Raw genomic sequence first — 144,179 nt, 5'->3', positions numbered from 1 at the left:
AAATTTTGGGCTCAGTTGTACTTGTTAGTAAAGGATTATCTGTATAAGTTTAACAAGCTGGGAGTCCACCAAATACATCTGCCATCCTGCCCAAACTTAAGTACTTTGCCAAACAAAAAGTCTAAGAATACTTTGTCAAATTGCTGAAATAAAACATATTATGCTTACTTAATTTCCATATTTTTCTAAGGAAATTACCAGACTTGTTCTCAGCCAGTCTATGCTGAGTTCATCACAAATTAATAATCACTACATGTTATTGTTAAAGTCTATCTTACTCTGAGTGTTTTTCTCATATATACTATAATTCATAAGCAATCTTGGCAGGACCCAATTTGATAAAGCTGGTCTAGATAATGTTTCCTTAAAGTGATAGTGAAGGAGTAACAAAAAGGATTTCTTAAAAACTTGAGTTTCATTAAGAAATCAAAATAAGAGATAACTGTGAAGCATATGAAATAAGATTGTCATTAGTAGAAGAGGAGAAAAGAGGAGAAAAAGAAAAAATGGAGTCACAGCTTATCAAAAGAAGAGTGTAACAAACACATACTATCCAGAACATCAGTCTTTACTAACTAGCCATTAAAACTAATATGGAGTCAGCAGAAAATGGAAACAAGAGCAATATGAATCTTGTTTCTGGTTCACAGAATTAACTTTTGATGTAAGACAAAACAAGTTCACCTTGTGATTATGATTAGGAATGAATAATACATAAATTTCAATAAACATAAAGATATGAAATGAATGTTTTTCAGGGCAGAAAGATGACAGCATGCTGTAAATAAAACAAAGTCCACTTGTATGATAGCCAATGAAGTGTTTACAAACTGGCAGAAAAACTTAAGAGCTTTCAAAGCTTATGAAGGAATTTATGTTTTCTCACTGAACATCATGGAAATTATGGTACGAAATCCTTCTAACTTTCCATAGTTACTTAAGGGGGTGCCATTGAAGATTAACATCAAAACTCCCACCTACATTCAGGCTGTAATTTCATAGGGGAAGGGAAGTGAAACAATGAGGCCTGATAATCAAAACCATCACTTTCAACCCCAGAGGCACACATCACTGAGCATTTTATTTTCTCCAAAAGCTAGGTTATTCTAAGAGTATTTACACACATATATGGGACTGGGCTTTTCTTTAACATTCTTGGAAGACTTATTAATTCCACATCAACCAAAAGCAGAGCAAGGGAGTTTAAAGAAATCTAAATAGAGGGTGTATTTTAGTGGTCCGAGTGCTTTCCTTTGCTGTCTGCATACCCATTAGGAGATCATCATCAGCTTTTTTTAGAAATTTCAGAATGGTTCCTTTGGGAAATTTGCTGCTGTTCCAACTGCACCCTCAATTAAATTCTTTTCCCATGAGTCAGATTTCATAAAAATAGATGTCTGCTGATAGGTGAATGTTAGGAGATATTAACTGACTGGAACTAAACTGAGTTTTCATTTTAAGGAACTACTTGAATATGTCAAACTACTTTTTAGTCCCTTATTATCTATAAAGAGGAATTGTTTTTAAAAAACTGTTTAGTTTTATTGAATAATTTGTCTAATGTCTAGAAGGCTGCTTGGTCATTATCCAAACCACCTATGTGTTTATCTCAGTTCTTTAGATAATAATATATTCTGAAAATATTAATAAAGTATCTTCTAGGACAGGAGTGTCAAACTGCTGGCCTGCAGGCCAATTGCATCATACAGAGGCCGCACCCACCCCACATCCGGCAATGTGAAAAAAGTCACAATACGTCATGACACGTCATGACGTGGTGAGTGTTCTAGGAGAATTGAAGTAGAAACTATATTTGCCTATACCCAGTGTTAGGGCATTTCCACAGGGATCTAGGATGGTAAAGTTCGCTTGGAGGTGGGAGATACTTCCAATGTAATCTACTGGATCCCCAGCATGGATTGCTCCTATGACTATGTAGGATGGATGGGGAGGAAGGTAACCACCAGATTGCAAGAACACAAGCAAGTGGCCAGACAAAGAGACATGAACTCATTGGTTGTCTCTCATTGCAATGAACATGGACATGCATTCAATTTTGTAGCCACTAAGATTGTTGGATGAGCAGGCACAAAAACAGCCAGGAAAGTGATTGAAGCCTGGGAAATGGGCCCCTCATCAGTCAACAAGAGTGCTGATTTACCACCAGCTTATCAAGTACTTAAAAGGTGAGGGCCTGGCAGCATAAGGAAAGAACAGCCAATGTTTTAATAGCATCAACACCTCAATCAACAACTAAAAAGCTACACACAACCAGGCACCATATAAATACCACACACAGAATAGCCCAAAGCATATACTCTGCCAGAGAGAAGTTCCCTGAGGATGGGTTCCAGCATAGGTCTGAAAACTCAGAAGACTAAATCTCAGGTCACAGTGATTGACCCAGATTGGATCCTGCAACATTATCCTGGGAGACGAAAATATTCACCTTCATTAATTAAGAAGTATTCCTCTTAAAGCAGTAGAGCCTATGAGGATGTAGGCTAAGCCATTGGCAACAGTATGTATAATAACTAACTATTATGTTGTCTACATCATCTTCCATTATAATGATATTAAGAATTATTGCAGTACAATTTGTTAACCTAGATGAATCTAATAGTTTTTTTATTCAAGGTCAATAGACTTCTGGAGTATCACATTTCTGTAATGAGAAAAAGATGAAAATACACTGTATATTTCCCACCTGTACATTCACTTGGGTATCATTAATCACAATAACTACCTGGTAGGCTTGGAGTTTGGAAATGCTGATTGGTCACTTCTATCACAGGCTCCATTTATGAGGTACAAGTAGTCTTATAACCTTTCATTTAGGGACAATTCAAAGCTACAAAGGCACTGAAAAAAGTGGCTTATGATGGTTTTCACACTTACAACTGTTGTAGCATTGCCAGAGTAACATGATCAAAATTCAGACACTTGGCAACTGGCTCATATTTATGACAGTTGCAGTGTCCCAGGGTCATGTAAACACTTTTTGCAGTCTTCTGACAAGCAAAGTCAATAGGGAAGCTGGATTCAATTAACAACCATATTACTAACTTAATTGCAGTGACTCACTTAACAACTTTGTAAAAAAAAGTCATAAAATGGGCCAAAACTCACTTAACAACTGTCTTGCTTGGCAACAGAAAAGTTGGGTTCAATTGTGGTCATAAGTCAAGGACTACCTGTAGTACAGGGAAAATACTGCTTGAAACCTGGTCTATTGACCAGTGGTATCCCACCAAGTTCCAGCTGATCACTGATGCTCTTCTACATAATCATGAAACCATTGAAGATCATTTGGAACCTTTGAGTGAGATGCTATCAACCTGCTAATGATTCCCAGATGTAACAATCCTTGCCATCCAATTCCAAATCAGTCAACATTTTCTAAGTTTGATAAACCATACAGGATGAAGATGGTCTTGGCAAATAAGAAGCTAAACATAAAGCCTGAAGTTAAGATTAGTTTGGATGAGGTTACATTCCTTCTAAAATAATAGGTCTGCACTTTGGAGCGGTCTTTGATCTTCAGCTGTCACTGGATTTATTGAGGCATGCTTTCACATTTAAGTCTAGTGCAAAGCCAGTCAAATTTGACAGCAGTGGTTCATCACCCAGAAATCATAACTGACATAAAATGCAGAACGTAAGCTGTTAACCAGAGCACAATTCTGTACAGGTGGTCACGTTATATCTCTACTGAAAACCCCCCGAAGTAGTTGGCAGTTGGACACAGTTTAAACTGTTGGTTTAAAATTTAAAACCCTAAATAGCTTAAGACTAACATTCTGAGGGACTGCCTTTCCCATTATAAACCTTTCTTGACTATTAGGTGACACTCTTTTGAAGACCCATCTGCTGAAAACTCTATCTTCCTGGCACAACTAAAAAGTATTAGGAAATTTGCTTATACAGCATAAGGATACAACCTTCTGACAGGCTTGAATTGATTACATTTAGTATTAATTTTATCTTCAGTTGTAGACTGAGTTTTATTTATTACTTTTACAACTTTTATGTTTTTGACTTATTTTATTTATTTTAATATTTTTGCTAAGGTCTCACTAGAATAAAAAGATGGAGAAGGAAACCAAGAAATTAACACAGAAACACAGATGGCTATATGAAACATTAACTTTCATATTTGGACATGCAGAAGCCTTTTGACAAAATTTTATAATATAGATTTATGATTTCCTTTCTGTTAGCTATGAGATAAAATGGATAATTGACACAAGAAGACTGTTTCCTGATTTTCTCAATTCTGTCTGGAGAGGGAGAAAGGCAAGAAAATAAATAGGATCATCTTTTGGAAGAAAATACTCCAGTTCCATGCCTTGTTACATTATGTGTACAATAATTAAACATCCCTAAGGAGATACTATTACACAGTATTAATGCCCACCACACTGTATAGAATAATCCAAATTATTTATTTTCAAATTGTGAAGTATTCTTGCAGCTATGAAGTCATGTCGAATAACATTTTGCTACCATAAGAAATGGAAAATAATTCTGAAGTCTTCATCTTCATTTTTGACAAAGTTTTCAGGAAAAGCAGCAGGGTTTGACTTCAATAGTTATTCTATCCTATGTACAGCAATAGCAATAGCACTTACAGTATATATCGCTTCATAGTGATTTAAAGCTCTCTCTAAGTGTTTTACAGAGTCAGCATATTGCCCCCCAACAATCTGTGTCCTCATTTCACCAACCTCAAAAGGATGGAAGGCTGAGCCAACTTTGAGCCTATCAGGATCAAACTGCTGGCAGTCAGCAGAGTTAGCCAGCAATACTGCATTCTAACCACTGTGCCACCACGGATCTAGATGTATATCTAGAATCTAGCTTTGGTCAGATTCCAAAGTGAAATTCAATAGCTAAATAAATATTTCATACAAATAGCAAAAGTCAGAATTTCCCTCTCCAACTCCACTTTTCATACAAATGATGAAATGCATATAACCTCCACCCCACAAGTATGCACTAGTTGTGTTATGCAGCTTTGGGAGTAGACATCAGCCTTTAAAGGATATAGCTCAGCTTCCTTGGACTGAACTAAGTTGGGGAATAAGATGTAATCCAGGAATGCAATCTATAGGACCACAGAACATGATATTTAAACACAGTCATAAAACTCTGCATGAATAACACTTTGAATTGTAAAAAAATCAAAAGGCAAAAAATATTCTTTCTCACATTTTAAATGTTCTCAGCTACTCTATAGCAATTTAAAAAAACATGCTGTAGCTTAATTGCCAAACAGGATGTTTTGTTTTTATTACAAATTTCCTAAATGATGTCTGTCCACATATTATTTGTATTTAGAGCTGAAATATAAAAGCAAAATCCATTGTTGCCTTGCACCAGAATGCTGCACATGGCAGGCTGCTTACAGGTACAACTTTTTTGACAGAAGACTCCAGTCTATCAACAGAAAACAGACTAATTTAATAATGCAATGTCAGAAATAGGTTATCTTGAAAATAAGCAATAGATTTTCAAGATCTAAGCAAACTCAAACCTGGTTAGTACTAGGATAAGGAGACTATCAGAAATCTTAGTCTAGACTGGAAGGTTGAAAAATATTCACAAGTCATAGTCAAACTAAATACCATAGCAATGAAGTAAATCAGCAATCAATCTGTCCTTTAATATTAACCATTAGTCTAACTTTCATGTTTGGATGTGCAAAGTCTGTTTTTTCATTGTTGTCAGTTATTACTATTGAATATTCGATATTATCACCCAAGGCAGATGTGAGTGATTATGTTTTCTTATATCTATAATTGAGGATTGATTTCATCATGCTATTGCACAAAATGTTTTAAATTTTAAAGTAAATCTAACAGAAAAGTATAAAATTTTGCCATAGAGCCAACTGTATTGCCATGTATGGCATTGTGTCCTGCATTTGAATTCTGTCTCTGTGTACATATAAATATGTATACTCCCTTGTGTTGAGATTTAGCACAAGCTATTCATTTTCTCTTAAGTTTGTTTCTCTGGTAGAAAATGTTTTAATGTACAGTGTAACTCAAAAGGAGCGTTTGATAGCAAGAACTGAGGCTAGATTGCAGTTTAACCAGGAATCATCACTGAATTCTTGGCTATAGCAATACTCAGTCACATTTAGACATTTTCTGTTTTTTTCAGAACCCTATTAGCTCCCTTCTCTTCCCTTATATGGTCTTCCACACATAAAAAACTGAAAAGATTATATTTTCTACCCTGTAGGTGGGCTACAGCATTTGACATTGTGTATAACTGTTAAAAGCCTTCTTGCAAACAGTGAACCAGAATTTTCTAATAAATTGCAAAGGATATTTGACAGTTAACAATTAAAACATTTATTCTTTTTAAATGTTGCATCTATGCAATCTAATGTCTGACCTATGTGGCCTTTTGTGTATTTAATAAACCATAAACAATCTAATCTAATTTTTCTTACCCTCCTTGTGTAAAACACAACACGGCTCACCAATATAATTTTGAATTTTGAATTTGCCAAAGTCAAGAGTTAGAAAAGCTATGGAAATATTTTAAACCATAAGTCATGTGCTGTATGCAATTGGCTTCTGTTGCCCACTCTTCCATCCACTTTGATTGATGATGACCATTTTCAGATATCATCCTTGTTGCAAGTATAGGCATATCTACCCCATGCATTTGATTTTGACTTTTTCTTTTGGTAGAAAGTATTAAAGTAAAAATACAGTTTGTGGCTTATATCTCAATACTTCTTAGTTTCTCTCTATTATTTGTAATATAAAGCTGTATAAAGGTTTATGTTGTTGTTGTTGTTGTTGTTGTTAGTTGCAAAGTCGTGTCCGACCCATCATGACCCCATGGACAATGTTCCTCCAGTTTCCTGTCCTCTACCATCTTCTGGAGTCCATTTAAGCTCACACCTACTGCTTCAGTGACTCCATCCAGCCACCTCATTCTCTGGAGTCCCCTTCTTCTCTTGCCCTCAATCTTTCCCAGCATTAGGCTCTTCTCCAGTGAGTCCTTCCTTCTCATTAGGTGGCCAAAGGATTTGAGTTTCAACTTCAGGATCTGGCCTTCTAAAGAGCAGTCAGGGTTGATCTCCTCTAGGAGTGACCGGTTTGATCGACTTGCCGTCCAAGGGACTCGCAGGAGTCTTCTCCAGTACCATAGTTCAAAGGCCTCAATTCATTGGCGCTCAGCCTTTAAAGGTTTATAGTATATTTAAAAAGAAATCTTGAGATAGAATGATACAGATGCATCATTTTTCACAGAATTTATTAAAATTAGTTCACTATCAGTGAAGCTATCATGTTTTTCTTCAAGGCTTCCAAAGAATTTTTGTGAAATAGTTATCATTCCTTCTAAAAAATTCCCTAGTCATTCTCATAAAATTATCCAGATCCCCTGAGAACATAGAAGCTAGTTTAATGCCCTGATAAGCAAAAAAATATTTACTATGCTAGTAAGGGTTAGAGTATATAGACTATGTCCTTAAAATTTAGTATTTGTTTGAAGAGTAAAATGCAACAGAAAACAATGTATTTTTATCACAAAATAAATATGATTTAGCATTTATAGATATGAACAAAATGCAAACATTTAAAAAATAGCATCTAAAAATACATTTCTCAATCTTAAATAGAGGAGAACTGATGCAAATCCACAACTTTGAAATGATATTCATCCTGAAAACAGAAACCTGGTTGTATACCCTCTCTTAAGAAAGTGTATTTTCATTATAAAGAAAACTGAGCTTGAAACTACTCATTTGGAAAAACACCAGAATTAACTTATCTTAACTATTTGAATGTTAGCTGAGGTTTTATGAGAGATACTTCAGGAAGCTAGGAAAATTCAGAATATGCCCTAAGCATAGTATAGTATGCTTTGTAAACAATTATTTAGTTGGATGGATTTATAAAATCCCTTTCAAGGATTACTTTGTCGTGGTGAAGGGGCTTGCATAATTCAATGAAGCTATGATCTATGCCATGCAGGGCCACTCAAGACAGACAGGTCATAGCAGAGAGTTCTGACAAAACGTGATCCACTGGAGAAGGAAATGGCAACCCACTCCAGTATCTTTGCCATGAAAACCTCATGGACATTACCAAAAGGCAAAAAGATATGACGCTGGAAGATGAGCCCCTCAGGTCGGAAGGCGTCCAATATGCTACTGGGGAAGAGCAGAGGGCTAGTACTAGTAGCACCAGAAAGAATGAAGTGACTGGTCCAAAGCCGAAAGGATGCTCAGCTGTGGATGTATCTGGTGGTGAAAGGAAAGTCCGATGCTGTAAAGATTTTTCGCCATAGGAACCTGGAATGTAAGATCCATGAAAGCTGGACGTGGTCAAACAAGAGATGACAAGACTGAACATCGACATCTTAGGAATCAGCGAACTAAAATGGACAGGAATGGGTGAATTTAATTCAGATGACCATCAGGTATACTAGTGCGGGCAAGAAACCCTCAGAAGAAATGGAGTAGCCTTCATAGTCAATAAAAGAGTAGGAAAAGCAATACTGGGATACAATCCCCAAAATGACAGAATGATCTCAGTTAGAATCCAAGGCAAACCATTCAATATCACAGTAGTCCACGTCCATGCCCCAACCACCAGTGCTAAAGAGGATGAAACTGACCAGTTCTATGAAGCCCTACAGCACCTTATAGAACTAACACCAAAAAATGATGTCCTTATCATCACGGGGGATTGGAATGCTAAAGTAGGAAGCCAAAAGATAACTGGAATATCAGGCAAGTTTGGCCGTGGAGTACAAAATGAAGCAGGGCACAGGCTGATAGAATTTTGTCAAGAGAATACGATGGTCATAGCAAACACTCTTTTCCAACAGCCCAAGAGATGGGTCTACACATGGACATCACCAGACGGTCAACACAGAAATCAGATTGACTATGTGCTCTGCAGCCAAAGATGGAGAAGCTCTATACAGTCAGTAAAAACAAGACCAGGAGCTGACTATGGCTCAGACCATGAGCTTCTCATTGCAAATTTTAGGCTTAAACTGAAGAAAGTAAGGAAAAGCACTAGGACACCCATGTATGAACTAAATCATATACCTGACAAATATACAGTAGAGGCAGTGCTTTTTTTGTAAAAGAAAAAGGTGCCGGAACTCACACATGTTATACAACCCGCCTTGCCTACCCTACAAGGTTCCATCCAAAAAAGGTGCCGGAACTCCGTTCTGAGCATTCTATGACAAAAAAAAGCCCTGAGTAGAGGTGACAAATAGATTTAAGGAATTAGATCTGATAGACAGAGTGCCTGAAGAACTATGGACGGAGGTTCACAACATTGTACAACAGGTAGCAACTAAAAAAATCCCAAAGAAAAAGAAATGCAAGAAAGCAAAATGGCTGTCTGAGGAAGCTTTGCAAATAGCTGAGGAAAGGAGGGAAGCAAAAGGCAAGGGAGAAAAAGAAAGATACACCCAACTGAATGCAGAATTCCAGAGAATAGCTAGAAGAGATAAGAATGCCTTCTTAAATGAACAGTGCAAAGAAATAGAAGAAAACAATAGAATAGGGAGGACCAGAGATCTTTTCAAGAAAATTGGAGAGATGAAGGGAACGTTTCATGCAAAAATGGGCATGATAAAGGACCAAAATGGCAGGGACCTAACAGAGGCAGAAGAGATTAAGAAGAGGTGGCAAAATTACACAGAAGAACTATACAAGAATGAGCTTAATGTCCCTGATAACCACGATGAGGTGGTCACTGACCTCGAGCCAGACATCCTAGAATGTGAAGTGAAGTAGGCCTTAGGAAAGCTGAGCAAAAACAAAGCCAGTGGAGGTGACAGTATTCCAGCTGAGCTATTCAAAATCTTAAAAGACGATGCAGTAAAAGTGCTATACTCAATTTGCCAGCAAATTTGGAAAACTCAACAGTGGCCACAGGATTGGAAAAGATCAGTTTACATTCCAATTACAAAGAAAGGTAGTGCCAAAGAATGTTCAAACTACCGCACCATTGCACTCATTTCATGTGCTAGTAAAGTTATGCTTAAAATCCTACAAGCTAGACTCCAGCAGTATGTGGATCGAGAACTACCAGAAGTACAGGCAGGATTTCGAAGAGGCAGAGGAACTAGAGATCAAATTGCCAACCTACGCTGGATCATGGAGAAAGTTAGAGAGTTCCAGAAAAACATCTACTTCTGCTTCTATGCTAAAGCATTTGATTGTGTGGATCACAACAAACTGTGGCAAGTTCTTAAAGAGATGGGAGTACCAGACCATCTTATTTGTCTCTTGAGAAACCTATATGTGGGTCAAGAAGCAACAGTGAGAACTGGACACGGAATCACTGATTGGTTCAAAATTGGGAAAGGAGTCCAGAAAGGCTATATACTGTCACCCTTCCTGTTTAACTTATATGCAGAGCACATCATGAGAAAGGCAGGGCTAGATGAATCAAAAGTTGGAATTAAGATTGCCGGGAGAAATATCAACAACCTAAGATATGCAGATGATACCACTCTAAAGGCCTCTTGTTGCAGATGAAGAAGGAGAGTGAAAAGGTTGGCTTGAAACTTAACATTAGGAAAACCAAGATCATGGCATCTGGCCCTCTAAATTCCTGGCAAATAGATGGGGAAGAAATGGAGATAGTGACAGATTTTATATCCCTGGGCTCCAAGATCACCGCAGACCTGGACTGCAGCCAAGAAATTAAAAGACGCTTGCTCCTTGGAGGAAAGCCATGGCAAATCTAGACAGCACACTAAAAAGCAGAGACATCACCCTGCCAACAAAAGTGTGTATAGTCAAGGCTATGGTCTTCCCAGTTGCAATGTATGGCAGTGAAAGTTGGACCATAAGAAAGGCTGAGCGCCAAAGAATTGAGGCCTTTGAACTATGGTGCTGGAGAAGACTCCTGCGAGTCCCTTGGACTGCAAGGCGATCAAACTGGTCAGTCCTAGAGGAGATCAACCCTGACTGCTCTTTAGAAGGCCAGATCCTGAAGTTGAAACTCAAATCCTTTGCACTAAGGACTTAAACTAGCTTCTATGTTCTCAGGGGATCTGGATAATTTTATGAGAATGACTAGGGAATTTTTTAGAAGGAATGATAACTATTTCACAAAAATTCTTTGGAAGCCTTGAAGAAAAACATGATAGCTTCACTGATAGTGAACTAATTTTAATAAATTCTGTGAAAAATGATGCATCTGTATCATTCTATCTCAAGATTTCTTTTTAAATATACTATAAACCTTTAAAGGCTGAGCGCCAATGAATTGAGGCCTTTGAACTATGGTACTGGAGAAGACTCCTGCGAGTCCCTTGGACGGCAAGTCGATCAAACCGGTCACTCCTAGAGGAGATCAACCCTGACTGCTCTTTAGAAGGCCAGATCCTGAAGTTGAAACTCAAATCCTTTGGCCACCTAATGAGAAGGAAGGACTCACTGGGGAAGAGCCTAATGCTGGAAAAGGTTGAGGGCAAGAGAAGAAGGGGACTCCCGAGAATGAGGTGGCTGGATGGAGTCACTGAAGGCATGAGCTTAAATGGACTCCAGAAGATGGTAGAAGACCTGAAGGCCTGGAGGAATGTTGTCCATAGGGTTGTGATGGGTTGGACATGACTTTGGAACTAACAACATTTATAAAATGCTTAGAAAGTGTAATCTAGTAAAATCATTCATGACTTCTTTTCTTGCTCATTATTTATAGACGAGTTTTAAATAAAACAAAATATTTTTATTGAAAAATATTATCTACCAGTTATTTTCAGTTTGATAAAAACAAAACTTGTCCTCCAAATACTTTTCAAGAAATAATTTGATAGAATTTTTACAAAAATTCTGAAAGAATAGTAGAAAACATAGTCAAAAAACATAAGCATCTTTTGCATAAATATTTGAGAAACTGAAAAACAGATTTCATTATAACATTATATATTTATTTCCTGTTGAAGCAGTTGCTTAATAACAGATATATGTTTCTATGAATACTGAATCACACCTTTTCAGAAATTATTTATATTGTTAATATGTGTTTAATATGACATTTAGCACCATATTTCTTTTTTTTTCTTGGACTACATTAGCTGATGAGCTGATATTGATGACCTTCAGCTTAAAACACATAGTGTCTTTCCTAAGGAGACAGCAAAAGGAGTCAACCGTCAATGTTTTTGGGTTATAATTTTCATAAGTGGCATATTGCAGATGATACATTTTTCATGGTATTTTGTTTAATAATTTGATAGTCTACTTATTCATATATGGCTTTGTCTGCCAGTAGATGGGCCCATCCATGAATAAGCTGATCCCAATTTTGGATTGTATTTTGGCACCTAAAATTCTTCGCTTATCTGGGAGTAACATATGGTATAAAACAAAGATTTATTAATTCATATATATTACATAATGGTTTAAAGAGAGGAGTTATATGAAACATGATACTAAAGAGAGAAATGCTGCATCTACAAACAGATTGATAATGATTGGCTGTTTGGCCATACTTTAGGAAATTAGACTGAGACAAATTAAAAGCAACAACCTTTGGACTATACTGCTGAAACAGACATCCAGCCTATATTTTCATTGTTTGCCTAACTCTGTCATTCTCATCATCAAAACTTCCTGGTATTATTTTGAACTAGGGTAAAATAAAGTAACCTGATAAATCAACTGTTTGCTTTAATGATGCTCTCCTATTGTCTCAGCCTACAGGAAACACTGGCCTGTATATGTCACTCACATAGCTACCATCAAAGGCCTTTTTATCACTTAGGGTAATGGAATGCCCTTGAACTCTGTTCAATAAAGTGAAACTTCCTATACTGGGAGTTGAAACTTGATGTGTTATTTCTGGCAAATTGCCCAAAGGAAATAATTTGAGTGAGTATGTTTGTTATATAGGATGTACATAATGGCACTTAAAAAGGAAAAGAAAAAACACCCTCCCCCTCAAAAGAGGATTGCTCTGAAAAATAGTTTTTTCTTCCTTTAGAACTAGATTCCTTACCTTTTTCCCATAAATTTTATCAATTAGATAGGAAGTAAAAGAATACGGGTGACAGGAAATGTATGATTAAAGATGTAACCATCACTACCTAATCAAAACCTAACAGCTTTATTGATTGCTGACTATATTGTGCAAATGTGGTTTGATATGGGACTTAGGTTGTGAAAGTTAAACATGGGATTTAGATTATCTAATAGGTAAAATCATATTGCCACAATTTTTCACCTGTATATTGTCATCCAAATCCCAAATTCAAACTTGAATTGATGACTATTTCTTAGTGAACGAAAGGGAAAAACAACAGGTACTGTATTTATTTTATTTTCTTATAGTCAGAACCCAACTGGCAAATGAACAGATACTCTGTTCAGCTATGTGCATTTATAGCACTCTGAAAAACCACAATACACATGGCAAACTATAATAATCACCATTGCATATGTTCTGATTGTTTTTTTCTGATAAGCTAAGAATATTGTCCTCTAGAACCTATGCAAAATATTTGTAAGAGATGCTTGACACAGAATGTGAATGCAGAGCATCTTTCCTCAAAGTGTTGAAGAAGTCATGCCTTCTAAAGACTCATACAACTACTTGAAAGCCACACTGGTATAGTGGTCAAAGTGCTAGGAGACGTGTCCCTTAGGCATGAAAGATAGTCGAATGACTTTGGGTCAGTCAGTCTTTTCATGTACTTTGCTTCCTTTCTGATTGCATTTGAGAATTTCAATAGTCTTCTGAAAGGATGCTAAGACCCCAAGTATTTGTTCAATTCAGGACTGAGGATGTCATGTTTCCTTACCTGTACTGTATGTATGCATCTCCAAGATTCTAGAGTTCTTTGTGAGTGAAATGCTGTGGTGTTATGTTATTCCCTTGGGCCAACTAGCAAGATAAATGGTGATGCCACCAGTAATATTCGCTTGTGTGCCTGAGTGACCACTGCATGCTACCAGAATGCCCAAGGCAAGGCAGGATTGCAGTGGCAGAGAGCAGAAGCTCACATAACCTCCCAGCGCCTTAAATTTTTGATCTACCACCAGCTGCACTAAAGAGCTTAGTGGGCTACATGCAACCCATGAACCACTTATTTAAGCCCTGATATACAACAAAAATTCAAAATAAATTATACTCCATGCAGTTGATTGAATTTGTTAAGTATTCAAAGTGCCACAAAGACTTCTTTGACATTACAGAATGGACTGAGAATAAAACTTCAGCATATATCCTTATTGCTATTTGGAGTGTGAAAGAGAAGAAGAAACAGTTGGGTTCAAACACAATGAATCAATATAGAAATAAAGATACTAATAATTTCAGTGAATTTTAGTCCCTGCCCAAATTGCTTTTTTCAAGTTTTTGCATCTTGATGAGTGGGATTGGTGGAAATATATCAAAATTGTAACTGGCCACAAAATCCCAACTTCTCCAGCCTGCAGAAGCAGTTTGTACTAACAATTACTATAAGCAGAGATTTTGCTAAATGCAAGGTCCTTAAGTTCTTCCATCTTCTTGGTCAGTCAACCAGGTCATATAGAGTTTGCATTTTAACAAACTTTGCCAATAAACTCAGTGGAGAAAGTGCCCAAAGAGAAATTCTGTGTGGAAGCTCTGTGTGAAGCCTTCTATAAATTCAAAGATAAACAATATGGATTGAAAACAGTCTTTCATAGTGAATAATCTCCTACTACTTGGCCTGAACTTGATTTAATTTCTTCCCCTCAGCAAAGAGGAAGAGTTAATTAGAAAAGGTTGTCAACTGAAAAATAAGGTAAATTGCCAGAAAAATAGATTAAACAGATGCTCTGTACCAAAGTGAATGTTTTATTAATTAAAATACATTTAAACAAACTATCAAGAGAAGTGAGAAAATCCTGATTAATTTATTGCTTGGATTGATGCACAAGAAATACAAAATAAATCACACATTGATGCATTTGGGGCCCTGAGGGTCTTGCCCATTTGCCATGATAAGCACAGCTACTGCAGATTATTACTAAGATAGAGGAGGTAGCTATTCAGGGACTGTGTATTAACAAGATGCTCTAGAAAACAGATAATATTTGCTTAGCCTTGTAGGCATGTATTATTTCTGCAGCTGGAAATCTAGAAGTACAAAGGTAGCATATTCATATTACCACAGGATTGTTGTTCTTGCACTATAATGGTCAGAACCAGCACATGATTATTGCCTGGATGCATTTTGAGTACAGTAGTCCTACAGGTCAGTCAGCATGGATTCAATAACAATCTAAAAAAGGAAAGCTTCAGTTGAATATGAAAACTAATCTAGTCTCAGCATAATTTATAGCAGCTATGTACTGAAAGCAGTTTAGCTTGTGACAGGTCCACATCTATTGAAATAGAGACCAGCAAGCTTTCTATAAAAATAAGAGGTTATGTGAATAATCCTCCAAGTGAAGCTACTTTAGATATCTTGCCTATCGTTCACAGAAAACATTTCTTGGTAAGTAATTACAAAACAAACAAACAACTGTTTTTAGACCATCTGTTATGATACAACAAATTGTTTTCCAAGATAAAGCCAAGAGTTTTTCTAGGTCACACATTAGATAATAAAAGACAGCACACAAAACTGCTAATAATTCTTCATTCCCAAATCCATTTATTTGTAAATCAGATTAAACCATGTAATCAAATTAGTTCACATTTTGGTACTTGTTTGGTATAATGTCTCTAGCAATAGGCATTCAGTTTCAATTCCTCAAGATTAAAGTTATCAAGACAAAAGCCACTGATTACACATTACCTTGTCTAGTCTGCTTTATATGATATGTAGAAGTATTTTAATATAAGAAGAGCCTTTATGAATCAGTCCATGATCTATTTAATCCATCTTTCCTTGTTACATGGCAGCCAACAGATGTATTTGGGAAAGCAAATACCTGTGACCCTATCCCATGGCAGGAAATTTCCAAAATTAATTAAATTTTATTTTGTCACCTTTGGTTGAAGAAGTTCATTCTAGAGAAATTTGGAATTATCTAAACGGAAATTAAAATTGCTTCCAGACAGATGGGTCCAAGTGCTAGAAATCAAATGAAATTATGCAAGAAATCAGACTTTTCTTCTTCAACAGATTTTTCCTCATCTTACACATTAGTGTAACAAACTAGTGGGAAACAAGAAAAGGTTCTCAATCAAAGAAATGTCATCTGGACCTCCCACAGAATTCCATGAATAAAGAGAGGCAATTGAAAAATAAAAATCATAACATAAAGGCAACATATTTGTGCTTAAAATTGATCTGGAAATAAACTCAGCATCAATTAATATGACTATACAGTATTTTTAAAAGGGAGAAGGGATAAACTAGAACTTTCACATGACATAGTGATGCTCACCCACAATATTTTGGCACAGAGACGTGTATTTATATTTCACAGGCCTCATCTAAACTTTGCTGGGAATTGGCTATAATATTTACACTTTGAAAGGACAATTATAGAGCTGAGAACAGCTAAGTGGAACAAAACAAAAGCAGAAGTAAGAAGTCTCATACTATTTTACATTTATATCATTTTTTTTCAATGATCCATCAGACCACACATGAATTATCATTTTGCATGGATCCATAAAGTGATTGCATTGCTTTGCTATGTTCCCACTTGTAACAGAGCCTAAATATATAAATTATATCAAAATACATTATTGGCAGATAATGAGTCACCACGTGCGAGTAGGCAGTGATACAAATTCTCTAAATAAATAAATAATTGTATATTCCATATCCTCTGTAAACAGCTTTCTTTATGAGAAAGCAATTCCCAGTGGTCAATATTCCTCTTGAAATTGTCTTTATTGAGAATTAGGAGCAAGATAAAACTGGGTAAAATGAATAGTATTTTTAACAATGATTTGGAAGAGAAAGGGCTCTTTCCAGCCTTAATGGCTAGGAATTGATAAAATGTTTAGAAGCACTGTTTCCTAAAACAAGCTCTAATATTTGAGCACAGTAATCTAGTCAATGTAATGGCAGTGAATATTATCCTGTTGCTAAAGTAATTCAAGGAGAACAAGCTGGAGACTTTTCTCAATGGCTCTTTTGTTGATGGGGCTATTTCTATTCTCCTTCCATTTATGGTTGTATTTAAGCTCATATTTGGGGTTTTTTAAAGAATATTTATTATGGTTCTTATATTTGTATTACCTGTTATTTATACTTGTTGCTTTATCTATTATTGTGTGCATCCCAGAACTGCCATGGTGAGATGGGTGGCTATATAAATTTGATTAATGAAAAAGATGTTAATACAATGTAATGTTTAATGTGTATTTTTAAATAAAAGACAAATGTCAAGGACTTGTGGTTTTGTTCCTAAGAATGTTACAGCAGAAATATGGAAATTTAATTTCTATCTCCCCTATGGTAATTTGTATTTTTATTAGGAGGAAATTTATTACTATTGTTATTATAATAGTTTTCCTTCCAAAGGAGACTATTAATCCAGGCTTTGCTATCTGTATCCTTTTTTAAAAAAATATGCACATTTAACATTATGTGGAATATGGTCCTAAAATTGGGTAAGTACATAGGGGAGTCCTGTTCCTGAAGCCAGATATCTCTTAAGTCCCAATCTGTTAGTTGTTAATTTTCAATTTCTTAACAGCAATAGAAAATGCCAGCAGGTAAGTAGTAAAAGACAAGATAAAGGGACTCTAAAACAGACCGCTCTTATCCTTTCAAATAATTTACAAGAAGTTAAAAGGTCAGGGCTACATTAACAAAAAGAGGAAAGTAGTGGCAGAAAATAAAAAAAGGACCCTACACACAGAATGTAAAAGTAAGACTACTAGCAGAAAAACATAGATATTCTGTCCATTACAACTGATCTTTGGTACAATTGATTGAAGACTGGTATACAGCTCATCATAAAACAATATCAATTTATTTATTTGAAAAAAGCAAGTTTAATTTAATCCTTACTTCCAAATGTTTGCATTTGTTGCAGCCATAGTTCAGGCTGTCCCAACCCATCAGATTTCCCCACAAATCCAAGAGAATTGGGGAGGGGTGTATTGACAGAATGCAACCATACTTTTTTCAATCAGTAGCTGGGCCTATGTATCACAGGAATAAAACACATCACATTTTCATTTTGTAAGATCTACAAATCTAGCTTCACTGATTATATATTGGACAACTTATTTTGTATGGAAGCCACACTTAGCATTTGCAGGGCCAAGAGCTCCTGCTTAACAAAGATGAGATATGTTATAGTCTGACTTATCTGGAGAATTCTAAATTTTGCTGAGGGTAAATCAAAACATGACAGAGATTAAAAAAATCCTTTGTTTCTTTAATTAATCAAGTCATATGGCCATCCACTTGCCAAGGATACAATTACTATAGGTTAAAAATGTCCAATATTTATGGTTGGGCTCACCTAACCAAAATGAGCTAGTTAAGTGAGTAGGCAGAGAGTTGTTAAAAATCATTGCTCCTAAATCCTTTTTTCTAAATGGGCCAGTAGTGTGACTTTCCTGGTGAACCTGTGGTCTTGATCATCCTGGGGATTGATGCAAGAGCAGCATAAAAATGGGGCAGAGAAAGATTTTTCACTTTATCATAATGAAACCATCCTGGAGAACCTTTATGGGGTCCCCCTAACCACCTGAAACAGCTACTTGGATAAGAAGCAAAACATTTCAAACCAAAAAAGAAAAGAAGTCCAGTTGCCATGATTAAATTTCCAGTCTCTTCAAAACAAAAGTTATAAATTAAGTAGACATCAGTACCTGGTAAAAGAGTAAAAGGACAAGAATAATGAACAAAACCATGGAAAGATGTAAACAAGAAGTCATCTAAGGATCTACATTTGAACTTTTGCTTTTTAGGACCTTTTTTCTTGATTCCTTTATTTCATACATAGTTTCAGGCAAGCACAAACTCCCTTGTAATATGCTGGAGAAATTCCAATTAGGTATGTTTGGATTTATTTTATTTTATTTTATTGAAAAAAGAAACTTATAAGTTAAGGATCATTTTCAAATGACCTGGTGATAGTTTTGGAGAGCCTGTCAGAGACAGTAGAAACATTAATTAGAAAATTAAAGGACTTTGGTATACTAGCAGGTTTTAAGACTAATAATAAGATCAAGACGTTAACGAAAATGAAAGCAGAATAACAAATAAAACTGATGGAGAAAACTGGATTTAAGATTAAGAAAATAAAATATTTGGATTTTATGATGAATATGAATTGTATGAATTATGTTAAGCAATGGAATGAAATTAAGAAGGGCCTATTAAAATGGAAGAAACTGTTAGGGAGAATTTCTGTGATTTAAAAAAGAATGTTTTACCAGAATAATGTTTTTGTTTCAGGCAATAATTGTTTTTACAACTGATGTACCATTTAAGCAAAAAATTAATATTTTAAAATAACTACAGTCTAAAAATTATATGGCAAGAGAAAACCCACAAGTGAAAAAATATTCATGTTTTCTGTTTTTACTTTCTTTTTTTAATCTTCTTTTTTTCTTTTTTTTAAATGTTGCATCTTTTTTCCCAGTCATTTTATTGTTGTTTTTTCCTTTCCTTGAGTATATTACTAATTGTCTATGTAAAATCTTATAATAACATGTTTAAAAAGAGAGAGAGAAATACTTAATTCATTTGAGAAATGTGGTCAATCATAAACAGCCATAATATTGCTTCTAGGAACAACTGCAGCTGCCTAACTTGTTCTTTTTAAAAAAAAAAAACATAAGGCTAGTCTGCATTAAAAACATGGAAAATATTCAACATTTTAACTTATTAGCATTTGTATGAATGTTGCAACAAGTTTAATATACTAGCATTAGCATTAATCCCAAAGAGTAAGAAGAAACTAATTGTAATATAATTTCCAACTCTTCATTGAAACACCTGTTTATTTGTTCATGAAGAATGGATTTCTGACCTTGCACTTATCAAGAGATTCATATTGATATAATATATATGAGATTAGTTGTACCTACATTTCTCTCAATATACATTATCAGGAAGGCTTAGCATAATGCAGTTGAGACTGTATTCTTTAGGACATTGAGAAATTAAACCTCTAAAGAGCAGTTTCTAAACATAATTAAAACCTAGAAAGTTTTATTTCAGTAGTAGTCTCTGCTGTAATGTACTGTAATTTGAAGGCCACAAGTGTTAAGATTTAAAAATATTCAACTTCTACAAATTGCAAAGAACAATTCTTTGATAATGCAAATATGATAAATTACTATTTTACTGTGCACTTCTTTTAAAAATCCAAAGAAAGAAAAAAGAATTAACAGTTTGGAGCATAATGCACAATCCTAAACTTGTAATGAACTCCTTCAACATATTTAAAAAGGAATTCTTAAAATCTATTAGCGTAAAAGTTTTAGATCCCTCGCTGTGCAAACTACACTATCCATCATGTGAATATGGTAGAAGCTAAAATCCAGGTAATACATAAAAATAGAAAGCTTCCAAATAAATGGTTTGCTGATGCACTCTTAAAGAGGTAGTAGCTGTGTCATTCTGTAGAATCACTGGCCCACGAAGTTAAATAGAAGTAGCAGCAGTAGTAAATAGCTTCCCTCCAGTGCTTATATATTAACAAGTCTGCTTCCATTTCTGTTGGTGATATTCTAGCATTCCAGCAGCCCACATATGTTCCAAAGCAGCTGTCATTCATTAAATATGAACTGCCAAAGGCCAGGGTCCTCCCAGAGAAGTTCACAGTTGGCTTTGCAAAGAAAATAAATAATCTCCAGGTCTTGCACATCCATTAGCTATGATGCAAAGTTCTTGTGCTATACGTAGTGTGTGTTTTCAGACTGGGCATAAGCAGCCATATTAGATCAGATAGTATATCTCCCTTGGATAAAATGCCTCAATTTTGAATGAAACATGCTGTTTTTTAAAATATAAAGACCCAGCCATAAATCAGTAGGAAAAATTATCTTAATAAATCAATGAGTATTGTGCTATGGTGGGCTCCACAAGAGTTCAAAACTGTAAGTCTCAATGTCCCAGACCTAAGAAAGAAAAAAAAAGAGACAACACTATGTTTCAATTATTTATACATTACAATCACACTATTGTAGTATTTTAAATTGTTTTCAAAATAATGAAAAAAATCATGGGTTATATCTGGGAGAAGTTGAACATGAGTCACGGGACAATTAATTCTCTTTGATTTTGGTGAGATTTACATAGGGTATACTTATAATGATGGTATTATTAAATATCCTGGTTAATAATAGGACAGAATCCTTAATAGAACAGGGGAGAAGGGAAATGCCAGATTTGTAGCTTCTATTTCTGGATTGATTTTCAGTCAGATGCATTTAAGAGTTTATGCCAATGGAGATAAATACATGTAAATCACTTCCTGGTGTAGGTTTTGCATTTTATTGTTTTAATGAATCTTATTTTCCTCTGCTGTGAATTGATTCTACTCCAGGCTTTTTTCTAGACAATCAACCTGGAACGTTATGTTTTATAAAGAACCCAAAATTGGTTTCAGCACATACAGAAGCAAGAGATGATCGCTGTATTGCTTGGTTTCTATTTGAGGGTGGCTGTCTCTTGTAGTGCCTAAGGACAAATCTCCCTGGATAAAAGATGCATATTTGTGAGGAACACGTTGAATACATTTCTGCTTTAATGTGATATCCAGCAAATCCCCTTCTGCTCAAGTTACCATGTGTTGTATGGAGCTTGATTTCTTTTACTGCCCATCTTTAATGAACAGGCTGATGTTTAGGTCATAATACATTATTACAGGAAAACTAAGCACAGGTTTATGCATAAATGGACATGAGGGAGAAAATATCATTGGAGTCATAGCAGCCAGAACCACATGCAAACCATATGGCATGCTCAAACTGAGGCAGTCCAAAAATATGCCTAGAAAAAGCTGTACCTTAACAACTAATGTCATCAAGATGAAAAGGCAAAGAAAGCAACATCTCCATTACGCGGAACAGAAAATATTGTTCATATTATCCTGACCAATTCCCCTGTCATAAAATAGACCCTCCATGTTTCTTTCAAAATCCCTGTGGAATCAATTCTCATTCCCTTTCCTCCATTTATGTAGGGTTCCTGTAACTGCTAATTCTGAGAGTCTATTAATTTCCTAAACTGATGCATCTCAGTTAGTCAGGGCGGGGGGGGGGGAGACCCAGCTGTCTCTCTCCTGAACCCACCTACATTCTGAAATATTGGAATTCAACATTATGCAAGCATAAGCAATAGAACATAGACAGACTAGAATCTTAGACTTTAAGAGAGCTAATTTTAATAAACTTAGAAAGAGCTCGGGAAGGATTCCACAGATGAGAATCCTCAAGGAGAAAACCACTCAAGAAGCTTAGGAAATTTTGAAAAGTGAGATTATAAAATCCCAGTCTAGCACAATACCAATGAAGAAGAAAAATAATAGCTGTCAAAAGAAACCAGCATGGCTGCATAAAGAACTCTCTGATAAATTGAAAGACAAAAAGGACAAGTATAAACAGTGGAAAGAGGGGCACATAACTAAGGCAGAATATCAGCAAATAGCCCAAGCCTGCAAAGATGAAGTGAAGAAAGCTAAAGCTCAAAATGAACTAAGGCTTGTGACAAAGGTAAAAAAAAAGTTTGTACAAAAGAAGAAAAAAGTCAAGGAAACAATTGGTCAATTAGTGGGAGAAAGTGGCAAGAAGGTGACAAGCAACGGGGAGAAAGCAGAACTGCTTAACTCATTTTTGCATCCGTCTTTACACAAAGGGGAAAAAAACAGACCAACCTATCAAAAACAGTACCGTAAAAAACAGATTATAAACACAAGTTAAAATAGGCAAGGAAATGATAACTGAGCATCTGTCCACCCTAGACGAGTTCAAATCACCAGGACCAGATGGATTACACCCCAAGGTTCTGAAGGAACTGGCAGATGTCCAGAACACTGAACTATATCTTTTAAAGATCCTGGAGCACCAGGAACTACCAGAGGAATGAAAAAGAGCTGATGTAGTTCCCCATCTTCAAAAAATGGGAAAAAAATAGATCTAGGAAACAACAGATCTATCATTCTGACCTCAATACCTCAAGAGCCTTGGTGGAGCAGTGGGCTAATGCCTCCTTAAGTAACACCAGCTGCCTGCAATTAGTGCAGGTTTGAGTCCCACCAGGCTCATGGTTGACTCAGCCTTCCATCCTTCCGAGGTAGGTAAAATGAGGACCCAGATTGTTGGGGGCAATTAAGCTGACTTTGTAATAACGCCGCTGGGGGGGGGGGCGAAAGCCCTAATAAGCAGGCATATACATAGAATGAAGGCTACTGCTAAGCTTGTAAGCCACCCTGAGTCTTCGGAGAAGGGCGGGATATAAATGGAATTTTAAAAAAAATACCTGGGAAGATTCCAGAAAAGATAATCAAGCAACGAATCAGTGAACACCTAGAGGCAAACAAAGTCATAATCAAAAGCCAACACGGGTTTGTCAAAAACAGATCATGCCAGACAAATCTTATTGCATTCTTTGGCGAGGTGATAAAATTAGTAGACCAGAGGAATGCTGTGGATATAATTTACTTGGACTTCACTAAGGCATTTGATAAGGTAGACCACAACCTACTACTTGACAAGATAGAAAAATGTGGGTTAGACACATCACCACCAGATGGATCTTAACTGGCTGACCAACTGCACTTAACATGTAGTCCTCAATGGAACTGCATCTACATAGAGGGAAGTATGCAGTGCAGTACCCTATTCTACCCCACCCTACCCTACTCTATTCTATTCTATCTGTTCCAGGCAAGTTCTCATAATTGAAGTCACATTTCCTTACTCTGACATCATGATACTTATGTAAGGATGGGAAAGGAAAGAGAGATTTTCATATATAGTGAGGAGATATGGGGTTAGAGAGAGAGAGGGAGGGAGGGAGAGAGAGAGTAATAAAATCCAATGTTGTGTTCCTATGAACATATAGATTTATCTTAAGCTATATTTAAGATAAACAGCTAAAACATATTTTTAACAAAGGAAAAGCTATGGGACTATTATAATATAATAACTAATAAAGAATAGATTGAGGATAGAATTAAATGATCAAAACAAGTTAGTCAATTTCTTTCGAATCTACAGTACATCTCTGAAATTTATTATTATGTCAAGTTATTCTACTGACTATTAACAATCCCAGAAATAAGCTGTAGTCCTAAGGTTACTTCATTTGCAAAATATAAATGAATAAATGATGAAAAAAGGTGAGTGGTAGTGAGGCACATTATGGCCCTGTCAGGTATCATTTCTAAATAACTGACATGTTAAAATGGTTAAAAATGAAATTGCAAGAAGTAAAAATTATTAGTTATGAAATTATGATCCAAACTTTTTCTGAATTGCAAGAAAACTGGCTTTCTCTGTGGGTACAAACTCTTCATATTCATCACCTACCACTACTGAATACAAAATGATTACTTAAGAATCAATATACTACATTCTTAATCAATTTAATACTGCAAATTTTGTGTCTCCAAAAAAATAGAACACAATTTTGCAACCTCTGCTTATTCATCAACCCCTTTGTAGTGTAGGTATGTGGCAGTATGTTATGGGCAGTTGTGAGCAACTTTAAATCAGCCTTAACAAGAAGGGAGAGCATGCACAATATATTTCAAAAATTCTTTTCAAACTGTTTAGCAGCATAGGAAGTATCTGTATTTGCTTCTTTCTATGTGTTTGGATGTCTTTATGTGCACATGTGTGTATTTTGTTTCTGGGGGGTAGTCAGGTTGTGTGGCACATGCATGTTGACTTTGTGTGTGTGAGCATCCATGAGAGTCCAATTGGGGTGGCTATATCTAGATGCCTCTGAGTAAATAGATATGTGTGAATTTGAGGATCTAAATTAGGAAAAAATAAGATACCCCTTGTGACTAAGCAATTAGGCTTAGGAGGAAAAAACATCTCCCAGTTGTTCCACTGGAAAGCTTACCAAGACAAAGTAGGAAATATGAGATTTAGGATTAACAAAAATGTGGGTAACAACTTTACAACTGGGTCGTGGGAACTGGACTTAACCAAAAAGCTAGCATCCATGGAATAGGATTTCAGAAAAAATTATCAACCCTTATGCAAATTGGGATACATTTTAATATGTTTATCAGTCATTAAAAGCTGCTTTTAATTTAAAAAGAGAGAGAGAAAGAGAGACCAAGAGAAAATATTGTTGGCAACAGTATTTATTTTAAAAATTATATTGTATGTAATATTACAATTACGATACTTCACCCAGAAATCTTATATTTGGCTTCTTTACTGAGTGGAAACCTCTGTGAATAAGGCCAGTGGGATATTTTCTCTTTCAGCCTGTAAATATACCACTGGTTGGTTTTGGGCCCCCTGAAAAAAATCCTAGAGGGAATATGTAAAAGATTCATCTATGCCTTTACAAATCAGGACCTGATTATAGCCCTGTTTTTGCAATTATTTCAGTTCTAGCTTGTCTGGCATCTATTTTTAGTGCCAAATTGTTTCCTCAAGAAGAATGTGTCTGCTCATTAACATTAGAGGGATGCACTGGCAGGGCATATTGTAAAGCTCTCTTTTCACTATTACCAAGACTGTCATTTAAGAATAAAACATACAAATTTAATTTTCAGGGGCGAGAACAAGAGGGAATATTCTGCTGAGACATCTTTTTATTTCTCAGAATTAGCAGTCTAAAGAAGAGATGAAACGAAGGCAACAAAATTTATGTATTCTAGTGCATTGTAACTATAAAGTGTTGGAACAACCCTTCATTAATATAAACATGAACTAGTCTGAATACTGGCAGATTTAAAGGATTCCTGGAGAAGAGGAGGCTGTTAAGTACTCACTGGAGAATAAAAGGGAAACCTATCATTTTGCAACTTTTCATCCTCACCATGATAATGAGGAAGAAGACAGGCCAAAGTAGTTTAGTATTTGAGGAAGGCTCAGTGCCCTATATAGAGGTAAAAAGATAATAATAATAAACTATATAATGACTATTTGCACATGAATTTATGATGATATCTATTTCAGTTTTTATCTAAGGAAAAGGTGGATCTTAAAAACAATGGGCATGGTGTCACAATCTAAGCCCACCATTATTTAGAGCAGATGAATAAATGATGTCATCTTCAATTCATCCAACATGCTGCCTTCTCTTTTTCCAGTGTTAAAACGATGTTATCCAGCTCTACAAGCTGTGACATGTGGGCCATCTACAGTACCCTGTATTGAGGTCAGATAAGAAGGGAGGGCCAATTTTGCTCTTGCTGGCAACCTGGACAACACCATCTTCTGGTCTCTAGTCCCTGATTTTCAGGGGCATTGGCCTTTTGGTAAAAGAGCCTACATTTTACCACTGCCAACTAGTGTCTTCCCTTTTTCTTGCAACCTTGTCAGAATAGATTAAACAGATCCTTAAGGTGTTAGAGGCTGAAAGGATGGCAAGAAAAGTACGGTATATGTGCATGCACGTGGGGAAGAGGTGTTCTGCCAGCAGTTTTCTTTTCCCATGTAGATGTTTTGTGGAATCGGAGAGCTGTCAGATGCAGGTAAGTATGTGGGAGAACAACTCTGTAACTGTTCTGCCAGATGGAAAGAGTGACTGATCAATCGAGCTAGACCAGGGGGGTCTTCAAACTTGGCCCTTTTATGACTTGTGGACTTCAACTCCCAGAATTCCTCAGCCAGCATGCCTGGCTGAGGAATTCTGGGAGTTGAAGTGTCCACAAGTCATAAAAGGGCCAAGTTTGAAGACCCCCTGGTCTAGACAATGTTTGACATGCAGGATATGCATAAACAATATTTCCCCATTTGTAGATGAGCCTAACCTATGAACTTTACTTAGGTGAAAAAAGAAGGCAGTGGTTCTTTGCTTCATGGGACTAAAGAATTGACAGCATATCAATCTGTAAATTCTCCCCCCCCCCATTTCCATGCGTTCTTCTCTTGCTATGCTTCAGTTGACACAGATCATTTTGAAATCAGTTTTCCCAGCATGGAGGGGGGGGGAGAGGAAGGGGGCTATTCATCCAGGTGGAACTGCACTCTCAGGTGCTAACTAGATTAGATTCCCTCACAGTGGGATCAGACAATTATCCACAAAAAATCTGCTTTCCCTCTTCATTTCCCCCAGCTTTTCTTGCTGAAGATAGCAAAAGAAGCAGAGGGGAGAAAAGGGAAGTATGAGGTATCTTTTCTCATCCCTTCTCGCCCTGTGGCTAGTGGGTGAAAGAGAAAGGTGAGAAGCACTAGAAAGTGGTTCCCTCATGATGGAATCATGGCATTAAAGAACTGAAAACAGAAAATATCCCTCCCCCCAATCTCTCAGCTCCTCCTTCTCATGCAGACAGAGCCTTCACCTGCTTTGCTAAGAAGCAGAATAGGAAATGGGGTCAGCATATTTTTATGCTAGCATATTTTCGCTGGACTTACATAGGAAAATAGATTTTAATGCTACCCTTCAGAAGAGCCCTCTGACACCTTTGTGTATGCATTCTTTGCAAACAATGAAACAGCCTCTTTTATTTTGGATTGTAAAACAATTGGCTTTTCTCTTTTCCCATCCAAATTACCTGGTAACCAAGTTTCATATCTCTGTCATCCCGTATGCAGTTGAACTGTAACATGAGGATGTGTTAGAACTGTTTACATTCTAATATTTTGTGAACTGAATTGCTATTTTTTGGCCATCTAAAATACTGGCTTTCCACACAAAGTTCTTTACAACTATACTTAAGAAGTTTTAAATACAAAATTAATTCCTAATTTGTAGGATAAATATAAAGCAAATGACTGTTTAGCTGGTTTATCAATAGCCTGAAATCCCTTTTGCAAACCTAAGCTTCTTTACATTAAAAATGTCAATGGATCTAGCCCCCTTGACCCAAATTAATAGTTTCACTTTCTTCACCAATAACGTTAATTTGATAAGACTGGATCCTAATCAAGCTAATGGCTGTTATTTTGCAAGGGTTTTCATGCTTTTATTCTGAGATGATTTTACCTTTATTGTGACTTAATTTTACCTCCTGCATGCTGAATATGAACATGAAAACTTTGCTATCTTCAAAAGAAGAAAACATCTTATTATCTTCTAGTCTTTCCTTCCAAATGCAAACCCTTGATTACAGGGCTCAGGGTTTAGGCAAACATTCCCTGCCAACCTACCCACTGGCATGAATAAGTTAAGGGCTTCTGGCAAGAAGAAGTACTTGTGTAACAAGTCAGCAACACAGAGGCCTAATTTAAGGCAAAATCACAAGGGAAGGAGGAAAAACACTGATTTACAATCCAGCAGAAGCTGTAACTTTGGAATGCCTCATAAAAAGAACATTATTTCATTGTTTTATTTTACAGTTAAAACACTTCAAAAGTTTCAAAGGTACGTTGTAACAATTTTGAGCCCATGGGAAAGCTCCAGGTACCTCAAAAGTGTAGGAAACTGCACGTTTGAGAATGTGCCAAAGTTGACAATTAGATGCCACATTTTACTGTATTGCAGACATTCTCTCTTCCCTGCCTTAAGACTTTTTCTTACACCATTTTATTTCCCAGACTTAAGCTTGGAAGTCAGTGAATGAATTCCACATGTACTACAGTTTGTACTTTCACAGACTCCTTAAAAGCCACAGTATCAGATTTCACAGAACTGTGAAAAAGCTGGAAGGACTTCAAAGCACTTCTGAAACATCTATTACTTTACTAGAGGAGGAACAATAGTTTCACCATAGAAGGATGAAATGATCCTGCAGTTCCCAGATGAATCGTGTATGAACATTAATCCATGCATATTCACATGCTCTGAACATTACTACAATAATGTAAACTGGTTTGAAATGTTGCAGACAAAAAAAATGGTCACCATAAAGATTTGCTCGTTTCTTGAAAATGCCAGAAAATGCCAAAACCTGCCCAAGATAATTCCTAATTTAAGATTATCTCATTGGAGTGAAACATTATCATCTTATTGAAGTTAAATATTAGTTTTCTAAAAAAAAGGGGTAGGATTTTTTTTTCTTGCTTTATAAAACATTGTTCCAGGATAATCTGTGCAGGGTCATACACGGCAGTGGTCAGCTGTGGGTGCAGCCAAACCCAAAAGTATCAGGACACCTGTTTTGTTTCATTCGACACATCCTTTCTCACCGATTTTTTCCCCTTGTTCTTTCTGATTCTCTCTGTTTTCCAGGGAGGCTCCCAAGGAAATTCAAATTCATTGATGAATTTGAGAGCAACATTAGGTCAGGGATCACATGTGGCATTAAGGTTTATTATGGTTATAGGCTGTATTCCCATTTTATATATTTTCTTAGATGTATTTACTTACATTTACAGAATGTATATTGTTGTAAAGGTATTTAAAAATAAACAGCTGTATAGACATTGTGGTTGTATCACTGAAAACTCAGGAATCCAGATTGGGTTACAAGATTTTTTTATTCATACCTTGTTAACACAATATAAAATGTTAACTTGGCATAGTTTATATATCTTTTATTGTATTAGTAGTGATACAGTCAGCCTGTTAAAATTAATGGTTACATTGTTTACCCGAAATATATTATTATTATTATTATTATTATTATTATTATTATTATTATTATTATTATTATTATCATCATCATTATGTTGTTGTTTTATTGTTGTTTCATAAAGCACTGTTAGAAGTTAAAAGACTTCTGATCTGCCTGCCCCCCCTTTTAGCACCTCACCAACCCTATTGGGGAGGCAAGAATCAGATTTTAAGCCCTTTTCAGATTAAAGTTCTGAGTTTACAAATGTTTCATATAAATCTCCTTTCCTGTAGCTGCTGGTTAGGAAAAGGTGGTTGCTGCTCTAAAAAAGACTTAGCTATTGGGGGGGAGGAGTGGGAGGATTACTTTTGTATCTTCCCAGGTATCTATTGCTTGCTTGCTGTGCTATCCCCAAAAGTTATTTGCATATTATCTGCCTGCACAAATGTATTTCAGAATTCTCAATGCTGGTCAGTGAGAAAAAAATTTCTAAGGGGTATGACTTTTATTCTTTACCTCTGTGTTTTATCTTTAAAATCCTAAATGGATCATGAGAACTGGGTTTCATTTTTGTGCCTTAACATGGCACCTGATAAAGGTGAAAGGTGGAGGAGCAGAAAGAAAAATAAAATTTGGCAATATTCGATAGAGTCTCCCTGGATAAGTATAGTCTATCTGAAACAAATAATAATAATTTTAGCTTTGGAAAGAATCCAGGCAAATACATTCCCATGTGGCCTCCCAGCTCTGCAAGATCTCATCCTAGGAAATTATTAAGGAAATGAGAAAGTATTAAAATCTGTTTCAGCTGAAGTAAGTAGGAATGTAATGGTCAATCCAAGTGTTGCTTCAGGGTTATTTTACATGCATTTTGTTGTATAGTATAGAACTGCTCTGCAGTTATGTTAACCTCTCCTGATTTGTCTTCCCTAGGGTAGAAAAAAATCAGCCTAGCAGCTTTATCTTACATTGCATGATCATGTAATTAAGCCTAACATCTATGGCTAGTTAAGTTCAACTAAATGTGGAAGCTTTTCCATTTGTTGCATTATAAATTCACTTTTTTGGGGGGGGGGATCTGTTTGGGCTTTGAAATTGAACCATTCACAGGTACATTACCATCAAGGAAAATAGAAATGTGAAATTATGGCGAAAGGAAGGCAAACACATCAGGTTTTGTTAAGCTATGGCACGTACTTTCTGCACCTGTGACTCTTCTGGAACCTTTAGCAACAGGCTGATATTCAAGCCAAATGACTTACCAGATTCTGAAGTTGGAAACAACCCAAGTCATTTATTTGTTTTCAAGTGTCTTTCACAGCTAATTTGTCTCCTCTCTGGCCATTGGTCATTCAAGGAAGGAAAGCCACTCACTTTACCTAGTCCACAGGTCTGCAACCCGCGGCTCCGGAGCCACATGCGGCTCTTTCAGCCGTCTCTTGCGGCTCCCAGTCCTCTACCATGTGCAGTCCAAAAAAAAAAGTGGGACTAAAAAAATCAACCAATCAATTCAAATATGCAGGGTTGGTGCATATCTCGCCTTGGCTCCACTCTTCAGTCAAACCCTGTTCTGCGCATGTGCACATGTACGCGCATGTGCACACATTTTTTGCGGCTCCCAGTTTTTCCTTTTGTGAGGGAACCGGTTCCGAGTGGCTCTTTCACTGTTTCAGGTTGCTGACCCCTGACCTAGTCTATGCAATGGAAATCCCCAGGAGAGAAGGTTTGCACACCCCATGCGTAGAAAAGAAGAACCTGCTTTTCTGCTGATGGACACAACTGAGAGCTACAGAAACAGACCTGGAAAATGCCCAATGACATCAATATGGAACCCGAAGGGTCACTCAGTAGCAATAGATGTATGGCAAGTGTTTTTAATAGAACCTTGGTCCCCCCACAATAATGGCTAATAATTGTCTTTTTGATTCAGTAGATTTTAATAGGAATCTATTATTTATTTATTTTTTATTTTTTATTTTAATCCCATTTATATCCCGCCCTTCTCCGAAGACTCAGGGTGGCTTACAATCTAAAGCACAATGTGCTTAGCAATAGCCTTCATTCTATGTATATGCCTGCTTATTAGGGCTTTTACCCCCCCCCAAGCGGCATTATTACAAAGTCAGCTCATTGCCCCCAACAATCTGGGTCCTCATTTTACCTACCTCGGAAGGATGGAAGGCTGAGTCAACCTTGAGCCTGGTGGGATGCGAACCTGCACTAATTGCAGGCAGCTGGTGTTACTTAAGGAGGTATTAGCCCACTGCTCCACCAAGGCTCTTATTAGGAGGAACTGCAGTCATTTCAGGATGCATTCTCCAAGCTATTGAAAACAACTGAACTTGGTTAGCCTTCACCAACCAAACCGATTGCCTGAATTTCTTCTGTACCTCTTTCTGATGAATATCATGGATGCCAAGACCAACCTGCATTTCAGCCACCACACTGCCACTGCTGAACAGCCATTCAACTGATTGAATTCATACAATAACTTATGCTATATTCGCTTAATGGAACAGGGGGGTGTTGATCTTTATGCTTGTAATTCTTTCTATGCTTTCACCTATTATCTGCATTTATTGTTGGTATGTCATGTATTTACAACACATATATGGCCAAAACAAGACCTTAGCAAACCCATCAAGTAAAACCTTGCAGAAGACTAGGCATGTAGATTGTGAAGGTTGAAGCTTATTGGGATAACCTGCCCTGGGTTTGCCATTTTCAATCATTCCATACAGAGATATTGCATGGCTTGGGCATACTAAGCAATAGCCAATACTAAGGCATTGCTTTCTGTTTCAATATAAAAATCAGTCTCTTTTTCCAAAGCAAACATAAGGAAATTTGGGTAGCAATAAAAATATTTTTCTGATCCCCCTTCCAATGCACACCCACCTGCCTAGTGTAGATCTGGGAATGTCTCCCATATCCCAAAAGATAGATCATCACAAATCAAAGGTATTCAAATTGATTAAAGGTATGCCTACCACAACTATTTTTATTTTTATATTTATAAATTGGCTCTGCCCAAAGGGGGGAAGTAAAGACCCATGATCTGCCCCTCCCCCTTTTTTAAAGCACCACATTGGCTCCATTAGGGAGGCAGGAATCCCCTTAGGTTAAAGGAAGATCAATCAGAATAGAGCTGGAAGGGATCCTGGAGGTCTTCTAGTCCAACCCCCTCAAGAAGGAGGCCCTATACCATTTCAGACAAGTGACTGTCCAGTCTCTATTTAAAAACCTCCACTGATGAAGCACGCACTTCTGATGGCAAGCTGTTCCACTGGTTAATTGTCCTTACTGTTAGGAAGTTTCTCCTTAATTCCAGGTTGCTTCTCTCCTTAATTAGTTTCCATCCATTGTTTCTTGTCCTGCCCTCTGGTGCTTTGGAAAATAAATGACCCCCTCCTCTTTGTGGCAACCTCTCAAATACTGGAATACTGCCATCATTTCCCCTTTCCTTCTCTTCTCTAGACTAGCTAAACCCAAATCCTGCAACATTTCTTCATATGTTTTAGTCTCCAAATTGTAATCATAAGAAATCAAAATAATAAGATGCCAGATTCCCCTCATAATAAATCCACACCAGGATCAAAGCCTAGGGCAGGAGCACCTCAATCTGCACAGGAAGGACAATTGCTTTTTGACAGTCACACATAAAAACCAGCACATGCAAAAACCACACACAAGTCCTGGCCAAAGACCAGTCTGACTATAAAACCAATTCTCTGGACTCCATTTTCTCTGTAGCCTACCTCCAAAAACAAACCTCTTTGTTCTTTGAAATAAATAAATCTCTTTTCTCACAGTATGTCTGGATTTCATTTTTTATTTGTTCTTGTGCAAGCCCAGCTGGTGGAACCCCCAAATTATTCTTCTAACAATACTTTGGTGTGTATATTAATATATGCCTTCATATGATTTACAAAATCTCTGATTTAATATGTCTATGTTACATTCTGACTTAGTATTAACAGTATCAAAGTTTATTTCACCATTTATTGGCATTTACTGCCTTAATTGTTTTCCAAATATTTATCAAAGGACTTCTGACATCACAATGAAAATAAAGTAGTTGGATGACAAACTAGATCTGCTAAATTTGGATGATATATTAATCCACTGAGTATAAGCATGTTCTGATAGGCCCACAATTAAAGACTTAATTTCTGTATTGTTGGCATATGGATCATCCCATCACCTAACAAACTTATTGACGATATACGTTCTTCATATTCTCTGATTACTATGAAATGTCAAAATAGAGCTTCTTAACATAATTCAATAATAAATGTGAAAAGCTTAATTGTGTGCTCTATATACATAAATGTATTACAGAGAAGTTTTATACTCCTTTGCAGACTTGAAAATGTACAGTAATTGCACACAGCAAGAAAGAATATGAAAAATATATGAAAAATACTTCACCATTATACATTTCCCAGGATTTAAAATGAAATTGTAGCAAAGCTTTTATATAGATTTGTAGTGTGGCTGCATAAAATACTCCATGCAGAGTCAGAATGGCACAAATGCATTATGTTGGGAGAGGTGGGATAGATGGGTAAGGCAAAGCCATCGGCCACCACCAGCTGCTGCTACTGAAAGAAGATAAGGGGCATAAGGAAAAAGGCTGGAAAATTGGGGGAACACAGAGTTAGCTAAGTAAAGGAGATAAAAACTAGTAGCAAACTAGCACACAAGCCATATTGGAAGCGGAAGGGATGATGAACAAGTTACACCATCTTTGCCCTACTCACTCCATGAAACCAATGGGTGGAAACTCCTTAGTGGAAGAATGGTCATTAAGAGAATCAGTGGTAAGTGAAACTGCAACTGCTTATGATCTTACTTCAACCTTTCTTCACAGACATGCAAAAGTTGTAAATGTGAGCATGGGTTGTAGTTATTTTTATCATAACTGAACAGTCACTAAATGAGGTAGTCACTGAGGAAGAACTACCTGTAATTTATTTGTCCAATGGACAGAAGAAAACAACTATTCTTTCATGAAATCTCTAATTTGTAGTTTAGCTGTCCCCAATAAAAACTCCCAGAATTCTCTAAGGGGTATGACCATTGCTGAAAATTGTAGTACAAATTCAAGATACTGCTTTATCGACATACTGCAGACTTCTTAGATATTAGTGAAGACAGATGTCTCCCTTACAGTGTACAGTGAAGCTGTGAAAAAGTAACTGATGAAGTTTCACTCTGATATAAAATTGGAGAGAGTTGGTTTGTGAGTAGCTTCTACTCTTCAATATTTTTATCAGTGACTAAGGCTAAGAGAGAGAGAATGTTTATGAAATTTTCAAGGGACATAATAAATTTTCAGGGAGTGTTTTAGCTTATACTCTGGGAGACAAATAAAACTAAAAACAATTTTGATAGAGAATATGGCTAAAAGGAACAGAATGAATTTAAAATAGGCAAATGTGTAGTTTTTCATTTAGGGACCAAACATCAATGGATGTAATATAGAGGAGTTTCTGGCTAGGCATGAAAATGATCTTGAATAATAATTGAAAACTATATGAATCAGAAGAGAGATGCAACTGCAAGAAAGGCAATGTAATTAAAAAATTGCATTAGCTTAGAAATATAATTTCTAAATCATTCCACTTGATTTTACTTTGGCCAGACTTCACTCTATGTATTGTGTCCAACTCTGTCCAACTCTAATTTTTAAGAAGTATTCAGAGAAAAAGGAACAGATTCATAAAATGACAAGCAGGATGATCAGGGACTAGAAACTAAGTCCTGTGAAGACCGATTGAAATTTTTGAGTCATCTTACCCCTGAGAAGACTGAGGGAGGATATGATGTCATTCTGAAAGAATATCACACAGAAGGTCAAGATCTGATTTCTACTGTTCTAATAATGGGTCATTTTGTCCTGTTTGGTGGACTTGTAAAAAAGCTAGAAAATTTTGGGTTCAAATATATATAAAGCTACAAAGAATCTTAAAGATTAATATCCAATTGAAAGTAGAACTAAATGGCCTTAGAATGCTTTAATTTGGTTTCCTAAAGTATTAAATTTAACATGGTTGCTTCAAACTTTATGATCCTTGATTGGAGAAAGTTATTTTTTGAAGGTATTGCCATCTGGGGGAAAAAAACCTGATCCCTAAATTTAGAGAATATTAGGAAACTACTAATTATTTGTGAATGAACCACTAAAACTAACTTAATCTTTTCTTGGAAAGATCTTGTTTGATACACATATTCCTTTTATCCAGAAATAAACTTGTTCTAATTTTTTGGTGCAGAGGTATGGGTGCTCTTCTTTAGATATGTTTTTTTCCCCCTGTGATAGTAGAAGAGGCAAGTGGTCAAATTGACAGGTCATTTTTCATAGATACAGCTCAGTTTTGGATATAGCCAATTCATGACTTATTGCTAGATGGGTTAACAAATACATATCAGAAATCCTCAAAGTTTCTGCAGCTAGACAAGCCAAAATATATTTAAAGTGAACTTTTTTCCTCTTCATAATTCTCCCATGCTGACTTTATACTATGCATACGAATGGTTCAAATGCTTTTAATAAAAGTATGTTTCTAATATTCAAACCAACTTCAGAAATAAATCCATTGCTACTTAAACAAGATTCTAAGAGTTGAGATGTCTTTAATGCATTTCAAGAATAAACCCTTTTTCCCCCTAATTTTAATGCTATAGAAAGCTAGTCCAATGAAACATAGATTGCTGTTGCATCTAGAACACAGAAGGGGCTGAAATCTCTTTCCAAAAATGTGTAAGGCTACAGCAGCAAGTTTTAGACTTAGCAGACTTGGCAGCAAGAGGTGAACATCCGAGTTGTGTTCCTCTGTACTACAACAGTAAGAGCTTGCTCCCAAAGCAATGCCCGTTACTTAAACGAAAAATGTACTAAGAGTAGCTTATTCTCACAGCTGCTGTATTTTTGAAAAGAAGCCCCAAAGGCATAAAAAAACTAAAGCCAGAGAGCAAACACTCAGGTAGAATAAACCAACAGGTTTCTGCTTATGTGCTTCTGCAAACATAATTGTTGCTATACTTGGAAATCCCCCTCATTCGAACCTGGCATGTGTTAATGTTGGCAAAGGGAAATCCCACCTACTTCAGTGAGACATGGCCCGGCTTGCCTATTTTCTAGCTCTTGGCTCGCTGACTGCTAATAAAAGACACTGCACGTTTTGGATGGGAGACATTAAAGTATGCTGGTTTTAGATATCATTTTCCAACTAAACTTTGCAAAACTTTTGTGCAACAGACTGAAAACTGAAATTTGGTATAAATTTCAGTTTCTAGTCTGTTGCATAAAAGTGTAACAAACTCCATGGAATGAAATCAAAAGGCATATATACCATTTTATTTATGCTGTCAAATAAAGCATGAAGAAACTAGAACACACAATCACTGTATTGAGATACTGTATAATAATTAATTGCAGTAATTAAAACCCAGCCAGACTGAATATTTTAAATCTCTCATTAAAGCCACCTATACATCCCCATCAACAGCAAATTTCACATAACTGTAATATTGTGTAGCTGACACTATTTGTAATCAATAGATATTTGCTAGTGTAAAGATTGTTTCCTAGCCACTTCTATATTTATTTCACAGAACACTAAGGCAACAATAGTATAGATGCTATACAATTACTTATTATTTCTTATAATAAAGAAATGTCTAATAATCAACAGTTAACATACAAAATTGTAGACATACAAATAATTCATATTGTATAAGAGAAGCAGAGATGGAAAGTCTAAAGTACAATACAGATACTACATCATGACATATTAAATATGAAAGAAGGGTGGGGGCGCCGATTTTCATTATACCGTATTTTCCGGCATATAAGACGACTTTTTAATGCATGAAAATCTTCTCAAAAGTTGGGGGGTCGTCTTATACGCCCAGTCACCTTATACGCCGGAAAATAGTAAATCCTCGGGAGCAGAGCCGTTAGTGGAAACAGAAAAATCCAGCGCTCGAGAATGGCGAAAGACGGCCTCATAAATAAACTGCCCACCCCACCCATACATGCCTACACCCGCCCACTCCCTTTTTCCACCCCACCCTTCCCTGACAATGCCTCCTGCCTCACCCCTGCCTCCCGGCGTCTTCCGCTCGCTAGGTAAACTTCCATTGTACTCTGGGACCACCTCCTCGCGGCCCGCCATTCCTCCCACCACGCCCATCACCCACCCGTGCATGGCCCCCTCCCAGCTCCAGTCCATGGACCCCTCTTCAGCCTTCATAGGCTCTGACGCCGCCGCGTTCCCAGCCAGGCTAGCAGGTGTAACGGGCGCAGCCTTTATCACTGCATTCTGAAGCTGCCGCTCAGCCAGACTGTCGCCGCCAAATGACCCCTCCCATGTTGCGTCCAGGCTCGCTGTGACCAGGACGGGCCCGGGCCCGGGCAAGGATGCCGCGGAGCCCGCCGGCATCGGGTGAGTCCCGGCAGAAACATCCTGCGCATGCACGTGCTGGCCAGCTGCCGGGCGATCTCTAAGGCGGCGTCGGACGGTCGGGAGATGCAGCCGACGCACGGGAGAAGGCTGGCTCACGACAAGTCGAGGTGGGCCTCCGTCAGTGGCGTGCGGGGATGGCGGGGGTAGCTCCCGTAGTGAGGAAGGCGCGTCCGTGGGGAGACGGGTGAGGCCTGTGTGTCATGCTGCAAAGAGGGGCCCCGCTGAATGTCGCGCCCGTGGGCCGCGACACCTTCACCTAATTGAGAAGCAGCCCTGACTTCCTACTTACCCGTATTTTCCAGCGTATAAGACTTTAACCCATGAAAATCATCTCAAAAGTTGGGGGTCTTATACGCCCAGTCGTCTTATACGCCGGAAAATACGGTAGATTATCTGTGGAGATAGGCATATATTATTTTGTTCTGCTATACTGTGACTATATTCATCTAGCTTATTCTTTGGGAGTTGTTTGGAAATCACACTAATGAATTATGCAGCGACATAAAACAATGACATGCAATTCTAAATACATTTTATATGAATTGTACAATTTGTATAACTTCTACAAATGATTATGGAATTAATTATGGTGGAATGGAAGACTTTCCCCTGATGGAAGGAGAACTCTGTACATTCCTGAAAGTATAGATGCTATCAATAACATCCTGAAACAAGAAAGACTAAAAAAAAAGTTATGACAAAGTTCCAAGCTAGTCATTCTCATGAAGAATGGTGAATTATCTACAAGAAAAGTCAGGAGCACAGTCTCAGGAAAAGCACCCTCAATCCCCCTTTTGTTTTAGAAGTTATAAGTTATCCTGAGTCCTTTGGGAGAAGGGCGGTATATAAATAAAATTATTATTATTATTGTTGTTGTTGTTATTGTTGTTGTTGTTATTATTATTATTATTATTATTATTATTATTATTATTATTATTATTATTATTATTATTATTATTAACACAGTCTGAGGTGGAATATAATTAGACCAGAACCTAATGTACTAAACATTCAAAACAATTGATGGAAACCAAAGATTATTATTTGCAAAGCCAATAAACACATAATAGCAATAAAAATTTATTTCATTGGTTATAGATTTACTGCTATAAATATGAATATTCTTACCTCAATAAAATCTTACTTTTTCTACAGAAGAATTTATAAACCCAGCTTGCTATCACTAAATTATAATTGTTTTATTTTAACAAAGCTCACCAAGAAGGTAAGATGCAAGCAAAGGTAGAAAGATGCAACAATGGAAGTCAAAGTCTGACCAAATCTCAAAGAGATGTTTATATACCCAACAATAGACCATCCAAAATATATTCAACCAACAGCTATGTTCATGAATCATGTATTCATTAGGGCAGATCAAAGGTGCAGCCATCTCCCTTCTGTCACATGTGATCACGTACTTTATTTTTTATGTTTATTTTATTTTACATAAAAAGGAGGGAATATGTAAACAAGAAATTAGAAAGAAGTATTGTAATGCATACTTTAAAATCAGTGCATTTTAAACATACATTAAACCAGACCTTGACCACACAAAATCTGATCAATCTTTCTATGATGTTAATAAAAGGTAAATATATATAATTAGAAGACAGTGAATGTGTATCATTGATTGCCAGTATTTTCTTCTTTTTAAAAAAGAAAATGTGTGTATGTGGGTGGGCATTCTAGTTGGTACATCCCATGCATGACAAATCCACAAGTCACAAATTGCAGATCTTTAGTATAAAATTCAACATTGCATTTCAACATTAAACAATGTTACCTTTACCCAAACCAGAATTAATAAAATGATGGATAGTAAATGTAAATGAGGAACAAAAGGGCAAGCTCACAGTGTATGTTTAAGTCTTCTCTCCCTCACTGTGCACTGTCATGATAGTCAGCGCTATCTAAACATTGTGGTCACCAATAAATATGGAAAAATATGTTACTGAATTAGTTTCATTGTAATATCATAAAAACATCCTTCATATAGTTAAGACCCTTAACTATTGATATATTTAAATGGAACAGGGGTGTCAAACTCAATTTCATTGAGGGCCGCATCAGCATTGCGGTTGCCCTCAGGGGGCTGGGTGGGTGTGGCCTGGGTGGGCGTGACCTACTGGGTGGGCGTGGCTAAAGTGCGTATGGCCTACTGGGTGGGCATGGCCAGTTCTACATCATTCGCATCAAGGGTGCCTATGGGGGCCTGGGCAGGAGTGGGACAGATCTGAGGGTCTCTGGCAGGAGGAGGGTCTCTGGGCCAGGGCTAAGGCAGTGGGGGCCGTTCCCTCACTGTTTCCAGGATGGCTTCGCGGGCCACATGAAACCACTTCGTGGGCCGGATCTGGCCCCCGGGCCTTGTGTTTGACATGTCTGAAATGGAATGTCCCAACTTTTTATTCCAAAGTTCATTCAGTTAAATAATATATATCCTAATAATACACTTTGTCTATTAAAGAACTGGAGATTTGGAAACTTTCAAAAGATTTTCAATCTGATAGTAATCCAAGAATGTAAATCTGGACCACATTGTGAAATACTGTAAAAAGAATTTTTTTATTTCTGCAATATTTTAGACAATTCAAATTATTTTTGCAATCACTATTACAAATTTGATAATCTAAAATTTTAATATCCAAAAAGATAAAGACTTACCTGTAATATTGCTCATCATCATGCTGTCAATGTTTTGAGTTCAAAAATAGTGTAGTTATGAATAGCACTTAACATGCACAAGAAAATGGATTCCTTTTTCTGATGAACAGAATCTCCTAAGAAGGCTTTGTAAGATTCTGTTGTTTTTTTTAACTGGAGCACATTATAAGAAAGAGGAAATATATTAGCCAGGTCTATAATGTTGCAAGTTAATAAAACGGATTAATAACAAATAAAAATGGACCCTGAATAGAAGATAAACATTAAGTGGATAAAATATAACTTTGCTTGAACACTTTGTATGAAAATTACCCTGACCTTAAGGCTTAAGCCTAATGAACCAAGGGAGACTGGAAGTAACAAATGATATGTTTCAACAGATAATTGATTATCAGGCCTTGTTATTTTAACACTGTGGAAAACATACTTGTTCCCCTTCCTTAATTTAATTAAAAATACTTCAAAATTAATAGCTTCAAGGGTGATGAAAAGACTAAATCTTTAAAAGTCACAGAACTAAAAGCTGATGATATGAAAATAAAGAAGAAAGCTACAAATGTAGATGTCTGCAACAGGGACAAGGGAGGGACAACTTGCTGTGACTTAGGTACAGTACAAACCATAAAGCAAGGTATAGCTGTATTAATCTGACACAGATTTGTATCAGTAAGAGACAATCTAGGTATACATTAATTAAGAAATTTTTTAAAAAAAATGTTAAAAATATTGTATAAAATGATATCTCATTAAAATTTCCACTGTCCATTGGGTGAAAATTTCCATTGTCACTTAATTGTTAAATACATTAATCTGATGTAAACAAAAAAAGCAAGCCAGATATTTTCAATCAATGCCCATGCAACATTTTTGAACTAATTTTGGAATGGTGGATTCATTCACGATGAAGTCTGTTCCTAAAATGTGCTAAGATGTAAATTGTAGACATTTTTTGCACAGTAGATTATACTACGTTGCTGTGATTCCACTTGCAGGAAAAAGAAGTATTTATATTCTCAGGTTGTGTTGTCTGAAGATTATACACTAATCTTCAGAAGTCCATTACTTACCACAGCTTTCTTAAATGACTCAAAATGTTTCTAAGCACTGAAGATTATGATCTTATGACATACTACCCCATGATTAATATGGCTCATAGAATTAAAACAAGTTTCCTGCATTGGCAAAATATTTTCAACCAAAAGTTAACCACAATAGTTTGGTTCACATGACACACTGGGCTAAAAATTGTCTAAAGGCAAATCTGCGTGTCTCCAAAGCGCTTCTATATGTGCTGCTTTCAGCCTTTGATTTGTAGAGAGGGAAAAAAACCTAATAAATTCTATAGGTGAATTTACACCTAATTTTAAGGACATGGTTTGGATAGGCTAGTTTTCTATCAATTTATTTAAGACTTTTAAAACAATTGTTTTGAATACATTGCTTATATCTTGCATGTGTCTTCTTTTAGTAATCATATTGAGATTTTTTTGGTATTAATAGTTAAAATGAAATGATACTATGTGCCTGATCTATGTAGATGATTCAAATTTGATGTAGACATAAAAATTAGCTTGCCTACTTCAATTCATATGGTTGTGAGTTTCTGTACTTTTAGAAGTTACGGGAAGTCACTGTAAAATTTTCACTATAATGGCTATGAAGAGGATCCCATTTTATCAGATTGGGAGAAAATGGGAATGTAGGTTATCAATAGGGATGCAGTGGCTCAGTGGGTTAGGACGCTGAGCTTGTCGATCAGAAGATTGGCAGATTGAATCCTGAGTGCCGCGTAGCAGTGAGCACCTGTTACTCGTCCCAGCTTCTGCCAACCTAGCAGTTCTAAAGCACGTAAAAATGCAAGTAGAAAAATAGGGACCACTACGGTGGGAAGGTAACAGTGTTCTGTGCGCCTTTGGTGTCTAGTCATGCGAGCCACATGACCACAGAGACGTCCTCGTACAAACGCTGGCTCTTCAGCTTTGAAACGGAGATGAGCACCGGCCCCTAGAGTCGGAAACGACTAGCACGCATGTGCGGGGGAACCTTTACCTTTACCTAAGTTATCATTAAGGAATGCAAGGTATCACTGACTTTTGACAACCAAGACATTTTATCACTCAATAATATTTGAACTATCATTCCTATTGTAATAAATTAAGAACATCAAATACAATGAGATATATTGTGTATAAAGAGAGAACCAATGAAGTAGGATAAATAAAGATAAAACAGTTCCTAGTTTATTATGTATAGAAAGAGATTTCCAGAATTTACAAAGGCCCACATATTTCATTCCAGGAATAATTTCATTTGAAGTATTTGCCAATATTTCAGATGTTTTTCTTTGTACCTATATAACTTTCTATGTATTTATATATGTGTATGTATATATACACACATACCTATACACACACATATAATTTTATAAACACACACACACATATAGGGGCACGCTGGTGTGCACACACATACATACGTACAATGGAAGACTTAGCTTTATTTTTCTGATATTGTCTATGTTCCTGTGCAACCAACAATTTCAAATTCACACTTGCAAATACCATGCACAAATAAGTTCGCCTTTTCATAATGTTTCACAGGAAGAATAAAAAATATTATATTTTTAAAGAATTCAGCTGAATTGTAATTATTGATGATATCAGTAAATATGACTATACATCCAGGTTCATGGGCCATTGATCCATATAATATATTCTGAATTACAATCTTAAAAAGAATAGTACCCTAAGCTATTCTTAAAATGCCTTTTTAAGCAATTTCCCCCACCCATCCCACTCTGTTTATAACAGAATATAGTATACCTCAGTTCCACATCAAAAAGGATGTGCTGTAGGAAAAGTTACATTTTAATTAAAAAAGTACATGTATAAATCAAAAACCTATGTTAAATATTTAATACTCTTCAACCAACATTAACAGTTTGTATGTAATAATTTACACTTATGATTTGTCATACAGATTTTTCAGCAGCAAATTAAAATTTTATGTTTTACATAGATGAGCTAGAAGTATACCCACTCTCACTATATTATAGTGGTGGGCACATAGGTTTACTGTTGCCAGTTAAATCTCTATGATATAGGAGGAAGCAATCATAGACTCATTGTCCAGGTGTCACAGTGCTTTTGCATGGCACACACAAACAAAAAATATTTTTTTAAAAGAAACAGAATGTGCAGTTCAGTTAATTAACTCCTGAGGTTTGTGTAAAGTAAACAAATTGAACTGGATGCATCGTACCCATCTACTGGGGAAGAAGACTGAGGTCCTAGTTGTGATACACAAAACCAAGTGTGGATACCCATGAATTGAAAGAAGAAGTTTTTCTGAGGTTGTATAGGTCATCATTCTGAGAAAAGAAGAAAGAAATATTATTGATGTACTTGTAATGCATAAATGTATACAAGTTTATAATTACATTTCTCATAAATACATAGATAAGTTTAAAATTCCTATAAATATAAGTCATGGAATATTTTCTGAATGAGAAAAAATACAGTAGATAACATATAACCAATTTATATATAACATGATGAGAAAAACTGAACAAACCATATTGCATAGCTTTATATATGAATCCAGACTATTTACGAAAACTGCCACAATATTCATATAGCTTCTTTAGGATGTTATAAGAATTAATATTGCAATAGTTATGATCTGCACTCACAAAGCAGATCCATCCTAAATTATGTTACATTATATTACATTACATGATTTAATGAATCTAATCAGAGTCCTCTTTGTGGGGGAGATGGGTGGTTTTAGAAATGTGAGAAATAAATAAAGGAAAGATAGGTAGCTTCAGGTTGCAGAAACTCTTGAACTTCAAAGTTTCAAAATGAGCAGAAGAGAACAGTAGAAAAGGACTATGCATATCACATTTAGGTGGGGGGAAAAAGACACCGAATTTAAGATACTACTTCTCCAAGGACTAGAACAGGGGTCGGCAACCTGAAAAAGGAAAAGAGCCACTGGGAACCGGTTCCATCACACATAAAAAAAGTGGGAGCCGCGTGCGTGCGTCCATGAAGGGGCATGCGCAAAAAACATTTTGCACATGCGCAAAATGGTTTTTTGTTGCGCATGCGCGGATGTGCGCAGTTGCCATTTTTTTTATGTGTGATGGAACCGGTTCCCGGTTGCGCGACGGCGACGGCCCGTTTGCAGAGCTACCGCCTTCGGCAGCCTGCAAACGTGCCGCGACAGCTTTCTCAAAGAGCGGTGCCGCTGCCCGTTCATGCGAAGGTACGCGCGCACCTCTCCAAAGGTTTGGGGAGGTGCGCACGCACCTACGGTCATTCGGAGAGATACACGCGCACCTCTCACAATGGGCAGCGGCGCCGCTTGTTGGGAAAGCTGTCGCGGCCCGTCTGCAAAGCTGCCGCTTTCGGCAGCCTGCAAACGTGCCGCGGCAGCTTTCCCAAAGAGCGGCGCCGCTGCCCGTTTGCGCGGAGGTGCACGCGCACCTCTCCAAATGTTTTGGGAGGTGCGCGCGCACCTCCGCCCATTCGGAGAGGTGCGCGTGCACCTCTCCAAATGGGCGGTGCCACTCTCCATTTGGAGAGGTGCGCGCGCACCACTGCCCGTTCGAAGAGGTGCGCACACACCGGGTGGCTGGGAGCCGCAGGAGATGGCTCGAAGAGCCGCATGCGGCTCCAGAGCCATGGGTTGCCGACCCGTGGACTAGAAGATGGGGAACAATGAATTAACTATAAATACAGCCAAAATTCCTATGCAATGGTCAGATTTCCCATCTTATCAACCTACAGCTGCCAATTTCAGCTGAAACCAATCCTGAAGATTTTCCCTTTCCAAATAAATGGTGTCCACGTCACACTTGATTATACACACATGCACACACACGCATGCACACACACATTTATACATACTTACAAGAAGCCACTTTAAAAAGGGTGACTTGAGAATCAGGAGAAGAATTAATAATTACTCAAATGATCTGCCTATGGAAAAGGTACCATATTAACTGGCCTCCATCAGCATTTTGGTAAGTTCCTTGCTCACAGACATGGAAATTATGTTCATATATTGAAAGAGTTAACACATAAACACACCCACACCTCTCCATAACTATGGGTCAAGAGAAAATAGCAGGGAAAGGAAGGGGAAAAAGTGGGGGACAGCAATGCTAGATGGAGAGGAAGAGAAAAATTAGAATCATATGTTTGGAAGGAATCTTGGAGATCTTCTAGTCTACCCCAGGACTGGAATTCTCATATTATCCAAGACAACTGGATTGGTCAGCAAATGATAAAAAAAGCATTAAGAATTATACTTCCTATGGGAGACTTTCTCAAGCACTCGCTAATGAATGAGTATGTGAATGGGCAATGTGGTTGGCCCTAAGTTTTCAAAGCATCTATACCTTTCAATAAAGATAAGATGCAATCATGTGTACTTTCTACCCAATCCTAGAGTAAATAGGACATTTAGGGGGTGACAAAAATTGCATGGAAGACATTAATTCTGAGGAGATAAATATTGTGAGCTGAACATACTTTTTTAGTTTCTGTCTAAAATCATTAACAAGTATTTTAGTAAACAAGTAAAAGAGTCCTTGGACAAAGAAAGTACAGTAAATGTATAAATTAATGTAATTATATGAATACCTACTACACTCATTTGATAATATTTGTCTTATTTTGCTACTTTCTTCCAATCTCCATAATGTTAATCAAGGTGTGGATGAGTTTCAGGAGGCAAGATTCAAAGCTAAGCATTGTGGATCTATAAAACTACTACAGAAATCATTGTTCCAATAACTGCACAAAAATTATCAAGATGATAAATGCAAATAAAGATAACCAGGACAAGCAACAAGTGCTGTTGCTTGTGTAATGATATTATTCATCTTTTTTTTGTGTAATGATACTATTCATCTTTTTTTTCCTAGTCCTTGGAGAAGTAGTATCTTAAATTTGGCGTCTTTTCCCCCCCCATCTAAATGTGATATCCATTTTGCCTTGTCTCCATCCTTCTTCCTCTTTTCTTCTCCAACAAATAACTGGAATTCTGTGTTTCTGGTCAATATTCATTTTTCGCTGTTTTGTTTGGAGTATTCGTTTATCACTGTTTAGGTTATGCCTGAATGTGCTAAACCAAAAATCATGTTTAACAAATAATGGCTGTAAACATGATATAAGTCCAACCACATTACAGACTTCTGTATTTCTTCAAATCTTCAAATGTTTGCCATTTTAATATACTGTACTGTAGGTGAATGTTATTAATATTTTGTAGAATGAGCTCAATTTAAGAGTACACATAATTCCTTTTTAGTCAGAAAGCTATCCTGAAGTCCTTTGTTAAATGGAAGAACCAAATTTCTGTTTAGGAATAGATACCCATGTAGATGAGGGTATGATGCTGGGATTATTTTAGAGATTTTACAGAGGAACACATTATAATATCTGAAGGAACTGTCCACAATTCAGCTTGGTTTTTTTACTGTTCTGTTATTAATATGTTACTCCTTTCAATAGAGATATGTAAGGATTGAAAGGATTGTCTGTGCTACATACATTTATTTGCCCAAGAAATCAAATTTATTCTGTGTGGTTCTTCACATGAACTGGAAGCCTGGTATAGCATGGTATGTGGTATAGCATGAAGGATTTCAAAAGAATTTTCTTGCAGATCTTCTCTACATTTACAACTTCCTTCTGAAGCCTCTTACCAATCTACAGGGGAGTTCCGCTTAGAACAGCTATATGAAACTTAATATAGAGTCACAGCTTTAAACTATGTTGATCCTAAAATTAGACAGTGCTACCATACTTCATTAAAAGGGCCAGTGACAACGAAATAAATTGCCTCATTTAAACTGGGAAGGGTTTACTTTTCATATTTGGCTGTTTTCCAAAACTGCTGAATGAAGAGTTTGGTGCAAGAACAAACTGTACTCAGCATGTTTTTAACCTGGGATGAATATGTTATCAAAGTGATAGAAAGTGAAATGGAGGGTTTTGCCATACATGTCAAACCCTGTTGCTTTAATGTATTTTAAATACGGTAGATAAAAGCAGTGTTAATTATCAAAGAAAAATACATTAGGCATTTTGCTTGAATAGCTCAACTCTCTAATCATGATAAAAAGAAGAAAGTTATGAGAATACAAAATTAGCAATTTTTCTAATTCTTTTTTCTTTAAAAAATCATATTCAATGTCATTTATTATTTACACAAAAGGCTATTCAGATCCACACTAGATTTTTTTCAACCTATTAGAGTTGTTGAACTTTCATTTATAGAATCAACTAGCTAATATGGGCACAGACTGGAAAATTCCCACCTACATTATCATTAAAACAGAATCCTGATGACCTAAATTTTGTTTGTGTGAATGTTCTGGGAGAAGGCTTTATGGTATCCATAGCAGAACATCCAGATTCAACCATAGTTCCATTCCATACAGCATTAACCTTGTGAACGCTCAGGCTTCCTCCTTCTGTTATGTATTCAAGATGGACAGTATTTAATATTTTATTGTTATGTATATGTAGGGGTGTGGGTCTATACATATGTTGTATATAGTATGTTTTAGGTGTGTGTCATGTATGTGTTTCACTTTGAGAGCAGGCAACTAAATTTCATTTTTGATGTGTGCTGTTGTGCCCACAGTAAAAAAAATGACAATAAAGATGATCTTATCTTATCCCTCAAGTTTTGAGATTAATATTCTAAAAAGATAGATAGAAGCCATGAATATATTACACATATTATAAATTGTGAATATTCAATGACACAGCTCAGGCCAATCTCTATTATTTCTAGAAAATTAATCTCACATTCATGAACTATGTAACAAGATAAATGTCAAGATCTTGACATTGTTAGATAATTTGCCTTACAGATAAGATAAACTACAGTACACTACAGAACATGGAAATTAAGTCATATATTTCTGCCAATCCCAGAGTTTAAATGTAAAGGTTCTTTTTCCAGGTTCTTTTGATTAACAGATTTGGGGCACTTTTTTCTAAACCTTGACATTAGAATCTATCTGGTCCTCTATGATCTGAGTAGCACTGGATCCCACCTCACCAACTCCAGGTCTTACTCAGGATATTCTGAGCTCTAAAGCAACTAATTGTGGTCTCTAGTAAGCAGGTACAAGATTTGTTCACAAAGCTATCAGTGAAATCATCAACAACAAAAGAAACTTGGATGTTTTAATTTTTATTTAAATCATGCAAGATTTCAAAAAAGAGTAAAGAATATTATCCCATCATCAAAATGGGATAGCTCAGTCTTATGCAATATTTTCTTAATGTTTCTAGACTAAAGTTGCCACAATATTATTTATGGCTTTATATGTCTTTTTACTTGTTCAGGGAACCTGCTACTCATTTATAATTAGAAATACAATACAAGATAGCCAGATTACAGTAAGATTGATCGTGACTGAAATAGGGTTGGTAATCTGTGATAAAGCCTAAAAATATAGGAGACAGCACTTTAAAACTTTATTCAAATTTGTCCTTTTTACTAATTGTTACTTCTTCAAATTATTTTAAAACCTCTTTTTTTGCTTTCAAAGTCCACATTCTGGATACAGAGGAGAGTTAGATATATGATATGAGAGAGTTTACAAGAAGGCAGGATATATTAAATAGATAGAAAAATAGGGACCACTATGGTGAGAAGGTAACAGCGTTCCGTGCGCCTTTGGCGTTTAGTCATGCCGGCCACATGATCACGGAGACGTCCTTGGACAAGCGCTGGCTCTTCGGCTTTGAAACGGAGATGAGCACCGGCCCCTAGAGTCGGAAACGACTAGCACGCATGTGTGGGGGAACCTTTACCTTTACCTTTAGATGATATATAGAGATGATGGATGGATGGATGGATGTCACGTTGGCATTAATATTTTTAAATATAGCTACTTCTCATGAGTAACAAGATATCTTTCTGCTGATAATATCATTGCATAGTTTTGCACTAAAAATCCTTATGAAATTTGCCACACTAACCATTTGTATTCTTCTGGGGAACCTAATAAAAGACTAAAGAGAAATCAGTTGCATAAGAATTATTATTTTAGATGAACTTTTCCAAGCTAGCTCCTTCCATGTGTGTGGGAACAGCAGAACCTAAATTTAGCAGAAAATCTTGAGCCAAGTTGGCAAGGAGATTTCTAAGAGTGTAGTCCCAATATATCGAACAAATTAAATATGACCAGTTATTGGAAGATCAATAGTTATTCATATTCACCAGAATGTGACCAATATATTGAAATGACCCCTTGGCTAATAGAAAAATTCTGAAAGCTCAGCTAGTTTTAACAGTATTTAAGAGTATCAGAACAACTACAGAACAATGTAGACTCAAATTTACTCACAGACACAATATTGCATTCATACACCAGAATATTCATGTGTTTATATGACATTACCATTTACTGAATGCTAACTGGGAAATTGATCTGAAATTTAAATGACTTAAAATGCATTATTTTTTAAAAGGGAAATTTCTTTCCTCATTAAATCTAAATATTTACACTGAAAGAAATCATATAGAAATTCTTTTTAATTAAGTTTGAAACAAAGAACAATAAAATTCTCCCTTCTACTCCACACGTTCTTTTTTACCCTTTTTCTTTTCCTAGTTTCCCACTATTTTTATTTTCCTTTGAATTTTATATTCTGATAAACTAATAAAATTAATAAACCAATAAAATTCTCAGTTTTTAAGTCAGCATTTGGATATCCCAATTGTTTCTTATCAACAAAAATCAATGCTGCCTTAACAACATATAACTTCATGTACAAGACAGGACTTTTAAGGGTTTTTTTTTTAAATTCCAATATGTTGTGGTGTCATTAAAATGACTGACATCATCGCTGGCAGCTTCAAAACTGGGTAAACCATTTCCCACTCACCACAGGATTTAAACTGGATTCTCCAATAATAGGTGCTTGCAATTTATTTTATGGAAATTTATGGAAATAATTGGTAATGCGAGAAAACTGCACTTGAACAAAAAAACTAAAACAAAAAACCAAAACTTCATTTATACAAAGTATCTTTGACGAATAGTGTCTGTTCAACATCTCCTGCAAAACGCATGCAGAAAGGATTGTTGCTCCCCATTTTCAAAGTTGTTCAACAGGAGGGTGTGACATTCATGACATAGTTCCCGCTACTGTTGCAGAATATATATATTTAAGATAATCATGTATTCAATAATGAAAGCTTGATTTTCTTTTCTTATAGTTTCTAAAAGATCATAAACATTTGAGCAGTACAAAATAAGTTATAAGAAATCAACAAAATATGTTGCTTATTTTTAAGGACTGAATTTGTGCTGAATTTCACCAATGTTATATTATAAATCTAACCTTTTTCAAAATCATATTATAGAATGGGCTATTCAAATAAAAAAACATTAGCTATCTGACTTCTATAACTGCTTGTCAAATGGCAATGCAACGGCTGTTGCATTCAGCAAGCAGCACATCAGAGGTTCAGCAAGCAGCACATCAGAGGTTCATGAAAACCATGTTCTATCAGTACCTCCAATTTAAATTCTACCTTTCTCTTGGTCTTTGCAAAACAATCTGGTCTCATAACATTACAAAAGTCTGTTCCTATCAAGCAATGATCCTACCTCAACCAAACTTTATACCATCTGAATCCACTTTGAAGCTCAAAAAGAGAGGGGGAATTGTTCATATTGTGCAAAGCTTTGAGGTAAACAGAAATACTGAGAAGAAATTCACAAATATATCCAACAAATAAACATATGATAACATATATAAACAGTTCAAATGCTTATAGAGCTGTTTTCTCCTATTCAAATAAGTCTCTTTTCTGTACAAGCATATAAGCTTTTTGGTTTTATTACCAAAATATTTTGAATTTCAATAGAATTAATGCAGAAGCAGCAAGGTATTATTTAATCAGCTCAGTTGCACCTTTATCCCTACACTTTTATAAATCTGAATTTGCCTTCCTATTAACCTTTCAAAGCCAATTGTGATATCAAACTTATATTGTGATACGAATTTTAAAGGAAAGTAAAAACTCTTCCCATACTGCATTTTGCTGAAAATAGACAGCTTAAGAGTTTAAACCAAATAGATGGGGGGGAAACGTTCCGAAGAGGTTGACTTGAACCCAGCCACACATAAAATTATAAACCATTTGATTTTTTAAATGATATTCTGAATCTTAAATCTATGTGAATGTGAAATCAGAGAAATTAGTAAAATTACATTATGTGGTACTAAGGAGTTCCTCTTTTTTGATAGTTACTAAAGAATAAAGTTTTAGTGTTTTAAGTAAGCTACAGTAATAACAATTGTGTTTTATAATTTTAAAGCACATTTAATGCACATTAATTTTGTCTGTCTTGCATTAGTCTACTGGATACAAATTATACTGACAAACGTTGATGAATGATGTTTCATCTGAAAATTTTCTGAGATTTTAAAATTAATTTAATGCATTTCAGTATCTGAAAAAAAAGATTTAAAAGATATGTCTTTAATTTTAAAGGACACTGTCACAGCATATATACTGATATCTTTGAGTTACATTTTAAATACTTTAAATTAGATTTTATATTTAAATTTATTATGAAACTTGCTAGACATCTTAAATATTTAAGGCATATTACATCAGTCACAAGCTGCAACATTATTTTACCTATCTGTACTATAAGCTTTTCTGCTCAAAGCCAAGGCAGATGCAGATTTATAGCAAAAATAAAGAGAAATACATCATGAACAGATGCCAACTCCCATCACAATGCATTTAACAAATGTTAAAACTGTAGTAACCCAACATATAATTTCTTTTAGAGAACCAGAATAACCAACACTGCACTATTAACAGAGCAAATGTGTTTAGTAGTTGACAAGTATGTGTATCAGTATTTCATTAATTGCCAAACTAAAGAGAAGATTGAGAAACAAGCAAATTATTTCTTCCATTTATCACAAATACTGTAGTTGCATCACATCTTATATCCAAGTTTTATTAAAAATTTGTGGTTGTTACTAACCTTCTTCTTGCATTACCTTTTTACATGTAATAGTAATGTAATGGAATCTCTTATAAATGATCAAGTTATAAAAAAACCTATAAAAATCAGAAAAAATATTTCATAGAAGAAGAAAATGTAACTGAAGCCTACATTTACGAGTTTACAGTATCTACAGCAAATAATATTAAAATTATTACACGTGACAGTGATGTCATCACACAGTGATATAATTTATCTGAAAAGTTGGTTTCCAATGTCTGACATGATGCAGTACTTGAGTATTGAATCATAATGCACATTTTGTCTGCCTACTCATTGCAAATACCGATGCAAGGAGAACGATCAAGGGCACAACCAATTGAGTTCCTATATTATGATAATTTAGTTTACTAAATTATGGTTCATGAAATTTAATGGATTTACACCACCATTATTCATTAACCATGGTTTAAAATCACAGTTTCTGGTTTCACATAATTCTCCAAGTCAAAACTTTCATTATTCAATTATCTAGAACAGGCATGTCAAACTGCCGGCCCGCGGGCCAAATGCGTCACACTGAAACCGCGCCCACCCCATTGCCAGCAATGGGGGGAAAATCACAATACGTGGCGTCGCAAATTTGACATGCCTGATCTAGAATAAATGAAATCTGGAAAATTTACACACACACACACACACACACGTGTGTGTGTGTGTGTCTGTGTGTGTGTTGTGTGTGTGTGTATAGCTATTTTGAGCTATTTAGCTCTCATCAGCTAGCTATACTAGTCTTCCTTTAACTCTTTGTCAGTAAAATTTAACATACACACAGTTCGTTTTAACTACATCTGCCTGCAAAACACTCCTAGATTGAGGCTGAAAGGCAGATTACTCTGTCCCATATTTGGGTAGACTGGGTGCTCTGTCAGATACTTAATATATATACATACAGATTGCAATCTTCCATATTACACTGTGTTAAATTATATTTTTTTACATCTACCTTTCTATTTAATCCAATGTCCTGATCAAAATAGAAAAACTAGTGCTTGGACATTATTAATTCCCTAGTGTGAGAATCCTCTTCTCATCCAGTCTCCAAGTTAACACCAGTCTAGTCTAGTCTGCTGCCCTTGACAATTGATACAAGAAAATGTTAAAGGGAGATCAAAGGTATTTAAAAATATTTTAAAATACTATGGAAAACAAAAATTTACAACTTTCAGTTTTTGTCAAGTAAAGTTCTTCAGCAGGGTCATAATCTTAATCCAAATCTCAACTATTTCATATAAAATAGCTGTCTCTGTAACTTGGAATTAAAGAATGCTAGAGAAATTAGTGAAAAGTTAAAAATGCATCTATAATAACCTTGGGTGTGTTTTACAACAATATTATTATAGTTTCTTCTAGTGAACAATAACACTAGCCTTCTCTTAGCTGATAATAAAACAGGCACTGATTCAAAAATGCAGATGTCAAATAATTGTATTACAAGAATTAGAAAGCCATTAAGAAAGAATGCCAGACTGAGAATAAAATGCAAGCCATACTTAGGTCCAATATTTACACCATTTTTCCCCACCCATATAGTACACTGATAAGAAACCTCATACTTTTGGAGAAGTAATAGTTGCCATCTGTGCCTTCTTATTATAATAGACTATTCTAGTCTTGGCTGTTTCTGGCCTTGCAAGAATGGGTTATCACAAATATGCTGTTATTAATTCCTATCAGTTGTGGAAATCCATAAATACAACTATTGTCACTGATTGCTTCCTTCTCCCCACTTCAGATTGATACATGAGAGAAACCTACTTGTGTCAATATTGAAATATTTAATAAAAACTATTGATTCATATTAATCCCTGCACAGTTTGTACTGATAAAAATAGAAGCTAATTTAATATGTGAAAGGAGGTAGTTTAAACATTCACAGATTTGTTTTTGTGAAAACGTATCTCCTACAAATTGAACGTAGATTCTTGGATTATACCCAGCATAAAGAACAGTTTACGTCATCTGAAATTAGTACCAGTCTCTTTAGATATCAGCACATTTCTTTTTTAAAAAAAAAGTTGAGCTTTTTACTGTTGTGCTTCAGCTAGCACAAAAGCCATACACAGATTTGAGGATTATGGGAACTGAAACATATTATATAAAGAAAGTCAAGGCTGGTGAAATCCTGTGACATAAACACTAATCAATGCGGTTCTATAAAATAATCATTTTCAAGATTAACAAAATAAACAGGAGTCAATAACGTAATAAAAGGACAGCTTGCAATTTATGAAAACAAACCTGATAAATGTGTTATATGCCAAACACATTGCTGTTCTGTGTGACTATGAGGAGGTGAGGAATTCTTTACCCATTATGAAAATCTTCTCTAATCCAATGCTTCCAGAAGAATTGAATTAGAACTCCAATCTGAAGAACATCAGGTTGAAAAAAATCTGCCCTATAATTAAATAACTGGAATATTTTTTTAAAAAAATATTTTCAAGGAGTACCGATCATTGTCAGCTGTACAGAATACAACTAAAAACTTTATTACAATTTTTTTCTTCCATTAATAAATCCTCATTGACAGCTTTTCACATATTCTTGGTTATTTATTCCCATAATGAGTTCTCCACCATGAAATAAATTTCAGAAGTTTACCTTATGCAGCCGGTATGAAATGTTACAAAAGCAGAGAAAACCTATTTAATAATTCCTGAATGTCTGTTCCCAGGGGGGGCGGAATATGTGTTATGGTTGAGGGGGCATTTCATGTTTCAAAATAGTTGAGGTGGTTTGTGCACTTCGCAAAGTATTCACCTTGATTGAGGAGTGTAGAACGTGCTACTACTGTGTTTCCCCGAAAATAAGATCTATCCTGAAAATAAGACCTAGCTTGATTTTTATACGTGTGCCCAAAATAAGCCCCACCACAAAAATAAGCCCTAGTTTTGGGGTAAAGTACATGTGTAAAAAACAATCTGGGTGGAGGTGGGGGGGTTGTACTACCCCACGTGCCCCACACCAGCTTACCTTAGGACCACTGCAGCCAGGCCTCCCACAACCCGACACCTGTTGTCTTGCTTTGTGCGTTCTTCTGCAGCCACTTGCATGCCATATGACACATCATGTGCTGCTGCCACCAGTTGCAGCATGAAGCCATGATGCTCATCGCACAATCATGCTGGTGTTGCGGTTGTGGCTAGAAGCCATAATGCTCATCACCCCAATTGCACCACTGCCAGCGGTCGCAGCTGGAGGCTTAGAGACTCGTCGCCCCAATCGCACTGGTGCCACTGCTTGTGGCAGTAGGCCATGCAACATATTGCACCAATTGTGCCACTGCCGCTGCTTGTAGCTGGAGGCCAAATAGCTCATCACACTCCTCGCACACACAATCAGCACAATGAGCCTGGTGCCTCCAGTTGAAAGCGGCAGCAGCAGCACGATAGGAGCAATGAGCATCACAGCCTCCAGCCATGGCCAGTGAGTGGCACAATCGGCACGATGCACTGCATGGCCTGCCATGGCTGGCAGCCACACCACAATTGGGTTGCCGAGCCTCATAACCTCTAGCAGTGGCACGATGAGCCTCATGGCTTCCTGCCACAACTGTTGGCAGCACATGATGTGCCATGTGGTGTGCAGCGACAAGCAGCCGCAGAAGAACTCACACAAAGACACAACAGGTGTCGGGACATGGGAAGCCTGGCTATAGCAGTCCTAAGATGAGACATCCCCCCAAGATAAGACCTGTTACCTCTTTTGAAGGCAAAAAATATTTAAGACCAGGCTTATTTTAGAGAAAACACGGTAATACAAAATATATTTTAATTTTTCTCATAAATTAAGCAGGAAGTTTCCACATTACCCCTGCTATAACTTTCATGATACAGACAGTACATCTAAAGCTTATCAAGTTATTTTAAGGTAACAAATGTGTAATACTGAAACAAAATTGGTATAAGAGAATGCATCCTATTAACTTCGGGAGCATGTGGCTACATTTTCAGTATCTTTTGCTTTTCCTCAGTTTAATTGATGAATTCTCAGGAAAACAGTATTTATTAAACTCTTGAAAAGCTAGCCATTCTACTTTATAATAGTAAATGTCATCTGATTTCTATTACTCCATTTGTATCCAACTTGCATACATTTTCAAACTGGAGTTTCTTAGCAGATTTTATTAAAGGTACTTAAAAATTGCTGAGCCAGATAAAAAAAACATTACACAACTCATTTGAATCTTTTTATTCTTCTAAGTATCACTGATACAATAAAATTTGGATATATTATTTTTGTAGAATATGGCCTATTAGTATAAACTTTATAACTTGTTGAATTAGAGGTAATGCCTCTAAATTCTGGTGAAGAATATTTCTTGCTGCTGTAACTAAGTCTACCCACATTTCTCTCTCTACCCTTCCACCTTTCCCAGCATTAGAAAGCTATGTCTACACTTTATATAAAGCTATGTGTACACTTTATATAAAGTGTACAAAGTATGATAATTTGAGCCTGGCCTTTGTTCATTTCTTTGTTAGAGTAGCTCTAACGCATATTTTAGTTTTAATATATTTACTAAATTTATAGCCAACCTATATACCAGCAGGTTAGATGTAGCTGCAGGGGAGTGACTGGCTTGGTAATGTCATAGCTAGATAGTGCTTTTAACTCAGAATTTTGTCAATCCTAACATGTTTCCCTGAAAATAAGACCCAATCAGATAATAAGCCCTAGCCTGATTTTTTTTAGTGTGCTCCTACTATAAGCCTTGCCCCCAAAATAAGCCCCAGTTAAGGAATGTTTCATGCAAAAATGGGCATGATAAAGGACCAAAATGGCAGGGACCTAACAGAGGCAGAAGAGATTAAGAAGAGGTGGCAAAATTACACAGAAGAACTATACAAGAATGAGCTTAACGTCCCTGATAATCACAATGAGGTGGTCACTGACCTCGAGCCAGACATCCTAGAATGTGAAGTGAAGTGGGCCTTAGAAAAGCTGAGCAACAACAAAGCTAGTGGAGGTGACAGTATTCCAGCTGAGCTATTCAAAATCTTAAAAGACGATGCAGTAAAAGTGCTACACTCAATTTGCCAGCAAATTTGGAAAACTCAACAGTGGCCACAGGTTTGGAAAAGATCAGTTTACATTCCAATTCCAAAGAAAGGCAGTGCCAAAGAATGTTCAAACTATCGCACCATTGCACTCATTTCTCATGCTAGTACAGTTATGCTTAAAATTCTACAAACTAGACTCCAGCAGTATGTGGATCGAGAACTACCAGAAGTACAGGCAGGATTTCGAAGAGGCAGAGGAACTAGATATCAAATTGCTAACATACGCTGGATCATGGAGAAAGCTAGAGAGTTCCAGAAAAACATCTACTTCTGCTTTATTGACTATGCTAAAGCCTTTGATTGTGTGGATCATAACAAACTCTGGCAAGTCCTTAAAGAGATGGGCATACCAGACCATCTTATTTGTCTCTTGAGAAATCTATATGCGGGCCAAGAAGCAACAGTGAGAACTGGACACGGAACCACTGATTGGTTCAAAATTGGGAAAGGAGTCCGGCAAGGCTGTATACTGTCGCCTTGCCTATTTAACTTATATGCAGAGCACAACATGAGAAAGGCAGGGCTAGATGAATCAAAAGTTGGAATTAAGATTACCGGAAGAAACATCAACAACCTAAGATATGCAGATGATACCACTCTAATGGCAGAAGGTGAAGAAGAACTAAAGAGCCTCTTGTTGCGGGTGAAGAAGGAGAGTGCAAAACTTGGGTTGAAACTAAACATTAAGAAAACCAAGATCATGGCATCTGGCCCTCTCAATTCCTGGCAAATAGATGGGGAAGAAATGGAGGTAGTGACAGATTTTATTTTCCTGGGCTCCAAGATCACTGCAGATGGGGACTGTAGCCAAGAAATTAAAAGACGCTTGCTCCTGGGGAGGAAAGCCATGACAAATCTAGACAGCACACTAAAAAGGAGAGACATCACCCTGTCAACAAAAGTGCGTATAGTCAAGGCTATGGTCTTCCCAGTTGCAATGTATGGCAGTGAAAGCTGGACCATAAGAAAGGCTGAGTGCCAAAGAATTGAAGCCTTTGAACTATGGTGCTGGAGAAGACTCCTGCGAGTTCCTTGGACTGCAAGGTGATCAAACCGGTCAGCCCTAGAGGAGATCAACCCTGACTGCTCTTTAGAAGGCCAGATCCTGAAGCTAAAACTCAAATACTTTGGCCACCTAATGAGAAGGAAGGACTCACTGGAGAAGAGCCTAATGCTGGGAAAGATTGAGGGCAATAGAAGAAGGGGACGACAAAGAATGAGGTGGCTGGATGGAGTCATTGAAGCAGTAGGAGTGAGCTTAGATGGACTCCAGAAGATGGTAGAGGATAGGAAGGCCTGGAGGAACATTGTCCATAGGGTTGCGATGGGTCGGACACGACTTTGCAGCTAACAACAACAACAACAACAAAGATCATGATTAGCCTTGATGGGATGGGCATGGCCAGCACAGGAGGCAGTGAGCACGCAGGGGCTGACAGTGTCCGGCAGCAACCACAGCCCACACAGTGCAGGTGAGTCCTAGTGCTGTGACCACCAGGTCAGCCCTCCAAGCAGGCAAAAATAGAGGCATGGAGGGTCACGAGCATCCCACAGCCAGCTGCCCACTCCATCCTGTCTCTCAGCTTGCCCACGGCTGTGACGGGACATGTAGGCAAGTGGCACATTCGGATCACATGCCTCCCCCAATGCCTCTGCCTCCACTTACTGCTTGGACAGGTAATCAACTCACCTGCATTGCACGGGCTGCACAGCACCCGAGTGCATTGGCCCTTGTCGCTCGACACCTCTTGTTCATGCACCAGGGGGTGGGGCGGATGAGCCTATCACCCTGATACCATTTTTTCCTGAAAATAAGCCCTAATACGTCTTTTGGAACAAAGAAATATAAGACTGGGTCTTATTTTTGGGGAAATACAGTATATGCTAAGCACTATACCACACTGGTCTTGTGTGACTGATTTAATTTAATCCTTTCTCAGAGTTAAAGCTAAGACTCCTCTCTGACCAGCTAGCAGCTAAAAGAATATCAATCTTTATGAAGATGAAAGAATAAAAGATAAAGATGAAGAGATAAAGAAGTCCTTTAAAATGCAAGAAGGCAGAAAATTAGCAAAAATCAGAGCTGTTACGGATATGTAACAAATACACACAAATGCTTACAGGGTCATGATTAAGGGAATGCTTCTGCCTATTTCATAATATGAAACTGAGAGTTGGATATGTCAAGAGAAACATTAAAAAAGTGAGACACTGATATAAAAGGCCAACCAAAATTATTATGCAATTAGGACTGCTCTATCTAGCAAGAAAATATAAAAGTTGGAGGTATTTCGAGAAGAGGCAAGTACGGAGGACCAGGATAGATACAGCAAATTAGGTATTAAGTTTGATGGTAAGTGTTTTTGCTTCAAGAACTAGAAGTTAGTAAAATTGTATTATTAAATATTAGGAATATTATTCCTAATTATTCCTATTAGGATATTATTCCTTCTATACATAACCAATCTTTGTTTTGCAAGATAAAGTACAGTTGCCAGCTGAATAGTTTCTGAAGGATTAGGCAAGGATGAAGCTGTCAGTGGATATGATAATAATATCTAATATATCTGTAGCAAGAAACAACATTTCTATGAAAACCAACTGCTGATAATATAACTAGGAATTTTTTTTTGCTCATATTATAGTTATAGCATTATAAGCACCTAGTCGGACACTGTGGAAACAGAAAAGTGTTTTTGATAATAAGACTAATTTATTCCCTTATTTATCAGGAAGTTATTTTCCACAGCTTCTAAGCATCTGTGAAATCAGCATCTGAAATTAGAATATTGAGGCCAAGGATGTTATTTTGTTAGCATTCAAGGGTAATTCCAGATATATAATTCAAAGATGTACCAGGGTGACATCCTGCATTTCACTATGACTGGGATCACCAGGTTCAGGGCTCAATCTAGTGAATAACCAACATGCATGAAAATGGTGCTGGAGGTCAAGAAGTCACCTACTGTGGCAAAGACAAAAGGTGCATGTTTTTGAAATAGTAAAATTTTACAAAGTGATAGCAAAACCAGTCTCAAGTCTTTTTTTCTTAAGAAAGAAACACATTTACATAAGTGCTTCTGTAGCTAAGCAGATGAATGCATGTTTCTTTTTGCATTCTGAACAATCAAAATAAATTTATTTTTTTATATTTTATTGGTTCTTAACTATAACAATCTCCAGTGCCTGGTGTACAGCGTGTTGTCTTGGTTTATATTTTAACAAGAAAAAAAAGGACAGTAATAATTAATTAATAGTAAATAATGATTAGATTTGATAATTCCATAATTAATATATTAATTAATAATACATTTCTTTGGTCTTCCCTTCTCCCATTTGTATTTTCCTTTTTCAACCTTAGCCAAAATATAATTCTTAATATTTTCAATATATAAATGATTACATATAGGCATTTTTTATATTTATACAAATAATAATCTCTCTGTATAACATTTTTTTCAGCTTATATTATTCTCATAACCAAAATCTCATTAGTTCAGCATACATCCTATTTTTATAATTTTTGTTCGCTTAGATTCCCTTTTATTTTATCCAATTCTTATCAGTCATAATTTCTTCATATTAGTCATCTCACTGTCTAAATTTTCTCATTTACGTACATCATCCCAATATTTTATGTCATGCATTATAAAAATACTATACTTTTTATCTGTCTTATAGTATCTAGCTATAACATCCTTTTTAATCAATTTGTATTTTACTTATATTACTTGTTATTTATATTTTATTTATATTAATAAAGGTTACACCAACCTACTTTTTTACCATTTGATATATTATAAAACATACTATATTATTTAAATCTCATTATCCTTTTTATAAGGCGGCTTCATGTTAGAACTTCTCTGTTCTTTTAGCCATATTCAAACAAATGTTTATTCACGTAATAGTCCATCTGGTAGAGTGAGTCAAATCTCTTGTATCTGTCTCTGATCTTCTTTTGCCAAGTAATTTTCCAAGTTGATGTAATCCACTTACCCAACAGTTCCTGTATTTTTTACAAATGTTGGGAATACAAAAAATGAAGTAAGTAAGATAAATTCTTTCTGTCCCCCAAATTTTAATAGTTCTAATAATTCCATTTTTCTTGTTGTATCAGAACCTTGTAAATTTTTTTTCCTGTTTGTGTCAAATTGTGATTCTTTTCCTTTGTTATTTCATCAATTTGATCATACTCTTTGTTTGTAATCTGCTGTCTGATTTGTTTATTCCTCTGTTGTTATTTCCTGGGTATTTTTAATTGTAAATTTAGATTGGAAATATGCTTATTTAAATCCTCAAAGTTGTTTTGAATTTCCTTGTGGTTTGAATCTATTGTCATTTGTATTTCTGCTAACATTACATATATTTCCTCTGGGAAAAGTATTTATCTTGCTTTGAAGTATTGCTTCTGGAGGCTCTTCAAGAGCCTTGGTGGAGCAGTGGGCTAATGCCTCCTTAAGTAACACCAGCTGCCTGCAATTAGTGCAGGTTCGCATCCCACCAGGCTCAAGGTTGACTCAGCCTTCCATCCTTCCGAGGTAGGTAAAATGAGGACCCAGATTGTTGGGGGCAATTAAGCTGACTTTGTAATAATGCCGCTTGGGGGGGGGTGTGACAGCCCTAATAAGCAGGCATATATATAGAATGAAGGCTACTGCTAAGCTTGTAAGCCGCCCTGAGTCTTCGGAGAAGGGCGGGATATAAATGGAATTAAAATAAAAAATAAAATAAAATAAATATTGAATGTGGCATCCTGTCACATGTGATAATCATGTTGTCTCCCCCCTTCAAATAATCTTTCATCAATGTTTTAATTCGAAAGTCAATTTATCAGTCAGTCAAAATTACAGATTCAGTATATTAAGCCACTTTAAATCCTGCAAGTTCTTCTCTAAAAGATTAGTCAAAAAGCTGAAGGGTTTTTTTCCCATAAACAGTTCTTAGGTTTCAGCAACAGTCCAGGTGTTGTTGTTTTTTCTTTCAAACACTTTTTAATTTTATAGCTGGCTCTTCCTTTGTTCCCAGCTGTCTTCAAGGTTATTGGCAATTCAAAGGAACAACTTTTTCTTTGTTTCTGGGCATTCTGCCAATTTCTGAGTCTTTATTGTTAGGTCCTAAGGGACGCGGTGGCTCAGTGGGTTAGGACGCTGAGCTTGTCGATCAGAAGGTCGGCAGTTTGGCGGGTCGAATCCCGAGTGCCGCGTAACAGAGTGAGCGCCTGTTACTCGTCCCAGCTTCTGCCAACCTAGCAGTTCGAAAGCACGTAAAAATGCAAGTAGAAAAATAGGGACCGCTCCGGTGGGAAGGTAACAGCGTTCCGTGCGCCTTTGGCGCCTAGTCATGCCGGCCACATGACCACGGAGATGTCCTCGGACAAGCGCTGGCTCTTCGGCTTTGAAACGGAGATGAGCACCGGCCCCTAGAGTTGGAAATGACTAGCACGCATGTGCGGGGGAACCTTTACCTTTACCTTATTGTTAGGTCCTATTCTTTGATTCTCCACTAGGTGTCAGCAATTATTTCTTTTTTCAGTTTTTATTTCCATCAAAAAGTTATTTTTGTTATATATTTTTATAATTCCATCAGAATTTTTTTAGGGTATAATCTTGACGGTTTTTTAGTTCCTAGATTTGTTCAGTCTGAAATATTTTAAGTCAAATTTTAGTATATCTCCTTCAACCTTTTATGTTAATTCACCATATCCATCTGTAAAGGAAGGTTTTCTTACTTGGGGACCTTTTCAAGGATTTAAATAGTAGATAGAAGATCAGTACTCTCACCAATTCCAAGCACGTTGTTCACTGATTTTTAAGTTCATGCTCTGGGACTTTGGCTGCAAGCAGCTTGGGCTAGACCAGAGGTAGGCAACCTTGGCTCTTTTATGACTCGTGGATTCAACTCTCAGAATTCCTGAGTCAGCATAGCTATGCTGACTCAGGAATTCTGGGAGTTGAAGTCCATGAGTCATAAAAGAGCCGAGGTTGCCTACCCCTGGGCTAGACGCTGATCACGCTAGCCTTTGTCCTGTTGGGTTCAGAGGGCTTTCCCCGGATCAAACAAAGCGATTGCCATCGCTCCGTGATCAACGGGGCTCCCCTCCTTCACAGTCATCTCTCCAGAGAAACTTTGGATCCATCTAGGGTCCCCCAAGCAGGAAGAAACTAGCCATGGGGAGCGGAGGTCCGCTCTCGCACAGCCATGCACTGCACATGCAAAAAATGGAAGCCCCAATCAAAATAAATTTAAAGCAGTTCAAACTGCTTTGGGCAGAGTAAGAGTTTGTTACTTATCATGGACACTATCCAACAGTTGTCTGTCACAACCAACTGAAAACATACACATGAACTACAACACTGCGGTCACACTCCCTGCCAGAATGGCTTGCTGATGCTATTATTTTTCTTTAGAATATTACCCACCAACGTGGAAGATTTTTTCCCCCATCTAATATAAAGGCCTTGTTTCAGTATAATTCCATGGTAGTTAAGTAGCAAGCAAAAGATCTCCAAGTTTAATCATAATGATCTATTAAAAAGCAATTTAAAATTAGCTTCAGTTACAACATCTGGGGATCAAATCAGTTCACTGTATTTCTTTATAAAGGGTGAAATATAATCTGGACATTTGCAACATTATAAGCCATGGTTTCTCATATACAGCTAAGTTTCCCATTATATTAGAGAACATAAAAATACTCGAAATTAAAACCTAATAAAAAACATTTGCCATTTCCTTTTCCTATTGTTTATGTTTCTTCTGAGGCCGCCACTTTGTAAAATATTCCCTATACAGATCAAAACATGCTGTGCCTGGATATGTGCTAAACAATGACGCTACTTTTAAGGCATTGCCAATTTAGCAATAGAATGAAGCCACATTTATGAATATGACCTCAACTGACATTAAATACAACATAGTAATAAATAAATTATAATTGCTTGCAGAAAACTCTGAAAGTATACACAAACCCAAATCTGCAATTCACATATTTTGCTATTTTGGTGGTCTGAGCAACAAAAATATAAACTACATAATTTCCAGAGACTGAGCAAATGTTTCTTCAGGGTTGTACTAGGCCAACACTTCATATCAAGACTCATGCTGAATGCTTGAGATGCATTGGTCCATAAAATAATGAATATTAAATTGAGTCCAAGGCAACAACTAATGATTTATACCTCCCTTCTGAAAAAAAATCTCATTTTCAATTTGATAGAAAGGCATTTTAGCAAATAAAAAGTAAATACCATAATTTCTTTGCAACCAGAAGTTCCTGTTTTGGCAAGGACAATATTGTGCTTATTATATTCAATAATATATCAGTTTCATTATGCTAATATTACTTATCTGACAACATAATGTTAAAATTGAAAATTAAAAAAATTCAGAGGCTGATTCATACATGTATCTTTATCATTGGATGACTAGAATATAAAATGATTGCATATGTAAACAAACTGCTGTGGACACAGGACCACAAATATGTGGTCCTGTGATTTTTTTTAATAAAAGGAGTTTACATACTGATATATGCCTCCTTTAGGTGTGTTCCTCTAATGATGACCTCAGTACAATTTGAACTAGACTTGGCTTAAATCAATAAAAATTCAAGTTCAAATGGTTTGAGACGTGGACAACTATACCAACAAATCAGAGGAACACCCATGGGATCAACCACTCTCACGACCCATTATTATATTGCAGCATCTAGAAATTATAGTTACTCCCATGCATACAACTAAAAGAATGAATCTGGTATGTAGAGAAAACTTTCATAATAATAAAAAACGAACTAAAGAAGAAATATGAAACAATCAATATCTTCAAAGAAATAAAATTCATGAGGGAAGAAGAAAACAACACACTACCCTTTCTGGACATTCTCTTCAACAGAGCAAACAATGGCAAATTAGAAATGCCAGTCTATTAAAAAAAAAACAACCCTATGCTAACCAAGTGCTCCGTTACCAAAGTAACTACCCACCTCCCAACAGAACTATGTAAGAACATTCTTGACATGAATATAAATGCATTATAGCAACCCAGAACACCAAGAAAAGGAAACAGGACATCTAGAAAACATCTTTCAACAATCTGGATACCCATGCAAAATTATCACAGAATGCCTGACCATTCAACTCACTATAGCACAACCAACACAAGCTATAAGAAGGATAACATTCCCATACTCAAAAACATCTCAGAAACTACTAACAGATTATTACAACCATCCAGTATCATCACAGCACATAAACCAACTAATGCCGACCACAACATCTCAGGTAAACAAAGAGACCTAGTATGGGTCAATAGCCCCAAAAGAAAAAAACAACAGGAGTCATTCATAACAGGCAGTATTGTTTGTTTGAAACAGCCACTATGTACAACAGACAGGCATTAGAAGAATGCATTTATGAAGACCAAAGTGTTGAAAGACATAATGAAAACTCCCTAATCTCATAACATATAGACATAGTTCCAACTGGGAAATTCTGAGCATCCTAGATTATGCTAAATCAAAAGAGAATTTATGGAAGCTTGGCATCCAGAAAATTCAGCCATCAAAAAACACACAGAAATAAATAAAATAGATAATAAAAACTAAGAAGGAACTAAAAAGACCAGAACACATCCTCTCCAGATAACCAAGGATTAACATCAGTCAAACAATCAATGAGGAAAACAATACCCTAATCTAGAACAAAACTACACTCCCCCCACCAACAATTGCAATTCAAGCAAACAAACATAAACAGGAAGCAAACCCCACACTTACTAGCACTGATGATGTTACCCAGATGGATAATGAAACATCTGCAAGCAACAACCAAGGTCAAAGAGTACCAAGGATTCCACAATTTAAGTTCATTCACCAGGGCCAAAAAAAGAAAAAAATAAAGCAATACAAGACAATCAATAGGATTTATGATCAAGATGATCCATTCCATATCTGTATAAAGCAATTATTTCTTTAAAGAGATTGGTAGAATTGTGGAGCACAAGGTATAAAAGCATCAGATTATAATCCAGAAAATATTTGGGGGAATAATTTCAGTTAAACTGCAATTATTTGTTCTTCATTTTAAGGCCCTAGCAGACTCATACTGGACAAAGATTTAAAAAGCAAGAAAGTCATTAAATGATTTCACAGTTGAATGAATCAACGAATGAATGAATGAGAAAATGTCAGGATGACAGCCACAATGTTGTGATCAAAGCTCTGCCTGATTTTTTATTTTTTTTGGCTGTATATTTCTGACCACACCCTCCTCTGAGGGAGGACAGCTTGTAGTTCCAACACAAAATTGCAAATGAATGAAGCCATGTTTAAAAAAAACTGTTTCCAATTGGACCAGTTGCACCTTCCAATATTATTGGAAGATGAAGAAAAAAGCAAAATTTTAAAAAAGAATTATTTCATCTCTCAAGACCAAAAACAACAACAACCCCTACACCTTTCCCCCAGCCGTTATTGCCTGCACGTTGCTTTTTTTAACAAGAAACGCCAAGTGTGAACTAAGGCATCACACTAAAAATAGTGCAAGACAAGAGTCAAGTAGAAGGAGTCTACACAAAGTAGTCCAGAATTTTGGCATTGCTGGTACATGAGAGCTAGAGGCTAGGCTCTTATATAATCTGGGGTTATTCACATTATTTGTCTGACACAAAAAGAAGCCACACTTCTCATACTCAAAAGTAATGCAGTAATAGTTCTAATATAAAAAACCACAATTCAATCCACCTAGAAGAAGGGTAATAACAGCCATTAAATTATGGCACAATACACATTATCTTTTTTTTTTCAAATGCTACAATATTATATTACCTATATAAATTATCACTGGATATTTAATGATCATGCAAACAATAAACTAAATGATTGCATTTGGACGAATAAAAATATATAAAAGAAATATTATTTAACCTGAAGAAAAATTGGAACTTTGCATCCCATTAACATTTTGATACTCTAGGAAGGAAGGGAGTGGGTGGGCAGGGAAGAAAACAAAAACTTTTACTATATTAATTGACTGAAAGACCTTTGTTTAACTTAATGCAAAAGCATATACAAACAAAATAATTTTATACAAACTATTATAAAAACATATTGACTAATCCTTTCAGCATTTTTATGCTAGATTTAAGTTGCAAATCACCCAAATGGCTAATTTAAAAAAAATGATTTACCTAATCCTGTTTAAATTGCTTTTAATTAATAGCATGGTAAAACATTTGCAATATGAGTTCTCTATATAATATTGTAATGAACTATACCGCCAACATTCATGCACAGATTATTTGCAAATTGTGTTTTTGCAGAATAATGGAATACAGTGGCAACCAAATTTTTTTCACTACACATCTGGATTGAAAGAAGGTAATGGAAGTCGTAGAATTTGATCATGCCAAATACAATTACCATTATTTAATTATTATAAAAACTTGACTTTAAAGGTTTTATGATCAAATTTGAAAGAATGATTGTTTTACCAGGCAAAGTCTCTCTGAAAAACAGCATAGACCTAATTTATAAGATACTGCGATTTAATAGCAATTAAACAGAAATACTTTTAAAAGAAATGGTGCAATATAATCCATACTGCAAACTCACAGGTAATTTTATGTTCTTGCTGGCTGTTTACGTGGAATTAAACTTAGAAAACAAGCACTATAGCTTCATCAAGAAACTGTCAAAATGCACAAGATACTTATGAGAGTTGATTTTCTTATAGGAAAAAGTGCATTTTTTATGAAACACCTACCACCTACAAGTCATTTCTCACACCGAGAAAGGACTAGCAATTACTAAAACAATAAATGGATACAAAGTGCCAATTGTTCATAGGAGAGAGATTTATCCAATCTCCAGCAGAGAAAAAGCAGAATATGGGCAAGAGTTTAGTTACCTTAACAGCCTACAGTGAAGGGAAAAAGTATTTGATCCTCTGCTGATTTTGTACATTTGCCCACTGACAAAGAAATGATCAGTCTATAATTTTAATGGTAGGTTTATTTAAACACTGAAAGACAGAATAACAACAAAAAAATCCAGAAAAACGCATTTCAAAAAAGTTATAAATTGATTTGCATTTGCATTTCACTGGTTAACTGTTTTTACTGTTAGGAAGTTACACGTTAATTGAAAGTTGCTCTTCTCCTTGATGAGTTTCCATCCATTGTTTTTTGTCTTGCCTTCCAATGCTTTGGAAAATAAGTTTACCCCCTCTTTTTTGTGGTAGCCCCTCAAAAACTGGAATACTGCTATGATGTCCCTCCAGTCCTTCTTTTGTCTAGAGTAGCCAAACCCAAATCCTGCAACTGTTCTTCACATGTTTTAGTCTCCAGGCCTTTAATCTTCTTATTTGCTCTTCTCTGCACTTTTTCCAAAGTCTCAATATCTTTTTTTGTAATATGGTGACCAAAAACACTAGATGCAGTATTCCAGGTGTGATCTTACTATGGATTTATAAAGTGGTACTAATATTTCATGTGATTTTATGCCTCCATTTATACAACAAAGGATTGTGTTAGCTTTAACTTGGAGAACTAAACTTGGGAAGTTGTGGAGATCTCCAAGTGGGCCTCTAATAATTAGATGAAATATAACTCCACAACTCCTCCTGTCTTCTCTTGTGACCCATCTTGTCCCAAAGATAGGGGGATTGCATAGAATTTCTCCTGAATATTCATATTATTTATTTATTTTATTTATTTTATTTTAATTCCATTTATATCCCACCCTTCTCCGAAGACTCAGGGCGGCTTACAAGCTTAGCAGTAGCCTTCATTCTATGTATATGCCTGCTTATTAGGGCTTTCATACACCTCCCAAGCGGCATTATTACAAAGTCAGCTTATTGCCCCCAACAATCTGGGTCCTCATTTTACCTACCTCGGAAGGATGGAAGGCTGAGTCAACCTTGAGCCGGGTGGGACTCGAACCTGCACTAATTGCAGGCAGCTGGTGTTACTTAAGGAGGCATTAGCCCACTGCTCCACCAAGGCTCAATATTAGGTATTGCGAGTCAAGCCATTCAAAATCCAGGGCATTTATGTCCAGAAGACCCAAGTTTGGTGTTAGTTACTAACTTATTTAAAAATAGACCATATTTTGTGAGTCTTGTGCTATAACTGTTATCTTCTTTCTAATAAACACTAGCAACCAGATGCAAGGATTGTCCAAAAAATCCAAACCACAAGGGAAAATGTGACATCATGACCATTTTCTATACTATCTACTTTCAGTTTGCCCAAAGAAAATTCTCATCTAACCTGTACCAAATTTGACACACAAAATGCCACAAGTCTTGTAATACAGGTTGGAAATCAAGAGTATTTTGGTTCTTTCTGGCTTATATAAAAATCATATTATTGAGGCATTCGATTTTCTGACTGTCTTTTCTCACATAAAGTGTATAATTTTATCATAAAATGAAAATGTTTTCTTTTAGCAAGGAAGCAAATAAAATAGTACAGCAGTTCCAAAATGTGTTTTATCTAACATTATCTAACAAAGGAATTATTTCCTATCCAGTACCAGATGTCTTGCCTATTTCAATCATAAGACAAAAGCAATGCTAATTCTTGAAGAAAATACAGAAATTCCACCTCTGCTGAGTATTTCCTTTTCCCATAAATTACAGAATATCAGTGAAAAATATTTTTGTTCTTCTCAAAGTAGAGTTTATCAAACAGTGCTAATTTTTATTTTAATTTTATTTTAAATATATGTATATTATTACATATACACATACCTATCATGCTATACTTTTTTGGAGTAAGAAATGATATATTATATATTTATATTTATATTTATTAAATTTTTATACCGCCCTTCTTCCGGAGGACTCAGGGCGGTGTACAGGGCAATAAATATCAAAATACAAAGTACAAAAGTTGAAAAGGATTAAATAATTATGCCCGAGATAATACAATAGTTAAAAGCCATGTTAAAACCCAAACCCCGAACCCATCAGACCAGGCCGGCTTGTTCAAATAAATAGTTTTTTAGATCCCGTCGGAAGGAGCGAAGGTCGGGGTCCATCCGGAGCTCAACCGGCAAGCGGTTCCACAGGTCTGGTGCGCCCACAGAGAACGCCCTCCCCCTGGGGGCCACCAGTCGACATTCTCTGATCGGAGGCACCCTGAGGAGGCCCTCTCTGTGGGAGCGCACTGGACGGAGGGATGTTGACGCCGGCAGCAGGTGCTGCCGTAGGTAATCCAGACCCATGCCATGTAGGGCTTTATAGGTCATCACCAGCACCTTGAATCTCACACGGAGGGCAACTGGAAGCCAATGCAGCTCACGGAGCAGAGGTGTAACATAGGAGTATCGGGAGACCCCCAACACAACTCGTGCGGCTGCATTCTGCACCAGCTGAAGCCTCCGAGTGGTCCTCAAGGGCAGCCCCATGTAGAGAGCATTGCAGTAGTCCAAACAAGAGGTCACGAGCACATGAGTGACTGTACGTAAGGCATCCCGGTCCAGATAGGGCCGCAACTGGCGCACCAGGAGAACCTGGGCGAAGGCCCCCCTAGTCACAGCTCCTATATGATCTTCTAAGGAAAGCTGTGAATCTAGGAGGACCCCCAAGTTGTGAGCCCTATCTACGGGGGGTAATAACTCACCCCCCATAGTAAGAGATGGAATAATCTGAATTTCCCGAGATGCCGGCACGTACAGCCACTCAGTCTTGTCAGGGTTGAGCCGAAGCCTGTTCCTCCCCATCCAGACCCAGACCACCTCCAGGCAACGGGACATCACATCGAGGGCATCACTGGGGTGGTTTGGGGTTGAAATGAAAAGCTGAGTATCATCAGCATACAGATGATACCCAACTCCAAAACCATGAATGATCTCACCCAGAGGCTTCATATAGATGTTGGAGAGGCAAGAGGACCGATCCCTGAGGAACTCCACAAATGAGAGGCCTCAAGGTCGACCTCTGCCCCCCTGCCAACACCGACTGCAAACATCCAAGAAGGTAGGAGAACCACTGTGCCTCCCACTCCCAACCCCGAGACGCCGCAGCAAGATACCATGGTCGATGGTATCAAAAGCCGCTGAGAGGTCTAACAGGACTAGGAGTATGTCTTCAACAGATGGGCCCAGAGATACAGGTCACTCTTGTTCAGGAACCACTGTTGAGACCAGCAACTCAGTCATTAAGCAAAATGGTTGCTAGGTGAAACCATGACTATGCTTATGATCTTATTTCAACTTTCTATTTGTGAAAGTTTTAAATGTGAGAATTGGTCACAAAGTTACTTTTTCATCACTGTCATAATTTTAAACAGTCACTGTACAAGGCAGTCAATAAACAAGGACTGCCTGTATCAACCTATGCCATCCATACAGCTTCAATCTATCAATGCTTTCCATTGATCCTTTTTCATAAGAGAACAAACAAGTAAGTTTTCAGTTTTAATCATATGCAACAATATAAAGTTTTCGCCAGGATGACATAAATGTAACCATAATCCAGTTTTACCCCAAGCATGCATGTGCTATTCTGTACAAGTAGGATTTTTTCCCCTAGTGATTATCCTGCAAATTAGCATATTGTTTCCTGTAACCTATTAACCAGTACATGCAATATTTCAACATCTACAAACTTCTATTCATTTGTAAGGAAATTTGCCTTGCTGATTTTAACAAAACTTTGCATATGTATATATTCCTGGACAAATATGTCTTTTCAACTCTGTGTAATAAATCTGCATACCAAAGGCTAATTACTCATTTTTGACCATGCCATCAATTATAATATATATTATTATTTATATACTGCCTTTATTTTTATAAGTAACTGAAGACAGCAAACATACTTAATATTGCTTCTTCCTCCTATTTTCCCCACAACAACCCTGTGAGGAAACTTGGGCTCCCTATCTTTGAAGAAATGGTATAAATGTAATGACAACATGCATATACTAAAGAGCCGTCACAGATTTAATCTCCAAAACCAACAGTCCTGTGGTTTGTATTTATTATCACTGGCTTAACTGATGGATTCACTTCAACAAACTAGCACAATTACTCTGCTAGAGATAACTAAAGCCAAGTCTAACATAAGAGTTTCAATGGAAATATTTCACACATTCACCTGGGCTATCAATGTCAAGTATGCTCATTATAATTAAGTAGCATGTTGATGCTAACATGTTTGATACTGCTGCAAAATGGGGAGCTTGGTCAAAATCTTCTACTTGAAGATACGCCAAATGACCTCACCTGGCCCACTATAATGGGAATGGACAATCTGACCTTTACCTGGATTTATTTCTTCTCCTTCACTTGGATAGTTGAAAGCTATATAAAGTATATACAATAAAGAGAAAAGTAGGCTTAGGCCAGAGCTATATGAACTATGTCCTACTGATTTCAATAGGATAAAGATGATTAAATGACATTTATTGGATTTCTCCCACCTATTACACATTTGGGCCTCTAATCAAATAAATAACATAAAACTTGTTTCTATATTTTAGTTTCTCTTCTGTATTTGTAATCATCTTCAAAAGAAAAGAGATCATCTGAAATAGATTTGTTACGGGATATACGGGATATACATATTTTTGATTAACACTTGCCTGTAAGTTAATAAAGTAAAAAACAATAATAAAAAGAATCCAAATGAAGGGAGACCAAAAAACCCCTAAGATTTCCTTCAAATTTGTTACTCTGAGTTGGCAAAGAATATTCCTCCAGGGTTGGCATTTACTGTTTGAAACTGAAATGAGGTCTCTCTCTGTGTAATCTTGTCTTGCACAAGGTATTCTTTGGGATTCTTCAAGCCAAATCATAGACGCTCTGGCATATTGATGAATATGTATGACATTTTAAATATGAAATTAAGCAATGTGCATTTACCATCTATTTTTAACTGTGGTCTTCTTTAAGATCTAAAAGCATAAGAAAAAGATTGTACGAACATTGTACTTGCCAGTTACTGTGTTCCATTCAATGAACTTCAGGTTTACACAGAATACAACTAAGTGATTCAGTATAATCAGTTATTTTATATCAGGATTATTAGCACAAGTAGATCTTTTAGATCACAGTGAGTTTAGGTCTAATCACAAAGATCAGAAAGTTTAGCCAGAATCTCAAATCAAAGAGTGATCTAATGTTATTGCTGAGCTTTGGACTGCCAAAAACAGCAAAAGGCTGCCCCAAAGTCCAACACAATATAAAGACCCCCTTTTATAATTCTTTGACACAAGCAGAAGACTTGAAATGAAGACTTCTCATATTGTATGAAATGTTCACATACTGATTCTGCCCGTTTTCAAGGAAAACTGCAGAATCTCAAAGAAGATAATTGTCCACAGCCCCATTCAGATATTTGGCTTAACAAATGAATGGCTTAAAGTGGAGAGAGAATAGATAGGAAATCTGAATGGGAAGCATACAGGGGTTGGTTTGAACATGAATATTAAAGCAATACATACTTAAAAAAATATGTTCTAGTGGTACTTGGGAGCTCATGTGAGCAGAATACTTCTCTATTAAACATTAATAGCACCTTTGAAAAGTAAAATATATAAGGTGATGCAATGCTTAAATGAAAAGAATGCCCTCCAGAATAATTCTGTTTTCTGTAGTTTCCTAAAAAATGGAAGGGAAGGGCTCTGTTGGATCTTGTTAGGGGAGCCATTCCAGAGTATCAGCATCAAAGAAAAGCAGTACCTTCCACCCCTGGCCTCTTCATCTCCTGGAAGTGTGGAACAAAAGCAGCTTTCTTTCCTTCCATGATTTAGTAAGTCAAGCTAGTTCTACTGGGAGCAGATGATCATACCAGGACTAAGGCATCAAGAGATGAAAAGCTTAATAGATCAACATCAGCAACTTACATTGTACCAAGAAACTAGTTAGCATCCAGTGCAGGGTCCACAAAGTTAGTACTATGTGGTCCTGTCAGCCTTACTAGGTAGGCCACTTAGGAAATGTTCTATTTTATTACAAAGCTAAATTAACAGAATACTGAATTGCAAGCCTGAAACTATACTTATCTTGCCATCTTCTTTACAGACCAAGAAATTGAGGGTCTCTTCTGATCCTCTTGTCCCATCCACTATCCAGCTATGCTGTCTTTTATCTGATTGTTTCCTAAGCATCTCTTCACCACATCTCCCAAGGTCTTTCTCACATGCCCTCATAGTTCTCAAAACAGAAGCTGTTAAGTATGGTGTTGCATATTGGTTGCCATTTAGGAAATGACGATAATTAATACTTATCTTCCTATTTTGCATACTTTCATACTTCTAAATATATAATTCCATTAATTTTAATTAGCTTTTGCTAACTTGACAACTTAAAAATGTATGGATTTCAGCTATCAAAATTCTTCCCAAGTTAAGGAACCTTGATTTAAATTTATGTAAAGCCACTGTTGAGATATTTATTTATATTTTATGGTAGGTACAGTGAAAGTTAATTGTATTGCAGATGATCTATATGCTTTAATCAAAGGAATAGATTGTAAAAGATTAAAATATATTGTTCCCTCAACAAATTTATGCTCTTCCATATGGTAAAAAAACCAAGTCTTATAAAGAAACACTGTTTTATACAAATTTATCCAGAAAGATGAGATCCATTATCTTGGTGAAATACACAACCAACTTTTACCCATTACACTGGCTTGCTCTTTCATAATATGTACACACATAAGTGTACACAGTCAACCTTATGGGACATCTAGGTTAGGACACTGTAAAGCAGAGGTTCCCAGCCCCTGGGCCTCAGACCAGTACCAAGGCCTATTAGGAACCATTCTGTACAAGTAAGCAAAGCTTCATCGGTGTATGCATCGGATCTACGTAATGTGTTAAACCACCACCCCCCACCGCCACCAATCCATGGAAAAATTGTTTTCCCAGAAACCAGTCCCTGGTGAAACAAAAGGTTGGGGGGCACTGCTGTAGAGGATGCACAACATTAATGGAAGTTTCAGGGGGGAAACTGTCACTTTTTTCAGCAAAGTGAACTATAAACATCTAAACAGACATTCAGGCATATAAGAAATTCTGATGAATAAATTTACATCAGAAAAATAAACATACACAGACTTAAGATATACAGTTAAACTGTGAAAATCTTTTGAAAAGCTTGTTTCTCCTTTGTTTCAAATACACTTCTGTATCAAATATATATACATATATGCAAATACACACATCTGTACCCTTTTTCATATTACACTGCTTAATGGAATGAAGGAGAATAGAAACAAAAATAATATATGTTTCAAATGCATTAAAATTGCAGTGTTAGAAAGCTAAAACATCCTACAATGCCTTTGTGAGATCAACAGTAAATGTCATCCCTCTTCTTACAGAACCTCCATAATTCCATGTGACAGTACTACAGAGCTAGAGCAATGACTGAACAAGACTTGAGGGAAGAGGGGAGTTAAGAGGTGAAGCAAAGTAACAGAAGGGTCATACAGATGCAGAATGCTATGAAAGAAATAGAAACTTGAAGAAACAAAAACCTTGGGAAACTAGACCTTGCAAATTAAAAATCAATAGGAAGAAAGAGAACACAAATCAAAGACTGCTAGGATCAGAAAGGGAAACTGAATCAGGGTGCTGCACATTTAAGTTCAAATAAATTTTGTGGCCATATTTTAATATTTATTTATACTTTTCAAATAAGCAGCTCAGTAAAAATACCATAGAACTGCTCCACTGCACATACAGTTCAATAATACCAATAAGTGTCTTTTTGACTAACATCAAGGTCTGTAATTCCTACTATATGGAACAAAAAATCTCAAGATAAATATCAGGTTCTTTTTATTCTTGTCTATGATGAAGACGAAATACTGTAAATGTTTAGCACATAAAATTCCTAAGTAGTACAGGATCTATTAATACAGGTTTATCAAGAGAATAAACATATGCTTTTATTACAAGACACACTAGGTATCTATACTCTGGGAATTACACAAGCAGTGTTTTGTAAAATATTAGTTTTACTTCTCCACTTTTTTCATCAGGATAAAAAGCCATAGAAATGGCTCTATTTGGTACAGCAAACAACAGGCAAAGGCTGTTTTGGTTGTGTTTCTAATTTCTGTTTTCTATAGCACTGCTAATAATAAACTGCCAGATGGCAAATGAAAGGAAGAGTATGCTATGTGACCTTCAGTTGCTAAAACAGAATGAACTTAAGGGAATCCTGTCATTGAGTGACACAGAAAGATTAGAAGGTGCCAAAATAGTTGATACTGCCAGAGTCATCTCAGGTAGAGGAAAACTACCACATACAGTAGAATCATACAAGAAAGAGGGGGGGGGAAGCAAAGTTACCCATAGAATTCTCTGATAAAAATCAAACTTGCAATTAACCTTCAATTTTGTTTCAAAAATTTTGTGAATAAAAAAGTGACTTTTATTCTGAAGACAGTATATAATATTTATTCTTGCAACAACCAAACTATATAAACAAAGAAGACATTAATAATGGCAAAAACAGAACTGCATTTATATTATATTAAACTACATTTGAGCATTCCATAATCTGCGATTGCTAAACTGTCTTGTTTGTTTTTTTAAAAAAAACTGAATTGGAAATTTTAAAGGTCACATAACTTTGAAGAACCATCTTTAACCATTCTATAATCAAGTCTTATTTCAATTTGATAAGTTTCCTTTTTTTCAGAAAAAAATATGTATTTGCATTTTCAATTCCCAATCATCTGTTGAGCTTTAAAAATAAAGTCTCCAAACTTGTCTCTTGATGACTTTATACCCACTTCTATGTAGCTTCCTTGACAATAATACGGTTTACCACTGCTTATTCTAGGATTATTATTTTTCTTGATGTAGCCTGTAAGCCTGATATTTCTTATCCCACCCAAGTAGTAACCAGGGCCAGCCCTGCTTAGTTTCCAAACTCTGACAATTTGTGAAACTCTGGCTGAAAATTTTCAGCTTTAAACAAATAGCTATCCAAACATTGAGAAGATGTTTCTATACCTGCAAAGTAAACGGCTGGCTATGGATTTTTCATTCAAAACCTGAAAGAACTTTGGATCAAGGTAACTGGTTAATGATTTCCACCAATTTGCAGGAGTTACTTTGTTCAAAACATTAGTACCATTCAAATATTTTCCTTCCGGCCATTAAAAACAGTGGCAGACATAACTGAGGACTAAGATTAGAAGGCCCATACCACTGCAGTAGCATTTTGTTCAGGATTTAGATATGCTTTTTAGAAAGATGTTGGTAATATTAAAATACTGAGAAAGTGTTAGGGTTTGATATGGTTCTTTCAGTTTAATTGTTCAGTTAGGTATTTCTTCAGCTTCCTGAAATGCCTTATAAATTACAGTAGCAAAATCTCTGTGCTTAACTACATATACTTTCATATTATGTGTACAATTTTAACTCAGTATTAATTTAATTGAATTCCTTTCTTCAATTATACAATAGGGTTTTTTCATAAACTATGAGAATAGAATTCTTTCTAGCAGACACCTTGAAAAAAATATTAGTTTTGCTTTGACAAAATTTGAAATAAAATGTTCATTAAGAGTGTAATCTGAATTCAACATTTTTTTTAAAAAAATATCCCTGAGAATTACTTAATACTTTGGTTAAAAGTCCATTATGGGCAATCAAGACTTTCTTTTTATTTTTTTTCCTAAATATCTTTTTCTCAGTTTTGCCAGATCATTGCCTGTAACTAAACCTATATAGCACTTCTGTTCATAGCTTGTGGCACTTTTAGTACTACCGTATTTTCTGGCGTATAAGACGACTGGGCGTATAAGACGACCCCCGACCTTTGAGAGGATTTTCAAGATTTTTTGTCTTATACGCCGGAAAATACTTACATGCCAGTTGCCAAGTGTCCGACACAAGCCCGATTCAGACCCATCTGATGCAGATGGTGCAAAGCCCTGCCGGTTCCCGCCCAACGCCGGACAGCTCTGCCAGTGCTGCCTCAAGAGGGAAGGGCGTGAGGCGTCTGCCACGGCTCCCTGAGGACTCCTTAGCAGCCGGGGAGCACGCGCGTGTGCAGGACTGCCCTGCCGGCTCCCGCCCGATGCCGGACGGCTCTGCCGGTGCCGCCTCGAGAGGGAAGGGCGTGAGGCGCCTGCCACGGCTCCCCGAGGACTCCTTAGCAGCCGGGCAGCACGTGCATGCGCAGGACTGCCCTGCCAGCTCCTGCCTGACGCCAGCCTGCCCTGCTTCCTCCACAGTGAGAGGGCTTGTCGACTTGCAGCCACGCCAGAGCCGAAAGGGGCTTTTCCTTCCACCCACCCTTTGGAATAAACACAAGAGCTCCCAGGGTCTGGCATTTGCAAGGGGGAGGGGAAGGGGCTTAGAGGCTCTTGGGGGTGGGAAGGGAGAGTCACGTTGGAGGGGGGATTGGACTAAAGAGACTTGAAGTTGCTTTGCAAGAACGGGGGCGCTCGATTGATTTATGTACTATTTTCCGGCGTATAAGACGACTGGGCGTATAAGACGACCCCCCAACTTTTGAGAAGATTTTCATGGGTTAAAAAGTCGTCTTATACGCCGGAAAATACGGTATTTCTTTAAAATATATTGCAGTGTGGACATTTACCAATGCCTCAATCATTTTTAATTATATAAACCTATGTTCACACACAATATTTCTTGCACTGTTCAAGTTATTTCTTGTACACTAAATTTAGCAATTATAAAATTATAGTACAATAAAATATTGTACTATAAAGTAAGAAACTTGGATGATAGAACTGAAAGCTAATTAATTAAACAAGGCAATAGAGTTTACTAAGTTATTCTTTTCTGTAATAAGGTTCAACAGATGCCTGGTAATTTCCTTATATTTACATTAAAAGAAAAAATGTTTAGGAGACTCACAAAAATTAATTTATTATTTTACACACATTCTTCTAAGTCCTGCCTACATTTAATCCACATTATATTCTCTCAATAAAAAGTTCTGACACATAATAACCCACCTTATTTTAAAAGTTAATCACTGAATATTTCCATTTTGTTGCCAGAGGAATAATGCTGGAGGATTACGCTTTACTCTAATTTCACAAAATTGTGTTTAGCTATAATGTGGTGTGTATATTGTTGCGTTAGCAGGATCTGTAATTTTAACCCAAGAAAGAAAACATGATTTCCAAATCTCAGTGGATAACTTTACACATCACACTAAGTCAAAAAATAACCATATTATGCTTTGCCGCAATGTATTAACCAGTTTTTAACTAATTCCTGCGCTCTGTTTGCTTCATAATAATAAACCACAGTATTAGTAAGCCTTTATTTTCAGAGTGAATCAGAAACTGAGTACAGAACTATCTAGAAACGAGAGCTGACAGAGAAATTCAACCATCCCTTCAAGTGTTTTTTTCAGAGTAGTGGAAATGGCAATGATATCATGACATGTCTAGTCAACACAGCAATGATACGCACTATCCTCTCCCTGCTACAGTGACACTTGCTAGAGTCATGAAAAAGTTATTAAATCACACTGAGGTATCAATTCTGTTTATCCAACTTCAATTGAAATATGCAGTTTATATATACTCAGTCAAAATCTTACTACATCTGTCATTAATTTAAAGAAAAGACTTTGACAAGGCATAAAACACATATACATATGCAAATAGACATAAGCCTAAGAGAGTTGGGATATCCAAGTTCTTCATTAGTATCTGCTAAACAATCCCTTTCTGTCTTAAGAATTTAAATGCTTAAAAAACATCAAAAGTAAAAGGCCACTGATGTTGCAATACTTCCTCAGACTCAAGAATAACATTTGGTAAATTACTTCAACCAACAAGCAAAACAGGGTCCTACCAACATCTGAAAATAAGGAGCTAGAATGGGACTAGAAGGTCAGGATTCAAGTTCATCCTCCACTATGAAAACTTAGAAACTTTGAGCCTTTAAGCATCTCTCTTCAGTCCAGTCTATCTCATAAAAGGTGATCTTACAGTGGTGGGGTTCAAATAATTTAACAACCGGTTCTCTCCATGGGGGGAGAGGGGGGGGAAAGGGGAGCTGCCCCATGCACCTCACAACTACTTACCATACCAAAGAGCCCCTGCAGCCAGGCCTACCATGCCCCAACATCTATCACGCCTCGCCTATTCGGTAGTGACTTCTCCCACTTTCTCCTTCCTTCACTCCCATTGCTGCTTTTTCAGTCCCTGAGTTTTTGTCTGGATCCTGTGCAGAGGGGTTTTGGAAATGAAGCCCCGCAGCAATTGGTTGGGTGGGTACCATTCCCTTTGCTTTGGGACCGGCTCCAAAATGGGCTGGAAGGAGCAGGCTGAGGACTCTAATCTGGCTTTGCAGCAAGCAAGGGGATTGGAGGCACATAAATGCACGCTAGTCTGGCATCTCAAAAAAACGGGGGCTTTTTCTCCATGCTGAATTTTCATTGCCATACTGTTTAACTTTCCTTAAAGTTTACTTGATGCAGAATGTCACTAATATATACATTGCTCATTCCATTAATATTTTACATGTTTAATATTTCAGTAATTATATCCCCCAAAATACATGCTATTTTTTGCACTGACATTCCTTAACAATACAGATCATTAAAAATAATTCATTATCAATCATAAAATAGGTTCATACTGAATTCTGATACCCTCAAGTTAATCGTAGCAAACATATTGGGAAAAAGTGATTATGTACGCATAGTAATATTAGCAACAAATTGATTTGTGCTATTGTGATTATACGAACTTAATTTTCTCCTGTAATTAAATTTCTAAAAGATTAAATGTATAATTTGCACACATCCTTCACCTTCTCAAAATTATCATGCAGTGAACATGCTTTGGAAACATCCCTTTTTCTTATTGAAAAGAGTTTGATCATAACAAAGACTTAATCCGGGATCTTGTTCAAAGAGGTTTGTGAAATAGGACTTGAATACACGACAACATAAAATACTAGCATAGCTTTTCTTTTTCAGTCTATCTGGATATTAGGACTTTGCATGCTTTGAAAGGGATTGTGAAAAAATGCTTCAGGCCTCATATAAACACAGCATCTCTACTCTGTCTACTATTATTAAAACAACCTTTTGTGTGCAAAAGAGTTGCACCCTTAAGGAATGGATGCATTCTTTAAAACAGTATCAATTTTTCAGCCTTATGTGGAAGCCTGAGAAAAAATGTGAACTCTTTAACAAGCAGTACAGGTGCTATTAATGTCCAAAACTCTTCTCCCAAACTGTTTTTCAAATGTGAGGAGACCAGATTGATATACATGCAAATCTCTTTCCAAAAGTACAGTGATTTGAAATGTTTATGTCTCTACGCTGAAGTTTTTGTTTAGTCAAAACTTTAGTGTAAATACCAAAATTAAGGTTTTATCTGATCAAAAGTAATTTATTTGTAAGACTGGCAACATAGCTTTTACCTCCATTTCTGTTGTCCTGTCAATCATTTTATCAGGTACAAAAAGTGACACAAAAAATAAAACTTAATAAAAAGATTGTACCATATTTTTTCATTATTAAAAAGGCAAAGATATAATCATATCTCAGAATTCTCTATTTTATTTTACAAAAATAAAAGTTGTTACTAGAATCTATTTTTGAATCTCAAGAAATTATAGTACATATACAGATTGTTTTGGTCTAATCCTAAATAATATCCTTGGAGCATTCTGGCTCTGAATGTTGATCACTTTTTAAAAGTTATATTTCCAACCAATTATCGTTTGCTTTCCAAAAAAAACAGATGTGCATATACTCAATGTGCACCCTGACTGTTGTATCAAAAGGAAATACTGTATTCAATACAGGATCAATTCACACTGTTTATCTTTCTCTAGAAGTACCTATAAACATTTTTAAAAGGCAAGGAGCACATCAATGCTATGTTTCATACAACAGCACAATGAAGAAAAATAAATGCTAGATAGCAATAGAAGAACTTAGCAAGAACAGGAAACAACTCTTCATGCTTTACTTTAATCAAAAAAAGGTTAATCTTATCTGTGATGAGGAAAGAATAAGATTCAATGTAATGGAGATTTCCACACTTGGAATTCCACCCTTCCAAGAGTACAGTATCTCTATCTACCTCCACGCAGGACGTGGACTACTCCCTTTCAAAATGTTTACATTGATTTTCATTCCTAAATATTCACAATTTGGTGTAAGCTCCCAGAACAAAATGGCAAGAATAAACATAAATGTAATAATTTCAACTCAACCTACTGATGGAAGCTAGCTATATGAGTAGAAAGTATATTTATTAAGACAGGGATAAGATACTGCCAATTTCCTCCCATTTGTAGCCACAAAACATTTTTTTAAAAAGTTTACTTTGGAGAATCCTAAATTTGTTTGTTCAGGAATGCACATAATGCAAGTTAAGTCATGAAAACTCTGCACACTTAGTGCAAATAGACTGAGTTCCATTCAAGCAGCAAAATCCTGAGTGGCTGACATTTAATTACTTGTCACTGTGTGTTGTTTCTCAAATATTTCTGACAAGCATATTCTACCTTACACTTACTTGCTCAATTTGCTCTTCCCTTAAATTCAAATGTTATTGAACATGACAGCACAAATGTTAAACTAAATTTATTTATAGTACTTAAAATGCAAGATATCCAATATAAATGTTTTGTTGCAAATTCTGCTTTCCTGGAGGTAATCCAAACATTTGGTTGTAATGCAGAACATATTCCATTCTATACGTAATATATTATTCCATACTATAAATTAATGATAACATGATAAGTTTCTCCAAATTTTGTATAATTGCAAATTAGCTGCTTCTTTGCTCCTAAAATGGTGTGAACCTAATATAAAATGCAATCAACAGGGAGCCTTTGACATGAAAACATATACTGTGCATTGTGGGGATTAAAACTTAACCATATTACCCTTTCAGCATTTTGGACCAAAAGCTAAGTTTCTAGATGCATCAGAATGCAGCAACACAAAATTGTAAAAAAAATGTTGAGACTCTAGAAAGAACAGCAACAAAAGTCTTCATCTTATTCTTAGTTGAATAACCTAGACCAGGGGTGTCAAACTGCCGGCCCATGGGCCAGTTGCATCATAAGGAGGCCGCGCCCACCCCTGCTCCGACAATGCAAAAAAGTCACAATACATCGCAACACATCACGTGAATTGGTGAGTTTGACACCAGTGACCTAGACTCAATCTGAAATAGGGTTCAAGATCTTCAAATATTCTAATAGAACTTGACAGATATATTTGTGTGTATATTATGGCAGAAAAAATGGGATGAGGCTTACAATGTATCAGAAGTTCAGAAATAAATAATTTAATCAGAACCTAAAAGGTAAAGAGGGTCAATTTCACACAAGATATTAAAAGTATATATCTGCTTCTGTTACTTAAATGCCATCCATTATCTGGATGTCCAAAGGTAAATTAAAATGTGTTTTGTGAATCATTGTAAGAGTACTGTCTAGATTAGATGATCAATGCTGTGGTCCTCTAGCAGATAAACTTTCTCAGATCTGCTCCAAGTTGACTGTGACTGGGCAGGTCAGATGGATGTTCTTCTGCATAATTTCATCTGGTGAACTAGTTTTGCCCTCTTTTGGGATGGGAGACCCTAGGAAGGAGAGCTTTCACTTATGTTCTAATCTCTTCATAGCTCCATTACTGTAAAGTACTTTATATGGGGCTGCCTTTGAAAATTCTCAATAAATTTTCAACTGGTCCAGAATGCAGCTATACACATGCCTCAGTATGCATCTGCAACAATCCTGCTCTGCATGCAGTGCTTATAGATCACTTGCCCTTCAAATTGACATTAACATGTTGCTTTGTATTAATCAGAGTGTCTTTATGGTATATGGCAAATGTTTCCTAATAGACTGGTCCTAGTCAGCAGAGCACATTGACATGGATGAGTTAACTTCCCGTGTTTAATAGCACTGAAAATGTAGACTTAGGTTTGTTTTGATTCAAACTTTTGTCAATATCTCCCTCCATTTAGTAAAGTGGGTATTCCATATGTATGGATGACAAATATGTAGAGGATATGTAGAAATGCTAGATGTTCACTTCTTGATTCCCGATCACTAAAGTATATGTATACACACAGACACATACATACATACATACATACATACACACACACACACACACACACAAACATACATACAGTAGCAGGGATGAGATCTAAACATGCAGCTTTTCCTCAGAAACAGAGGCACTAGAATGAAGAATGAAATGTCTGCTGGATAATTTTCAACAATTAGGATTGCTAATTTGATTTTTAAAAACCAAATGAATTGTTTTGGAACAATGCAGAGAAATCAGGCTTCTCAAAGTTAATTTCCCCATACTTTCCTTCAAACAATGCAAACCATTTGCTACAAAAATGAAACTGTTTCTAGATAGCTGCTGGAAACCAGAACGCATTATTGGGTGGAGAGGCAGGGAAGAAGATATCTGCCTAGTAAAAGTTCAATATATCATTTTATTAGTGGTTTTCATTTGAATTCTGCTAGCTGATTAATGAAACTTCCCTGACTGAATACTGGCACACTGAATGAACAGTTAAAACAAGAAACTGCATATAGTTCTGCAGCATCAATGCTATAATATCCGTAGCAGTTCTGTAACTTGGATAGGTTGCCTCTCCTTAAGAACAAAACAAAATGGGAGAAACAATACTTTTGTAGCACACTGGAACATAGAGAATGGTGCAGGCAAATAATTTAAACTATTTCTGAATAGATGTTAAACTAATGAGAATTGCAGGATACAGCAATCCAGTTATTACCGGTATTTCTCAGAACTGTAACATATCTGTCAAAGTTGTGTTGATATTATGTTTTGTTTCTTTACAAAATTATTCAGTGCCATCTATTTTCTGCTCTTTGCTCTTCTCATGCTGAAAATTTAAAAATGTCTTGTGCATGTACAGTAAGAAGAACCATAGTTTTTCATATTCCATATGGTAATATGTGGTTAATTACTTAGCTAAAAACAATAATAAGATGCTTGATTTGTTTTTCACAATGAAAAGTGTTTTGTCATTGTTGTTTATTCGGAGGATTTAGTATTCATTTGTAGGTCTCCCATGTTCAGCTGCAGGAAACCTATCCCAGGATTTCTTTTAAAAGCCATTACTCTTGCCATCCCTCAACACTGTTTATCCTTGGAACCAGCAAACAAGCAATTAAAACACGTCACACAAGAATTGTGTTATGACATTTTAAGATCAAAAAGGATACTGCTGAATTCGCTTCCATCTGTGCCAGTATAAACATTTTTTATGGCTCACCAGTGATTATTATGGATCAAAGATAAAGTGGGAGGGCAAAGGGGTAAGTTCCAATCAAGACAACTGTGATGGTAACAAAGCTTGGAACAGAATCATAGTTGTGCAGAAACATCAATATCTTGACGAAATATGAAGTAAAAGAAATATTTTTGAAAAGTGGTTGCTACAATCACGTTCCTAAAACATACACTTCAAAAATGTCCAATATAGGGGGGAAAGTCTTGGTTTTCTTCTTTGCTCTGCAGACTTCAGCTACAAACAACCCTGCCTCTCCATTTAATGCTTTTTATGTAGTGCAACAGGTTTATAAAAATTCTACCTAGATTATGACTTATGAATTGCTGGTTCTGCCATTTTTCTTGGTGCAAAGTTTCTTAACAGTGGCAAGAAAACACACACACACAGAGAGAGAGAGAGAGAGAGGCTACAGATTAGGAGAGTGTCATTTGTTTCATGTCTATAGTGCTTTTCAAACATTATCTAATGAATCCTCATAGCAATCCTTTGAGATATTACTACATGTATGTAAGAAAACTTGCCCAGGGCCATAAAACTTCACTAGTACATTCAGAATTAGACTGCAGTGGTTTCCATTCTCAGCTCCTAAATGTAAGACCACACCTCTTTTTCATATGCAGCATACACACTACTGCAATCACACACACAGAGGACTTCTTTCTTTGCAGCTGCAATTGTCTGAAGGTTAAACAAGTAGGGCAGTAGAACACTAACAGACACTTTTCAAAATTCCAGCCAGAAGTAGATTAAGAGATTTCATAGAGAAAACACCCACATTACAACTAGTAAAATAACAACAAAAACATCTAGCCTGGACCTGTTACAGACTTAAAAAGAGTCTTCATGGGTGCTCCATTATATGCTGTTTTGTTTCCAAAGGAACTTTTAAATTATAAAACCAAGATATGTAACAATCTATTCAGTGCCCATTATTGGGATTTTAACTGGCCACAACATTTTGCAGTTATTCTTTGGGCAACTGGCACCATAATCGAGATCAAACGTTTTTCAAAGCAAAATGTGAAGCAAGAGATGTTTTAGGCTATTATGTGTTCATGAGCACACACATTTTTCTGTAATTAACAATCAGAGCCTAAAATTAAGAACAATTTCTTCCTCTACAAGTAACAGCAGTTTTATAAGACAGCTTTTGAATTATGCTTGCAGTATAACAGTAAACAGAAGACTATCTCTAATCCTTACCTTCTTTAACTAGAATGAACACTTTCCTCAATCTTCTTTTAAACCAAGTGACACATACTATTCATTACCAACCCGTTAATTAAGGTGGTATCAAATAAAAAGGGTAGCACACAGCAAACAGGGCAGACTAAAGGGGAAGTGGGTAACAGAATAACCCATTATATAATCTGTGCTGACAGAATATGACTAGCCACCGTTAGTTATTAGGTGTAACACAAATGATTCAACTCATTCTAGTTGATGATACAGAACATGCTTCCCATCCCAAAGCTAAGAACTAGCGATTAGCTTATGACATGCTCACCTTGTTTCTGCCTTCTACTGGATGTCCTCCTGCTTGTGGAAGCTAATGCTGGCATATGCACTTAATTCATCACTCAAGTGGTTACTCCCACAAGGCTGCTTTGGAGATTTAGGTGGCTGATGCTGCTGGGATGGTTGTTTGACTCCTAGCAGACCAGTACTCTCCTGAGGGTGGAGTTTGCGATGGTGATGTTGGCTGTGGTTAAAATCCTTCACTAAGTCCAAGTCAATGTAATTAAGCCCATTCTCAAAGCCTCCCCCAGTTCCACTAGCTCCTTGCTCCCTCCGTGATGCCGTGCCAAGACCCAAAGAAACAACTCCCAGTGCCCCAGATGCATGTTTGAGCCAGACGTTTTCAAAGGAGGCTGAACTGTGACGTTTTGGATCATCAGGTCCTCCTGGTCCATGGAGTAGAGCTGAAGCTCCAAGACTACTACTAGGAGTGACAGAAGAAGCAAACGTCTCAGAACTATGGCGCCGCCGTCCTCCTTGGGGGTCAGCACGTATCACTTTGGCACTCTGGGTGCTGCGACTGGGACCAAGACTGACATGTGTAAAGGCGCTGTTCGCTCCTGGGCCCCCAATCATAGACGAGGAGCAGGAATGGGGTAAAACTTCAGCCAGTTTGCCTGGCTGAGCCTGAGAAGGTGGCGAAGGCAGCTGCATGGGTGGTGGGCTTTTCTCGGAATAACTCAGGAGGAGGGCTGGGGAGGAAGGTGATGGGGAGTGGGCACAGACCACATACTGTGCTCCACCACCCAGCTGCATGCTCATATAGTCCCGGTTGCTGCTGTGGGTGGTCCCACTCCGGCTTGACTGCATGGAGTCCAAGCTGACTGGGCAAGCAGTTCCCCAATCCATATTGATATACTCCTCTGAACAGGAGCCAGTCTCTCCATAGGATAAAGGTGAGGGGAAAACTGGTTGCTTAAACTCAATGTTCACATACTCTCCAGGGCTCTTGGGCTCTGGGAGCTGTTCCCGAGTGCGAGGCAAGGTGCTGGCCTTTGGGCCATCCAGGGATAAACGAGTAGGTCTGGCCAGATGATTCTTGGTCCGCACAGCTGTGTCCACAGTACAAGCAACAGGCTGTAATGGCTGTGTTTTAATGGGAAGAGAATACCCACCACCCTCCTGTCCCCCAGGGCAGCCAAGGCTATCACTACTAGTAGAGGAAGAAGAATCCTCAGCAGCAGCAGCATAAAGCAAGCGGCCAGAGCTGAAGGACATATGCATCTGGGCGTTTTCTTCTTTGCCTGTCTTGCATTGGTTGTGCTTGAAGGAACGTGGCAAGGAGAAATAGGAATAGATGGGTTTATGTTGGGACTGGGCAGAACCATGCACTAGTGGTTCTTCTGGGCCTGGAGGTCCTGGGCTGGTAAAGTAACAGTCTGGAGGGGTGCTGGTAGCAGAACCACTGGCTGGAGACATATTAATATAATCACTGCCTCCACTTGGCAGCTTGCCTTCATTACTCTCTACTGAGAGTTTTGTATGATTATTAGTCCCATTTATCCATAGCTTGCTGTAGCCAGTGGGACCACTGTCTGGAGAACAACTGCCACTGGGAGACATCATCATGTAGCCATTTGAGTCCACCATGGCCTGCACATGGCGACCTCCTCTCCCAGGATTGATGATCTGTTGTGGAGCAGACACACTCTTGGGACTCATGGGCATGTAATCTCCACCTTTGGGTGTACTACCTCCACTGGGCATAGGTGCCACTCCTGGCAACATAGGCATGTAGCCATCATCAGAGTTGGTCCGGTGGTGGCTTCCCTCCACCTGGTGCATCTCTAGACACTCCTCAGGGTAAGACTGGGTTGGCACAAAGGCAGAATGTCGATAAGAAGAAAATTTGTTGCCACTACAGGAATACGAGGGAAGCATCTCAGTATACTCTTCAATGGAGGTCACTGAGGACTGTGAAGGAGTCTTCTGATGGGAGATGGTAGGAGAGGTTCCAGCAGAATGAGTCCGCTTTCTGAAGCCTTTTTCCAAATCTCCTACATCCTCATTTCCAAGCCGGAGGCAACACGGGACAGCAGGGTAGCGACTCTGCTGCTGCAGATGGCAGGTGCGGGGGGCAAAATGACCATTAGGAGTTGTGATACTGCAGCAGGATGAGGCAGCCTTCCCCCCCATACATATATAGTTACTAAGCTCCTCATCTCCCCGAGCAGGAGGGGTGTGTCCCAGGGAATCAGGGGTAACACTGCGAAATGAGCTGCGGAAGTCACAGGGGCTTGATTCATACTCGTCAGAGGAGATGAAACCTCCATCACTGGGAGAGCCAGAGACTGATGCACTGGAACGACGTGGGAAAAGACAGTCTGAAGTGGACCCATGGCCACTGGTACTGCTGGATGACAGGCTGACTGGACTAGTGGCAGAAGGGGAACAGCGTGAGGAAGGCATTGGGATGGAGCGACTATGGTTGAGAGGAGGATGAAGCCTGGAGCTGCCACGGTGCCTATGTGAGTGGGTTCGGTTGGCACTTGGACTCATCGGACTTCCATCCACTGAAGCTGGTCTAGACATGGTACCTTCTCCATCACTAGAGGCTCTGACACGGAAAGAGCTGGGTCTGCCTCCAATCCCTCCTCCCACACCACTGCCAGCAGGAGAAGTGGCAGATATGCTCTCAGTCCTGGACCTACGAGTAAGTCCCACCTGGCTGGGGGGTGGGTTGTTGACATGATGTCTGCTGCGGAGAGGCACAGATATGGGATTGGAGCAATTGGAAGATGACTGGCTTTTGCTACGAGGCCGAAATTCCTCACTCATTGCCCGCATAGCCTCCAAGATGGTCTCATGCATGTTCTGTGCTACTACTGAGTCATCTACTTGCATCCAGAACTCACCTGGTCCTGTGACAGCAGAGCGCCCCACCTCAATGAAAAAAAAATTCTCCGAATGGCCACACCGCCGGATGTTGAGCAGCTGCAACACAACAGCTGCCGCGTCAGAATTTAGCTTGACAAAACTGATGGTCTTGTTGGTTAGGCACAGGCGGTAGATTCCAATCAGGTTCTTAGTTTGGCCCAGCCCCTTTGGTTTCAGGATCACTTGCCAGACCTCTTTGAATGCTGGGCCAGGAGCTGTATCGCCATAGCTATCCTCCCCTGCCTCTCCCATTCCCAAAGTCCCACCTCCCACTGTGACATCTCTGTGGTGGTGGTGGTGCTGGTGGTGGTGGTGATGGCTCTTGGCACGGTTGTGCAACTGCAGCAGCGCCTGGTACCAGCTTTCTTGCTCAAGCTCATTGTCAGCAGCAATGGCAAAGTGTTCGTCCTTGGTGTACAGAGCCACCAGATGCTTATTTTTGGAATCTGCCCTCTTGTTTATGTTGAAGCAACTCTCCAGAGGAATAGAGCGCTTGGGTGCCCCTGATTTGTGTCTCCATTTCTTTTCGTTCTCATAGTACTCCAGCCGGGCGGGTCCCAACTCACTGGCTGCTCTCAGCACGAAGAAGCGCTTGTGCATGCTCTTGGGTTTGCGCAAGTAACCCACCTTCCTGACATCTGAGAAGAAACCCTCATTATTATCTGTGGGGCTAGCCATGCTGGGAAAAAAAAAAAGACAAGGTACAGCAGTTCCTCCTGCAAATAGCAGCTTCGGAAAGAAACAACAAAACAGAAATCCACACGGCAGCAAATCCCCTCCTTCACTCCAAAATAAAAATAAAAACGACGCAGAAAGATAGTTCTGGAAATCCTTTCCAAAATCAGAGGGGCGGAGGAAAGAGTGGCAGGGAGAGAACAGCTGTTCAGTGGCCAGAGCCTCCTCCCAGCTCCAGAAGCAGGGCTTGGGGTGGCAGTTTTATTCCCAAATCGCCTTCCGCAGGAGAAGAAATCCAGCTTTCAAAAGTCTAGTTTCGATGTCGCCCCAGGAGAAAGTGGTCCGAGAAGCCGCCGATGAGAACAGGAAAGCGGGCATCGTTTCATCCACGCGAGGTGGAAATTTCTCCAGCGCCAGAAGCAGGATGGGGTTCCCCCCCCGTCTCTTCTCCCAAAGAGCCCCTTCCTTTCTCAAGTTGTCCCTCGGAGAGATTTTCAGGAGCCGATTAAACATATACTCACCAGACGGAGAGAGACGCGGGGCAGGGCAGGGCAGAGAAGAGAGCTTGTTTTGCAAGAGAACGCGGGGCGCCTGTGGGACACAAGCGATCCCTTCGAAATAATAACGATAATGCTAATATAATAACGGTAGTAAGAAGAAACCAGCTAGTCAACACCACGTAAGCCACCGGGTTTTCTTCCTCGCCCAAAATGCCAAATAAAAATATCCTTCGCGGGAAGCAGGGCGGCGGGGTGGAGAACTCCCAACAAGCAAACAAACACATCAATATCCCAAATCAGCGTCGCGATTCCAGGCGCTTCTTGTCCAGCCTGGGCAGGAGAAGAGAGCGAGCGACCTCATTCAGTCCCGTCTGGTTAAGGCAGAAAAAGTGTCATTTCCCCACCAAACGCACGCAGGCAGGCGGCTGCAGGCTGGAGAGCAAAAAGCAGACGAAGCGGAGAAGCTGCCCGAGAAGCGAAGGAGGCGGAGGCACATTTTCGCGGTGGCGACGGCGACTTTCCACCACCTCCTCCTCCTCCTTTTCTTCATTCCAGTCGGAGAAGTCTCGGAAGGCGACGTCGGCGGCAGCTTCGCCCCTCCGTCCTGCACCACCTTCCCCCTCCTCGTGCGCTCCACCAACGGAGGCGGCAAAAAAGGCGCTGCCAGGTAGGGACGGGCGCCGAGACCGCCGGACTTGCGCTTGCGCTCCTTGGGCTGTGGACGGCGAGGGCTCCTGCCGCAGGAGTTGCAGCTCCGCAGACTTTATCGAGAAGCCCCAAACCAAAACAATCGGCTGCGTCTGCGTTTACGAGGCCAGCCCCCTCCAGCCGCCGACGCTCCGTCTCATTCCGAGGAGAAAAACACGTGACGGCGCCAATGCATGGACCATCCCCATCTCCAGCCTCGGCGGCGGCGGCGGCGGCGGCGGCAGCAATACAAACGCGAGAAGGGAGCTCCCGGCAGCCTAGCTTAGTAGTGCGGCATTCCAATCCGCCCTCGCCTGCCCGCCTGCAGCGGCTTTCATTCAGCACCGCAGCAAAACGCGCTTACCTTTGGGCGTCGATCAGTTCGCAGCCCCGAGGGGGTCGTTCTCCGATTGGAGTACCTACCTGTCCTTCAAACCGACTAAAACTGTGGGAAAACCGTAGGGGGAAGCACCCATGCTTGGTTGAGAAGCACAGAGTGTAGTATTTTTATTTTTTTTTAGTAAGAGAGGGAAAAAGGAGGGAGGGAAGGAGGAGACGCCATTCAGTCATGTTATTTACAAACGAACGGATTGCGAATTGCTCGATCGCTCTCTGCCGAGCAGTCGCTGTGATTTAAGCAGATATATAGGCCTGCGTTGCTCTTTCTCCTGTTTTTGCCTCAGCCTCTTTACCGTGGGCAGTATTAATAAATCTTACAAATCTCTTACGTGCATTGTTTAAGCCGCTCTTTATCTTGACGAGGAACAGAAGGGCGCACAAAGGGCTTGGACAAGCTTACCATGCCAAAATAAAACAGAGCAATATAGTACCCTTTAAAAACAAGCCGGGCAAGCAATGAGGAAACTACAAGAAAATCCATAATCCACAACTGTCCAATCATTTTATTAGGATCGATTACCTGCTAATAGAATAACAAGCTTTCAAGTTCCAGAATACCTTTCAAGTTCCAGAATACAGCCGAAGTAATACAATAACATACTGAGTAAAACAAAAGATTTATCCAGCAGACGTTTTAAATATTTTAATGTCTGCTGGACATTTAAGCAAATCACTACCAACATAGATAGCAATCTGTAAATTAAAGCATTTTTCACAAGCCTTTATCAAATTTAGCTTTTACTACTTATTTATTTCCAGCAGTAGGAAAGACAGACTACATAATATATTGAAGTCTGTAAGTCTTCCCTGGCTGGAAATAAATTTTACAGGTGTCATTTCCAAATAAATGATTTTAGGATTAAGGTGGTTCTTTCAAGAGACAAGACCAAAAAAAGATGTCCCTAACAAGGTAAACAATTCAGAATTATGATAGTTAAAATATCAATTTCAAGAGAAAAAGAGCAAATATCTTCATTTTGGATCAAAAGTGAACCAAAACAGTAGCAAATGACAAATGAATCAATAAAGTGCTTTATTTTCCTTCCACAGACTAGAACATTTCTAAATAAATAAATAAATAAATAAATAAATAATAAACTTACCTATTAAAGTTATTGCCAGATGCCATTTTTAATCAACTTATAATAAAATTATTAGATATCCAGTTAATGACTTTCCATGTGTAGGTTTTTTGTAACATTTCCCTTCTTTTCCCATTTATTCTTTCCAGAAACATTCAGTTACAGCCAGGGCTTTTTTTCTCATAGAACGCTCAGAACGGAGTTCTGGCACCTTTTTTGGATGGAACCTTGTAGGGTAGGCAAGGCAGGTTCTATGATGTGTGTGAGTTCCGGCACCTTTTTCTTTTACAAAAAAAAGCACTGGTTACAGCAATAACAATGTTTCACAATGTCTTTTTATTGGTACTGCTGGGAACCAACTGTTTGGAAGCACTTTAAATACAATGTGTTCCTGTTGTTCAGTTATGTCTGACTTTGTGATCAATGTGTAACATTTTACAAGAATTGTGTCACTAAGTGTTTGAGTTTTTGTTGCAGGTTCATGCTTCTGCTATTAGTGAGACTATATAGTACTATCTATGTAGATATTTCACACTATTTAGTAATGTCACTTTTAATACTGGTTAAAATGGATCAATTAATCACAGAGGACAAGTCTGTTAACATGCTATTTTTAGATAAATAAAATGTCAATGTTCAGAAGCAGTGTCCAACTCAGCTCTCTACAATCTAGAGTTCTCTCTGTGAGATGAAGTTACATTTTGCTAAAACCCAACGGCTAGGCTAGCTATGAGTTCTGGGAACTGTGGTTTGAGAAGGAACCAGGCTCAATAAAGCTATGGATCCTGAAAGCTGATGCCAGGAATACTAGGACAGCATTGATTTTTGCCCCAGACTTTACAAGGTTCTTCTGCAGATATGCTTGAATAGAACACTTAGTTTTAATCATCATAAATAAAATCAACTATAACAACAACTACAACTTTGGGAGTATTTCCCACAGAACAGTTGTTGTAACTGTTGATTTGTTGAGATCAGAGAATATTTCAGTATGTAACCTAGGTTATTTAGCTAACTTAAGTAGTATGAGTAGCTTATTTGTGCAGTTTCTCCAATTTCACTCTTGACTTTCACTTTTCATATTCACTTCTAATATCGGAAGAAAAATAATAAAGGGGAAGACCAATTTCTTTCTTTGCTACATATGTTCACAAAGATCTTTTGTAACAAACAGCCTTTACTAATACATTTTTTCAGATCAGTATATGTTTCAGGAAAATGATACAGGCATCAAATCCTCTCTTCCATAGTTCCCTTCCCATATGGCAAAACACAATTCTTAATTCTGAGTGTTGAATACGGTATTTGCTCTGAGGTTAGAAAAAGTGGGCTGAGGACCAATTAGAAGAGTTTGTTATATTTGCAAGTATTAACATAACATTCACTTCTTTATGAAAGGATTGAAACAAGAATATGCAATATTTATATGTAGTCCATTACTGTCAATTTCATCATTAGTATTTTCATGCCATAGTTCATTGTAATATCTTTAAAGCTAAATTGCTTCATGTTTCATTGAATGGTGTGGTATTACCATAAGAATAGTGCTAATAATAATTAATAATAGTTTACAAGAAAACATTAACCTGGGATGAAAAATGTCAGAAATTAATCTGTAAGAAAATAATTTGGTTATATATTTTTAAAATAATGATACTATGATATCAGAGAGAGGAGTGGTATGAAAAGCTATTTTCATTGAGAAATATGTAATAATACCTTTTTCCTCAGTGAAATTACATTACAGTATATAGAATCATTATTTTTAATGTTTTTTTAAATAGATTGAATTAAGAAGTACCAAAAGTTTATATTTTAATAATAACTTAAAATATAAAAAAAAACTTTTGCTTCTTTACATGCATTCCAAACATTTGTAAATTTCCCCTGTAAATTTCCTCTTCCCCAAAAGATATAATATAAATTAAATAGTAAATATTACAGATAAACTATCAGAAACCATAGCACATGTTCTAAAATAGCTTCTCTCAATAGTTTTTGGTGAATGAAATTAGTTCACTGACATACTTAATACTGAGCTCTAATTACCACCTGAGAAGCTCACTTCTTTGGTTATTTTGGAGAAAGTTCCATTTGTGTCAACAGGGATAAATATTGTGCCATTCAGTAATACAGAAGACATAAATTCAAGTTAACCTAATGTATTCTATTACCTTTAAAGGAATTTGATATCAAGAATGTAATTTTAAATGGTATTCCATCTTTCCCTCAAAGGCTCAAGATGGTGTTCACAGTTCTTCTTATGCCATCTTTATCCCTATAATAATAGGTCTGCGAAGTCCAGTGGTCAATGACTGATCTGAAGTTAATCAAAGCTAGGAGTCCTTGTTTTCTTAATTAGCCAATTCTTCATTTACTAGCAGAGCAATCTGGAAATTGTTCAGATATTTCACAGACTTGCATACTTACATTATACTGTACAAATAGTTTGTTTCTAAATTGAGGTATTAAATTGGGACTGGAAAAACCCAGGTTCAAATTCTCAGAGATGCACAGAGATAACTAGGTGACTTTTCTTAAGTTAGCCTAACTTCAAAAGATGGGAAATCTGCACTTATACTCCTTTTTGCTTGGGGTAAAATACAATAGTAAATATATCAACAATAATGGTTGAATCAAGCATTTCATTGGCGATGGGATATGGATATGATAGTGTGAGTGTGTGTGTATATATACGGTATATATGTTTGTGTACACAACTCTGTGTCTCTGTGTGTGTACACATACATATATGATTAGACATTCTGAAGCACCAAAATTGAAATTCTTTCACGTTTGTCTATAAAGGTTTAAAAATGAATCACAACTGAGAAAAAAAATATTTTTGCCAATTCTTGGAGGGTTTTTTAGTATTGTTTACAGCCATTGCTATCTAGCCATTGCTTTATTCCTTCTACCTCCTCACTTTAAATATCTGTATTATGAAATAATCTCAGGTAATCAGGGACAATGTAAGGAGTGCAATGACACTCCTGAGAATAAATATAGTTGAGTATTAGAGACGGTAATGTTTCCAAGTCAGGTATGAGGCCTTTCCCTCCGATAAAGCAGCACCACATTAGAAACAGACCTCCCCCCGCCCTTCCACTCCAAGGAATTTGTTTGCTAAATGCCCGCAAAGCACTTAAACCATGACTTTTAAAAATGGGAAGATTATGAAGTTTTCCCCTCTACTGTAGGAGAGGGTGCTTTCTGTATGTGTATATATACTATGACATTTTCCCCTCCTGTTCATAAGAAATGAAGTCATATTAATATGTTTTACAATCAAAATAAGCTACATTATTTTAAATCTGGGACATAATCCACACATTTTTATATCAAATTCTTTCCTACATGCCAATAGTATATCAAGAATCCAAAAATGGGAAATATATTGCTCAATTCTGCCATCTGTAGGCCATTTTTTGAGGTTTCTGATTGCAGTATTTGTACTGCAAAAGTACTTGATCACAGGAACTTACGTTTGTTCGTGTACTTTGTACAATGTGATAAACTATTCAGTGTGATCTCTCTGAATTAATGAAACAAAGAAGATAGATTTCAATCTTTTTATTTCTATCTACTGTCATTTTCTGATCAATAGCTATCAGACAGACAAATCACTCTTTTCAGTCACTTTTGTCATCTGTGTACAAGACCATGGAGCAATATGACTGTGTTTAGTAACTATGAATAAAGGTGGAAGGAACACACACACACACAAACACACTGACCTGATACATGGAAATTTTTCATATATTTCCTTTTGTTGGTCAGATTACTAATCCAATGATTTAACAAAGTATTTGCATCCATTGGAAATTTATCCATCCATAATGTCCATCCTACTACAAAGCGTTTCTCTTCTTTCTATTGAAATACATGGCTGTACTATTAAAAGTATAGTAAATATAATTACAGGATGGCAATCAAGTTCATAACCCTTAAATCTACTAGCACTTATTTTTATAATTTTTCTGATAATAAGTTAATGAAAAGTAAATACCATTAATATGTTACTCTTGCTGATACATGTTGTATATTCTGAAATTATCTATCTAGAAAGAATTTAAATTGCAAGAATAAATTATCATCAGCAATCAGAAGCGAACAGATACATTTGGGAACACACAAATATAATAGTGTCCAAAAATGAAGAAACATAAACATTTAGAGGAAGCCAACTCCAAAGTATATCATGCACAGTGTTGTATCTATTTTTATTTTCAATTACATAAAAATTTGATAAGTCAAGATAATAGAAGGAACTCTTTAGGACTTTGAAAGGAATTATAATTAGAGGCAAACATGCATTTTTTTAAAAAAAGATAATTTTTAAAAGATCATGTATTTTTCTAATGTTTTAAATATAAGCATATTTTAATAGGCCCTGGAGTGTATATATTTATACATTAATAACCTATGTATATCTATTAAGAAATATGTAAGAACAGTTAAAGAAATAATATGAACTGTGGATTGCTGAGCACAATCAACCTATTACTTTGAAGAGATAAGGATTCTAGTAATCCTTTTCCAACAGATGTCTACTTTTCACTTTCATTTGATTTTCACAGTAGTGAATATTATTGAATACAAGATGGATCAGGATCTCATATGCAATTTCCATCCCATTGCCCTACTTCAAGAGCCTCATATCAGGCTCTGTTCCCTATCTCTTCTTGGCAGCCTCTTTTTTGGGAGAGAAATGTTATAGAAAAGGGAGGGGCATCCCTAAGGTGCCTACAACATTTAACTATAATTACCACCAGTAGTGTGGTTTTTCTCTATCCTGAGATTATCCTGAGAAAATGCAAGTGTTGACAAGGGACCCCATCATGATTCAAAGGTAGTGAACACTGTGGTTTAGATATAAGTGTTCTCTGCATTGTACTTATGAACTAGCCACTACCATGTTCCTACAAAAATTCACTTTTTATTTACATTTATATTTGTTTTGCTGGCATAGTAATCTAAGCAGATGGCAAGGAATACCAGCATCTGCAAGAACTATCTCCTTCATGTCAAAGTATGAAACTAGGGCAGTTACTGACAGTTCTCAATTTCTCATTGAATACCACACTGACAAATATAGCAAGCTAAACAGAAAAATACCAAACTCATAAGTAGAAGGTTTTCTGTTATGGGGTAAGAAAATACAGTGGCAAAATAAAATCCATAATTTAGAATGTTATTTTGTTTTGTTTGCCTGAATATGACTTCCTGAATTTGAGAATTTAACCATAATCAAGAAATGGTTTGTGCTTGTGACAAATACAATTAATTTCTTGGATAAGGAATCAGTTGCTTTACTTTTGCAGAATTTTCCTTGACAACACATATTAAACCATACAGTGAAAGTCCATTGCTCACATGTTGAAGATATGGATTTTTTTTTAAAAAAAAAATCTAACATAAGTAATTGTGGAAGGTAACTTTGCTTGTGCTTCCTTTCATAGAGCACCTCAGCCAAGACCATGGCTTTGCATGCAGAACAGCTTAAGTTCAGATGATGGACTTGATGGCAGATGATATAGTACAAAGTCTGAGAAGCTGGGAGCCAATGGGCAATAATGCTATAGACTTAGTATAAGTAATTCAAGTCTTCTAATATTAAATGAGGGTGCATTAATAGGGTGGAGGAGCGCATGCTTTCCAATTTAATCATTGGCATATCTACTTAAAATATTTTTCATGATAGTAACAAAGAAATATTACAATTCTCTTAAGAGTTTCTGCCAGTCCAAGCAGACAATACTGTGCTTCCTGGATGAATAGTATGATATGGTATAAGGAAGGTTTGTTTGTCCATAAATTATGCTTAGTGATTAATAAAATGGGTTTAGAGGAAACAGATGGCAAGATCTCTCAAGTATCATTCACTGAGAGGAATATCGTATGCCCATTTTCATAATTCGAAAGCTGTCATCTCTCTTGAGCTTGGCTTGTCATGGGGATTAAGGCAAGAAGAACACAAATTTCTAACTGCAGATTGCCATATGAATTCTGCTACAAAAAGATTCATAGGTTTAATTTATGAGAAAGTGTTCATGTCATGCATGGCTAATGTTATTATGTAGTCATAATCTATAGTTCACTGTATGATAGGGTTAATTGCAATGAATTCTATTATTTCCTTGTTTATTATTAGTCTTTTCATCTATGGAAATGAAACCAAGGAAAATTAGTTTCAACATACCATTCCAAAACGTATAGCTGAAATAACTATAGTTTATGCAGAAGCACATACACATTCACATAGAATGTATGGATTTTGGCAGTTAAGGAGATGGATAGATCTAGCCAGCTCTAACAAATTCACAGCTGAATGAAATTTAGAATCAAATTAACTATTGAACTTGTAGGAAGAAAAGTCTCCATCACGGTTCCTCCAAGCGGGGAATAAACATGGCAACTGCTTTGGGAAGAAGGTTGTAGTTTATTGCAGACGAAAGGCAGATAGAAAGATGGATCCAACAGGAAAAGAAGGGCTGAGCACATGTGGGTAGTGGGTTTTTATACCCCTTGGACTCTATTGTCTGGAGTTATTTCCTGTTTCAAGCTTTGTATTTCCTTTGTCATGTATTCTGTCCTGAGCCTAGGTATACCACTCTAGGATTCTTGCTGGTTGTCTGTCCAAGCCCACCTCCCTGGGGCTGGGGTATGTAGATTTTAGAAGTCTTCTTAGCTTCAACCTTCCTGAATGGTTTACATCTGCATTTCTATAGAGTTGGTTTCTGCTTGGGGGAGGGAGACTTGGGGCTATTAAGAAAACCTGGGCATGCTTTTCTGCCTTTTAACTTCTTTTTTGCAAATGTATTTTCCTGCCCTTTTAATATTTCCTTCTCTGGGGAGATGACTTCCCACAATCCCCCCCCCTTTGTGCCCTAAGTGTGTGAATGACACACTTACTGGCACAAGAATAAAATTGGTCTGATCAGGGATACTTGGTAAGCAAACTTTAAATAGTTAATGCAAAAAAGAAACACCAATGGAGGCAGCAGAAAAGGATTCCTGCCCATAAAGTTCTAAAAGTCAGGGCAAAAATTAGGTGGAAAAGAAATTTATAGTTACCAATATTCTGTGCCAATTATTTTCAAATGTTGGATGTCACCTTTAGCTTCCAGTCAGGTTTGCACATTGCTCCCAAAAATCTTCACAGCCATGGTTTGCCTCAGCACCTAACCACTGGCTGCCCATTTTCAAGAGTTGTTTCCTGCCTTAGCTCTTAATTCAGCGCATCCAGGTTTGTAATTTTTAATGTCCAATTAATGTTAGCCAGTATCCAAGCAAGGCCATTCAATCCTTTAAATTGCACATAGTGAGCCCAATCTGAGTCCACCAGAGCAAGATATTCAGGGCTTAGATCTCTTTCCTGATATCTCCTCATGGCATATGAATTGCAAATCACCTGAGGGGTCTTGGTTCCCTCCCCCTTGGAATTTTACTGGAGGTTGGAGCTTTACTGAAGGTAAGTAGAAGGGAGACTCATTGTGATTCTAAATGGTGTGTGTGTGTGTGTGTGTGTGTGTGTGTGTAGCTACTAATACAAACAGGCAATACAAACATTCTGGATAAATTTTTCCTCCCACCATACAGAAGTCCCAAGGTGTTCAGGACTTGCTGTGCCAACTATTCCCAAATGCCATCTCTCCATAAATACATTTAACTGGCTTATTACAATACAAATGAAGCAAGAAAGAAAACTTTACAAAGAGTTTCCACCCTCCCCCCATAGTCCAATTTTCTTCTAAGGCTTCACGTGGGGTCCCATGGCACCTTCCTTCAGCTTTTCACAGGTATCTGGGGGACTGGTAGAACTTGGGACTTCCTCAGGTTGTATGGTGGCTTTTTTGTAGATGGCTGGATTCAAAACTCAATTCCATGGCTCCATGGCATCTGGGTCAGTGTGTGCCCTTCTTCCAAAGGTTTATGGGGGGGTGTCGTCTGTGCAGAGCTGAGAGCTGAAAGACATGAGAACAAGAACTCCTCCCCCCCCTTTCTGGGTGGACTCTCCCAGGAGGCAGACAAAGGCATGGAAAACAAAAGGATAAGAATTGAGAGGAGTAGAATTGGGAGGGTGGGTAAAAGAAGGACATCCCCTCCTCACCCCAAAGAAAAAAATATCTTGGCAAATACAGGAAGAACCCAGCAAGTAGTCTGACTCAGTGGCCGCCTGAGGCTAAATAAACAAACACTTAACACACACATTGGCCACAAGGAATGTAGAACTGGCTAACAGCAATTAGAACTGATAGAATTAGAATAGGAACAACAAAAGGTACACAACAATAAAATAATTAACACTGGATCCCTCCTGAAGCAAATGTTAACACCTTTTAGACAGATTTGAGATAGAAATTAACCCAAACCCAACAATAGACACTGACCAACAAATCAGAGAAGACAAATTTAAACTCACCAATCAGAAATGACAATTTTTGAAACCATGAAAAGGTATAAGAACTCATGCTTAGGACCATTCTGTCTCACTAGCTGGGGTTTCATGCTGAACTGTCACTCAACTTTAATCTCTGTGATCAAACCTATTTTTCCAGTAGCTGGCTTCCCGTTCTATTTGTTCCCCTCTGTGCTGCTTGTGAGAATCCCATCTGTAAGAGTCTGAAGGGGCGAATTCCTCCCAACAGTCTCATTTCTGAACTGAACATTTTTAACGTGTTAGGACTTAGGTTATATTAGTCACAACATCTAACTGGTCCAATGAAACAACAACAACAATAATAACACAGTTTGCATCCATCAAATCTGCAATAAACTTACAGATTTTCTGGAGGAATATTTAAACTAAACAATGGGGACATTGAGTTAATTGATACAGAACATCCCTGTCCCTGTCAATCAAAAACTACAGGGTTAGCAGTGAATGTAACAACGATGTATGTGAACAACGATGTATGTGTGGACAAGAATGTCAACCTTGCTATCAAGCAAAATCAAAGTTTTAATAGTAAGTGCAAAAACAGGTGGTAAGAAAATAAGGGGAACTCAGGCACCACACACAAGTTATGTAGAAAGTAAACACAGGGTCAGTTATAAAGGACTCAAATGTCTGTACACCAATGCACAGAGTATAAACAGTAAACAGGATGAACTAGAAGTTCAGGTAAATGAGGGCAGATATGATAATGTTGCCATTATGGAAACGTGGTGGGATGAAACCCACAAATGGAACCATTTAAAGGAAACAGACCAAATAAAAGAGGTGGAGTTTCTCTTTATAAGAAATGACTACATCTCCACAAAAATAGAGCACAACAATGATGAAAAATCTTGAATGCATTTGGGTCAATAAAAAGGAAAGAATGACATTGCCATAGGTGTATACTATAGGCCACCCATCCAAACAGAGGAAATAGATGAACCTTTTGCTAGTCAGCTAACTAGGGTATGTAGGAAGCATAAGCAATAGAACATATTCAAACTAGAGTCTTGGACTTTAAGAGCTAATTTCAATAAACTTAGAGAGGGCTTGGGAGGGATTCCATGGATGAGAATCCTCAAGGGAAAAACAATTTAAAAAGCTTGGGAAATTTTGTAAAAAAAAGTTTAGTACAATACCAACAAAGGAAAAATAAAATAACAGCTCTCAAAAGATATTAGCATGGCTGCATAAAGAATTTTCTGATAAATTGAAAGATAAAAAAGACAAGCATAAAAAGTGGAAAGGTTTACATCTGCATTTCTATAGAGTTGGTTTCTGCTTGGGGGAGGGAGACTTGGGGCTATTAAGAAAACCTGGGCATGCTTTTCTGCCTTTTAACTTCTTTTTTGGAAATGCATTTTCCTGCCCTTTTCATATTTCCTTCTCTGGGGAGATGACTTCCCACAAACTGAAACCTAGATTACATATCACTGTGATTACTAACACAGATAGAATATGGGTCCCCAGTAGGATGCCTGGAATGACAATGGGTCCGCTAATTAATTCTTTGGCACTTACCAAATTCCCATCTAACCTAATTTTATTGCTTGAATAGTTTTTAATTAAACAAACTGGGAAGCCAGCATGCTATAAAACAAGGTGCAGCCTTCAAATCTAACCTATGTTTCCAGCCATGCTCTATCTAATTTCATGCAAAACCCCAAAGACAAAGGGAGTCTGATCTAATGACATTCACTCATAAAGATAAATGGCAAGGCTGGATTCCTTTGTGCAAAGAAATTCACCCGCATCAAATCTTACATATAATTGGGACATTGCATCCAATTATGTGTTAGCCCCATGGTGGAGAACCTATGGCACACGTGCCAGAGGTGGCACACAGAGGCCTTTCTATGGGCATGTGGGCCATTGCCCCAGAAGGGTGCTCCCCTTCCCCTCTTCACACGTGCCTGACTAATGGGAGGTGGAGAAGGCAGAGAAACCAAATCCAGCAGCGCTCTCACTCTTTTTCTCTCTCTGTACTGGGAGTCTGGGAACAGCTGTGAGAGATGGGTGGGGAGATGGGAACCTATAAAAGCAGGTTTTGGTGGGAGAAGTGTAGTAAGCAAGCAAGCAACAGAGCACAACCTTTGGAAGCGACGGTGCAGATGGGCAAGCGAGGAAAGTAGGACGCGCGAGTTTGGAAAGGCGAGCATAGGAGGCACGAGTTTGGAATTTGAGGTTAGCGAGGAAAGTAGGATGTGTGAGTTTGGAGTTTGGGAAGCTGAGCGTAGGACATGCGAGTCTGGAGTTTGGGAAGGCAATCAGGGCCTTAACATAAAAGGCTGGTTCTGCTTTCAAAAAAAGAGAAGAAAGGGAAGATTATTGGGCTCCTTGTCATTCCCACTTGAAGCCATCCTTTGCAACAAGGAAAAATCCAGTCTATCCAATGCTACCCAACATTTCAAATTGTGCGCACTGAGAGGACAGCTATTTTTAAGTCACCAGTCCTGCACATCTATATCTAGGAATAAATCTCATTAAACTAATGAGGCTGTGAAACACAGAATGCAAATACACACACACACACACACACACACAAATGCAGAGCTTCCAATCTTCTGAGCAATTCCAACAGCTAAGCTAGCCTGAGAGAAATTCCAAATCTTCTCTTGCTCCCTCGAGAGCGTTAAAAGAAGAAACTGGAAACCGACCAAACCCAGGGAGGCTGGTGCAAGACAGCCCTTACTTATTCGTTCCCACTCCTTTCTGCAGACTGCAGAAAATGGGAGGTGAGACACAGGCAGGCACCATTACACACACACACACACACACACACACACACAGAGAGAGAGAGAGAGAGAGAGAGAGAGAGAGAGAGAGAGAGAGAGAGATATGAATTCACTGAATGACTAAGCGGGGAAAACTTAACGTTGCTATAAAATCCCAACATGACTCCCATAGAAGATGCACAATAGAGGGGGGGGGGCGGCAGAGGTCTGCTGATGTGTGGAGTAGGCTTAGAGAGGGAGGGAGCCAGCCTCCCTCTTCTTCCTCCCAAACTCATTTACAATAAGCACAACCACCAGCTGCCGAATGAACCTTGGTCTTCCTCTGCAGAGAGATCTTCAGAGCCTTGTTGAGTCTGTGGGGGTTTGTCATGCTGCAAGTCTGCTCTTTGCTCAGTGCCTGCTAAGGGCTGGCTGATGGCAGAGGGAGTGGTAGCCTTGCCATGTGCTCCTCGCTGGCCCACTCCCGTGCAAACTCTCTCGCTGACAGCGCCAAAGCAGCAGTCACTATCAGCACTGCGGCTGGCATCTTTGGCTTCCCCACTTGTTGCGGCAGGAGCCGAGCAGTTGGGTGGCCCCATGCTGAGTGGGATTCGACTCTCAGCTGCGAAACTCCAGGGATTTTATCCACAGAACTCAGTGCAAACCGGTAGGCCCTGCTGAGAGGGAAGATTATCTGGGTACCTGGTGCATCTTGTCCTGTAGGCTGGGCTAAGCACTCACTTTGGCAATCCTAGACTGACCCTGTTTCCGCTGGTTCCCACAATCCACAAACTGGCCAAGCCTTGTTTAAAGGCAGCCCTTTAAACATGGCCTGAAATTCCCAACCTGGTCTGGGAGTTGCGGGAGCTGTAGTCTAAGACAAACCAGGAAGTTTTCCACAATTGGTTTTTGTTTGTTTTTTTTTTTGGCATTTTGGGAATATACCGTAATCACTATTCCGATGGAGTAACCTTCAAGAGGAGGACAGATCTATGGATGCTGTGGAAAAGTGGTGAGATATAAGTCACTAAAAGCAAGTGTGCAATAAATTGTACAATCGTTTGATTGGCATTATGCAGTGGTGCTTTCAAGATGTCTAAGTTAGCTAACCTCTTTGGAAGACTGTTTAAATCCAGAGTCTATAATTAACTAAAGACATGACTTGTTTTAGTACCAGTAGTCTTCAAAAAGAATCTGTTTGTTGGCCCATGAACTGTTGCTTGGGGACGCACATGCACTCCCTGCTCACAGCTCGGCGGATGCCTTAGTGGAAGCCTGGGAAAAGGCAGCCACAGAGGCTCTGGACCGAGTTATACCCTTGCGGCCTCTGACCCGGCGCAGATCCCAGCGAGCCCCATGGTTCACCGCGGAGCTCCGGGAGATGAAGCGTCGGAGACGGGGCCTAGAGAGCCGTTGGAGATCCAGTCGATCCGAATCCGACCGATTGCGATTAAGAATTCTCACCAGGTCTTATCTCGCTGCGATAAGGGTGGCAAAATCCAACTACTTTTCCACCCTCATCGCGTCCGCAGATAATCGCCCGGCTGCCTTGTTCAGGGTGACTCGCTCCCTACTGAACCAAGAGGTGAGGGAGGAACCCTTGCAGGGTCGAGCTGAGGAATTCGGCCAATATCTGCTGGATGAAATTGCTCGGATTCGAACCGGCCTGGACTCCAACTGGGCTGAGCTGGAAGAACAAGGCATGGACAGTCTTGTCGACGTCATCTGGGAGGAATTTGATCCTGTGACTCCTAAGGAAGTGGACAGGATTATGAGGAGGTTGAGCTCCTCCACATGCTTACTGGACCCGTGCCCTTCCTGGCTGGCATATGCAGCTCGAGAGGGGACACGAGGCTGGTTCCTGGCGGTCATCTCCGCTTCTCTGAGTGAGGGTCACTTCCCCACCGCCTTGAAGGAGGCGGTGGTGAGACCTCTCCTCAAGAAGCCCACCTTGGACCCATCCTCATTGAATAACTTTCGTCCAGTCTCCAATCTTCGTTTCCTTGCGAAGGTTGTTGAGAGCGTGGTGGCGCACCAACTCCCTCAGATCCTGGATGAAGCGGTTTATCTAGACCCGTACCAATCGGGCTTCAGGCCGGGCTACAGCACGGAGACGGCATTGGTCGCTCTGATAAATGATCTCTGGAGAGCCCGGGACAGGGGCCATTCCTCTGTCCTAGTCTTATTAGACCTCTCGGCGGCTTTCGATACCATCGACCATGGTATCTTGCTGCAACGCCTCAGGGGACTGGGAGTGGGAGGCACGGTTCTGCGTTGGTTCTCCTCCTTTCTCCAGGGTCGCTCGCAGTCGGTGCTGGCAGGGGGACAGAGGTCGACCCCGAGGCCTCTCGCTTGCAGAGTCCCTCAGGGGTCGGTCCTCTCGCCTCTCCTGTTCAACATCTACATGAAACCGCTGGGCGAGATCATTCGCAGCTTTGGAGTAGGGTACCATCAGTATGCTGATGACACCCAGCTTTTCATCTCAACTCCAAACAACATCAGTGATGCCCTCGACGTGATGTCCCGCTGCCTGAAAGCGGTCCGGGAATGGATGGGGAGGAACAGGCTTCAACTGAACCCGGACAAGACTGAATGGCTGTACGTACCGGCAAGCCAGGATACTCAGAACATCCCATCCCTTAACATCGGGGACAAGTTACTACCCCCTGTTGATAGGGCCTGCAACCTGGGTGTCTTCCTTGACTCGCAGCTCTCCCTGGAAGATCACATAGGAGCTGTGACCAAGGGGGCCTTCTCCCGGGTTCGACTAGTTCGCCAATTACGGCCTTATCTGGACCTGGATGCCTTACGTACAGTCACCCATGCTCTTGTGACCTCTCGCCTAGACTACTGTAACGCTCTCTACATGGGGCTGCCCTTGAGATCCACTCGGAAGCTTCAACTGGTGCAAAGTGCAGCGGCACGGACACTCTTGGGAGCCTCCCGATACTCCCATATCACACCTCTCCTCCGTGCGCTGCACTGGCTTCCAGTTGCCTTCCGTGTGAAGTTCAAGGTGCTAACAATGACATACAAAGCCCTACATGGCATGGGTCCGGACTACCTACGGGAGCACCTTCTGCCAATGTCAGCACCCCACCGTCTTGTGCGCTCCCACAGAGAGGGCCTCCTCAGGGTGCCACCGCTCAAGGAATGTCGGCTGGTGGCCCCCAGGGGGAGGGCATTCTCAGTGGGTGCGCCAGCCCTCTGGAACAGCTTACCAACCGAAATCCGGATGGCCCCCGACCTCCGCACCTTCCGGCGCGACTTAAAAACTTACCTGTTCCAGCAGTCCGGCCTGGCCTGATAGCTCTAATTGGGGTTCCAGTTTGTTTTTTACTATTGTTTTTTTCACTATTGTTCATTCTGTATGCCTACCTTATTCTGTACACCGCCCCGAGTCCCTCGGGAGAAGGGCGGTTTATAAAAATAAATAAATAAATAAATAAATAAATAAATAAATAAATAAATAAAAAAATAAATTTCTTAATGCCTTCTATTTTCAAGAAGTGATAAAGGAGCAGGAACTAATTGTGTTCTACTCAAGCAGATCCAACCTGTTCATACAAAATCAAGAGTACGTAGCACTTCTTGAACTCAGTTTTTGGCTGCATCCTTAGAAATATATTAATCTTTTCTGCTGGAAGATCAGTACTACCACGTAGTGATGGGACATGGGCAGCCCAAGAACCAAATACGAACAACAAATTCAAGAGTAGGTGCTTGCCAAGATTCCTAAGACCAGCAAAGGATCAGTATCCCATTACCTTGCACAGACTGTTTTAAAAACCAGATGCCACTTAAGCTAGCCTTATATGTACAAGTTTATGCATATTGTTATTTACTTTATTGCAGAACAGGACAGAATGATTGGGCCTGTACTGAAGGACCAATGGAAATGGATTTTTCTTTAATTTTAAATTAATATTCATCTCCATTGGTCCTACAGGCCAAATTAAATTCAATACAAATGAATTATCAATAAATAAAGCAAAGTAGCTTCTTATAATGAATCTACATTCTAATTTCTTATTCATTCAATTAATACAACTTTCATATTTGCATCACTACACTTGGAGATGGAAAAATGAATTTCCATACAGATGAGCATTTGGAATCTTCTCTCTCTCTCTCTCTCTCTCTCTCTCTCTCTCTCTCTCTCTCTCTCTCTCTCTCTTTCTCTCATCTTTTGCTCTCTCTTTCTCTCTCTCATCTTTTGCAAAGTGGAGCCTTCTTCTAGGCAACCTGCTGCTTACTTTGGATTGGTTTCCCTACGTGTCTAGAAAATCAGTACAGGTCCTGAAATCCAGTATTTATTTAATGAATTAATTAATTTTATTTTTATTTAGAGTGAGTGAGCGAGGAAAGTAGCACAAACGTGTTTGGACTTTGGAGAAAGCAGGAGAAAGAGAGAGAGAGGAGAGAGAGAGAAGAAGGAGGGGACGGAGGGAGGGAGGGAGGAAGGAGATGGGAATGAAAAGGAGGGAGGCAGGGAAGAAGGAGGAGGGAGGGAGAAAGGAAGGAAGGAGGGAGGGAGGGAGCGAGATTGGAATGAGAGGGAGGGAGGGCCTGAGGGAAATCCTGCCTTAGCACTTGGCCACCAGCAGCCCTGTGCCATCCCCTGGTGGTGTCTCATCCTATTGCTGAGTATGCTTTGATTACAAAGCCAGGACTCCTCACATGGAGAGGGAGTGGGCCTCCCTGTGACCCACACACTTTGCTCTCCTGCACCCACCTTGAGCAACCTGGCCAAGGAGAGCGAGCACAGAAGCAGTATCCTTGAGGAGGAGGTAAACACAGCTGGGCACTCTCAGGAAAGTGTGGCTAGGGTAGGCAGGGCTGTGGGGTCCTGGTGCCATGGGAGCTCAAGGACCAGGCTGGGTGCTTGACCTCCACTGCCCAGGGCTCCAAGCAGCCCGTGCCACTGTCCAGGGGCCCCTTGCATTGCCTGAGGCTCACTGAGGCTCGTCCAGTGGACCATGCCCCGGCGCTCGCCCCGGTCCCACCCCCCTCCACCGAAGACCCTCAGATATGTCCCAGGCCTGCCCAGGCCTGCACAAGTGCCCCTGACACAAGTGACGTCGAGCTGGGCACGTCCACCTAGTGGGTCATGCCCACCCAGTGGGCCACGCCCATCCAGCACCAGACAATAAATAAGTGGGGTTTGGGTTGCAGTTTGGCCATTCGGTCTCTAAAAGGTTCGCCATCACAGTGTTAGCCCATTCTTTAAGATAGCAATAATATTCTTTCAACTTTATCTCCCTCTTGCTATACATTTCTCTGTTTTCTTATCCATACAGATTTTAAGTGGATTCAGGATAATAGCAACTTTGTTAGTTCTAAGCAGATTATACACCACATATAGACTTGATAGAAAAGCAAGCATAGTTCCCTTCAGGCACTGGAACAGCATTGTAAGTATTATGTGGACCATCTGATGACAGGTCTTTCCTAGGCCTTGGTCTACCACTAAGTTAGGAAAAAGAATGGCCTGTTTCTGCCTTTTATATATTTTCATTACATACAATATTTACATTCTACTTTCCATCTTGAGCCTGGTGCAAAACATTAGTGCCTGTATACTAAAGCAACTACATCAAATATAAACAAAAGAAGTACGTAAGAAGTTTCTGTAGCTTCACTAAAGGGTTCTGCTCAATTTCTAATAACATACAATTCTCCCAATCTGGCTGAAATAGTTTTAGAATATTAATATGGACAGCGTTCCATAAGAAATGAAGATGTTTATATATTTAATTAGAATTTTAAAATATCTTAATTTGAGATTGAATTTTTAAAAAATTGAAAAATTGGGCTTTTGAAATTAAAATGTATGTTCAGTTGAAACAGAATCTTGTTGATCAGCAGCACATACTGCTGAAAAACACAGTACAAAATACTTATCTAGAAGTGCAAAATGTGAAGTAGCTGTTCATTCAGCACTCCTAGGCTCATCTAACAGATAATGCAATCATGGCACCATTGAACTTTTTATTACCGGTGTTGGTTCATATCTCTGTCAATGCATTTGTATCTGGGCATCTTATTATTAGTCAGCACTGATGATATAAATTCATATGTATGTAAGTACAGCTTCTGCCTCCATGTCAGATTGTCAGGGGAAACCAAAGTATAACAGTATTTGGATTAGTTCACTTTCTGTTAATCCTTCCTTCTCTGAAGACTCCATGTCTTTTTTTTTATTGAAAAGTTTTATCATACATTTTATCTTTAACAATCCCCCCTACCCCTCCCCTATCCCTCCCTCCCTGCCTCTCCCCCCCTCCCCCCCCGACTTCCCAGAGCTAAGTACAAGGTATAAAAAACAAAAAAACAATCATAAACATCCATATGCTAACAACCATAAACTCTAAAATCTATCTCTCTCTAGCTCATATAGGATAACTACAAACACTATTAATATAAAATATATAAAAAAAGAAAAAAAAGAGAAAAGAAAGGAAGACTTATTCAAATGCTACATGAAACTTTTTAGTCCCATATTTATTCTGGATATACTCGATCCATTTTCTCCACTCCATAATATAACGTTCTTGCGAGTGATCTTTCAAATAAGCAGATATCTTTGCCATCTCTGCCAGGTCAGAAACCTTTAAGGTCCATTCTTCTATAGTCGGCAGTTCCTCCTTCTTCCAATACTGACCTATTAAGAGTCTTGCTGCCGTAATTAAATTCAGCATCAACTTAGTGTCCACAACTGTAACATCTGTAATTATTCCCAACAAAAAAAGTTGCGGACAAAACTTTATCCTTTGCTTAAAAATCTTCTGCATATTCCACCAAATTTTTATCCAAAAAGCCTTAACCTTTTTACAAGTCCACCATATATGAAAATATGTTGCATCTTCTTCACCACACCTCCAGCATTTAGGCTGATAGTTCGGATACATACTTGCAAGCTTTTTAGGATCTAAATGCCATCTGTAAAACATTTTATAAAAGTTCTCTCTTAAATTTTGAGCTTGTGTGAATTTTACGTTCCTCACCCAAATCCTTTCCCACGTGTCCATTGTAATAACTTCTTGGATGTTTTGGGCCCATTTAATCATACAATCCTTAACAAGTTCTGTTTCTGAGTCAATTTCTATCAAAGCAAGATATATCCGTTTAATATGTGCTGGACCCTGATTTCTGATTTGCTTTATCAGATTTTCATCAGTCATTGTAAAACCAATTTTCTGATCTTCTTTCCACCTGGCCCGTAGCTGAGTATATTGAAACCAAGTTTGGACAATCTTCTCATCTCGCAAGACGCTGTATGGTTTCAGACACCAGACATTTCTTTCCAAACTTAAAATCTCCTTATACGTAGTCACATCATGTTTAAAACCAACATTTACATTTTCTATTGCGTGTTTTGGGATTGCCCACAATGGTATCTTGCAATCTAACTTATGTCTATACTTCTTCCAAACTCTCAACAATGCCTGTCTTAAAATATGCACTCTAAACACATTATCTACCTTCTTATCATACAACAAATATGCGTGCCAGCCAAACAACAAGTCGTGGCTCTCAAGATTTAATAATCTCTCTTGTGTCAAATTAAGCCAATCACTTATTCCTGCTAACGCAGCAGCTTCATAATATAATTTAAAATTGGGCATTTTAAGACCACCTCTTTCACGAGTATCCTGCATAATCTTTTTTTTTTTGGCTTTTTCACACTTTATTGAAAAGTTTTAAAATACAATTTTCCTTTAAAAAAACCCCCTTCCCCCTCCCTCCTCCCCCCCTACCTCCCCTCCTCCCCCCTCCCTCCTCCCCCCCCTACCTCCCCCCTCCCCCCCCCTACTTCCCAGAGCTGAATACAAGGTATATATATATATAAAAAAAAGCAAACCTAAGCAACCATATACTAACAACTATAAATTCTAAAATCCATCACTCTCTAGCTTATATAGGATAAAACAAACCTTAACAATATTAAATATATGTATAAAAAAACTAGAATAAGAAAAGGACACTCTCTAGCTTATATAGAATGGAACAAACCTTAATAGTATTAAATATATATTAAAGACAAAAAAAAAGGAAAAAGAAGAAAAAAAACCCCTTCTCAACCCTATACTTATCCTAAATAAACTCCATCCATTTTATCCATTCCATGATATAACATTCTTACAAATAATTTTCCAAATTAACCAAGGATCCCAAATCAAAAAACTTTAAAGTCAACTCTTCTGTAATCGGCCGTTCCTCTTCCAGTACCACAATCCAAAAAAGCTCACCCTTTCCACAGAACCACCAAATATAAAAATATATTGCGTCTACACCCAAATCTTTTCCCCCCTCCCCTACTTGACTACTTGACTATATCGTAAAAGTTCCATAGACTTCTGCAATTCCTGCTACTTTCTCTTCTTAGATCGTTTTGCAGCAGCACGCGTCACCCTCTGTTTTATAGATTCATCCGACGAGGTTGTATCTTGATCTCCTCCAACACCGTTGTCTTCTATCTGACCATCTTCGGCCTCTTGATGCACTCCTTCTCCAGATCCCTTTCCAGCTTCCAAAAGTGTTAATGGCGTTGCATTTAAAACATTATTGTAGAAATCACGCGCTTGCATCACAGTAACCAAACGGTACTTTTTACCTTCGTGCGTCACCATCAACCCCACTGGGATCTCCCATCTGAACCTTATATCTCGCTGCTTGAGCTCTTGCACAAGAAATGTAAAATCCTTCCTTCTCCTTAGAATCTTTGGAGGAATTTCTTTTAAGACCAAAACTTCTTGATTAGCAATCATAACTTTAGTATCATAAGCAGCTTGTATAACTTCATCTCTAGTTTCCCTTTTTGCAAAATATACCACCACATCTCTAGGCAACTTTCTCTGTCTGGCAATCCATGAATTCACACGAAACACTTTGTCCATGCCTCCTTTTATTTCAGATGCTGGCTGTTTCAACACTATTTCAAAAGCCTCAGAAACCAGCTGCTTTAGATCTTCCTTAGTATTCTCCTTTAAGCCTCTAATTCTAATGACAAACTGCATCTGGAAATATTGAGCAAGACACAGTTCCCTTTCCATTTTATTTTCATTCTCCAATAGTTTTGCTTCTAATATAGCATTCTTTTGAGACAAGTCTTCTAGCTTTTCCTCCAATTCTTCCACACACCGAGCCACTTTAAACACTGAAGTCAAGATGTCTACCCTCATCGCTTTGAGCTTCTGTTCCATCCTCTCCTCCATTCTCTCCTCCAATTTCTCCAATTTCTCCTCCATCTGTGCAAATCTAATATTAATTGATTCCAAAATTACCTGGGTATGTTTTTCAAGAGCATCTTGTAAGTCCTTTGATGTCAATACATCAGGAGGATGCAGCGCCTGCAATAATGATTGTTGCACGGGAGAAGTTCCAGCACTCCGAAGAGTTTTAGGGGGTGGTTTAGCCGCCATCTTTTACCAAATATGACGCACTTTCACTTCAGATTTGTAATCCAAAAAAGTCCATCAAGCTGGAGAGTAAAACATAGTAATCTTCTTTACCATTTCCTCTTGTATCGCTCTGCCTGCTCCTTTAAATCATAGTCATTCCTTCAGGCAGGGGTGGTCGCAGACGGCTGGCTCTGCTCCAAGAAGTCAGGAGCAGAGGCGACGGCCAGCTGGGAGCAACCCAGGCTACGGGGGAGTTCAATCCTTCAGCCGCCCAAGCCATAAGCTCAGGCGGCCCTGGAGAACTCTACCCCTACCTGGGAGCTCGCCCCCTCCTCTTCTCCCGAGGAGGGGGCTTCGGATTCGCCCGAACAGCTGATCGGCGCTGTTTCGGGCGAAAAAACACCAGCTGAGCCGCGGGCAGCCCGGGAAGGCTCCCTCCGTCGCCGCGGAGCCACCGGAAGCGAGTATCCTGCATAATCTTAAGTTTAGCTCGTGGCCTTTTCCCTGCCCAAACAAATTTATTGATACCTCGCTGCCATTCCTCCAAATTAGAATCTTTCTTAAGAACCGGTATCATTTGAAATAAAAATAAAAATTTAGGCAGGACATTCATTTTCACTGCTGCGATTCGCCCCAACAAAGACAGTTGCAATTTTTCCCAACTCTCCATTTCTTTTTGAATTTTCCCCCATAATTTTTCATAGTTGTTTTTATATAACTTTGTATTAGAGGGCGACAGAAGCACCCCCAAATATTTGACCCTTTTAACAATCTCGAATCCAGTTAATCCTTCTAAGAGAGCCTTTTGCGAAGCTGTCATATTTTTGGCCAGAATTTTAGTTTTTTGTATATTAACTTTAAATCCAGAAACCTTCCCATATTGCATTATTATCTCCATCAGGTCCACAACAGAGTTCTCCAGCTGGGTCACCGTAACAACCAGGTCATCTGCGAACGCTCTCAATCTATAATCCTGATCTCTAATTTGTATACCCTTAATTTTTTCCAAATTCCGTATTTTAACCAATAATATCTCCAATGTTAACACAAATAACAAGGGCGATAACGGACACCCTTGCCTTGTGCCCTTCTCAATATTACATGCTTCTGTCAGGCTATTATTAACTATAATTCGGGCAGTTTGTTTTTGATATAATGCCCTAATCGGTTGCAAAAATTTTTCCCCAAAGTTCATTTTATCTAGAACTTTCATCAAAAATTGCCAATTCAATTGATCAAAAGCTTTTTCAGCATCTAAAAAGATTAGCGCCGCAGGGATCTGGTTGTTCCTCTCCAAAAACTCTAACACATCAACTATATGCCTCACATTATTTTTCATTTGCCTACCACTAATAAACCCCGTTTGGTCCCCATGAATCACCTGTTGCAGAACCCTCATCAGTCTATTAGCCAACACCTTAGCAAATATCTTATAGTCTGTATTTAAAAGTGATATCGGTCTGTAATTTTTAACTTGAGTAGCATCTTGGTCTTCCTTCGGAATCAAAGAAATAAAAGCAGTTTTCCAAGACGGAGGCACCTTTCCCCCCTTCTGAATTTTCTGGAACAGTTCCTTTAACGGTTTTATCATCTCTAATTGTAAATTTTTGTAATAAGCCGCAGTCAAACCATCCGTACCTGGCGCTTTATCCACCTTCAATTCCTTAATTGCTATAAGAATTTCTTCTTCTGTTATCAATTGGTTAATCCCGTCTTTTTGTACTTGCGTAAGGACCGGGATGCTAGCATTCTCCAAATATACATCAATATCTTTTTCATTAATCTTCTCCTTAGCATATAATTTAGAATAAAAATCCACAAAAGCTTCCTTAATAAGATCCTGTTGAAACACAACCCTTCCCTTATGCTCAATTTTATCTATATTAGAAGCCCTTTGCTTTTTCCTCAGTCTATAAGCTAGCCATCTACCTGGCTTATTAGCATTGCAAAAGGTGTTGTGCCTGGCAAGCCGCAAATTGGTTGCCACTTGGTCAGCCATTAATTTATCAAATTGTCCTCTTAATAGCTTAATAACCTCCTTAGTCTTCACATCCGCTGGATTCAAAATCAAAGCCTTTTCTTTTTCCTTAATTTCATTCTCCAATTCTTTCCTCCTGGCTTCCAAAGTACGTCTGTGTTTATTATTCATATATATCAACACCCCTCTCATATAGGCCTTGCTAGCATCCCAAACCATGTCCATAGAAGTATCCTTATTCATATTAATTTCAAAAAAATCCTTCATCCGCTGTTTACATTCTTCCACATTTCTCTGGTTTCTAAACAAATTCTCATTTACGCGCCACGAGCGCCTATCTCTATTGTCCTTATTAATCTCTAGCCAAACTGGGCTGTGATCAGAAATAGTTCTTGCACATATCTTCACCTTCTTAATCCTAGAAAAAAAGTCATTAGTCAGCAAAATAAAATCTATCCTGGAAAAAGATTGATGTCTGTCAGAAAAAAAAGTATAATCCTTTTCATGCAAATGTATATCACGCCAAATATCTCGCAGTTCCAAATCATCCTTCATTTCAAAAAAGGATTTAGGCAGTCTAGCATGACTTGGAACGCGCTTAAAAGAACCAGCCTTGTCCATCTGTACATCCAAAACACCATTCCAGTCCCCCATAAAAATAAACGATTTATAATCCAACTGAGTAAGCTTTGTGTGAAGTAAACTAAAAAAATCAGCTTGTTGTTGATTAGGAGCATATACCGTATATACTTGAGTATAAGCCGACTCGAGTATAAGCCGAGACCCCCAATTTCACCCCCAAAAACTGGAAAAAGTTATTGACTTGAGTATAAGCCGATCCGCCGTTCTGCAAGCCTCTGCCGCCAGCAGAGGCTCGATCCGCCATTTTGCAAGCCTGAATACACAGGAATATCCTGTGTGGCCGCGGCTCTCGGGGAAGCCCTGGCTGTCTGCTTCCTCGCTCCACGCTGCCATTCGGGGCCCGCGCATTCCCCGGGCAAATCGCGGCGCCCAGCAGGCAAGGAAACACGCCCGCTCCAGTCGCCCCCCCTTCCCTCAGGAGACGCGAAGCAAGTGACCGCCCGGAGCTTACCGAGGACTTGCGCGCGGCCGAGGCTTCGGTGCTTCCAGGATCGCGCGCACCTCTCCCAAGCCGCCGCCGTCCGGAGACCTGCCGAAGTTTGGGGAGGTTTGGGGAGGTGCGCGCGCACCTCCCCAAACCTCCCCAAACGTCGGCAGGTCTCCGGACATCCGCGCCCTGCCTGCCTGCTTCTTTCCGCATCAGAAAGAAGCAGGCAGGCAGGGCGCGGAGGAACGGAGACCTGCCGACGTTTGGGGAGGTTTGGGCGCCTCCCCAAACCTCCCCAAACGTCGGCAGGTCTCCGTTCCTCCTGCCGACGTTTGGGGAGGTTTGGGCGCCTCCCCAAATGTCGGCAGGTCTCCGTTCCTCCGCGCAGACCTGCCGACGTTTGGGGAGGTTTGGGCGCCTCCCCAAACCTCCCCAAACATCGGCAGGTCTCCGTTCCTCCGCGCAGACCTGCCGACGTTTGGGGAGGTTTGGGCGCTCTCCCCAAACCTCCCCAAACGTCGGCAGGTCTCCGTTCCTCCTGCCGACATTTGGGGAGGTTTGGGCACCTCCCCAAACCTCCCCAAACGTCGGCAGGTCTCCGTTCCTCCTGCCGACGTTTGGGGAGGTTTGGGCGCCTCCCCAAACGTCGGCAGGAGGAACGGAGACCTGCCGACGTTTGGGGAGGTTTGGGGAGGCGGAAAGAAGCAGGCAGGCAAGGCGCGGAGGTCCGGAGACCTGCCGACGTTTGGGGAGGTTTGGGGAGGTGCGCGCGCACCTCCCCAAACCTCCCCAAACTTCGGCAGGTCTCCGGATGGCGGTGGCTTGGGAGAGGTGCACGCGATCCCGGAAGCACCAAAGCCTCGGCCGCGCACAAGTCCTCGGTAAGTTTTTTTGTTGACTGGAGTATAAGCCGAAGTGGAATTTTTCAGCCCAAAAAGTGGGCTGAAAAATTCGGCTTATACTCAAGTATATACGGTAATCCAACTAAAAGCGTCTTTTTACCTTCTAACAGCAACTCTATCATAACGTATCTTCCATGCTTATCTGCTTCAATTAAGTCCGCTGTTAAAGCACTTTTAACATAAACAACCACTCCATTTTTCTTATTCATTGCAGAAGCAACAAATTGCGTGCCCAACCTTGAGTTCGATAAATACTTTTGGTCCATAACCCTAATATGCGTTTCTTGCAAACATATAACATCTATCTTGAATTGTTTTAAATATTGAAAAACTTTCTTCCTCTTCTGTGGTGAATTTAGTCCATTAACGTTCCAAGTTAAAAATTTAGTCGCCATGCATGTCATCCCAAAGCTGTTGGAGCACATCTTTAATAGGCCCACTATCTCCTTTGGGCCATGCTCCTCCCACTGCTTGGCTGTAAGTACGTTTTGAAAGTTCCATAAACTTCTGCTGATCTTGTTCTTTTATTTTTTTGCTCGTTTTAAAGCGGCACGCGTCACCCTCTGCTCTCCAGGATCAGCCAAGGAAGTTATAGCTTGATCATGACTCCATGTCTTATTACATTGGAAAAAGCAGCAGGAAAATCCTATAATAATTCTCTCATATTAACTATAGTAGAATTGCTCTGCAACCATCTGTCATTTCTTAGAGATGACTAATAACTTCTTCCCTGCTATCCCATAAATGTTTGGCTTCACCATAGACCTGCCTATGCCACATTCTTAGCAAGGCACCCTGGTGGTGCAGTGGTTAAAGTGCAGTATTGCCGGCAAACTGTGCCCACAGCCTGGAGTTCGATCCTGACAGGGCTCAAGGTTGACTAGGCTTTCCATCCTTCCAAGGTTGGTAAAATGAGGACCTATTGTAGATTGTTTAGGGACAATATGCAAATAATGCTTTACATTGTAAACCACCCAGAGAGTGCTGTAAAGTGCTATGGGGTGGTATACAACCCCAAATGCTATTGACAAATGCTATTCTCCAGCTGCTGGGTCTGTTGAAAAAGTGACTTTCAGTTATGCTGGATATCCACAGTTGAAGACCACTTAGAAAATAAGCCCTGATCTACATTAGAAGCATGACCATATACTTTTTGAAATTCAGCTAGTTATTTTAAGTATGTTAAGTGTAAAAAAAAGCAAGACTATTAGACCTTTTTAAAAAATCTTTTATTAAATCGCCACTAGGGAATAATTATTTTCAATGTAATTTGGGAATTAAATGCAGGAGTAAAGGGAAGGAGCAGAACCTTAAAAAAAACCCTCGTCCATCCCCTTTGAAGCTCATCTAACCTATGAAATGATTCAAAATCTGAAGGCAAGCATTCAAACAATAGGAAGTTTTTTTAGAAAAAATAGTGCCCACTATTTGTGAATGTGTTTTGGAGTAAAGAGTTAAGTCTTTAAAGAAGTTGGTGACTGGTGGTGGGGGTCTCTTAAGCAAGGAGTGTGAAGTGTGTGAATGCTCTAGGCTCAGAATGTGGGTGAAAATGTAGATTCCAAAGGGAATGCTTGTGTTTCTGGTCTCAAAGTCTCCATTTGTCATAGATGGGAGTTCTTTTGGAAGGTTGTTATGGAAGTTGTACTTTGTAGCAGCATTTGTTTGTCTTCCCACTGTTTACATACTTGTTATTATTCATTATGGCAAGTCCAAGCACATTTACTCTTTATTTTTGGCATTTCTTACATTCTGCAGTTCAGTTCTTGTCTATATGGTAAATAACAAAACACATGCTAAATACATATTGTAAGATAAAATCTGTTTATAAATGCATACTTTTGAAATAAAATATGTTCAGAAATGTGAATTTTGCAAGGGTAATTTAAACATATTTTCCTTTTTAAAAAAATTCAGAGGCAATCTAGAAATAATGTGAAACATACTTAAGGATGAACATATGCAAAACTGACTTAGGGCACTTCCTAATGGGCCAGTTCCAAAGCTGCCCACACCTCTGTGATCACTGATCCTGTTCTTCAGTCATCTTAGCCCTTTCTCTACAAGGAGTATTGACTTATCGGGGGAGATACTAACAAGAATTGTGACTACTTCTCCCTTCTCTTTGTAGAGACGTGAAAAATGCCAAGCAAATCCATTTCAGAAGAAGAGGAACACAAATGCCATCTTGTGGAAGTGTCCATAATCTGGAAACTGACTACTTCATATACATATTTTTATAGAGCAAAAACAACAGTGTTGTTGCTTTTGTTATTCTAGACTTAAATTTAAATTTCATATCCCTTTATTTATCATGGTTCAAATTGTAGGAGTTTTGTCACAAAGAAGAAGATTCCTATATATATTAGACTGAATTTTCTGAATCACATATTTTAAGTTTCAACTATGACAGGTAATGAAATGTGTTTGAATATTAGTAGCTTGGCTTGATAGTTGGGCTGTCGGTTTTATCTTCGAGCTTGGCGATTTGGCTGCAAACGTTTCATTTCCATTCGGGAGGACATCTTCAGTGCGCTTTGAATTGTGCTTGTCTGTCAGAGCACTGGCCTTTAAATTGGTGTGGGTGTTGTTTGTCTAGATGTTTCTGAGTCATGGTCTGGTTTCAGGCTGTTTGATTGGCTGGTTGTTGTTGCTGGGCCATAATCCTTGGTATTTAGGTATCATCTGTGTGATGCAAATACTGTTTGTTCATTTGGTTGCCTCTGAGTCATGGTCTGGTTTCGGGTCTGGCTTCAGGTTGTTTGTTTGTTTGGCTGGCTGTTGTTGGGATGTGGTCTGGTTTCTTGTGGGGGGTTGTGATTTTTGCTGTGTGGTGGGGTGCCTGTTTGTTCATTTTAAATGCTGCCTTCAGGATTGCAACTGAGGTAGTTCCTTTGTTCTCAGCGGTTGGTAGATTGGGTCTATGTCAATGTGTCTGTTTATTGATTTATTGGTGGAGAACCCCCCACAAGAAACCAGACCCCAAACTTGTACATTTTAAATGACTTCCAGGTAATACTATGTGAGATAATGAATAAGTAACAATGTTTGGCTAGCCAAATAGAGGTCTAAAGCTGAACTTGACAACAGGTGTCATATTATGTACTGCCTGCATTTAGTGGAGTGGAAATGGCCAAAACTAATTGCTTACTGCTAGGTAGATGATGTTTTCCTTTCTTTAAATTATTTGGAAATTTATCATTTCTATTGATTCTCTAATAATTCTGGAAGTGTCTTTTACAATGTCCCAAGATGCTGAAGTCAGCTCTATGTTGTGATTTCACTCTTTAGGTGAACACCTTTTGTGGTGTTCAGCCAGTACAAAGTGTCCAATATTTTTAAGTTTAATGTTCCATTCATATTCTTTAATTGTGTATTCTAATATATACAGTGCTGGTGGCTGTTTTAATTTAAATACTGCCCTAGTTTTTTGTTCAGGGCGGTTATCTTTATTAGAGAGCAGCAGTTATTCTATTTTGACCTCTGTTACAAAACTTATTGTATACTTATTTGTTCAGGAAGTCACAATGAGATGTTCAGTGACTGATAATATTTTGGTGTGTGTGTGTGTGTTGTTGGCCATTTTTCTTAGAATAGTTATCACTTGTGGAATATGTGCATTACTAAGGAAAACATTTATACGGGCATTAAATTTAATTTGGCATCCTAGTTATATCACAATGAAATAATAATTGATCTTTTTTATTGAGGATAGTGGCTTGATGAAGTATTTAGGTATGTTCTCCATGTATCTCCTTTGTATATATTTAATATTTTAGATGTGGATCATTACCTTGCTTGAATAGCACATCCAAGAATAGGAAATTACAATTGTTTCTCAATTTCCGTGGTTAATTTTCTGTTCTTGTAAACTTTATACAGAACGTATTTATTGTACCCTGGACTGAGTTATACCTGTTTGCAGCAGCAAGAGGTTCACAACTAACAAGTAGTTAAATAGATGATTTGAAACATTTCTATTTAGCATCATTTAAAATTCTGTTTCCATATTAGCATAATAAATTCACAAAGGTCTGTTTTCATATTATTGTATCTCACGGACATTACAGTACTCTGAAACATTTAGAAATAAACTCAGCAATAACATTTCAAGGAATATGATAACTACCAAATTTTGAATTCTTAGCTTGGGGATTTTTTTTTTAAAAAAGCATTATTTATTTGATTTATATTCTCTTGTGAGTTTGACCTACCCAAAGCACACATATCCATTTATTAAGTGATGGACTAATAAAGCAAGCCAGTATTTAAACATAATCTATTCTAACCCAACCACTACCATAGTAGGAAAAGGATTTATAACATGAGCAAAATAACCTCACAGCACTAGGCAGCTCTGATCTTAAATGAACTCCCTGCAAAAGGACCTCATTCTGAAAGTTATCTGTCTTTGAAGACAGGCTAATCTGAAGACAGTAAATTGATGGCTGCATCCCAAGTGCTCTTAAAACACATGACTAGTAAAAAGAACTGCAATTGTTCACTTCAATGTAAAGATCTCACAATACTTCTGAAAAATGCTTGTGCTAAAACTATCATATGTCTAGAGGAAAAGAGGTGGGGCACTAATTGAGAAGGAGTGGGATAGCTTAGCTCTTTGCCTTTTGGCACAATGAAAAATACACACTGAGAAGGGATAGGAAGGAATGTACGTCTCTCCCTAGCAACTAGTTATGTTTCCCTTAGGGGACCTCACAGCTTTAACAGCACTAGAACAGCAAGAGAAGAGTTGTTTGTATTCTGAGGGGGAGAAAAAACTTTCTGAAATTCTACATGCTGCTACAGCAGCAAACCAAACGGAGCTTGAATTTGTAGTCTTACTCATTTGATTACACTATAACAAGATTATTTCTACTTTGAACCAGAATAAATGGGGAGAGAGTGATTAAATCATTTGGCAAAAATAAGAACCTGTTTGTTTCTGAGTCAATGTCTCAACCACAGGATTTCATTTTCTCCTGAGTTCAACCCAAACAGCAAAAGGGAAAGTTATGTTATGCATATGTAGCACTTTAGCTAGAATGTACAATCAATACCAGGACTGTCTGTGCAGAAAATCTTTTGCAACTGAAAGACACAAAGAAAAAAAAATTACATGAAACACTGCAAATGCTATAATCATAAAAGAAATGTTCCCTGATTAGCCACATGAACTTATGTATTTTTATTTCTTGGATAAGATGCTCATTCTTTGACGTAATGGCTCATAAAAGTTTGAGATAATTGAATAGTGGTTGGGTGAACCTTTTAAATAATAATCAGCTTACTTGAGAGCTTATATTGTAGTTGTTCTGCTTTTCTGCCAAAATTTTATTTTTCAAAATAAAGAATATGGAAAATGTGCTTGCTTTGGCAAATTCAATTCTTTTCATTCTACCTCCACCCCATTTCTAGGAATGAACTCTTTTGTATTATGAGCTGCATGATGTTTTTGGAAAGGTATAATTTTTTTTATTACAAATTCCACTATATATTTTGGTAAATTGTTAACTCTTGTTATGAATAGTCAAACTGGGTCATATCATACAGGCTTCTTTACAGAAAATTCTAGTTCATCACTCAGAGTTTTACTATGCCGTGAATGAAAAAAAAATATGCCATAATTCCTTTCAAAGTATTTTCCCCAACAGTAATGTATTTTATATATTTCTTCAAAAGAAAGGCATTACAGTTATTGTTATTTTCAATTATAAAAAAATTGATTACATCTCTATTCTAAATTAAGCAAAATACTATTCCAAGCAGGATGCTGCTAACTTTCTTCAGCTTCTCTTATATTGTCCTAGTTTACTTTTTCCTCAAACATTCTCAACTCTTGCACTACTAACATGTTCAGTTGACACTGGGTTGCTAAGATAAAGAAAAGGTTAAAATATCTTTAAGTGTATTTACATGGAAAATCTATACAACATGGGTATTTCCCTCTTACTGTCTAGAAATTAAGTGTTAACAAAACTATTAATCTTATTACAAGTGTTTTGTGTTGTATAACATTAAGTTATAGAAACGTCTTTCAGCTCCTTTCATTTTCTTAATGCTTCTATCCCTCCCTTTTACCAGACTTTTGAAAAACTAATCATGGTGGGAAGCCATTGTACAACAAATCTATACAAAAAAAGAGGCCTATTTCTAAATTATTTGACTTGTATATCTGCCATATATATATTTATCTTTGTTATAGTATTATTTATATTCCACATTTATTATTTTTTATAAATAACCCAAAGTGGTAAACATAACTAATATACCTTGCTCCTATTTTCCCAATAAAAATGATGAACTGGGCTGACAGAAAGACTGGTCCACGCATCCAGTCTTTTCATGGCTAAGGTGGAACTAGAAATAATGATCTCTCAGTTTCTAACCTGATGCCTTATCCATTAGGCCAAACCGGTTCTAGTGGTTAAAATATACAGTTGTATTTCTATAATTTCCTGATTCATCATTTTTAAGGCTTTATACATACAATTGATATACAGTAGTGGCCAAAATTGTGGAAACCTTTTGGGAAAAGTGTACAGTAGAAACGCCACCTTTGGTTAAGTTTCCATTAATTTTTCTTCTAATTTCTTTATAACTGTAGCCTTGTTCACTTAATAATACTATTTTACATTGCTTTCTGGACAACCAGTCAACTCTTTGCACCATTACTTTAATTTTAATCCGTTTTACAAGTTCACTAAATGAAAGAACACAAAAAACCCAACCAACTTGATAGTGATCACGTAACACACTGACAAATGTCCTCCTCTCAGCTTTAATACATGACATCAGTGATTGAATCCTACTGTGATCTGATTGGCTCATTGCCAAAACAAGATGACACCTGATTGGCTCTCTAAACACTCATGCTCATTGGCTACAATCAGGTAAAGGAAAGCTACCTGATATCAACCTAAGCAAGTTGTGCTTCTTTTTTCTGGTTATTTGGCTATAACTTTTCATAGAATACAGTACAGATAATTGAACAAACTATGTTGCATTACATTCTTGATTAAATTATGTTTCCATTGATATATAATTTTATGGTACTACTCCAAAAGAAAAGTGGTGTTATTAGCCATCAAACCTCAAAAATACAGTTTTCCCAAAAGGTTTCCACAATTTTGGCCACTACTATAAACCCCTTACTCTGCAAAATATTACTATGATGTAGAAAAATGCTAAGCCAATATTCCAAAATGCAGTAAAAAAGATCAATAATATAGAAAAGGAAGGAACAATAGGATCTATAGAGAAAATAAAGCTCTAAAAATGGAAAAAAGACATTTATCTTTAGAAAGAGGCTTACTGCATAACTGACTAGCTATAGCAGACATGTCAAACTCGTGACATCATGTGATGTTGCAAGACATATTGGGACTGTTTTGCCATTGACGGCAATGGGGTGGGTGCGGCTTCCGGATGACACATCCGGCCCGCGGGCCGGCAGTTTGACACCCCTGAGCTATAGCTTCTCTTTTAAAGAAGAAAATATTACAAAACAACCAGCCTGAATTTAACTATATTTCCTATGAATCTCCATAGACAATTTTTAATTAAAAGTAGGAATGTAACAGTGATTTCTTGCCAGATAGTTTGGCAAAGTCAGGTTAGTTTTTTTTAAATAACAGAAAATTTGTTAGATAAGAGAAAAATCTTCTGAAAAAAACCCAGTACAGACTAATAAGCTACATGGTGAACTTCATAATATTCTTTTGTTTAAAAAAATCTATAATATACAAGTATTTGCAATACCTAATCACTTTTTGTACCGCTGCCAATGCAAAAATTTTTGCAAATAGCAATTAAAGTACTTGGCATGAAGTCTATCAATATGAATGTGATTTGTGTTATATGTAAGTAAGAAATCACAAATACAGCTGCATACTATATATTTGAAAGTATTGATTCTGTTTTTTCTTCTAGAAGGCATTATGCCTATTTTAGCATTTTCTTTTGTGTCTTTTGATTGTACAGCAATCAAACTGTCATGCTTATTATTCTAATTGTCAGAATTAGAATCCCTTATTTGGAATCTTAGAATGAACACTAGTGGGGATGTAATTTATCATCTAGTAGTAGAAAATTTCTGTCTCCATTTATGACAGTACCCATTCAACCTTCTTTTGAATAACTTTTGATTATGATTCAATAGATTTTCTGAAGCCTAGCCCAAATTTATTTTCTTTTAATTTAAACATTGGTTTTTTGCCCAGTCTTCTGAAGAACAGTTCTGCTCCTTCTATATAATAGCCTTTCAGGGTCATGAAAGCAGCTGACATTTTCCCTCATTGATCTGTCTTTTCCAGGCTAAACTTGACCAACAACTTCTACTGTTTCTCTTCTCTGTTTTAAACTTTTTACAGGCTTTATATAATATTTATAGATTACCACAGGCACATTCCATTTTGTCAATGTCCTCCCTAAAATATGGTGTCCCAAACCTTATGCTATCTGACAAATACAAAATAGAAAAAGACAATGATTTATCTGGTCACTTAATTGCTCTTGATGCAGATTGATTGTACTCACTTTTTTTTCAGCCCCATCACACTGTTCACTTATGTTCAATTTGTAATTAATCACCGTATACATATTTTTTAATGTACATACTGCTATCCAAGTCAACATTCATCTCTTTATTTTTTCCTACCCAAATACATGATAAATTTAATTTTACAATTAGAGGCTATCCACTTCCACAAGACTCTGAGCAGCTTATAATTTTAAAAGCAAGAATAAAAAAAGCAAAAGCCACAGGTATCCAAACTATCCATAACCAAAGATAACACACCCACCCTGCTCCAAAGCTTGGGAGAATAAGCCTATTTTCAGTGACGTTCTGAACATCATCACTGTGGGAGCCATATAAATCTCTGAGGAAAATGTTGTTCCAGATGGCAGGCACAACAAAAGACACTCTTTCTAGGTTCCACCAAAATGATATTGTTTAATTGAAGGAACTAGGAATATTCCCACTATTCCCAATTTTACATGATGAGCAGAAGCTACTGGAGATAGATAGTTCTTCAAACAGTTAAGCTCTATAGCATAAAAGGCTTTATAAGTAACAATTGATTGCATCCAGAAGCCAACTGATGATAACCACTGCAGTTGCCAGAGTGATGGTGTCACATAATGTAGCAAGCTACTGTATCCCAAACCAGCTGTGTAGCCTTCAAGGTCACGCTTTGTAAACTACATCACAGTGAGTGACACTCTTAAGTGAAAAAAATGTTAGGGTTAGGGTTTCTAATTTATTCTTGATAAATTGATACTGGGTCTTGCCAATGAACTTGCAATGAACTCTTTTCTAATTGCTCACAAACAACCACTTAACAGATTATTAATCTGTTCCAAGTTTAGCCCAGTATCAATATTAAATTAAGGTTACTGGTCTCTTTGTATCTGATTTGTATCTGTTTTTTCCCCCTTTTTAATAGGAACATTATCCTTCTCCAAATCCCTAGAGAACTCAACCCAACCTCAGTGATTTCTCTCTACTGCAAAGGTGTCAAACTCCTCACGTCACCTGTCGTGACTCTTTTTGCATTGCCGGCAATGGGGTGGGCGTGGCTTCAGTATGATGAAACCGGCCCGTGGGCAGTTTGACACCCCTGGTCTAGTGGTTAAGGGCACAAGGCTCAAAAGTGGGAGTCTGTGAGTTCTAGCGATGAAAGCCAACTTGTTGACTTTGGCCTGGTCACTCTCTGACCCCAGCCCACCTCAGAGTTGTTATGGGGAAAATAAGAGGAGAAAAGTGTGTAGGATATGTTCGTCACCCTGTGCTATTTGTAAAAATAATAAAGGCAGGATACAAATAAATAACAATAATAAAAGTGACTTGATTTTTCAGTTTTCTTTTATAGGAAGCATTTTGTTGTTCTTCACAGAAGGCAAATGCACACAACGTTAAGAAAATGGGAAGATTAATTTTTTAATTTTCGTTTTGTGTAGATTTAAAGGAAGCAGCAATTTTTTACTTCAGGAGCTGCAACCAATTGAGGTAGTTATTAAGTTCTTTGCTCCTCACTGCATTTTTAAGTCAGCAAAGTGAAGACTTTATAAATATATATATGTATATAGTATAAATGTGCTAATGGGGAACTATATATTCTTTTATGAAAGGAAAAGACTCCTGCCTCGACCCCTTTGTGTTGATCCAAACCTTCTGCTGGAAAGTAAATACAAAATCCTTGTCAATCACAAATACAAAAAGAGGCATTTCACGATTAAATCGATAGGTTTTCCCTATCTTTACAAGGGATGGGCTCTGCTAAGCTTTCTTCTGCATCAATTTCCTATTCTTTTAGCGATTATTTCGTAAATACATTAGCTTGATACAGCAGTTAAAATAGAATTGGAAAACTTTACAACCTAAACCTCTAAGAAAGAGTACCCCTTTCTCTTAGTTGCACATTCAAACCCGTATTTTCCCCTATGAGAGGGCAGATCAGCGGACAACCGCCTCCAAATTCTCTTGCTTGCTCGGTTCTTTGGACGACCCTGAGAAACCAAGTCTTCTTGCAAAGATTTCCAGGACCGACAGCACAAATGAGTAACTGTCAGAGCCCGCCGCAGTAATCTCTCACCCAACACACTGTTGCAAATCTCCAGATAGGCACTACTCTCTCTCAATCCCCACCGTCGCATCACGGGGTAAATAAGGGGCAGGTACTCTCCTTATAAGGGACGCGGTGGCTCAGTGGGTTAGGACGCTGAGCTTGTTGATCAGAAGGTCGGCAGTTTGGCGGGTCAAATCCCGAGTGCCGCGTAGCAGAGTGAGCGCCTGTTACTCGTCCCAGCTTCTGCCAACCTAGCAGTTCGAAAGCACGTAAAAAATGCAAGTAGAAAAATAGGGACCACTACGGTGGGAAGGTAACAGCGTTCCGTGCGCCTTTGGCGTCTAGTCATGCCAGCCACATGACCACGGAGACGTCCTCGGACAAGCACTGGCTCTTCGGCTTTGAAACGGAGATGAGCATCGGCCCCTAGAGTCGGAAACGACTAGCACACATGTGCGGGGGAACCTTTACCTTTACCTTACTCCCCTTATTGTATAACGCTGGCGGGAAGAGCAGGCGGAGGCAACGTTTCAAGCTTTCTCCCTTGCCCCCACCACGAGACTGACCCTACACATCCACCGAAGTGAGGATGTAGCCACCCTACGCTGCCGATCCGCGGCTGCAGGTCTCCATCCTCTCGCCTTGCGCAGGAGTCAGCCCTGTGGCCAACGTTGCAGCGCATGGGAAAGTTACTCCAGTAATTACCGCTCAAATGAAAAAAACAAAACCATAACATTGCTTAATATTAAAGTCAAGGTACAAGTAAACAAATTCTGGAAGTAAGCTCTGAATCCATTTTAATTTTTTACAGGAAAGAAAGCGGATAAACTATCTCACACCCCGCGAAAGAGGGAAGCACATTTTGACGTGGCGCATGCGTCGTTCCGGAGGTTGATTCATCACAGACGGATCGCTGTTGCTTCTGATTGAGCCGTGAGGGATCACGTGGGTGTGTCCGGCGCATAAACTCGCCTCTTTGTAACTGCACGCAACGCCAGGGTTGCACGTAAGTTGGGTCGGTGGCGGGTTTCTCTGGGAGTGTCTAGAGGAGGATCGTTTTCTATTTCCTGTAGAGGGAGTGGAGCTGCTTTCTGGGGCGAGGAATGGGATCTTCCTCATCCTCTTCTTCCTCCTTCTCCAAATGGGAAAGTGACTCTCCAAGGAAAGGAGTTTGGGCAGGGCGGACCACCTCTGCTTTGTAACTTTTGAGTAAATCGGCTCCTAAGGCTGTGAAACGGCATGGGGAGGAGCCAGTGTTCTAATCTTCGATTCACGATTCTTGTCGAGGGTCACCTCCGTTTCGGTATAGGTTCGGTCTCGTTATTCAATCGCCCCCAAACCATGAAATCTTAAGATTATTGCATATTTTCTTATAATTCAATTATTGCAGGTCACTATGTTCTCTTACTGACCTTCCCGCTTCCCTCTTACTTTGTGCCCTCCAGGTGAGTTAGTATCTAATGCATTTGAAGGGCCTCAAGCTCGGGAGAACTTTTTTGTTTATTGTTTATTAATATTTACAACTTTCTGACCACGGGAGAGTGATGGTTCATAAAACACTTGAAATAATTAGTTTTGGTATTAAATGATTTAATAGTCATTAAAATATTAAAGAGTTTTACTTCTTTTATTTTCCAAGTTTCCGCAAAATTTGGTTAAGTAGGAAAAGTCTGTTTAGTACTGCTTTGGATTTTGAAGTTTGTTGAAATAGCAAATTCAATACTACTCACCTTTGTTTTATTTCATAGCCATAGCATAGTTGCTTAGACTTACTTTAAATTTGTATCTTTTGTTATGTTTAGCAGTAGATTGTTAAAGTATTTGTATAATAAGAAATATTGAAGAAAAGATATTTTTGAATAATTTGAAGTGTGAAAATAGGAAATTAAATGGGGATAGAAATTAAATACTTCTGTTGCTACTTAATCACATAGTTTTTCACCTTACACAATATCTTTCAATTGAAACAAAGGAGAGAGAGATCCTACAACATCTTATATTTGGGCTTTGGCCCTTTTTTCATCTTTAATGGAATTTGTGATACTGCAAAAGATTGATTTTCTTCCATAAATCATAAAATAATCCCTTAATGATCCGTAGCATACCTTGTTCAGTAGTATTTTTACAAAGGCTTTTTTACTCGGTATATTTCCAAAGTGATGATAGTAAATCTGGGCAGTACACACTTTAATGTTCTTTCATCTTCTAGCTATTTATTTCCCAGAATTCCCTTATGGAACTTGTTAATTAGAATTTGATATTTCTAAATTATTGTACTAAAGTTATGTATTTGCATGTTTTATTATCCTAGTACAGTTGTAACATGATATTATTTAAATGGTGGGAGTCTTTGGTCATACTCTTATTTCCAATTAAGTTCCTTGAATTGGCAAAACACTTGGATATGTCACCATCATGAACAAAAGAAATTTATGCTGAATTAATATATAATAAGTAAATAAGAACATTTTAGGGTTGTAAATCTAAATACTTTGTTTTATTTTTTGATAATTTATTTTGATAATTCCTATTTTATCCAAATACAATAAAATTAGAATAATTTTAACTGGTTTATTAAAGGCATGTCAATTGCAAAACAAGGGTTACAAAACTGCTAAGCTTGTAAGCCGCCCTGAGTCTTCGGAGAAGGGCGGGATATAAATGGAATTAAAATAAATTTAGAAAAAAATAAAATATGGTTCAAGGAATAAGAATTAAGAATAAACAGTTTTCTGTTGTGATATAGTGCTAACCTATGATTGATCAAAAATAGTGAAAAAGTGGGGGAATGCTATGGTGAAATCTGTAGCTCATATCACAAATCATATTATGGGGCTTTAAATCAAGGGTGAAAAACTTGCGACCTTTTAAAATATCCTGTGTAGCCTCTGGAAAAATGTACCGGTATGTATTTTTCCCATTGTAAGGGGCTTGAGAGATTTTGAGGGGAGAAATGGTCCATGACATTTGGACCATGACAAATTTGAGATGTAATGCCTTTTGCATTTATTATAGTTATATCCGTAATGAAATACTCTTAATTTTAAACAGCCCTGCCTCAGAAATTATTATTTCATTTGTAGTAATCAAATTCATTCAAAAATCTAAGACATGTTCTTTGTCATTTCAGACATGGATAATGGATTTAAATTGCAGGAAGCTAGATTAGAAGAGATTTACTAACAGCATAAGCAGTTTGAGAGTAGGATCAGTCTCCCAAAGAGGTGATTGGCTCCATTTCAACAGATTGAATTTGATTTCACGCATGGAACAGAAAGCTGTGATAGCCTAAATCACCTCTTCCAACTTTATAACTTCATTGCTTTTTTACTTCTTATTTATGTCAATGAAGTATGCTTTCCTGAAACAATTTATGAAAATGTTTTTAGGATTATGAATGATCCTGAAGTTGTAAGCTATCTAAGACTGAACATTGTACTTAATAGTCCTTGACTTAAGACCATGATAGGACCTGAAAATTTGTCATTAAATGGTTCAGTTGTTAAGTGAAGAATCACATGACTGCACCCAATTTTATGAACTTTTTGCCTCTGTTAAATGATTCACTTGCAGTTCTTAAGCTAGACGTCATATGACCACAACTTTGCTGGTTGGAAGTTCTCTGGGAAGGTCACAAATGACACAGGACTGCAGGATGCTGCAATTATCATAAATGCAAGACAGTTGCCAAGCTCCTGTATTGTGACGCTGGGTATGCTGCAATAATTGTAAGCGTGAAGACCTATCGTGAGTCATTTTCACTGCTGTCATAACTTCTAATGTTTGCTAAACAAATAGTAAGCAAGGACTTGTAGGGTTCTTTGCTTTCCAAGGACTGGGCACACCGCAGCATAGCAAAACTGTACACTGCTTTATTGCAACACACTCCTTCCCAACAACAGTCTGTTGTTCTGGGTCAACTCCACCCTTCTAGTAGTTATGTCTTTAATATTCAGTCTTTTAATATTCAGATGAAACAAAAGTCTCAGCCTACCAAGTAGCATGCAATCTGCCTTTTTCCAAAAGTTCTTGAATTAATTGGGATAGGATGCTATTTCAGTGTGATTGCTCATTTTCTAGTTGCTGATGAGCTCCAGGCAAAACTCCAAACTCCAGGCAGGATTCCCACCAGAATATACTGCTCACCATAGGTTATGGTCCTGTCAGTGGAATAACACAATAGTCCTCTTGCCTCTGATTCTTTGTATGCTGCCAATCTCCAGGCAATGCCCCAGCTTCCTTGTCTGTAGGCTGTTTGCTATCACCTTTCCTGCTGCACATACCTCACTTTGTCATTAGCATTTACTTTTCTAAGCTAAGAGCCTGAGTGGGGTTAGACGATCTCTGGACATCAGCACATCCATCAAAACGACTGGGCATGGCTCAGTTATAACAGGCAGCTGGAATGTCAGTTTGGATACTTGTGATTGAATGCATGGGGGAAGAGTTTCTGCAGCTACTCTTCAAAACAGCAGGCAGCAACCCAACTTCACTCCTTCACACGTCTGCCTATATGGAGTTGCATTTGTATTGAATATCATTGCAACTTAGGAATTGGTATACAGTAGAAAGTGATGATTACATAGCAGCTTCAGTACATGAGTAAAGTGTTTAGATTTAATATACATGTTTTATGCTTTAAATCAAATTACATTGCTGCTTGTATAGAATTTTAATATTTAATAATATGCTTCTGTGTACACTAGATAAGCCTACAAACTATTTGAATCTCATCGCTTATCTATCAAAGCAAACATGTTCACATTAGATCGAAAGCATTGAAGGTTTAAACATTGCATAGACCTTGTTTTTCAGCTTGGAATAACATCAGATGGCTTCTGCTGAGGTCAGAATAACCTGTTTTGAGCAAGAAAGGACTTGTGGGATAGTTTGCTAGGCTATAAATTTGTTCAGTTTGTTCCAAGGTTGGAGACATGCCTCTGGCTTCAGACGAAAGAGTCTGGCGTTATATTCCTCCCTCTCTTGCTACAACAGAAACCCAAGAAAGCCCCACCTGCCTTGATAAGAGAAAGAGTATGTCACATTTGGTGGAGGGAGAGGATCCTAACTCCCCCAAAATTAATTGCATACAGTACAAGGACTTCTTTTTTTGAGAGAGAGAGAGAAAGTAACTTATCCTTTCCTACTTCTGTATTTCTTGTGTATAGTTGAAGGAAGCACTCAGATTTCCATTTAGGATTGCTGTGCTTGATTAATCCTTTTCCCCATTTACTTGGGAGCGTGATCCACTAAACTTAATAGAAATTTTATCTGTATAAAATTTTGCTATTTGAGTAATTAAACTTACTCTTAATTTTTGCAGAACTTGGTATTAACTGCAGCCTAAGTGTTGTCACTAATATCTGATTGATTAGGTAACCTAAAATATTTCTCAACTTGAATAAAATTGGATTCATAATTATTTTTTTCTCTTAAGTTATATTCACGTATATTCTTGATTAGCTCAAGAATTTGTTGGAAATACGTCACCTTATGATCATGGAGTAAGATAGTTAAGAACTAATAAGGTGCTGGCCTTGAAATCAGGAGACCAAGTTCTAGTCCTGCCTTAGGCATGAAAGCCAGTTGGTGACTGAGCCAGTCACACACTCTCAGTCCAACCCACCTCACAGGGAAAATAGGAGGAAGAAGAACTAGTATGTAAGTTTGCCACTTGGAGTTACTTAAAAAATAACACAGGCAGGATAAATATAATTGTTTGTAGAAAAAGGAATGAGTTTGCTAGTACTTCAAGTTCTCTCTGCATTGTATTCTTACTTCGAAGTTCCCAAAGAAGTGCACCTGACTAACTCCCATGAAACCTTTAGAAGATAAATCCTTTTTAATTAAATCTTACACTTAGTGTTTATTTTGGTTGTGCAATTTTATTATGTGTATTACTATACTAAGCTATTTTGAATTCTTCTGATGTTTCATGGAGGCACTTTTTAGACTGAAGACAAATAACATGTAAGTGACATAATTCAGTTTATTAATCAAATTTATATAGCTGCCCATCTCACAAGAAGTGATGGTATAAGTGATTATGACCCTGGCTAAGTATAGCCTTACTCTATATCACTTGCATGACTTAATCATGGACACCTCTTCTCCCCCCCCACCCACCCCGTCCCCCAAATGATGACATACGTGATTTAAGAAATTAAAAGCTGCATAACATTGCAAATTAAAGAAACAGTACACTGTTATTTGCTGTAAACATTCTTTCAATATTTTCAGTACAAACTTTCTTAGAATCTGTAGTCACAGACGTTTATAGGTGAGAAAATGTAAGCATGTAATTGTCCTAAACTGAAAGGAAAATATCCATTTCAAAATTAATCTACAAGCGCATACATTTTGAAAGCTGTGACATGTTTTAGAAATCATTGGAGGAAACAAATTCTGCATTGTCTACAATTTCATCTACAATTTCATTAATACTTTAATAAGCAAAGAAATTGGAGAAAAGTTTTTAACAGTTGAAAATATTGACAGTTTATGAAAATATTCAGAATAATTTTCTCCACTTTACATTTTGTTAAAAGCAGGTAAAATACAACTTTTGTAGAAATGTAGAGTAAAAACTTGGGGAAAAACCCCCTACTTTCCTCTAAAATTCTTTACCAGAAATTATTTTTATCCAGCTACCTCATTCTTCCCAATGAATCTGCCTACATTTTCAGTCTTTCCTTGGACAGATATTACACATAGCCCTTAACATCCTGCTTCAAATAATTCCTCCCCCCCCCCAAGTCCCTTTAAAATTAGTAGAACAGCATATAGGAAGTAAATTTTCAGTGAAATTATTTCTACTACTATCTTCTCACCTGTTCACTCTCCTTATATCTGTATAATATATGTTCCATTTTTCCTTGTGTAAAGAAAAAAATTATAAACAGCACAGAATGCTGATTTTTTATTAATATGGTAATTGCAAACATGTCTCTATTTTTCAGAATCTCTGGATTTCTGCTGTACTCAAGTTTTAGTATAAACTGAGTTCAAAAAAGAAACTATGCAACGAAGGCACAAAGGATTAAATACTGGACTGCTTTTCCTCCTTTCTCAGCTCTATCAAGTTGGGTTTCACAACATTCCACCTGTCACACTTGGAACTTTGGCAGTGAACATTTTCTTTTTTCTACAACCCTTGAAACCTCTGGACAAAACATGCATTAGTGTCAATTATTGTCTTTACAAAAAAGATTGGCATCGTTTGTATCTTTCAGCATTTCACCATGCAGATGACTGGCATCTGTATTTTAATATGGTCTCTTTGCTTTGGAAAGGAATTAAACTGGAGAACAGGCTTGGATCTATGTGGTTTGGATATATAGTTGCACTGTTTTCACTACTTGTGGGAGCTGTGTACATATTTCTGGAAGCTGTACTGGCGGAACTTCTTGGCAATCCTTCATATGAACATCATTGTGCTGTTGGCTTTTCTGGTAAGGCGCTCTTCTTTATTATGCTTCCTTCCCCCCCCCCTTTTTTTTAATAAGGCTTATTTATTGCAAATGCTGTTAAGAAATAGATAATATGTATTTAGGGAATGTGAAATTAGCATGTTCTTGAATGATAACAATAGACACAACTTTGTCACTGATACATTTTCCTAGAAGTCTTTCACAAAGGAAACTAAAAGATAAATATTTGGACTTCCAGGGAGTATGGCAGACTGAAGATGGTTCCATGAACAGTGGAACTAACTTTTACAGCTATAAATAGGGAGCTGACCAGTAGATCAGCTGCTTCAACTCTCTCTGAATAAAGGGAGGACCCTGGAGGGTTAGGGTGAATCAGGACACAGGAATTTGCAGTAATTGTTCCAGCCTTACATGAAGCCTTTTAAGTGGACATTTTCCTTGCTAACCATTTTTGGAAATTGCCCATCAACTCTTTCAAAGTTTCAAGACTATAAACAATGTGGAGTGTCTTCAAGCCTTAATACAACAAAATAAAGATTTTTCTAATCTTTACAAAATTTAAATAGCAAAAAGCAAGACAAGATTTGGGCTACAGAAAGTTTTAAACAGATTAAGGGCTTAGAAAATTTTGGAATATTGGATTTTGAATAATAGTATTTTAAAATTAAACGTAAAGAATAAATATATTCTTGTGGGAAAGAAAACCTTTTTCATATTGGAGACATTACAAGACAATTTACAATGTCATTCAGAGATATATTTGAGGAATTGCACTGGCATTTGAATGAATTATGTCAGCTTTGTTGTGTCTTGGGAATAGTCTGCTCCCAGAAAAGGATATTACAAAAAAAGATATGCAACAAAATTTATCTGAGAATATCAACAAGACTTTGAATAAGAATTTGTCATCAGATACTTTTAAAAAATGGACGAGACTTTAAAAATTAATAAGGATATAAAAATAACAATCCCAGATCGCAATTGGAACACTTTTTTCTAGACTTATAAAATACATTGTATTATAAAGTATTGAAGAAATTTGTAACAAAGATCAACAACCATCTGAATTGATTACAGAGAAAGATTGTTCTGTATTTTTTTAAAAAAATGTCAACGATGCTAACATTGAATGTTATTGCTTGACAAGAGATGAAGAAGTAGCTATTTCATATGTTAAACTTGTGTATTGCTTTAAAAGATTTAAAGGTTGGGAGGAGGGATGAGTAGGAATTTACCTCTGTAAAGAAGATAAGGCCTTGGAGGGTTTTCTAATGGAAGGGAAACTGATTCTTTAAATTAATTGGAGAATATGATTAATGACAAAATTAGAAAGGTGGAGAATTGTGTTTTAATATATTGTGCAAGGGGTGGAGATTTCAGATTCCAGCTTCCTTTGAGCAAGCATTTGCCAGTGTATTAGGCTAATAAAGGACTTTTAAGGTAAACAATGCCTCAGAGTCACTTGAAAAGCCCATAGGTTGGAAACTTGACAAAAAGATTACAAAGTTTATTTTACCAGGTTTACAAGGTGACATGTTATTTTTGTGGTTCTTTTTGGATGCTGATAATCTGGACTAAAAAGTGGCATATTGGATTTACATACATTTAATATGGTGTTTAATCCTTTCCCCCTACAATTACTTTGTGTGTTCTAATTTGATAGCATTTAAACTGTATCCAACTGTCTGTCGCTTAAAGTAATAAAGTTTTGTAAACTTGTTTAAAATATAAAATATGTTAAATTTTAGCGTTTTGTTTATATTAGGATACTGAGATTACTTTATGTTTGCTTAATGTGGATCTGTTTATGTTTTATAGTTGAGATATGGAATGTATTTGAATGGGATATGTTGTTATGTGGGGTGAGTTTCTTTGGAATTCTTGGCATTTGAAATGGAAAAATGTTGTATATTGGGTATTGTCTTTAAAGGAGAAATGATCCTATTCTCATATTAGACTTTAGATTTTTGTTTAAACTGACATATCAGGACCATTGTATGCCTTTTAAATGGGAGTTTGCTTGCAGCTAAGAGTTGAATAATAATAAAACACAAAAATCTGAAATAGAAATGTACATCTATACATGTGCTGATCTCAATCAGATAGTAGCACCTTGCTGATATTTTCTAAGTTTGGAAACCAAAAGTGATCTGGTCTCGGAATCCAAGGATTATAGGCTAGATTGAGAAGTGAAAGGGGAAAAAAACCTATCCATCCTGCAATAAATTAGTGAAATACGTCCTTTCCCTTCCATTTTCCCTTTTCCCTTCAAAGAAATTGCATGGCTATGTCAATTAAGTCATCAAGAGCTGAGCTTGATTTCAAGATTATAATGCATACTTTGGAAGAATGATGCTAAAATATCAGTGGTAGTCAACAAAGAGCACATTTCCATTGCTACTTTTCAGAAGTAGTGTCAATATTCTTTCAATGATCTATATTGAATCAAGAATTTATGGTAAAATCCAAAAAGAGCTTTTTTAAAAAAAAACATTCCTAATTTGAATCAGAAATTGAATTGTCAGGAGTAACTCTTTAATATGCCAAGAATTGATGGTTTGACATTTACAAATCTTTCACTGTTCACTGTGTTATTTTATCAAGCTACTCAGGGACCTGGTAATGTATAGTTTATAGCTGAGAGGTGTTCTATTTGTGAAGTAACATCACAATTAATAAGAAATTGAATATCTACACTCCTTTAATGTGGCCTAGGTAGGAATAGAACTGAACTTGATCCTGTTTGTCACTATCCTGATGGTATTATTGGAGAGGTATCAAAATTCTGTTTTTGCAACATCATTTGCTTGTAGAAAACTTGCTTGTTATTTAAATGCTTTCACTAGGCTGCTGTGTGTGTCACAGACTAGATAGATTAGGCTTGCAGCCCTGAAGTTCCCTTCTCTGCCCTAATGCTGAAACTGCTTTTGATGTTCCAACAGCTCGGTATCCTTGATTGTCATGAGAATAATCTGTCTTTCTCACCCCAAGTTTTAAAATAGGATTACTTTTCAATAAAATGAGAGATTTTATAAGGTTTCCTCAGTCATTTGTCTAAACATCTGATCTTTGTTCCAGGTATATTAGCACAATATTGCAATCTATTTATACTAATGAGTACTGTCTTTTCTTTCCCCAAAATCACTGGTAACGTTATCACTTTTCGGGGAATTTTGTTTTTAGTTTCGAGAAAAAGTATTTTAAGAGTACAAACAGATTTAGATATTTTTGCCACTGTAAAGTATTGAAATACTGTAATAGAAGCTATTTATATGTTCTTTGAATAAATGGAATGCAAGGCATACTAAGAGCAATAGATCCTCCATATTCTTTAGTTTTTATATTACTTGAGAAATTCTCTTGACATGATTATTTTCTTTATTTTTATATAGGAGTGCTATTTGCTTTGAAAGTTCTTAATAACTATTACCATCCAGGGGGATCAACCAATATTATGGGCCTGAATGTATCCAATAAATACTCTTGTTGGTTGGAACTTCTAGCAATCCATGTATTAAACCCACAGTAAGTTTGCTGTCAGTCATTCAGAACTTAAATTACTTTGTATATATGAATCTAGATATTACTGAAATGAATAATAGTTACATATCAATGTAGTCCTCCTCCAATTCTTCTTATAGAAGAAAATAGGGGATATAAAAAGGATTTGGCCAAAGTTATGTTTTTTTTAGGCTTGGCATATGTGCAGAGGGTTTTTGCAAGATAATAGATAGGTTTAGGCCATGGTTTGCTTAATTGCAGTTAAACTGTAATAAGCATCTTTCATTACCAATTTACCATGTTTTCTAGATCACTACCTCATTTCATGCAGCATATTCATAATCAAACATTACAGTTTAATGAGATTCATGGAACTGCATCTATAGGTGGAAAGTTTGTTTAAATAGAAGCAACTGCTCCTTCCTAAACATCTATATGGAAGTGGTGTTTTTCAAACAAAGCCTCATTTCTCTCTTACAATCATTGGGAACATGGAAACAATAAGCACTATGAACATATGATGTGTCAGGATAGCTCCCTTCATTTTAGTTGGGGGTGCCAGATAATCATTCCCACTGAAATAACTTATCTTTTTATAGTAATTAGTCACTTGAAGCTAGCTTTAAGAGTAGTCATGTTGTAATCTGAAAAGGGCTTTTTTTCTTATTATGCCTTTTAAAAGAAAAATCAACTTCAAATGGATTAGAATCAATCTAATCTACACTTGGCATTTATTTGTTCAAAGTCTATGTTTTGCTTTAGATTGTAATTTTTTTTAAAAAAATACCTTTGATATTTGAGAATTCTGAAAGTATAGCTAGAAAGGTAATTCTACTCTTTATGATTTAAATAAATTAAATCTAAATAAATAATTTGGATATTTGGTGCAATTTTGATGATACCACTCTAATGGCAGAAAGTGAAGAGGAACTAAAGAGCCTCTTGATGCGGGTGAAGAAGGAGAGTACAAAAGTGGGCTTGAAACTCAACATTAAGAAAACCAAGATCATGGCATCTGGCCCTCTCAATTCCTGGCAAAAATAGATGGGGAAGAAATGGAGGTAGTGACAGATTTTATTTTCCTGGGCTCCAAGATCACCGCAGACGGGAACTGCAGCCAAGAAATTAAAAGACGCTCCTGGGGAGGAAAGCTATGGCTAATCTAGACAGCACACTAAAACGCAGAGACACCACCCTGCCAACAAAAGTGTGTATAGTCAAGGCTATGGTCTCCCCAGTTACAATGTATGGCTGCGAAAGCTGAACCATAAGAAAGGCTGAGCGCCAAAGAATTGAAGCCTTTGAACTCTGGTGCTGGAGAAGACTCCTGCGAGTCCCTTGGACTGCAAGGCATTCAGACCAGTCAGTCCTAGAGTGAGATCAACTGACTGCTGTTTAGAAGGCCAGATCCTGAAGTTGAAACTCAAATACTATGGCCACCTAATGAGAAGGAAGGACTCACTGGAGAAGAGCCTAATGCTAGGAAAGGTTGAGGGCAAGAGATGAAGGTGACGACAGAGAATGAGGTGGCTGGATGGTGTCACTGAAGCAGTAGGCCTGAGCTTAAATGGAGTCCAGAAGATGGTAGAGGACAGGAAGTCTTGGAGGAACGTTGTCCATGGGGTTGCAATGGGTCAGACATGACTTCACAACTAACAACAACAACATGTGCAATTTAATGCAAAAGGAATTGTATTATATCATAAGAATAGGGCATTTATTTTAGATCATTGTTATTTCCCAAAATTTTTGAGATAGCGAAGTGCATATGTCTTCTTTAAATACATCAAATTCTTTAAAAATTTAAATGCATTGAATGGAGTGAAGGTTAATGAGGTTACAGAAAGTTTTTAATTTGGAACAATACAACATCTCACACAAGATTGCTTTCATTTTAGGAGTTCTTTTGCAGGACATCTGGCAGGTATTCTTGTTGGCCTAATGTACACCATGGGACCTCTGAAGATGTTCATGACAGCATGTGCAGGTAATAATGACCTTAGAACTTCCAAGCATTTCTGTTCAATATAATTTTAAAGTGATTATAAGTTGTACTTTATAACTTCAGAATCACGTCATATGGTGCTTACATTCCCATATATATGATTTGATATTTCTTTACATTTCTGATTAAATTAAGTTTGATGGAATATTGAATTTTATTTTATTTTATTTATTTATTTTATTTTAATTCCATTTATATCCTGCCCTTCTCCAAAGACTCAGGGCGGCTTACAAGCTTAGCAGTAGCCTTCACTTAATGTTAAAAGCTGTCTACTATGTGTTGAGTGGATGGCATACAAATTGGTATAAATAAAGATGAGTACATTTGATGATCAAATAATGTATGATAAGTTTTTAACTTTACTTATAGGACAAAGAAAGAAAAAGAATTAGATTTAAGTCATTTGTTAATGAAGGTGTGCCACTAGCTGTGCCCATGATAGTAGTGACTGCTATAAATGGTTTTTCATAGAGCTAATTCTTGACTTACAATCACAGTGGAACCCAGAACTGTGATTGTAATTCAAGGCACCAGTTTCAGTTTTATTATTGTATTTATGGTGGTCATAAAGTTAGTAACCCTGGTCATTAAGCAAGTAAATCCAGCATATCCAATTGACATTTTTTGCTGTCAGAAAATAGTAGAAAATAGCAATGTGACTTGCATCAGTTTTAGCTTTGGGAATGGGACATAAGTAGCTGTTTTTTGGTCTGTTTTTTGGTCTGTCATAATTTTGAACAGTTGTTAAACAATAGGTCATAGGTTGAGGGCTACTTGTAATCTATACAGTGAGCTCCTTTGAAGAATGTTTGCTTGAATATGATGTTCTTTTGAACAGTACTGGAGGAAATTACATATTTTTAAATGCAAATAACTTGTAAATTAGTTGTTTCCTTCTGAGCAAGCTTGAATTAATAGTATTAATTATTAATTAATATTAATAATTAATATTAATTAATATTACTCTCAATAGCCATGAGAGGTTTTCCACAGTTCGTTCCAAAGGTTATGCCAGCGCTAACTCTTTATTGTGTAATTTCAATTCTGGAATCAGTACGATTCCAGAATTAAAAAGCCAGATACTAAATAAAATAAATATATATCCCAATAGTTATCGATTGCTGTACAGGTAATCCCCGAGCTTCTTTGAAGTTACGCGATCAGCGCCCCCTTGTGTGTTTACGAGCAAGTCCCCAAATTATGAATATTGCAGCACCATGGCAGTCATTCGCCCTTATGAGTGACCGCAGAGGCTCTGCAACATTCACCCTATTCCTCCCCCACTCCCCACAACTGCTTCCCCCTCCCTCCCTGCTGCACCGAAGTCACTTACTTGGCAAAATCTGTCTCCCCTGTGCCACGTTTCTTTCACTTTGAGGGAGAGGAGATGGAAATGCTTTTTGTGTCGACAATAAAGCTCCTGGGTGCCATAATGTTGTGCAAGGTCAAACACAAATTTGAACACAAAAGAGATCATGGCTCCCAGAAGCTTCCATTCGGGGGGGGTTGCTGGCCTTAGTTTGAGGGCAGGAACGAAGCCTTCAACTGAGTGGGAGGCATCGCAGGGAGAGTCCCCTTGCACAAATCCTGACTGCTCTTCTCCTTGTTGTCCTTGTCACTCAAGCAGCAGCAGCAGCTTGAGTTTCTCTGCTCAGTCCGAAAGGAGGAAAGCAGAGGCGCAAAGCAGAATTGCTCTCGACGCGGGTACACTGCTCACTCACGTGCGCCAGCCTTATTGAGAGCAATCCTGCTCTGCGCCTCCTCTTCTTTCCACTCGGACGGAGCAGAGAAACTCAAGCCGCTGCCGCTCAAACACTTTATCCGAAGGAGAGCTGAGAGAGATTGGAAGTTCCGTGTGATTGCCAATGGAGCGCTTCAGAAACAGAGCCTTCCTTTCTGTGCAGTCACACAGGGTGCTTCAAAACTCAGGGAATCCCTGTGTTTTGAATAGCCCTACTGGAGCACAAACACTCCACAAACCACAATGCCAAATCCTTACCCCCACCCTACCCTAGGACATCCACAATACCAAATACTCACCCCCACTCTACCCTACAATGGAAGCTTCTGGGGGCCATGATCTCATTTTTCAGAGAATTTGTGTTTGAATTTGCACGATATTACGGCACCCAGCAGCTTCCATTGTCGGCGAAAAAAGCATTTCCAAGCCGACTTTTCTTTCCCTCAAAGGGAAAGAAACTGCGGCAGAGGGGAGACAGATTTTGCAAGGTAAGTGACTCCAGCATGGTAGGAAGGGAGGGGAAAGCATGAGGTATCTTAGTGGGTCAGGGAGGCCTTGGGGACCTGTTTCAACACTAGGCCCTCCATGGCCTTCCCCAT

At 37.9% G+C, this 144,179-nt stretch overlaps 2 protein-coding genes across 3 annotated transcripts in view; one reads left to right on the top strand and one right to left on the bottom strand.

Annotated features, from left to right (window-relative positions):
- Positions 1-42,911: 42,911 nt before the first annotated feature.
- Positions 42,912-91,252, bottom strand: IRS1 (insulin receptor substrate 1). Its single transcript, XM_083365051.1, has 2 exons — positions 87,598-91,252; positions 42,912-44,038 (listed from the first exon to the last, which is right to left on the bottom strand). The coding sequence occupies exon 1, from the start codon at positions 91,161-91,163 to the stop codon at positions 87,612-87,614; it is 3,552 nt and encodes a 1,183-aa protein (XP_083221177.1). The 5' UTR covers positions 91,164-91,252; the 3' UTR covers positions 42,912-44,038; positions 87,598-87,611.
- A 38,612-nt stretch (positions 91,253-129,864) lies between these two features.
- Positions 129,865-144,179, top strand: part of RHBDD1 (rhomboid domain containing 1) — a 24,277-nt gene continuing 9,962 nt past the window's right edge. The window contains exons 1-4 of one of the 2 annotated variants that reach the window (XM_083364481.1): positions 129,865-129,909; positions 135,863-136,354; positions 139,726-139,858; positions 141,733-141,821. In XM_083364481.1, coding sequence (XP_083220607.1) covers positions 135,922-136,354; positions 139,726-139,858; positions 141,733-141,821 — 655 coding nt within the window. In that variant the 5' untranslated portion in view covers positions 129,865-129,909; positions 135,863-135,921. Of the gene's footprint in view, positions 129,910-129,997; positions 130,349-135,862; positions 136,355-139,725; positions 139,859-141,732; positions 141,822-144,179 lie in introns of those variants that run through there. The other variant, XM_083364480.1, reaches the window with a different exon arrangement.

Source organism: Vipera ursinii (genome assembly GCF_947247035.1).
Source record: "Vipera ursinii genome assembly, chromosome: 5".
NCBI lineage: Eukaryota > Metazoa > Chordata > Lepidosauria > Squamata > Viperidae > Vipera > Vipera ursinii.
The sequence above is the reverse complement of the archived record's forward strand: the minus strand, read 5'-3'. Positions and strand labels throughout refer to the sequence as shown.

Bases quoted from the DNA above. Each gene is read 5' to 3' on its own strand.
- IRS1 (XM_083365051.1), bottom strand. From the start codon at position 91,163: ATGGCTAGCCCCACAGATAATAATGAGGGTTTCTTCTCAGATGTCAGG.